General features: G+C 41.3%; 1 protein-coding gene across 3 annotated transcripts; it reads left to right on the top strand.

Annotated features, from left to right (window-relative positions):
- The first annotated feature begins 8265 nt into the window (after positions 1 to 8265).
- Positions 8266 to 105876, top strand: SLC1A2 (solute carrier family 1 member 2). Of its 3 annotated transcripts, XM_065635530.1 has the most exons (12): positions 9376 to 9668; positions 75440 to 75579; positions 78751 to 78903; positions 79496 to 79746; positions 82680 to 82848; positions 85832 to 85958; positions 88768 to 89001; positions 94077 to 94271; positions 96008 to 96142; positions 102081 to 102312; positions 104795 to 104865; positions 105757 to 105826. In XM_065635530.1, the coding sequence occupies exons 1-11, from the start codon at positions 9652 to 9654 to the stop codon at positions 104828 to 104830; spliced, it is 1689 nt and encodes a 562-aa protein (XP_065491602.1). In that variant the 5' UTR covers positions 9376 to 9651; the 3' UTR covers positions 104831 to 104865; positions 105757 to 105826. The 3 variants fall into 3 exon arrangements, with proteins under 3 accessions (XP_065491601.1, XP_065491602.1, XP_065491600.1); XM_065635529.1 differs by lacking the exons at positions 9376 to 9668; positions 104795 to 104865 and adding an exon at positions 8266 to 8288 and having other exon boundaries at positions 105757 to 105876; XM_065635528.1 differs by lacking the exon at positions 104795 to 104865 and having other exon boundaries at positions 105757 to 105876.
- Positions 105877 to 122686: the final 16810 nt, after the last annotated feature.

Genomic DNA, 122686 nt, shown 5'->3' on the forward strand with positions numbered 1-122686 from the left:
ATTGTTGCAATGAAATGTACAGGGGAGCTCTCTCCCACCTTATATTCTGATGAAAACCTGAAACATACTTTTAAAAACATTTTTTCCATGTGAATTATTTCAAAGACCCATGAAAACCTCAGGAAAACTTCTGGTTTCCATCAGTTCACATAATTTTGTGGCAAAACAACTCCTCTGTAGCTCTTCAGGGTGAAGAACAACGTCCAGATCTCACACTTAGCAGAGGCTTTTCTTGACTGGACTGTTTGACATCAAAGTATAAGATTAGGCACATTGTCCAGTGGAGAGACTTTAGTCTCCTCATGGTCCTTCATCACTGCTCTTTCACTAGATCATTCTCTGTTCAGCTCTGGCCCAAGTCTAGAGATGAGCTCTAGAAAAAGTTGGGGAGGAGGCACAGGGGAATGCCTCCCATCAGTAATGACTCCTGAATAAGTCATCTACGACACCCTGGAATTTGTAGGACCTCCAAGTTATTACAGTGCCCAACACAGCTCACAGCAATAGCTGGACATGAAGGCTGGGGATCTGATGAAAGAATTTAGGACTCTCACCAAGAAGGACTTGGATCCTGAAGTCACGTTCTGCCTAGCCTATTGCATGGCTATAGTAATTATAAGCTAAAAAGTCTGATTTCAGCTCTGATTCTCTGTGAAATCTTGTTAAGAGTTTCTTAGCATTCAGTAGTTTCCACCTACTTTTGAATTTGAAAATTGCTGTTAATAGCGCAATTAGTACTGGAGGTCATTCCTTGTAGTTTATTTATAGCTTCCCTGTGCAGAAAGACTTAATGTGTTATGCCTTTGCACTTTTATTGTTTTCACCAGCAATAGGACAGGTTGATGTTGCTTAAACCAAAAGGTTTAAGGGCTACAAGCAAAGTATATTGCTCTTTATCTTGTTTGCTTGTCTCCTCCTGCTAGGAGATTACGCTTGGCTGACAAACTGCATGGCAACAACAGCAACATATATTCTGAATTAAATGTGAAAAATAAGATATGTTTCATTCCTCTGCTGGGAGAAACATGTGCCAGTGAACGTGTGGTACTCCCCCACTGACAGAAGAATTTAGAGGAATAGAATCATAGAATCATTTTGGTTAGAAGAGACTCTCAGGATCATTGAGTCCAACCACAACCTAACTCTAAAACTAAAATTAGGAAATTAGATGACATTTTTGTAGAAGGGTAAACTTGCAGAAAGTCAGTATGTGTTTCTTCCTAACACTATCAACACAGCATGAAATGGCAAGGGAATATAATGTTTTATTGGAACCTGACCTGTTGTGGCAGGTGTACTCCTCCCCCCGTCTTCAACAACTCCAGAAACTTCTTGACTGGTGAACCATGCATGGTGTCTATGCTCACATACACACCTTGGTTGACAGACAGGGCCCTTAGCCAATGAAATGCCTTGGTCAAGAGAAGTTTCTAGACCACTGATCATACGTTACTATAGATCAGATTCAACCTGGGGTATAAGTGGAGTCTTGCAGGGGGCCACTTTGAGTCAGTGCCTCCCCACCCATGGAGCAGGAGGTCTGCAGTTGGAGACTCTCCTCCATAGGCTGGGATACCACTTAAGGAAACTCCTCAAGGCTGGGAGCCCACGTCTTCTAGGTAAGTGATTGTGCATTTTGAATTCTTCTTCCAAAGTTTAGGGATCGCCTGAGTTGGCCGTGTAGTAATTATATTCCACTTGCTATTCTCAGAGGGTTGTGATCAACGGTGCAGAGTCTGGTTGGAGGCCTGTAGTTAGTGGGGTTCCCCATGGGTCAGTGTTAGGTCCAGTCCTGATCAACCTGTTCATCAATGACCTGCATTAAGAGACAGAGTGCACCCTCAGCAATTTTGCTGATGATACCAAGCTGGGTGGAAGGGTTGACTCACCAGAAGACTGTGCTGCCATTCAGAGAGACCTGGACAGGCTGGAGGACTGAGCAGAGAAGAACCTAATGAAGTTCAACAATCACAGTATCACAGAATGTTAGGGATTGGAAGGGACCTCAAAAGATCATCTAGTCCAATCCTCCTGCCAGAGCAGGAACACCTAGGTGAGGTTACACGGGAAGGCAGCCAGGCGGGTTTTGAATTTCTCCAGAGGAGACTCCACAGCCTCCCTGGGCAGCCTGTTCCAGTGTTCTGTCACCCTCACTGTGAAGAAGTTTCTTCTCATATTTAAGTGGAACCTCCTGTGTTCCAGTTTGTACCCATTACCCCTTGTCTTACAATTGGTTGACACCGAGAAGAGCCTGGCTCCATCCTCATGACATCCACCCTTTACATATTTATAAACATTAATGAGGTCACCCCTCAGTCTCCTCTTCTCCAAGCTAAAGAGACCCAGCTCCCTCAGCCTTTCCTCATACGGGAGATGCTCCACTCCCTTAATCATCTTCGTGGCTCTGCGCTGGACTCTCTCCAGCAGTTCCCTGTCCTTCTTGAATTGAGGGGCCCAGAACTGGACACAATATTCCAGATGCAGTCTCACCAGGGCAGAGTAGAGGGGGAGGAGAATCTCTCTCAACCTACTAACCACACTCCTCCTAACACACCCCAGGATGCCATTGGCCTTCTTGGCCACAAGGGCACAGTGCTGGCTCATGGTCATCCTGCTGTCCACCAGGACCCCCAGGTCCCTTTCCCCTACACTGCTCTCCAACAGGTTGTTCCTCAACTTATACTGGAACCTGGAGTTGATCTTGCCCAGATGCAAGACTCTACACTTGCCCTTGTTATATTTCATTAAATTTTTCCTGCCCAACTCTCCAGCCTGTCTAGGTCTCACTGGATGGCAGCACAGACTTCTGGCATGTCAGCCACTCCTCCCAGTTTTGTGTCATCAGCAAACTTGCTGACAGTGTGCTCTAGTCCCTCATCCAAGTCGTTGATGAATATATTGAATAGTACTGGTGTCACAGTCCATTCGGTGGTGGACTCATGATGGTTCATTTACCTGGATCTTGAAGCGCAAAATTAAGGCAGCCAAAATGCCAAGGGGTTATAATTCAATCAAACAGTGTTGCTTTATTAATTTGCCCATAAAGTGGCATGCGATAGAGGGAGTAGAGAAAACGGAAAGGTAAAAAGAAAAAGGGGGAATTTGGATTATAGCTACCACCATGAGTTTCAAAGGCGTCCCTCTGGTCTCAGGTCCTGTGAGAAGAGTCCTTCCGGTCCTCCATCGTGATCCGGGATCCTTCGGTGGGGAGACCTCCAGGATGTCCTGTCAGGAATTGTCTTTTATGCTTCTTCACCCCACCTCACTCCCATAGATCGAGGCCAATCTCCGCTTTTGTTGTGCAATCCAGGCTTAACTGCGCAGGCCCAAAAAGTCCTCGCTTTGCTTGCCAGAGCCCGTCTGCGCCTGCGTCGCCTCGGTTCAGGGGTCTCTTACTGGTCCGATGAGTGATCTCAAGACCCTTGGCGAGCCTCTGCGCATGCGCTTCTTCGTTGGCCTTTGTTACAGGGAGGAGGTAGGGGGCAAGTCTAGCTCAGACAACAGGTGAAAATCCATCTTCCGGACAGCAGTATTTGTCCCCAGGTCAGAGAGGCCTTCGTAACATAATTCCTCTCTGGAGGTGGGGGCAAGTTTGGCTCAGGCAGCAGGTGGAGCCCATACAGCAGTCATTGTTACCTGTAGCCCCCGGGTTGGAGAGACCTGCACAACACAATTCCTTTCTTCAGGCCTCTCTCCAAGTCGTTGTCCAATTCTTTCTATCAGTCCATCTGTTCTCCAAGTCATTATGGCGATGTTCAGGCAGAAACTGTTCTTCGGACCGACTCTTACAACTGGTCCCAGTACTGACCCTTGAGGGACTCCACTAGATACAAGCCTCCAACTAGACTCTCTCCCATTGACCACGACTCTCTGGCTTCTTTCCTTCAGCCAGTTCACAGTCCACCTCACTACCCGATCATCCAGACCACACTTCCTCAGTTTAGCTGCGAGGATGCTGTGGGAGACTGTGTCAAATGCTTTACTGAAATCAAGATAGACCACATCCACTGCTTTACCATCATCTATCCACCTGGTTATGTCCTCATAAAAGGCTATGAGGTTGGTTAAGCATGACTTCCCCTTGGTGAAGCCATGTTGACTGCCCCTAATGACCCTCTTATCCTTGATATGCCTTGAGATGGCACCAAGGATAAGGTGTTCCATCACCTTCCCAGGGATGGAGATGAGGCTAACTGGTCTATAGTTACCTGGGTACTCCTTCTTGCCTTTTTTGAAGACTGGAGTGATATTTGCTTTCCTCCAGTCCTCAGGCACCTCTCCTGTTTCCCACGACTTAGCAAAGATGATGGAGAGTGGTCCAGCAATGACTTCAGCCAGCTCCCTTAGCACCCACAGGTGCATCTCATCTGGACCCATGGATTTATGGATGTCCAGATTGCCTAATTGCTCCCTAACCCAGTCCTCATCAACTAAGGCAAACTCCTCCATTGTCCTGCCTTCCTCTGGGGACTCAGAGGCACCAGGCTCCTCAGGACAGCCTCCGGCAGAGTACACAGAGACAAAGAAGGCATTCGGTAACTCTGCCTTCTCTGTATTCTCTGTCACCAGGGCACCCACCCCATTCACCAGTGGGCCTACATTGCCTCTGGTGTTAGTTTTATCTGCCATGTATTTGAAAAAGCTCTTTCTGTTGTCCATGACCCCTCTCGCCAGGTTTAATTCTAAGGAGGCCTTAGCTTTCCTAGTTGCCTCCCTACATCCTCTGACAGCAGCCTTATATTCTTCCCAAGTGGCCAGCTCCTCCTTCCATGATCTGTAAACTCTCCTCTTCCACTTGAGTTTGCCCAGCAGTTCCTTGTTTAATCAAGCAGGTCTCCTGGCTCCCTTCCTTGACTTCCTACGTGTCAGGATGCTCTGATCTTGAGCTTGGAAGAAGCAGTCCCGGAGTGCTAACCAACTATATTGGGCCCCTTTACCTTCAAGTACCCTTGCCCATGGGATTTCCCCTAGCAATTTCTTGAAAAGGGCAAGTGTAGGGTCCTGCACCTGGGCAGGAATAACCCCAGACAACAGTACAGGTTAGGGGTTGACCTGCTGGAAAGCAGCGTTGCAGAGAAGGACTGGGGAGTTCTGGTCGACAACATGTTGACCATGAGTCAACGATGTGCCCTTGTGGCCAAGGAGGCCAATGGTATTGTGTGGTACATTAAGAAGAATGTGATCAGCAGATCAAGGGAGGTTCTCCTTCCCCTCTACTCTGCCCTGGTGAGGCCACAACTGGAGTACTGTGTCCAGTTCTGGGCTCCTCAGTTAAACAAGGACAAGGAATTACCAGAGAGAGTCCAGCAGAGGGCTACAAAGATGATTAGGGACCTAGATTGTTTTTCATATGAGGAGAGACAGAGAGAGCTGGGTCTGTTCAGCCTGGAGAAGGCTGAGAGGGGATCTTATCAATGGTTACAAATATCTGGAGGGTAGATGTCAAGAGGATGGGACCAGACTTCTTTCAGTGGTGCCCAGTGATAGGATGAGGGGCAATGGGCACAGACTGAAATGTAGGAGGTTCCATCTAAACATGACAAGAGACTTTTTTACTTTGAGGGTGACAGAGCACTGGAATGGGCTGCGCAGAGAGGTCATGGAGTCTCCTTCTCTGGAGACATTCAAAACCCACCTGGACACATTCCTGTGTGATTCGCTGTAGGCGAACCTGCTTTAGCAGGTGGGTTGGACTAGGTGATCTCCAGAGGTCCCTTCCAACCCTAACCATTCGTGATTCTGTGAACCTGTAGTTTACTAAATGTTTGTCAGAAAATGATTTTGATTAAGAACACATTCTTGGTTTATCAGTGGTTAAACAATTTTAGTCAGAAAAAATAAAAACAAATTCCCCTTGGAGTTTGCTGTCTGCCTGGTTTGATTTTTGGTGTGCCTCCGCAATACTTGCCCAGTCAGAGCTCTTCCATGGATATGTTAAATGAGAGTCTCTAGAAATTTCCTCCTAAACCAGAAATCATGAAGGTCTGTGAGCTTGTTCTTTTCTCAGTTATGACACTGTAACTGCATTGCTCTCCATAGCACTATTTTTCTCCACTGCTACAACTGAGAGGGAAGAAGTGACCCTAAGCTTTTTTTTTTCTGTCTCTAGGATTTGTCCACTAGAGAACTAGGCAGTCCACACAGGTCTGCAAAAGTCTGTGTTAATTCCAGCTTTAGCCCTCATTCTTCTTCTTTTACTAAAGATCAGCCGTGCCTAGTATTTACTGATCCTCTAACTCCTCGGTGTTGAATCCCATCCCCATTTGGCTTCAAATCACTCACAGATCTGGCAACGAGTAGCTGAAAGTTTCTGGGCTTTGGCAGCCACAATATTTCACTGGCTGTATGTGACAGAAAAGTACATTCTCGAAGAGAAACTTGAAGCATTTAATGGAATGAAAATCACAGGAGGAGGTTGCTACAGCTGTGCATGCACAGCAGAATTCAATCCCTTTTCTTTTTACAGTCATGATGCTCTTCAAAGAGAACAGAAGCAAGAAAACAGCCAGGCTTCTCTCCATCCCAGAATTCAAATTTTAGCATAGTCCTTTAGAGAAAGAGGAATTAGGTGTAGCATTTGGTTCTACTTCTGGACCTCAATGATGTTTGAATCCTAGATTCAATTCTGGGTAATCTCTAAACGCAAACATAATGTTTTATTTCTATTGTGATATGACATATGTTTTCACATGTACAAGTGGGCAGTCATATCGACATATCCAAGCATCTGTACCGTTCCTAGTATTTGTAGGAATTACAAATCAACTGGCAGGCCGACTCACAGTAGTTCATACTTACTGCCTGAGTGGAACGGGAGTTAACATCTAATGCCAGTAATGAGGAAAAATAGAGGATGAATCTTTGGAAAAAACCAACCTGTGAGCTGGAATGTCTAATCTCTTAGATAGCTAGGATCTATTTTTAAGATGCAAAACTATTTCAAACATCTCTTTCTAAACAGGTGAGGATCTATGCCATCTGTTGGAGAAAGGGTGTGAAACAGCACAATATGGATAGCAACACATCTTCACTCCTAGGAAAAGAGCTATGCATTCTGGAAAGCCCATAAAGATATCGCTATGAAAAGAAGGGAGGAAAACAGTCTCTGTATTCTTACTCACTCCAATGAATTTATACTTGACCCTTTGTATGCTTTCGGGGTTTGCGATGCATTAAATTACTCCCAGAAGCCTGGGCACTTAGCTGAAAAAGATCACTGTAAGGAAATGGACATACTGAAGTACATGCTTTTCTCAGGCATACCTTTGGTGACTCTAATGGAATTGCCCTGGTAAGCTGTTTCTGTTGAAAACCTAGGTCCATGGTAGGATTACAAGAAAAAATGTGTATTCAATTAGTACTACGGAATGCATACTAAGCTGCATCCTGTCATTTTTAAGGACAGGTACTGGAATCAGCTTGGTTGCAGGAAAGCTGTCCTGGTGGAGTCAAAGTGGTGGGCAGGGTCAGACAGCCTTTGCTCAGCTGTGCATCCCCTGCAACCTTGCAGCTTCTTATCATGGCAGGGAGCTTCCCACATGGCTGCTGGCTTTCTGTGCCAGTTCCTTGGTGCAGAAGGAACAGGCTATGGCACAAACGTTTCCTCCACGTGAAATGGGACATCAGGTTGGTCAGACTCAGATAGAAAGACAGCACTGAGATTGGCACGCAAAGCCTCAACTGGGCGAAACTGAAGCTAAGGTGCATAGCGGTGTCTTGACATGGCATGAGTATCCCATGCCCCATCAGAAGAGTGTGGTTACTTAACGGTACGAGAACTTACTGCCCTACACTGCAAACATGGCCCAGCTGCAGCCTCTGGGCCAAGCAGTGGGCTGCCAGGCCAGCCTGTGGCTGGTAGCAGGATCTGGAAAATTACAGCATAAACCATGCTGTGGTTCCCAAGAGTGAGGAGGCGAGTAGGAGAGGTTGCACCAGGACATCTCCGTCCTTTCCTGCGAGCTGAGCTGTTGGGAGTCCTCGTCCAACTCTCCCTGCTCTGGAGAGGGGCCTGCCAGGGTGGCCGTGGCCAGAGTCGTAGCCAGGCCGTGCCCTGGCTGTGCCCTCCCTCCCTCCCGTGTTCCCGGCGGCTCCTGCCCCGGCACGGCCGGAGCCGCCGCAGCGGGACTGGGGCACGCACCAGCAGTGCCCTGCAGCCCCGCCGGCAGGACGCCCCGATCGCACCGCACCTTCCGGCGGCCCCACGGCCCGCTAGGCCACAGCCACGCGCTGCGCCCCCCAGCGGGTCCGTGCGGTGCTGAGGGGCGCGGCGTCGCCGCGCGGTGCAGGTAGGGACGCGGCGCGGGACGGCCCTGTGCCCGGGCAGCGCGAGCGAGCAGAGGGAGCAGGGAGGCGCAGCGGCCACCCGCGGGACGGCGGCCTCTTCCTGGGGCCACAGCGGCGCGGGGCTGAGCGAGACCTGGCACGCTCGGGCACTGCTCCGCCGTCAGGCTGAGCCTGCGGGACCGCCGCCGCCGGGCCTCCGCCGTAGTGCCGCCCCCGTCTCCCCGGCAGGGGGCAGCACCGCCTCGCGCCGCTACCGGGCCGGGGCCCGGCGCATTCGGTGCGGCCGCGCCGCGCCCTGCTAGTCCCTGGGGGCGGGCGGGCCCGCTCGCCGCCCGCTGCGACTTGTCGGTCGTGCTGCAGCCGGCAGCCAGGCCCGTGCCGCCCGGCAAGACAGGACGGCTTTCGTGGAAGGTTGAACGAGCCGGGCCAGGCCCGGCGAGAGGCGGCCGGCCAGCGCCGTGCCAGGCCGTACGGCCTCGGGAGGCTGCCGCCGCGGCGTGGCGGGGCAGGTGCCTCGACTGCGGGGGCACGGCCTGGCAGGCGTGGAGGCGGTGGCGTGCCCCTCGGCCAGACGGGCTGCGGAGCTCTTCTCGCGCCTGAGTGCCGGCCTGTCCGCCAGGTAACATGAGGTGGCAGCCGGACACCTACGGAGTGTGTGTGTGGATTCGCTCCTTGCCGTCCCTCCACGCCGACCCCCCGTAGTCCCGGCGGGCCCTCTCGGTGCAGAAGGCCCGGCCTGCTCTGGGGACGCGGTGGTGGCCCGCGGCGAGCGGGGCAGGTCGCGGTCGGCAGTGCCCGGCCCTCCCACTTCGAGGGGCTCGCCGCCCCCCTTTGCGGCCCCCCCGCTTCTGTCAAGGAGCGGTTGGGGGGATTTATAGGAGTAACAACGGCTCGTGATGTCAGCCCGTGCCTAAAATAGAGAGGGATAGACTGCAAATCCACGGCTCGAGGGCTAAAGCTTTCCAATCCAGCCTCCGCCAACACCGTACTGATGTGAAGTCACCCCCACCTCTCGCACACGCACATACACGCACACGCACCCCACGGCGAGGGGAGGGCGCCGGGGATCGTAGCCCAGGTGCGAGCGCCTCCTCGCCCCGCCGGCCAGTGCTGGGCGGCCGCGGGGTAGCAGCGCCAGTCCCCGGGCCACAGAGAGCCCTCGTTGGGGCGGCGGCTGCGAGGTGGGGGAGAGCCGAGGAGTGGAGCTGCCGGATCCTCGCCCTACGGAGCCCCCAGGATTACAAGGAATTGCGTGCTCCTTCCCAGACCCAAGCGAGGGTTACCCCAAATAGCCAACCGCCTTCTCGCCCCACTGTCCAAAATAATCCCTTGGACTCTTGAGAAGATAGAGGGGCTTTCGGGACCATGGCATCGACAGAAGGGTGAGGGGGACCGTCTCTTGGGAGGGAGGAACGGGAGGATGGGGGGGGGGTGTCCGGCATTGTGCTTTTGGTAACAGTTTCCTGTCATCTGCTTCATTGTTAATCCTTGCCCCTCGCCATTCCCTAACGGAATAATTAGGGAGTGAGAGGAAACGAGAAGCAGACGAGCCCCATTTAGGAGAGGAAAAAAAAAATTTCAAATATGAGCCACTGGAAAGGTTTTGCTTTTCCTCCCATCACTTCTTTGTTTAACTCCTGGCGGGCAGATCAAGCTTAGACCACCTGCCTGAAAGAAGAGTCCAAATGAATGGTTAACTCAGAGATGCAGGGGGGAGCACCCTAATGATAATAATAATAACAACAACAATAATAATGCAATTCAAAAAGAATTGAGAAGCTGTCCCCATACCCACCCCTTAAAAAGGCAATAAACAAATCCAACTTCTTGAGGAGTTTTGCAATTTTGCAGTTTTGTGCCAAATGCATTACACTGCTAGCAAGAGAAATGCTAGAAAGGGTGAAGGGTTATACAAGAGGCTTTAAAGAAAAGCAAACATAGTTCAGCCCTGGTAGTGTCCTTGGAAGGAAATCTTTCTCTCTACCTGTGACAGGATTGCACTTTGTTGCTCAGGTGGGACTGCGAACTTGTGTGGTTTACAGAGTAACTGGTAGTAGGAAAGAAAAGAAGACATTTGTTTGATCTCTAGTTACCCTCTTATAATGCTAGCTAGTATTAGACTGCATCTGGTGTGAGCTTCCCCTTTATCCCTGGATGTTGTCAGGTTGTATCAGCATGATCTGCTCTGGATAGGACTCTCTGAGGACAGAGTGCAAAAAGAAGCTCTGTTTATATTGCTTTCATGTCTCTCAGGCTAAAAGACTTAATGAGCTGATTTAAATAACCGGACACATGTCTGGGAGAGTGTGCACGCAAGTGTCCTGTTACTTGGATAAAGGAATGAACTGGCTGTCTGCAGAGCGGCCTCTGAGCAGTTGGCTTGGGAGGAGTGGAAGGCTAGAAAGTATTAGCTCTGGTTTCTTTAGGAAAAGGACAGTCCCCCAGGTCTGACAGAGGGCAAATCTGTGGGGGTCTTCCGGCTCTTCCTGGGACTGTGACAGAGGTAACTAATTTACCATTTGCTACCGCTTTGCCTTCATGGGCAATTTCTCCTCCAAATTCGTACGTTCCTGTTTTGGTAGCAGTGCAACGTATAATCTGCCATGTAGCATTTAATCTGACAATGAAATAATTTAACTAGATTCTGTCAACAAATAATTGGAGCCACGATGATGAAACTCTGAGATGGAGGAACCAGCCTATATCCTTAAGGGTTGCAGCTGTGTCTTCTCTTTCCTTTCTATATCCTTGGACTAACCCAACTTTCACTCCCCTCTGGCTGCTCCACTCACCTGGTGTTTACATTCCCACATAAGGTGGCTCTAGAAGTCTGTGCTTATTTCGGACTGGTAGGGGAATGTCGGATGTGTTGTGCAGGGAGGAGGCATGATAAGAGGTGGCTGTACTAGAGGGATTTGCCAGCTTTGGGTGAAAAGAGGTTTTAAATGTGTGTAGAAAGAGAGGTGCTTTTAAAAGAAGTTGACTGAACAGGTGGGCTAAAACAGAAACAGAAAGGCTTCAACTGAGGAATGCTTTTGCTTTTCTTACTGGATAGAGCTAAATTGTCAGGGTGAGAAAAGAAACAAAACGTTTAGGCTTTGCTTTCAAACTTTTTAGTAAAGTTACCTAGACTAAGACAAGCTGAAACTGTTTGGTATGATCCAACTAGTGCTCAGTGATAGCTGAAGAAGATATAGAAAACAAGTTGAGTGGGAAGTGTTTCACTTGTCAATCCTTTTTTACGAGTGAGAACCTCTTCCAAAGCTGAATTGTCATCTTTCTCTCCCCTCAGGTAAAAAGCTGAGAACGGAGATAAGCTTTACTACTCTGGTCTAAAGGTCAGCAAACTCAGACACCATAAAGATCATCAGAGAAAGTGAATACTGACTAGACCTTGTTAAAGAAAGGCTTTCCACCAGCACTGGCACAGTGGGAAAAAGGTATCAGACAGTGCCTGTTGCTGCAAGCAGAGCAGTGTATCTCAGGCACACACAGGTACACGGAGAAAAACCTGTTGGAGGTGGGGACTGTATGCACTCCAGGTTTATGTCTGATGTTCATATAGATACATTGGTTGAGATCTGAAGTATATTAAGGCTTTATTTTGTTATGATAGAACTGCTCCAACCACAGTCATTTTTGCTGTGTGTTATTTCTCCTCTAACTGGGGAGCTTACTTAAAATCTCCAAAGTGGAGATGTCAGAGGTGTGATGGGATACTTGGTAAACAACAAAAGGCCCCGATATATACATAGAGGAAGGGAAATCTGTATTCCATTGTTACAAAGTAGTGGTCATTTAGAGCCAGGATTAGCTAGGAAAGATTTTTTTTTGTCTGTGCCTTTCCAGTCATTATTTTTTTCTTTCAATGTCTTATTTGGTTAAGCTTATCCATGTATGGAAATTTGCTGCCCAAATCTTTCTGTTACAAGAGAATAGTGGACAATGTAAAGCTTCAGTCAGTTGAAAATGAGAAAGGAAAAGTCCCTCAACATGGCAAAATCAGACCCGTGCATCCTCTAGGTCTACCTTGCTGTAGCTCCAGTTACTGGGGCTTTGGCTTACTGTTGAATACTCTGTCTGTATCTTGACTTTTAAGTCTTCCTTTCACAAAGTCCCCTGATACAGGTTGCATTGTCAAGGTGAATTTTTGGTGTTTAGTTGGTGCTGGAAACAGAAAATAGCTTGTTCAAGGAGGAAGGGCTAGAACCTAGTATTAATATTGTTCAGGGTTGCTTGTTTTCTGTTTAAACATCCTGTGCTGGCCATGATTGCAGACAAGGTGCTGCTGGGAGAAGTAGCCTTCTGATTTATGCTAGCATTGCCTTTTATGAGTCTTTGGTGTGGTTCAAAGATCCAGTGACATGACTACATATTCACAGATTGTGGTGTCTGTCATAGAACTCAGTAGGTTGAACCTATGGAGACTTATTGTAGCAGAGCATTTAGATGTTAAATCAGCATGTGACTTTGTAACTCAGATATTAAACTTTGAGTGTTTATTTATTTTATTTTACTTGAGTGATGCTGTTTTAGATACTCTAAAATCTAGAGATGCATTTGTATTTTGTATACCTTTGAAAAGTGGGAGTTTCAGGTGTGAAGTTTGGGTTTGTGTCTGTTTCTTCAAGAATGTAGCCACTAGGAGACACTATGACTGCATATATAGTAGTAAACAGAGGCAGAGCAGGTGTCTGAGCTGGGAGCTCAACCCTCTATGAGCAGGTCAGCCTCAGAGCAGTTCTGCCATGGCTTTGACATGCAGCTCTCTCCCAGTTCACAGGCATGATTAAGGAGTCCGCATGGGCCAATGGCCATTCCCAGTGGGCAGTTTGGGTATGATCACCGTATTTTGGAGAGTGGGCTCTTCCATTTCTGCTGGTCTTGGTGCTAGAGAACAGTTCCAGGGCAGGTTTATGAAAACAGAAATGTTACCCTTATGGATATATGATATGCAGTTAATAGGCAAGTCTATGTGTGTGTATGTATAGGCACCCTGTTACAAAATAAATCTAGTGAAGTGGAATATTATTATGTTGAAACAGTATTACGTTTGAAAATACAGAAGTCTGGGTAATTGATTAGCGTTATGATTTGATTAGTGAAGTAGTTGTGCTTCACAGTTTTATGTACACTTAGTACAAATGGTGTTTATGTAATATGAAATGTCATGGATGCAGAACTACCATTCTGTTCAGAGTAGCAGAAATACTGCATGCAAGTTACAGGGTAAACAAACAAACAAGCAAACAACAAAAATCCCAGCTGTGGTCCATTCCTGCTTTCCAAACTTGATTGTTCCTATCTTCTTCTTCTATGGATACTTTCTATCTTACAAAGTAGTACTGTATTTCTATACTAGGAAATTACTACATTTAAGTTTTCTTCTTCATCTTGATGTTTCCCCTTGATCTACAGGCTATCCCAACCTGGATTGCTAATAACTTTAAATTTGTGAGCAGTGTTTAAAGGGTCACAGTTTTTCAGTTAAAAAAGGCTGTCGCTCAAACTCCATCCTGTTTCACCTGCATAGGAGTGCGGTTGGTACACAGATTCCTTCTCAGTGTTTGTGACATTGGGAGTGCCAAGGCTGTGTAGGCGGGGGGATGTGGAGCCCACACTAACCCTAGCCTGCAGTGCCAAGCTGTCTCTGCAAAGAGTTGTCTTCCTACAGGAGCAAGCTGTGTGCTTGAGAGGGATGTGGGGAGAAGGTGCAGTGCTAACCAGTGGGCCTTCATCTTCGGTACCTTCTTATTTAATACCTTTTCATTTTCTGTTGTTTTCTGTGTTGCAATACTTGCTATTTAGAACAATTAATTGTATGAGTTCTTGAAAACACTGTCTGGATCTGTCAAAGACATCATCTCTGTTATTGTCCATCTGCTAATTAAAACTCCTTTCTCACCAAGTCAGTATGATATTTAACACTTTTAACCTCCAGTTCATTAACTTAAAATGCTATTTCCAGAGGCACACAAGCAATAAAAATAAGTGTGCTTTTATATATTTAATCCTACTTCTATATTAATTTCAAAGCCTCTCAGTGTACTTAAAGCTTTAAGACAATTATCTGCGATACATGTCTCAGTGCTTGGGAAAGGTAGCAGACTAGGTTCAAAGATATTTTCTAACTTTTATCTAGAACATACTTGATCCCGTGTAAGCAATTCCAAATTAGAGATCCTTACAAGGAAGAACAAAAAAACCCCCAAACCAAACAAAAAAACCCCAAACCAACAAAGACATAAAATAATTAAGAATTGTTTCTGTTAATTACAGGCATCTGTAGGAGAATGGTGTGAAGTTCATAAAAATGCAGTATTTCAGGTTCACTGACATCTGAGAAATGAAATTCACTGAAGTGCTTTAAAGAAAATAAGATTGAAAGGGAATTTAAAAAGGAAAAATATTTATTTTTTACTTTTCAAAAATAAACACTTAGTTTCAGCCCAAACATTTTCATGTCAGACCTATTTTTCAGTTGAAAAAAAAGGTCAGTGAAAAAAGGAAATGTCAGTGGCTCCAATACAAAGGAAAACACTTCACTGTGTATTAAGGAAACATTTTGGGTTGACTAAAACAATATTTGTCTTTATTTTGTGGGTTTGTTTGTTTGTTTGTTTGTTTGTTTGTTTTAAAGTTTTGCTGAAAAACTCAAGACATATAGTTTTTACTATGACTGATCTATTTCTTGACTTTTTAAAAATATAAACACCTCATCAATAATCAGTAATTTTTCCAGGCTGCTTTCTGCTCTATAGCTTTTTTTACTATTTTCTCAAGACATGAGTTAAGCTCTCAGCTATTCCTAAAGGCATTTAAATTTATATAGAATCATAGAACAGTTCAGGTTGGAAGGGACCTTCAGAGGCCATCTAGTCCAAGCCCCCTGCAATGAGCAGGGTCATCTTCAACTAGATCAGGTTGCTCAGAGCCCCATCCAGCCTGTCCTTGAAAGTTTCCAGGGGTGGGGCATCTACAGCCTCTCTGGGCAACCTGTTCTAGTGTTTCGCCACCCTCATTGTAAAAGATTTCTTCCTTACATCTAATATAAATCTACTTTCTTTTCGTTTAAAACCATTACATCTTGTCCTATTGCAACAGGCTCTGCTAAATATTATCTTTCTTATATGCCCACTTTAAGTACTGAAAGGCAGCAATAAGGTCTCCCTGGAGCCTTTTCCTCTCCAAGCTGAACAACCTGTTTCTCAAGAGGCTTCTCAGTCTAAGGGAAAAAATGTCCATGTTATTTCTTCTAGAGTATGAAAATTATATCCAGCATAACCACCAACCATCTAGGACCATGGCTTCCTTAATGTAAAAAAATGCAAAAACATATGTAACATGTAACTGGGGATATGAGAGTAGACTAGAGGCTTTCCAGAGGTCCCTTCCAACCTTAACTGTTCTGAGATTCTGTATACCACAAATGCATGGTATGCTACTACATGGTCTGTATGTAGTATCTTTATATCTCCGTTCTTGGATGCCATATACTGCTGGCACACCATACTGTACTATACTATGTCCATGTTACTGATGTTTCATGAGATTGGCTTCAGGCTATGCATACATGAATAAGTTCTGCCCAGGAGGAATAGTTGGCTCTAATAAGTTCACACTACACTGGTTAGTATTTGGAGATCCTTAGGTGTGTTGCTAGAGTGCATTTCCTGGTGTAGCTTAGTCCAAAAGTAGTTCAGTGCATATGCCCCAACACAGCTCTGCAATGTGAACCGAAGTGCAGCAGGTGGGCATTGTCAGGAATTTCACTCTAGAAGCTCATTCCTGATTCAGACTAGATTGTTAATAAAAGTTTACCCTCAGTTGGTTACTGATACTCCTCGGTTAAGTGTGCCCCACTGGGCAGGTTCCTGGCAGGCTGTTGTGGTTTAACTCCAGCTGGCAACCAAGCACCAGACAGCCACTCCTTTAATCCCCCCACCTCCCCCAAGTGGGATGGAGGAGAGAATCAAAAGGGAAGGGAGAAACTGAGATAAGAACAGCATAATAAGACAGCAAAAAAAGATAAAATAGTAATAATAATAATAATAATAATAATATGCATATAAAATAAGTGAGGCACAAGGCAATTGCTCATGAACACTGGTCCTCTACAGCTGATCCTGGAAGAGCAGAGATCCAGACAGTAGTGCATGCTTGAACATGATTGCACCGAGCTGCGAAAAGAGAGCACCCTGGTCCTGAACAGCCAATCCTGAAAAGAGAGCAAAAAAGCAAAACGGTCAAAAAAACCTAACAAGCCAGAAAAGCCGGCTTCAGCTATATACTGAGCTTGACACTAATGGTAGGGAATATCTCACTGACCAGCCTAGATGTCAATTTAGCTGCTATCCTGTTTATACCCCCTCCCAGCTGCTGTGTGCACCTGTGTCTGGAAAGTTGAGAAAGTACTTGGTCTCCTTGGCAACAGCCAAAAACATCAGTGAGTTCTCACATTCTTTTCATACTGACTCCAAAACAAAGCCCAGCTACTGTAAAGGAAAGCATGGGAAGTTCAGTGTGTTATCCCATTATTCTCATACTAAATCCAAACCAAAGGACTGTGATGGCTACAAAAAGAAAAGATTGTAATTACTGTGAAGAAAATTAACTCAATCCCAACAAAACCAGCACACAGGCTATTGTCATCTCCTGGTTGTTCATGTGCATGCTGGCAGCACAGCTGCTTCTGCAACCACAGTCCAAGATGCTGCCATAGCTTGTTGGGACATTCGTGTATGTAAGCCGCTAGTGAACAGTACTTGTCCTCCTCATCACAAGGTACACAGACTGGGGCACAGTATGTCTGGAGGTAAACCATAGTTTCCAGTCATACAGAATTTAGAGGCTTTTGTTGCAAATTCATGCCAAACATGCAGAGGGCTCTTGGCCCTGTACAATGGCAAAAACAGTGTACTGAGTATGGTTGTTGTACACTTCCTTTGGGGCAGAAAGCTACTCTTGTGATAGTAACTGAGCAAAGATTTGTCCTTAAAAGCGCACATTTATATAAACACGTGGAATCCCCATACACGTATGCGTATAGGGATTAATAAACATGTTGCTGCTATTTATATCACAGCAGTATAGGACTGGAAGTGCAAAACAGATCAGAATCCCTCACCTGACATTTATGGGGGACTTAGGCAGATGGCAATGTCTCATGCTGGAAACTGCCAGGAGATACTATTCCTATTGATATAAAACATGCCAGGGGAACTTTCACAGCTATGTAGGCCAACAGCATTACAAAACCTGTCTCAGTGTAATACCAAAGCACCTCAGTAGGAAGCCTTCTGCTGCTTCTAGGATTAGCTGTTGCCTTCCTTCTTGCTTGCTTTCTTGTCTCGTTTGCTGTTGTATGTTCCTGGGTGGACTGCTGAAGGGGGTTCCCAACAGCCCTTTCTGAGGGGAACCTGGGGGAACGGCATGGTACTGGGCTCAAAGTTAAGGGCAGAAGGGCCCTATAGCAGTTACCATTTTTTTCAAGTGAATTGCTGGAGTGCCTTGAGGAGGACATTTCTGTCTCCCTTTTCTGGGAATGGGTTTGTGTCACATGGTGGCACCCTTGCAAACTTTAAGAAGCTCGAACTCTTGCTGCAGCCTCTCTCCCTCAGTCAGGGAGGTCTAGGGGGTGGTGTTGCATTAAGATAATTAATTTAGCAGAAGTTAAGCCCCATGCAAGGCGGCTAGATTGAACTCCTGAGTGATGCAAGTAACATCAAGTCAGCACTATAAGTCTAATGTGCTAAATGACCAGTCTGGTGCACAGATGCACAAATAGTATAATTTATACTATAGGTCTGGCACATTAACGTTGAATTCGGACAATTAAATTCACAAATAGTGCAGGCCAGTCATGATCACTGAATATTCACACTGCACAGATGCACGAATAGCATAATATATGCGCTGCACAGATGCACGAATAGCATAATACAGTCTGGGCGCATTATACTATAGGTCCGGGCGCATTCAATGAGAAATTCTCATGACTAGATCCACAAGTAACGAGGTCTATTAAAGCAACAGGTGCAAGTTCTTTTAGGTGCTGTCGATAAATACGCTGTCTGCAAAAACACACTTTAGTTAGCTTATCTGTTTTGTGTACAATATTGAATCTGACTTTATATTAAAAAGTCCCCTCATGACTCAGCAAAGGATAATGATCAGTGACTCCTACAGCAGGGAGACGGGCCCACTTTGCCTTACTCTTCAATATTGGTAACAACTGTTAGTAGTCTCCATCTTTATCCGTGGATTCCATATCAGTGGCACCACTCAAATACGTTTTCAGCAGGTTTCAAATCAATGCACAGGTGTACATTCTATATGAAGATCTCAGAGTTTTAAATTTTTGTTAAAATGCTTCTTTCCAGGTCAGTGGGATTATGCATTATGAGTTTTCCTGTGCAAAAATGAAAAGTTATATTTTGTTATCCAGTCATTATTTGCCCATAACAGTTTTATGCTTAGTTTCTTCTTTTTTTTTTTACTTTTTTTTTTTACTCTTTTCTTTTTTTTGACTCATCCACATACAAAGTGGGAGTTTCCTACAGGTTGTTTAGTGCCTATATGGATAGAGCTTGTACGAAAGACCTTACATGCACTGCACTCCTTGATGGTCCCTGGCAGACTCAGTAAGCAGACTGTCTTGTGTGTCTGTATTCTCAGTGACTGTGAGTGCAAATACCCACATTCATGTGGACTTCAGTGTTCACATGCAGTGTCCCACACATTTACCCATACATTCTAGCATGCCTTAGACCTGAAAATTTTTCACTCAGTTTTTTTGAACAGATCAAATAGTGACCCCCTGACAAAAACAGAAATAGGATTTAACAGTTCTGACTACTTGCTCTGTTCTGTTAACACTATAAACCTCTATATCCTGTTTTTTCTTCAGACTATTGGCAGTAGTTGGTCACTTGTACTAGAATCAGACTTGATAGTTGCTAGAACTAATTCACGATACAAATGTCAGGTTTTTATTGAAAAGGAAGTGAGGAAAAAAGGGAATTGTAGGATTTTCACAATGGTATTCAAATGCTTATTTTAATAGGTAAAATCTAGCTATTCTGCCCATTTGTTACTTTTAAAATATTTACTCATTGCAAGAATGAATAAAAATGAATTACAAAGGAACGCGAGGAAGTTGGTACACATTTAATTGTACCTCTCCTGGCCAAGTATGCATAGTTTATTTGCATTTGCCGGTACAGACTGCTCTGACTCTTTGCCTGTGTTCTGGCACTCACTTCTCATCAGTTATAATAGGGGAAAGTTTCATTTCAGGTTTACTCTTCCTTCAGTGAGACTATTACCCATGTGGCTAGCAGGAAGAAAGCATTGTCAGTGGAATATGCCAGTCTTTTGCACGTTTGGACTTTTGTAGAATACGTGATACGTGCCCCACATGAATTCTGATGCTTTGCTGGATTACCTGTTGATCTGAAAGTCTTTCTTTAGAAGTCCTTCACAGCTACTCACAAACATGCTAGCACTCTGTCTGGAAATGTATGGGCTTTCCTACTGTGAAGCAAGTTATTTGGCTAATTGGCTGTGTGCTAGCTACTCTGCACTAATTCATCACTTAGATACACTTACCCCAAAGCAAAGGTGAAGTAGCCGACTATACCGTGAAAGTGTAGGATAGCCAGCACAGTACCTGTGCCTGCACCACAATAGATTCCCAACCCAGGCAGGCCTTAGAGTTGTAAAGGCTTTGCTGCCCTAAAAATATCACATCTTCTTTCAATTCACTGTGAGTTTCAGCAGCTTTAATTTTGTTGAATTCTAAATGTGACTGCCTAGATGAGACCAGGAGATGGGGTTAAAGAATTGAATTTGACTCTGCTTGTTTCTGACTACTGGCTAGCAGTACACGAGACACCCTGCAAGATTAAGCCTGGCAGCTAATAAAACTGCTGGATTTTATGCACAAAATGAGTTTGACTCGTACTTACTTGTCTTAGAAATATTATGCAGCTGTGTCAGAGTGACAGGCCTTTGCTTGTTCCAAACTTTGCCTTGTTCCCTCTGTGGTGCAGTTCCCTTGCACTTTGTATGTAAAAGTAGCAGGACACTCATGAAAACGAGTAGCGTGCCATTGCTTGTGGCTCTTTTGGAGAATAAAACCCCCAAACAAACAGGTAGAGCTCAGAAACATATATATGCTATGCAGAAATGAGGGCTAAAAAGCTAATGTTCCCAGTTCTCCCTTCACAGAGCATTGTCTGAACAGTAAACGCTGCCATACAGTAATATATAACCACAAGGGCACAACAAGGCTGTATGGGAGGGTGTACTTAGCACTAAAAAAAGATGACTTGAGAAAACCAAAGCAAGCCAAGTAGATGCTTCCCTAATGATGTGGTGAAGAAAGTTCTCACAGATGGTAAGTGGACTTTTTTTCAATGGAATACCATAAATAGACTAATGAAACTCTGCTTAGGAATACACTGACAACACTACTTCCAAATTGCGGTTGCGGAGTGACAATTTTCCTGCCTTAGAAAAATACACACCTGGAATTCAATTCTGCCAGCAGATGGACAGCAAAGACTCACTGTAGTAATAGAATTCATAATACTCAGATGTGCTTTATAATACACAATATGACGTATTTTGAAAATTACATCTCTGATTTTCTTCGGGTACTCCCCAAAGCAAAAAGGAAATGAAATGGTGGTTCATATCACCAAACCCAGCTAATCACATTTTTTTAAGAAGTGGAGAAAGATTAGTCTCTGCTGCTCCTTATTTGCTTAATGCTGCTGTATCTGGATTTACAGTAATATGCTGGGTAAAACTTGGATTGAGACATGCAGGTGGATGCCTGAGGTACACAAGGAGCTAGGTTTGGTCTGAAATGGACATAGAGACTTGAAACTTTGTTATTGCCTCTTCATACTTGTTATTGTCTCTTCGTACAGTTAGCCTCAAAGTACAGAACATTCAAACCCTTGCTGTGCTGAAGTCACTCTGCCTATGCTCTGGACTGGAGGGATGTGAGGCAGCTCAAGCCAAGGAGAGTTGTACGGCTGCATTAGCCCAGTGTTGCAGCCGAGCTAGTGTACCTTGTCTGTCAGCTGGGATTATTAGCCTGTGGCTGGTATTGTGCTCACCCTTCTGGTCAGCCTGAGCAGAAGGAGCCTATTTCTGCCTGCCATATGCTGCTCGAGCCCTGAGAGTCAGGGCTGTGCTGCAAGCTGACTTCAGAGCACTTTGCCTTGTGGACCAGGAAAGACGTGGTTGTTACAGAGCTGAGATCCAATCTCCATGAGGTCTCCAGACAAGAACCTGAACCCAAAGGCCAGCCTGCCAACAGCACCCATTCTCTAGGAAGCTAAAATCCTGTCTAGACAATTAGATAGCATTCTTAGTGCATTTAATATGATATTTTTAAGATGGATAGTCATGTTCTAGTGTAACATAAGAATATGAGTTAACTTCCTCTCACCTGTTAGCCTCTTCTCACTACTACCTTAATCACAACTCATCCCAAATACATGCATGCCAAGCTTCTCTTTCCTCTTCATTTGCCTTTCAGAACTTAGTCATGCAGTTTCTCTGATATTTTTTCCTTCCTATCCTAGTTTTTCATTTGAATCATAGTTACCTGATGGCTTGAATTCATGTTAGCATGCTTGTTGTCTACTCTAGGTCAGAGTGAATTCAGTGCTCATGAATGATACTAAACGAGCAACTCAGAAGAAGAGATTTCAGTTGGTATTTTTCCATGGGTAGAAAAGTCTCAGAACTGCTTCAGTATGGCCTTCCAGAGAGGCCTCAAAAATATTCAAACATCTGATTGGTGTATGTTTGAAAAATCTCGCCTGTCTCTTGCAGGGAGTGAATCCAGTCCCAACACGCATGTTATCCTTTGGCTTCTCTCTGCCATGTCTACCACAAGTAATGTTTTTGTGGTTTGTGGGACTGCTCCCTAGGAACTGAAATCACTTGTTTCACATATATCATAAAACTGCCATTAATGGCTGAGCATTTTGTTCACAGCCAAGCAGGCTGGGCTAGGTCCAAGAATGAGCCCAGCTCCTCTCCCTTAGGCATCCAGTTCTACTCGCTTGCAACACCAACAACCTCCACAATGTAAAATTCACTCTGCCTCTCCCAAAACAAGAAGTCCTCATGATATTACACCATGCTGTTCCTACATTCATCATAGAGGAGTGGTCCTATTACCGAAGCAAGGCTGACTACGTGTGCAACTCATGCACTAGTGAATTATATGTTGTTAATAATAACTACTTAAGCTGGTAAAAATGACCTAAGATACAAGACTGTGCTGGTTTGACTGAAAGTGAGTTAATTTTTTTCATGCGATTACAAACAAATATTTTTCATAGCAAGCGCAGTTGTTGTTTGGATTTAGTTTGAAAACAAGAAGATAACAACCCAGGACAGAATAATGTTTTTCTTCAAGTAACTTTGCAGTGGTTTTGAGTTGGAACAAAGAGAATGTAAGAGCTTACTATTATCTTAGTTGTTGTCTGAGAGCCAAGGTCTTTCTGAGCTCTCTGCCTGCATGCGTGAGGCAGGTGGGAAGGGGGAAGACTGTGTGTTTTATGGGCAACATCAGCTTCAGTGTATACACATCTACCCTTTGTCAAGACATGCACTGTTCATGTTCAAAGCAGCCAAATACATTTTTATGAACAGAGACCTCAGACATTACTATGGCAACCTAATACTGTCAGTTAGGAGTAAATTAGTAATGGTTTTCAGCAGCAGAAAATGCAAAATCCTGTTCCTGATGGCTGTGCACTGTGGTATCGTGTTTCATTGAGAAAGTAGTGCAAGACGTTTGTAGCACTGGAATTCCATAGTACATTACATTAGCAGACAGGAAAATGAGTTACGTTTAAAGGGCATTTGTTCCTCTGAGCTTCAAAATTCCAATGCAAAACTCACTTGTTTTAAATTTTGTATAGAAAATACCTCCTGACATTTAATAAATTGCTATTTTAAATTAGAATCTGGGCAATAACTATGAAAATCAAAATTTAGGTGAAAAAATGTGTCTGGTGCTGGTTAAGTTTTCGGTACAGCTTTTCTGTGTAGAAATAGCATGGTTGTAAAAATATTGCAGAAGATTTTAAGGGTTTTTTTGTACATTGAGTAATTAAGAAACTTTTTTCTGACCAAATGTAGGGAAAGACTGTAGCGTTTTAATTTTCTAAGAAAACTGAAGCTAAATTGATGAGCTCTGAAGTTCTGATTTTGCACAATTTATTAAGCATTTTTGCAATGGATTTTACTTGCTCAGATCCATCTCCTCCAATGTATTTCAAACATTTTCTTTTATAAAATTTCCTGCAACATTTTTTAGTGTTTAGTACAAAAATCATCATGATGATAAGAGGGCAATTCACTTGGAAATGAAACATGCCATTGGTGTGATTTGAAGGCAGAATATTTTCCATCTTCAATATCAAGATCAACATATACTTCTGTGTTCTGGTATGGGCAAAGACAGCAGCTATTCTCCAAAGGGTCATGCAACTCCTTTAAGCTTACAAAACTGGTTGACACAATGCTTATTTTTTAAAAAGGTTCTGAATAACTGCTGTTGTAGGACTTTACATTACTGCTTTAAAACTACTTAAATATGTGATCCCGCTTATCAATTTTTCTTATATATGTACAGTCGGTTTTCTTTGGCTATTCGGATTGTCTTTATTCTTAGTCTTTTCTCACCAAGGGATTTGATTGTTGACTCCAGATAAGAATTACATTTCTGGTAGCGTTGAATATTTGTTACAAAAATGGCAGAAAGTCTTTAAAATGTGATTAAGAAACACATAGGTAGTAATCTCCACTATTCATGATGTACAAATGTGTTCTAGGAAAATATGGGTGTTTAACAGATATGCCAAGTAGGAAATTTGGTAGGTGTTATGCTCAAAAATACCGGGGATGTGATCCTAAATGTGTTTGTTGGAACAATGAGATAATTGAGTAAATATGAATCGCATCATAAATTTTTCCACCTAGGACTAATATGCTCCCCAAATGGTCTGTCCCAGATAGGTGAACTTTCATGTTAGGTTTGGAAGGGTTGTATGTGAGTCTTCAGTTAGGCTGCTGCTTCTGGCTGGAGAGAGATCATTCTTTCACAATGGTTAAATGAGGCGGAGTGCTGTGTGTAGCTCCATCCTCATGCCTTGTGAGCAGGTACTTGTGTCTTTGGGCCAAAATCAGAGCTTGCTGTAGAGCTATGTAGCTAATCAAAGTCCAAGGATGTCTTCTTCCAACCCCAGCTTTTCCCATTCTGATGGCTGGTATCCTCAGATGTCACTGTAGGCTAATAATGTTGTAACCTTTATTGGTGTAGACTTTTCTGCAGTTCTTCTCTTCCTCTCTTCACACTTAAGCTAGTCTTTCATAAGCAGGAACAATACCAGAGGCAGGTTTTATGTGCAGGCTTTGAAATACAAAGCTGATGGTCTAGGACAGATATTATAACCCCATCAGCCCTTAATGAGTCCTTTGGAAAAAAAAGATAAAACCAGGAAATCAGAGCTGTAGAATGCCTCACTTTGCTGAGACACCTGGCATCGATTGTTTCTAGGAAAAGTAATGAACTGAAGAGTAGGCAACTTTTTTGCCAACTGTTCAAGCCAGATCATGCTTCACTGCAACTTTATAGAAGTAAATGTGGGACCCCATTTCACAGAATCACAGAATGTTAGGGATTGGAAGGGACCTCGAAAGATCATCTAGTCCAATCCCCCTGCCAGAGCAGGAACACCTAGGTGAGGTTACACAGGAAGGCGTCCAGGCGGGTTTTGAATGTCTCCAGAGAAGGAGAATCCACAACCCCCCTGGGCAGCCTGTTCCAGTGTTCCGTCACCCTCACTGAGAAGAAGTTTCTTCTCAAATTTAAGTGGAACCTCTTGTGTTCCAGCTTGAACCCATTACCCCTTGTCTTACTGTTGGTTGTCACCGAGAAGAGTCTGGCTCCATCCTCGTGACACCCACCCTTTATATATTTATAAACATTGATGAGGTCACCCCTCAGCCTCCTCTTCTCCAAGCTAAAGAGACCCAGCTCCCTCAGCCTTTCCTCGTAAGGGAGATGCTCCACTCCCTTAATCATCTTTGTGGCCCTGCGCTGGACTCTCTCCAGCAGTTCCCTGTCCTTCTTGAACTGAGGGGCCCAGAACTGGACACAATATTCCAGATGAGGTCTCACCAGGGCAGAGTAGAGGGGAAGGAGAACCTCTCTCGACCTACTAACCACCCCCCTTCTAATACACCCCAGGATGCCATTGGCCTTCTTGGCCACAAGGGCACAGTGCTGGCTCATGGTCATCCTGCTGTCCACCAGGACCCCCAGGTCCCTTTCCCCTACACTGCTCTCTAATAGGTCATTCCCCAACCTGTACTGGAACCTGGGGTTGTTCCTGCCCAGATGCAAGACTCTACCTCTGGCAAGACTCAGAGGGAACGGGAGACCTCAGCTGTTCTGCAAAGCTGTGAGCAGATTGGGCCAAACAGCTGACCTCAAATGAGTGGCAGCACAGCAGGCTTCATGGAGAAACTAAAAGCTCAAAGCACAGACTCTTGCTTTTTGTCAGGTTTTTGTTAGAATTAAGTTTTCTCTTCTAGGCCACTGAAATTAGAGGGACAAGCAAAGCTAGCCTTTACCATTATTGCCATGGGAGGAAGAAACAGTGATTTTAGTGGAAGTTTTTATTAATTTGCCTGTGATTATCTGAGGACATTCTTCTGCTGGGCTCTGAGCTGAGATGTCGTGCAGCAGGTTGAGACAAGTATTTGTACCATCAAGAAAGGAAGGAAATTAATTTACTTAGTCCTTGTGAGGTATAATTAGGAATATTCAGATGGAAAAAATAACGGAAAAATGAGCTTGAATTTACTGAAAAAAATCCAAATGTATGCATGTATTTATGTCTAAATGACAAGATTCATTAGATAGTTTTGGAGATTCTCAGAGGAAGTAGTGGAAGATAAATTCCTTAAAGGTTTAATGAGCAGGCTTGACAAATCACTGTAATATATCACCTGGATTGCCTAGGCAGTGCTCAGATGACCTACTAGGTATCTGGTTTAGAGTTTTATTTGAGAGGAGAAAAATCCGAAGACACTAATGGAAATTTTAAAAAATCCAGCCTTCCTTTTTCTACAGAGGGATTTTGTTGTCCTCTGGGATTTTGAGACCTTCCACCAAATTCTTCCTGGACATACTCAGCGTGCAAAATAGAAAGGAGAGTACTTGTTTATCTCCAGTTTCTTCATCACTGCAGCATCTGTACCACTGTCCAAAAGCTGCTGTTTAGCGGGAAATATTTCTTCCCCATGTAGGGTGCGTCCGTGATAGGAAATAATCAATTTACTAAGGCCAAGGACTGATTCTGAAATGTAATCCACTGAAAACTAGACAGTGAGGAGGAAGAGAGGTGACCTGTGTGGAATGTGTAGGGCCATAACATTAGCAGTGGGGTTGTCCTTAGCAGATATTTTAGCTATTCAGTAAACCCAGACAGAATCATGATTCAGGAATATACAAGGTAACTCCTTCTTGCTTGTTACTCAAAAAGGAAACATTACAAATCAGATGGCAAAAAGTAAAGAAAATAAGAAGAAAAAGTAAAAAGAAAAATAAAGAAAAAAATAAAAATGGAAGAATAAGAAAGAAAAATATAAAGCAGAAGAAAAAAAAAATCAGTAAACCTTCATGAAATCCACAAGGCTTGGGGACTGTGTGCATTTTTTGCCTGCTCTGTGTTGATTACCATTCAGCCCACAAGGGATGACTGAAATAGACCTCTCAAAGAGTGGCTGTCATGCAACAGTGTATGGGTGAATGGGAAAGGCTGAGCCTCTGATGTGCTTAATTTACTGGTTTGGAGACAGTCATTGCTTCATGACTGAGATAACAATAGAGAATTACCAGAAACCCCAGAAATTCTGTTTGTAACAAGAGCAATCCTGCTTTTTGCTATTCCTCACCATCTCTAACATCTGTAGCTTTTCCTCCATCCTGCAGCCAACCTAGCCATCCCTTGCAGACAGCTGATGGCCACCGGGCTCTTCTGCAGTTTGGCGTTTGTTAAGCCCTGCCTCACTCTGCTGATTTCCTTGCACAGGTGTTGGGAGGATTGGCTGGGGGATTTAGGAGCTGAAATTCACGCTCCAAGAAGGGCAAAACGCTACAGCTAGAGTCCTATTTATAAGATTTAGTGAAATGTTTTGGAGACATTTACTTACATTTATGAGGCATGCTGTTGAGGTTTGATTGCAGGGTGACAACAAAACTGTGGCAGATGTATTGTTAACCCCCTCTTCTCCGCACTCCCCCTTTAGCCCCCCTCTCTCCCCACTTCCCACTAAGGACAGGGGATTGGGAGGGAAAGAAGGACCGAGAAAAGAGAGTTGGAAAAAATTAAAAATGTTTTACTAATGCTACTAATAAAAATAGAGAAAATAATACAAAATATACAAACCCAATCTTGAAAGTCCCGGCAACTGCTCTGGCAGATGTAAGGCCGGCACCCGAAGTCCTGGACTGGACTCTGCAGCCAACCGGAACTGGATTCAGTCTGTCACTAGGCCTCAGTTCACAGAGACGACTTGCAAGGTCCTCTCCTAATGTCGGCCATAAGGAAGAGGGACGAGATCCTTGTGATCTCCCACTTTTATATGAAGTATCACATGAATGGGATGGAATACTTAGTTGGTCAGTTTCAGTTCACCTCCTGCTTGCACATCTCGCGACGTGCATCCTTATCAATGACCTTGCATTCCATTGCTATGTCTACCAAAACATGTATCTAACTTTTCAGAAAACGCAGTTAATAAGAAGGCTTTAGCTGACAGGGAAATTCAGTAAAAGAGAAACTTGTTTTTAACAAAACCAGGAAACATCTCAAGCGCAGTAGTACATCTAGGTGTCATTTCACCAAAAATGTGAATTATCCGGTGTTTTCTTGTACTTGTATCTTCTTAGTTTCCCTCCCTGAAATGGAAAGGAGGATTGTTTACGCATGGGGCAGAAGACTTCAAACTTGGTTTTGCAACATCTGCTGTCATAAGCAGTCCCTGTGAGGTTGCTTGGAAGAATAAAGGCTGCATTCTTCCTGTCTGCAGAGCACATCAGGAAGCTAAAGCCAAGGTTCTTTTTCTTACTGAACAAAATCAGACTAAGGTCTGTGCCTGAGACATGATGAAATGGGGAGGTGCCTGCCAGAGCTCCCCCATTTTCCACGTGGCCATTACTCCAGCACAGATTAGGAAAACGTTCTCTACCCAGCTGGGAGTAATCCAAGGTCTAGGTTGTCACTTCAGGACAGGTGGAGTTCGCTATTTGTCCTCCTCACACTCTCGTGCGTGAAATGGCCTTTCCTGTACACATACGGTCGCTGTGCACATGTGTGTGAATTTATGCCTCTGGGACCTCCCTCATGCTGGATAATCCCTCCTAATTATTGTATGATGGCCAAGATGTACATCACCTGCAATAATCATACCACTGTGTTTCCCCTGTACAAGGGGAGGGGGCACTCAGAATTAGCAGCTGCAAGGCTATGAACAGAAAAGAGATATGTCTGCCTGCCTGCCTGTCTCTTTCTTTTCCTTCCTTCCTTCCTTCCTTCCTTCCTTCCTTCCTTCCTTCCTTCCTTCCTTCCTTCCTTCCTTTGTCTTGCAGGTTCAGTCTGTGGAATTGTCAGTCACAGGCTCCGGTAGAAAGGCTTCAAAGACTGTTGATGGTTTTCGTACTGTTTTTATTATGTATTAAAATTTCAGAATAATATGCATCTAAAAAATGCTCCATTCTGTAAATTGAAATATGTTTCTCCCTCAAGCACTTCTTTTTTTCCAACATCCTAGTTCTAGAGGCTAAGATAAAAGTAAGAAAATCTTAGCTAGCAAGTCTGATGCATATTTTCCTGTCTTTTTGAGGTGCAGTAAGTAATTGCAGGCAGAACAGACAAATGCATGCATTTTAGAGCTGACAAAAACACCATGAAGAAATAGAAGACAACTAAAAGCCTGTGGCTCCCCGACCTTTTACAGGCTGCACAGGATCCCAGGGAAGCATTGCATGCCTTCTGGTCCTTTTCTGTGCCTTCCTTACCCATTTCTAATGGTAGACATAAAAGGGGATTAATTGAAAAAGTATTTAGTGTCTTCTTGCAGCTCACCACCAATCTAAGCTAAGATTTATCAAGAGATCAGCCTGGTCTGTTGTGCAGCAAAGTTCAGTCAGGCTTTAAAATAAAACTCTTGGGGGAAAAAAATCACTAAAAAAACCTGTCATGCTTTTATCCATGAATAGGTTCAAGGACTACAAATAGACACCAGTGCTTAAAACAACATGGAATAACAACACAAGAATGAACAAACACCTCTCTTGTTTTGAGATGTGTAAAATATGAATTTTAGTACCTCTGCACTAGATGGCGTATGGTGGTATCCCAAGTTTTTTAAGGAAACAGAACTTCTGCATTATTTTAATGGTTAAATGGCATCATGTTATTAAACAAGCATACATATAGACGTCAGTGGGAATCTTCCCACTAATGAACACCACTGAAATCTCTGGTGCCTAAAAATGCCTTGATATTTGGAAAATGGCTGGGTACTTTACATTTTAAACTACCCTGACACCACTGTTAGGGATTTAGCACATCAAACCTGGTTCACAGAGAGCAGCGTGACTCCTCTTCCCAGCACAAACTGTAAAACATGTTCACTCTCTGAGGAAGACTCATAATTAATAAATGTAATCAAGCAATCAAAGCCCTTTGCTGTTTGTTTGTGTTAATGCTTATTGCACATTACTGGAAATCAAAACAACACAGTTGCCCAACCATTGTAGTGTCACAAAATAATGCTGCAAGAGACCTAAGGAGGTTTTCCATCCTTCATCTGAGACAGGATCAGTTACTCTGGTCTCATCTCTGACAGGTTTTTGTTTAAACTAGAGGGTCAGTGAAGGACATCTCCAGCATCTGCAGGCTGCTTTTGCAGAGTAGAATAGTTTTTCTAACACCTAATCTTAACCTCCTTGATAAACATTAAGTTCTTTTCCTTCTATCTACTACAGCCACAGATATAAAATAGTTTCAGTCCCATAGAGCAGCCTGTTTCATAATGGAATTCTTTTCTGATCACTACTTGGTGTTATATGTTACTTAACTTTTTATGGGAAGAGTTACATTTGTTATATTAAAGCCTATAAGACATGCAGTCCAGTACTCATTTCCCACTTTACAGAGAATAAAATTCCCTTTTTGTTCTGACCATAATAAAAGTGTCAGCTAATTGGATTTATAATGTGGTATTTTAATGATGGTTTACTATATTCAGCATAACCTGTTTCCGTTTCACCAGTAGGGAAGATTCTGGGCCTCTCTTCTATACATCTTGCAAAAAGAACCCTTGTTTTGTGAAAACTACCTTTTTACCTCTGTTCAGAGAGCCAGCTTTAACTCTCAGATCATAAATGGAAGTTATTTTGCTTCTTACTGAAGAATGTCAGGAAGATGTCTTTGCGGACTAGACTCGTGTTGTGGTTGTAAGGAAATTTGCTTTGCTAGAGGTAAATGCTCAGAAAAAAGAGACAAAGGAGTAAAACAAAAAGAAAAACTTTATTTGAATAAAGGGAAGAGTCCACCGGGCATATCCCTGTGGGGCCTCTTCAAAAACATGGGAGGACACAGCTCCCTAATTACCCATGTCCCCCGGCCACAAGTGATCCCTCCTTCTTTCCCCATTGGCTGAGGTACTCGGAGGGTACAAACTTTCCAACACACCTGTTTCGTATCCCCCCAGCAACACCCCCTCTTAGCTGATTGATTAAACCTAACTTCCCTCCTTTTATCGTAAATCTGTTGCACCCCATTTTTGTAAAGACATGGGATAGCTGTTCCTATCCCCCTTCTTCTATTTTTTTAATTACTGTCTTTACAAAATTTTACTGCCATTAGTTTTGCATCTTCCTCCAGAGTCTTTCCTGGTTTAGGAATGATTTTCAGAGGCATCATCCTCTGTCATTTCTGTATTATTCTGATACAGCAACAATTTGCATTGTCTGAACTGCATGCTGAATAAGCATTAAATGATATGAATTTGCATTCCAAATTTTGCCATTAAATCCCTTCCTAACAATCACAATCAGGAACATATGAAAACTCATGCATTTCAAATCTGTTACCTATGTTTACTAAAATTGGTTGTAAGAGTTGTACCTTTTTGTCCTGAACACTCACTCCTTGTGATATTACTGACCCTTTAGACAATTGTGTTTCTTTACGTATAAAATTCAAAGTAGATCAAGTGGCTCCAGTATCTGCCAAAAAGATTGCTTCCTCTCTCTTTGGACCCACTTTACAAGTTATCGAGATAAGTGTGGGTCCTAAATATAATGAGAGCCCCTGACACCCCTAGCAATTAATTTTCATTATTGAGTGTACTTCTTCATGAGATTCTGCTGATCTCTGCAGACATTCCTGTTTCCAATGTCCCTCCTCTTTGCAAATTGCTCACTGCTTTTTCCTTAATCTTACTCTTGGTGGTTGCGGTGCCACGGGAGAGGGTGCACCTCAACCTTGTCCTCTTCTCCTTGTCCTCATACCCCTAACACACCCTACTCTTCCATGTTGAGGTGGGGGTTGTAAAAACTGGGCCATCACCCTTGCCTTTGTTTTCACTTTTTCTTCATCTCTTCTCACATACACCTCCTGGGCCTTTCTCATTAATTCTTCTAGGGACTTGTTTTGCCATTCTTCATCCTTCTGTAATCTTCTCCTATGTCCAGCCAAGATTTAGTAACAAACTGGACTTTAAGCAGTGTGTCAAAGGCTGGTCCCTCAGGGTCAAATCCACCTTGTTTTCTAAAGATGTCTCTAGCTCTGTCTAACCAACTAGAGGGACTCTCATCCTTATTTTGATCAAGAGCCATGGCCTTTGACATGTTGTTTGTTTTCAGAACTGCCATGTTTATTGCCCTAATTACATAGGCATGGCAGTCCCTCATCCAAACTAAGCCAGCCTGGTTGTTTGGATCCCAGTTAGGGTTTACTTGTGGCATTGTCTTCTTCCCCAAATATTAATCTATTTTCTCCCCTACCCCAACAGGGTCATCCAGGTAGGAGTGTAGCTCCTTTATACCTCTGGTATCTTGTGGTGTTAAAGGTACAATAACAAATCCAAAACCTCCATCTCATCCTCTGAAAGGGACCTGTCTCAGGGGCATCTGATGAATTTTCTCAGGCTGTACTTTAGGTTTATGAGGAGACTCATATTGCGTTCATCTCCTAGTTGTATGTGGAGAAATAACTTTCAAATCATCATCTCCTTTACTACCATCATCTGAAGGGGCTGTTGCGCTTGCTTGGGAGTTCATATCCAACCTATCTGGATCCGGTATTGGGGGATACAATAAGGAACCTCCCATCGTTCCTTCCACCTGGTCAAGTGAATTAGGAGGAGTTCATACATAAGATGGGGGTAAGTTCTGGAGAATGTCCCATCTTTCCTTATTCCTTTTCATTTCTCATCCTTCCTTTGTTATATATAATCCCTCTGGTTTTGTTATTTCATCCCCTACCATTTTCCCTTTTAACTACATTCATCCACATTCTTGTTTGATTAGTCCCTTCTCAGTGTTTGTTAAATATAGACACAAATGCTGACATATTGATGTATCATCACTGCCTAAAGAGGGCCACTTATATCCTTTAACTAGTTGCTATTCTGGCCATGTAAAATAACAATATTTTACCAGAACTTCTTTAGTTATCTCTGGGGGTGGTGTTAGACTATCCCCAAATTTCATCATCCTCCCTAATGGACTATCTTGAGTTACTGTGAGACTATCCCCTCCTCTGCCCCCCTCCATATTCTTTTTTTTCCCTTTCCTCTTCACACTTCCCATAATTATAATTATGACTACAAGAGGTCACAGGTGTGAGGCTTCTTTTCACTTGTTATGAGCACTGTTGTGTTAAAGGAACAATTTGGCAGAAGCTAAACCACCTTGCATTCGAGCTTGATCTCAGTATATTACTGGGCGCTGGGTGCGGCTGTGCTTAGCCTCTGAGTCATGCCCAGTTATGCTCTATACCAATTTATATCTCCTGGAGAGAGATACAGCCTCCAAGTTCTGCTCCACTATTCGTGATTTGCCATTTCACTTTAGCCAATAGCACACGCTCATGGTTTCCTACCACGATGATTTTTAAAATCCCTTTACGCACACACACAGAGTTATCTTTTTTCCTTTTACTGTTGCCCTTTTTCCTTTTTCCTTTACCTTTTCCCTTTTACCAAGCTTTATAACCAGAGGACCTTTAAATCTTTCCTTTCACCTATTTCTGGGCAACCCATACTCCTTTCCTGGTTGCAGGCGACCTGTAGTCCCTTCCCACTGCTAAACATGCAGGCAACCCATAGTTACAGAATCACAGAGTCACAGAATGTTTAGCGTTGGAAGGGACCTCTGGAGATCATCTAGTCCAACCCACCTGCTAAAGCAGATACACTTAGAGTAGATTGCACAGGAATGTGTCCAGGGCGTTCCTGAATCTCTCCAGAGAAGGAGACTCCACAACCTCTCTGCCAGCCTGTTCCAGTGCTCTGGCGCTCTCAAAGTAAATAAGTTTTTCCTCATATTCAGATGGAACCTCCTATGCTTCAGTCTGTGCCTGTTGTCCCTCATCCTGCTGAAAGGAGTCTGGTCCCATCCTCTTGACATCCACCTTTCAGATATTTATAAACATTGATGAGATCCCCTCTCAGCCTTCTCCAGGCTGAACAGACCCAGCTCCCTCAGTCTTTCCTCATAAGAAATGTGCTCTAGGCCTCTAATCATCTACATAGCTCTCTGCTGGACTCCGTCCAGTAATTCCTTATTCTTCGTAAACTGGGGAGCCCAGAACTGGATGCAGTACTCCAGATGTGGCCTCACCAGGGCAGAGGGGGAGGAGAACGTCCCTCAACCTGCTGGTCACACTCTTCTTAATGCACCCCACGATACTATTGGCCTTCTTGGGCACAAGGGCACATTGTTGACTCATGGTCAACCTGTTGTAAACCAGAACTCCCAAGTCCTTCTCTGCAATGCTGCTTTCCACCAGGTCAACCCCTAACCTGTACTGGTACTTGGAGTTATTCGTGCCCAGGTGCAGGACCCTACACTTGCCCTTGCTGAACTTCACTAGGTTCTTCTCTGCCCAGTCATCCAGCCTGTCCAGGTCTCGCTGAATGGCAGCACAGTCTTCTGGTCTGTCAGCCCTTCCACCCAGTTTGGTATCATCAGCAAACTTGCTGAGGGTGCACCCAGTCTCTTAATGCAGGTCATTGATGAACGGGTTGCACAGGACTGGACCTAACACTGACCCATGGGGAACCCCACTAACTACAGGCCTCCAACCAGACTCTGCACCACTGATCACAACCCTCTGAGCTCTGCCATCCAGCCAGTTCATGATCTATTTCACCTTGCATTCATCCAGCCTGCACTTCCTGAGCTTGCCTGTGAGGATGTTGTGAGAGCCGGTGTCAAAAGCCTTACTGAAGTCAAGGTAGACAATGTCCACTGCTCTTCCCTCATCTACCCAGCCAGTCATACCATCATAGAAGGCTATCACCTTGGTCAAACATGATTTCCCTTTGGTGACCCCATGCTGACTACTCCTGATAACCTTCTTTTCCTCCACATGCTTGGAGATGACGTCCAGAATGAGCTGTACCATCACCTTTCCAGGGATAGAGATGCAGCTGACTGGGCTGTAGTTTCCTGGGTTATCCTTCTTGCCCCTTTTTGAGGACCGGAGTAACGTTGGCTTTCCTCCAGTCCTCAGGCACCTCTTCTGTTCTCCAGGACCTTTCAGAGATGATGGAGAATGGCTTTGCAATAACATCTCCCAACTCTCTCAGCAGTCATGGGTGCATCCCACTGGGGCCCATGGATTTGTGGATGTCCAGTTTGTGTAAATTATCTCTAACCTGATGTTCCCCAACCAAGCAAAGGTCTTCCTTTTGCCAGACTTTCTCTCCTATCTCTAGGGTCTGGTATACCCAAGGGTCAGTTTTAGCAGTAAAGACATAAGCATTCAATAACTCTGCCTTCTCTGTATCACCCATTAGCAGGGCACCCTTCTAATTCAGTAGCGGACCTACGTTTTCCCTAGCCTTCCTTTCGCTGCTGATGTACTTGAGGAAGCCCTTCTTGTTGTCTTTGACATCCCTGGCCAGATTTGCTTCCAAATGGAGCTTGGCCTTCCTCACTGCATCCCTGAATACTATAACAGCCTCCTTATATTCCTCCCAGGTTGTCTGTCCCTTTTTCCACATTACATAAACACCCTTCTTCCACCTGAGTTTTGACTGGAGCTCCTTACTCATCCATGCTGGCCTCTAACTCCCTTTACTTGAGCTTGGAGGAAGTGATATATGAGTATTAGTCAGCTCTCTTGGACCTCCCTACCTTCTAGAGCCCTATCCCGTGGGATTCTTCCAAGCAGGACCTTGAAGAGGCCAAAGTTTGCCATCCTGAAGTCCACGGTTTTAGTTCTACTTATTGTTGTGATTCTTCCATGCAGGATCCTGAATGCCACCATCTCATGGTTGCTGCAGCTGAGGCTGCCCCCAACCGTGACATCTCACAGAATCACACAGAGTCACAGAATGTTAGGGATTGGAAGGGACCTCAAAAGATCATCTAGTCCAATCCCCCTGCCGGAGCAGGAACACCTAGATGAGGCTACACAGGAAGGCGTCCAGGCAGGTTTTGAATGTCTCCAGAGAAGGAGAATCCACAACCCCCCTGGGCAGCCTGTTCCAGTGTTCTGTCACCCTCACTGAAAAGAAGTTTCTTCTCAAATTTAAGTGGAACCTCTTGTATTCCAGTTTGAATCCATTACTCCTTGTCTTATCATTGGTTGTCACCGAGAAGAGCCTGGCTCCATCCTCGTGACACTCAGCCTTTATATATTTATAAACATTAATGAGGTCACCCCTCAGTCTCCTCTTCTCCAAACTAAAGAGACCCGGCTCCCTCAGCCTTTCCTCATAAGGGAGATGCTCCACTCCCTTAATCATCTTGGTGGCTCTGCGCTGGACTCTCTCAAGCAGTTCCCTGTCCTTCTTGAACTGAGGGGCCCAGAACTGGACACAATATTCCAGATGCAGTCTCACCAGGGCAGAGCAGAGAGGGAGGAGAACCTCTCTCACCCTACTAACCACCCGCGCTTCTAATACGCCCCAGGATGCCATTGGCCTTCTTGGCCACAATGGCATAGTGCTGGCTCATGGTCATCCTGCTGTCCACTAGGAGCCCCAGGTCCCTTTCTCCTACCAGTCCTTTCCTTTTTCTCCAACCAGTCCTTCTTGGTTTGTTAAGACAAGGTCCAGCAGCACGCCTCTCCTTGTCGGCTCCTCCACCATCTGTGTCAAAAAGTTGTCTCCAATGGTTTGTAGGAATCTCCTGGACTGTGCGTGCTCAGCTGTGTTGCCCACCCAACAGACGTCAGGGTGATGGAAGTCTCCCATGAGACCCAGGGTACGTGATCATAAGGCTACTTCCAGCTGTCTGTAGAAAGCCTCATCAACTTCCTGTTTCTGATCAGGTGGCCTGTAGTAAACAGCCGCAACAGTGTCCCCCTTATTACCTTGTCCTTTAATTTTTACCCATAAGGATTCAACTCACTCGTCATTGTCCCCTAGGCAGAGTTCAAGTCATTCGAGTTGCTCTCGCACATAAAGTACAACTCCTCCACCTCACCTTGCTGGCCCATCTTTCCTAAAAAGCACATAGCCCTCTATGACAACATTCCAGTCATGTGAGCTGTCTCACCACGTCTCTGTAATTGCAATGAGATCATGGCCCTGTGAATGCACACAGATCTCTAATTCTTCCTGTTTATTGCCCATGTTACATGCGTTGGTGCATAGACACTTCAGGGTACTCAAGCATGTGGGTTTCTCATGAGGGGTGCAGAAAGATCTACCGCAGCTGTGCGTACTCTTGGGGTGGTTGCCCTCTGGTTCTCATCTTGGGAAGCAGCTAAGGAATATTTGTCGCTGCTCTGGTTGGTCTGGCATATTCCCTAGTTGGATGTGATTGTGTGAGCATCACCACTTTGGACCCCACTCATCAAGCTCCTCAGTTTAGAGCCTGCTCCACCTCACCCCTCTATGCTTGCTGTCTCATCCCACAGCATGTCACAGGTGATCCCAATTACATCCCCCTCCCCCATCATATCTAATTTAAAGGTCTGTCAATGAGCCCTGCTAGCTTGTGTGCAAAGACATTTTTCCCCTTATGTGTAAGGTGAACTCCAGCCGATGACAGCAAAACAGGTGCCATGTAGGCCATCCCATTATCAAAAATGCCACAATTGTGGCAGTGACACCAACCACGGAGCCATGTGTTAATCAAGTGCACTCATCTGTTTCCCCTGATGTCACTGCCCATGACTAGAAGAAGAGAGGAGAAAATAACCTGAGCACCTGATTCCTTCACCAAACGTCCCAAGGCCCTGAAGTCTCTTTTAATTGCCCTTGGATTACGGATTGCAACCTCATTGCCTCCTACATGAAAAATCAGTAATGGGTAGTCTGAGGGCTGTACCAGGCTAGGAAGTTTCCAGGCGATGTCCTGAACCCGGGCCCCAGGAAGGCAGCAGACCTCCTTAAGAGGAGGGTCCTTCTGTGAGAGCCGAGTCGGGCGGAGGCCCGGCCCTGCCGCTTCCCCCGGGCCCATTGCCCGTTACCACGGCAACGGGCGGCAGAACCGGCACCGCCCTCTCCCTCCCGCCTGCCCCCCGCCCCGGTCTCGGGTCGGTGTCCCCGTGTTCATGGCAGGGAAACTCCCCCAGCACCGTTGCCGGGCGCTGGGCACCGGGGCGGGGCGGCGCTCCTGGCGGCCATTTCGGTGCCGGGAGCGGCGGGTCTGAGGGAACACGGCGGGCGACAAATAAACACAAAAAATCCCTCAAATGCGGTTTTTGGCGCTGCGGTCACCGCCCCCCGGGCGAACCTGGCCCGGGCTTGGCCGATGCGGGCTGTGCGGCCTTGCGGAGGAGCCCATGGGGCGGCGGTGTCGGGCACGAACAGCAACCCCGCGAAACTCCGGCACAGCTCTGGGGGAAACGGAGCAGTGTCTGCGCCGCGAGTCTGCCCGACAGGTGCGCAGGCAGCGGGGAGGGATTCAGTGGGGCTGGGACCAGACTACTTTCAGTGGTGCCCAGTGGCAGGGTGGGGGGCAACAGGCACAGACTGAATCACAGGAGGTTCCATCTGAATATGAGGAGAAACTTCTTTACTTTGAGGTAACCCCAACCATTCTGTGATTTTGTGATTCTGGCATATTGGATGCTCTGTACCCCATAGGGTAGGGAGTCACCTACAACTGTAACCCTCCTTTCTTGTGGAGGTGGTCGTAATACAGGGGATAGGCCTTTCAGATCATGTGAGCACCTGTGGGGTAGATGGTGTAGAGGTTCCTTCATTTTCATTGGCCATTGACTGGCCTTCCACTTCTGAGCCTCATACCTATAGTACAGAGGCACCTGGGAGGGTGGGGCAGGCAAGGGGATGTTTTGCCTGCTACCATGAGTGTGGACATGTTTCCATTCATCCATTTCCCTTGACCTACTGTCTTCAGTCAGTTGGGAGGAAGATAATGGACTCTCTTGGTCTTGGTTACTTGACGGTGGCCTTTCGTGTCTCAGGGAGGCCAGTGCTTGATCCCACCACTCTATTTATTTCTCTGCCTCCCTGATACTTCACAACCTTTCTACTTCCTCTTTTAGCTCCACCACCAGGCTGAGCAGGTCAGCCACCTACTCACACCTCACAGAGCTGTTCTCTCTCTTACCATTCCATGCCAGTGAGGGACTCTGGCATTCCCTGCAGCCCGAGGTCTGGATGGCTGCACATTTCCTTGGCAGCTCTGTCTGTGTTGCTGCCTCCTTCATGGTAGATGGAGGGGACTTACCTTTCTTACGAGCAGCTACCATAGTTAGGCTTCTCCTGCAAGGGTGATAACCACTAACTACACTAAACACTTGAGCCAGCACAGCTTCCTTGCCCTTGCCACTCGCCCTTCTGCTTGAACTGTTGTTCTAACTGCCTCACCTCAGTTTGCTGGCCCTGGTCACCTACGCTCCCTAGGGGCTGTTTGAATCTCCTGGCAACGCCCCCTCCACGTCAGCCTCTCTCCTGAGATCTGGTGCTTCTTGGCGCGAATGCCAGAACCACCTCTTGGGTTTCCCTGCCTCCAGGAAGCCTGTTTTCCACCCCGGTCTAGTGCTCAGCCATGGGAACAGGCCGATCTGGTGCTCAGCCACAGGAACTAGCTGCTGCCACCACTGAGTGCCTCACTGGCTGACTGCAGTCCACTCCTGCTTTCCATCCAGCTGGTCCCTGGCTTTATGAGGGAATGTCCTCCCTTTACCAAACGTGCAGGTGACCCGTAGTCCCCTTCCCAGCTTGCTGTCTAGCCCTTATGTTCTTTAATTCCCCTGGGTGTGCCTGTAAGAACCATTACAAACCCTTCCCTTTACTTTTTACCTTTACCCCTTATCCTTTATTTACTCACTGACCTTTCTTCACAGGCCCCTCCCCTAGCCTGCTACTTGTCTGTCTCCCGAACAGTCTCGGGAACCCAATCAATCGTCTGGGGTACTGGCAGCTGTAGAAAGGAACTGACCACCATCAATTTTTCAGTGGGCACACCGCCAGTTCTGTTTACTGTCCGCCATCCCCAAAAGGTGGAATGATCCCAGACAACCCCCAGTTGTACGGAAATTCACTTCGCTAGAGGTAAATGTTCAGAAAAAGAGACAGAGGTTTAAAATAAAAACTTTATTTGAATAAAGGGAAGAGTACACCAGGCATATCCCTGTGGGGTCTCTTCAAAAAGGCAGGAGGATGCAGCCCCCTGTTTATCCTAGTTCCCTGGCCACAAGTGATCCTTCCTTCTTTCCCCATTGGCTGAGGTACTCGAAGGGTACATACAAGCTTTCCAATATGCCTGTTTCGTATCTCCCCACCAACACCCCCTGTATGTCTCCTCACTGACACCCCCTGTTAGCAGACTGGTTAAGGCTAGCTTCCCTCCTTTTATCATGTCTGTTGCACCCCATTTTTGTAAAGATGTGGGATAGCTGTTCCTATCATGGTGTTTATGTGTCTGGCAGTTTGGGCCCAATATAGTGATAGAATGGACTCTGCACCTCAGTGTTCACTCTCAAAATCACAGACTGGCCTTCAGATATGGAAAAATGAAAAGTGAAAAACTCTGCAAGATGGAATCAATTGCAGTGTTCAGTGGGTCATGAAGTGTTCTGCATGCTTACACAAGGGACTTTTGTCATTAGGACAGTAAGGCCATTGATGTCTATCTTATTGTTCAATATTTGTTTTCTTCCTAGAAAATCTTACTTTATTTGTTCTTCTACATTATAATACTGGCTACATTTTGAGAAGAATCTCTCGTAGAAACCTGCTGGTCTTCTTTGTGAATAAGGGTGACAGTGTCTAGCTCAATATAAGCTTGTTGCAAATTTAGGTGGCATATTCTGCTTTTCTAATAACTTGTTTCATTTTTGTTATTCACCTTTATCACAAATGGGATTTAATTTGCTGGGCTATCTTAGCTTCCTCTCTGTTTTCCCTCTATAACGACACTGTTTGGGAAGTGTAATTAGAACAAAATACGAGTTTAGTATGTTGTCTGGATTAAAGCATCCTGCTTTTTGATGAAATTTGTACTAGAATATGACAATAAAAGCACAATATCTTATTAACTCAGTGGTAAAGCATGAGAAGAAAATGTTTAGATGATCATCTATTGACACCTAAGTAAACTAATTGAGCAGACAGCAAAATGCTGCATTTTTGGTCAGGTTAGTTTTATGCTGTTCTAACTCTCTTAATCTGAGTGCTATAACAAAATTTAAAAGGAGGAATAAAGCTTGTGGTGACTGGCCTAAGAGTGCTCCAGGACTTTGCCTTAATTTTAATTTCTTGTGGATTGCTGCAATGCTGAGAGTGATTCCAATGAACTGATCGTCCATGTTCTCACTGCAGTTCTCATTGACTCCAGTATGAATCGTCTGATGCCAGTGTGTAGAGAATTAGACTCAGCAAAATCAGACTTCTGTTAAACTGGTGTAATAAACCTGAGAGTCAGTTCACTGGTATACTTTTTTAAGGACAATATTTTTGAATGTTATTGTATGAGTGAGATTTAGATGTCTGTTCTATGGAAAATACTTAGGTATTATTATCATTGTAACATAATTCCTGTGAATCATTTCTGATTTTTATTGGGGTGACTAGGATCTAGTATTCTGAAACAGGAAACATAGGGTGGGTTGTTATGAAATAAAGTTACTAGGAAGTACATTAACGTTTGTACTGTCCTGGGGTGTATTAGAAGGGGCGTGGTTAGTAGGTCAAGAGAGGTTCTCCTTCCCCTCTACTCTGCCCTGGTGAGACCTCATCTGGAATATTGTGTCCAGTTCTGGGCCCCTCAGTTCAAGAAGGACAGGGAACTGCTTGAGAGAGTCCAGCGCAGAGCCACCAAGATAATCAAGGGAGTGGAGCATCTCCCTTATGAGGAAAGGCTGAGGGAGCCGGGTCTCTTTATCTTGGAGAAGAGGAGACTGAGGGGTGACCTCATTAATGTTTATAAATATATAAAGGCTGAGTGTCACGAGGATGGAGCCAGGCTCTTCTCGGTGACAACAAATGATAAGACAAGGGCCAATGGGTATAAACTGGAACACGGGAGGTTCCATGTAAATTTGAGAAGAAACTTCTTCTCAGTCAGGGTGACGGAGCACTGGAACAGGCTGCCCAGGGAGGTTGTGGAGTCTCCTTCTCTGGAGACATTCAAAACCCACCTGGACGCCTTCCTGTGTAACCTCATCTAGGTGTTCCTGCTCCGGCAGGGGGATTGGACTAGATGATCTTTCGAGGTCCCTTCCAATCCCTAACATTCTGTGATTCTGTGTGTCTAGAACTCTGCTTTGGAAGAGAATCTAGAGTAGCAAAGTAAAGGTTTATTAACGCTCACACACTAGCTTACCTTGCATGACCTTCCCATTTTGATGATCTTTGAGATATAAGGAATGCGAGTCCTAATATTAACATTGTAAAATAAATGCTACCTAGAAGTGATGTCAATGTCAAAACCAAGGGAGTAGGCTGAGACAGAAGAAGGTCCTAAAACACGGAAAAATTTTTCTTGAGAAACATCAGAAATTCTCAACAGCATATAATGATGCCTTAGTGTTTTTCATATAGGTCTTTACGATCTGTTTTCCCTCTCAAGGCAAAAGGTGGATAGCACAAAATGATTTGGATACACGTTTGCAGAGATCATATCTGTGCTTGAAATGAGGAAAACGTAACCCGCCTGGACACACTCCTGTGTAACCTCATCTAGGTGTTCCTGTTCCGGCAGGGGGCTTGGACTAGATGATCCGTCAAGGTCCCTTCAATCCTTAACATTCTGTGATTCTGTGATTCTGTGAAGATGCACTACAGACTAATTTGCTTTCTGGAAGACTGCTGGAAGAAAGGGCAGGGTAAAAAATCCATGCTGGCTTTTAGTTTATACAGCTAGAATCACTAAAGGATGCGATGCAAGGACTTTGAATATGGTAATGGTCAGTGTTTGCTTTCATTGGAAGACAATCTGTGGAGAGCTGTGGGCTATGTAAGGACTATAGAAACAAGTACCTTGTCGACTATCACCAGCCCAGGGTGAAGACTGTGTTGCTGAGCTGCAAAGCTTTCTCCTGGGTTTCTGTTCTGAGTCAGTTATTTGTGTGATTTCCAGGCTCAGGAGATTGTCTATGACCATAATGTGGCACGCGCCTCAAGGCTCTGCTGCAAGTCTCGCAGTGTTCAGTGCTGCACCAGCTAGTCTGAGTCACTGTATTGATGGGTCTCTGGTGTTGTCCCCTGGCGTATGTGCCCCTTCAATCAGATTTCCTTATCAAAGCTGAAATAAAACAGCAATAAAACCACTGTATTTCTGCAGTGGCCTTCAAACGTGTTCCTGCATCTCAACAACTCTGGTGAACAGAGATACAGAGAAGTTCAGCAGATCGCCAAAGTTACAGTGAACATCCGACAGGGTCAAGGACAAGTCTAAAGGAGTTATAACTTTGAAAAATGCTGGTGAACTAATTCATAATTAACTAGCTTATCTCTGCTAGTGTCAATAATGCTATAGGTTTTCCCTTAGAAGTGCTAAATTGTCCTAATAATTGCCATTATAATTCATATCCTGCTTCAAGTTCGCAGTAGAACAAAAACACTAATAAAAGAACTGGAGTGTATATCTTTGTCTTTCAGCAGTGGTCTTGTCTCCTACAAGGTATTTGGTGATGCCTACAATGACCTGTCTTCAGTTAGGCCTTTGAAATAGTTGCTAAGTATCATAAAATTCCCTGCATATGTTTCTGGTCCAAGATAGTTCTTTCTGTCAAGTCTGCTGCACAACTTCTTGCTGGCTGGTTGACACTTTTTCCCAGGGTTCATCAGTTTTGTGTGTTTTTTGTTTGTTTTTTCCTTGGCTAGATTTAAAAAGGCTAGACCTATGAGCAAAGCTTCCACTAACCTTGAAGGAAAAAGGATATGATCAGGAATGTTAACTCCTCTGCATTTTCTTATAGCCATTATAGTTCTTCCTTTAAAATATGTCTGTTTAGGACACAGAACTTAGCTTTTTCTTAGACTGATTGTTTTTATGTTTCTTTCAAACTGACAACTATGTATATTTTTAATTTTTTTTTCCAGATTCTCATGAACTTTGTATTTTTTCAATAACAAATAAATAAACAAATGCAGAGATACTGTTTGTTTTCAAACCCAGACTGGGAAGTCGAGAAAGAAAGAACATTATCAGCAAAAAGCTGTGATGAAAAGTATTTCCAAAAGCAAATGTTTTGAATAACCTGCACAGTGCATCTGTAAAACTAAATAGGATCCTTTCAGTGTATGTGGCCTGGTAGTAAGTCATTCACTTACCTCCTCTTGCTCTGCTTCCAAGAGCATTCCCTGAAATATGGGGACTGATTGTTCTTCTGAGTTTATTTCAAAAGACACTAATATTGCATGCTTTATGAATCTGTTCTTTCATTTGGAGCTAAGTGATACACTCCCAAAAAATCAGAGGTTGTTGTGCTTAATGAAGTAATAAGGTATTTGTTTGATAGTATTGTATGAAGCCTTTTTTTTCCCTTAATACATTGCATGTCTGTGCTCAGTATCCCCAAAAGGAACTTGCATAGCCAGTTATTTCCATCTCCGGTAGCAAAACTTTGGAGATGGGAGTACTGTTTGATGGCATTGCAGACCCTAATTGCTGAAAAAATTGTTTGAAGCTTCCCTATGCAGTATATCAATACAGAATGATTTTTAAAAAATACATGAAAGCTTCATAACTGAACTAGAGGAAACTGAGCTGGGCAGTATAGTGTCTTTGGAAGAGGTGTCACAGGAAGGGAATGAATGGATTAGTATCTGTGAAATTGTAGGGAGCAACTTCCAATCTAGACAGAAACAGAATCACTGCTCTTAATGATTTAGTTAGTATGCCTTTTTGGACAGAGCTTTATGTAGTGAAGTCAATAACATGCAAAGGTGGTGAAGAAATTGGATTTTTTTCCACATTCTTATTCTTCATTGTGTGTAAGGGAGTCTTAAGGCACAGATATACATTGAATACAATTGTTACACTGTATTTAAGACGAGTGCAAGAAATGAGGTGGAGGATTCTCTGTTCTGTGTACCCTCAGCTTTAAGTGTTGTGTTTTTCATTAAAAATGACAAGATATTACAGCTGCCATCCTATGTAGCTTACTGAGAAAGAAAACAGTTGTTGAATGTGGCAAAATGTACTGTGGGGCACAGCCAAGCCTTTAAGCATTCTTTCCACCATCACAATCTTTCTTTTCTGTCCAGAGGGAGGATGGCATGCTCTCCGGATGTGGTTGCATCTGGGTTTTTTTTCCAAGCACTGTCAAGTCCACCTGTCAGGACCATAATACTAGCATACTGGCATAATGTGAATCTATTATATTCCTATGATATTTTAAATTATACCAACTGCCCCGAGTCCCAAGCAGTTTTCATAACTATCATCAATTCTGGTTGTTGTGATATCCAGTTACTTTTCCTGTCTGTAGCCTTTTTATTGGCTGTGGAAAAGGGCTCCTGAGGCATCTTCTCAAGGGAGATGCATCCGCTGAGTGAGCTTTAAGACAGCTTGGGTTAGGCTAAGTGACCAGACAGGCTCATTCTTTAAAACCTTTAGCATTATCATCCCAGACAAGCCCATGAGATCATGACACTGTCTCTTGTGTACATGACCCTGTGCTAGGAAGCTGCACATATCACGCAGCCCAAGCAGGGCTTGGGCTCAGTACTTGAGCCTCTCTACCTGCTGAGCTCAGCCTGTAATGGTTGTGCATAAGGAAGATCTTCCAAAGTAGTGTATTGTGCCTTTGAAATCTGAGGTGAAACTATGTTACAAGCATCTTGTCTTGTCTTCCTATGACAGTCTTAAGAGCTCTCCAAGTCTGGACTAGGGCAAACTCACGGAATAGTTTGCCTCAGCTCAGAGATTTCACAGGCCCTAACAAATTGTTTTGAAACAGCACTTGTTTTTCCCCCCATGTTTGTTTTTCCTGTTGTTTGTTTTGAGGCATGGATCAAGGTTGTACCTATTTCTCAACTGGTAACCAGTTGAGAGAAATCCACAAAAAACAGCAACTAAGCAGAGAGCATGACCTCAGTGAGGGCATGTTGTTTGCTGTCTGCGAACTCTTATCCTGAGTGTCAGTCAAGATGCACCTCCTGAAACTTTATTAAAACAGGATCTAAACCAAAGCTACTCCATCATAAATAACATTTTGTTCACTCTGGCACTTCTAATTGCACAACAGTACAAGCTTTATGCCCCTCAATGGTTTTGAGGTTTGAGTGTACCCATGGCAAAGTTTGCTTTTGGGGAGGTTATTTTTTTCCTTGTATATTAAATAAGAGAAAGTGTCCTCCTTCAGTGTCCTCCTTCATGAGGTCCTGTCCTTATCTTAAAAGTTAATAGCTCCCATTAAAATTTCTCTCTTTCTCTTTTCCTTGTGTACTCCCTTTTTACATCAGAAAGCGAAGTTGTGAAACTGGAGTTAGGACATTCACGTGCGTTTACAAAAAAAAAAGATGGCATTCCATTCCTTCAAGTTGTTCATGCTTGCTTTCTCACTTTCTTACTTCAATATTAATCTCTCATTTTGTGTCTTTATCCCACATTTCATGCTTCTCTTCAGTTACAGGTTGCTTGGCATAGGTATAGTAAATTCAGCTGTTAAAAAATAATTATCCCCCCTCCCCTCCTTTTTATGGGTTGTTGCAGTAAAATAAAAATGTTAATTAAGGCTGTAGGGAGATTAAGGTTGAAAATCTCTAGCAGGGAGCAGGAAGAATTAAATACACGTGCAGTGTGAGATAGCCATTCTAAAGCTTCTGGACGGTGTAGGACCAAACCAGACTCCCATCTTCCTTCAGACCTATATGAATGCTGCAACCCTTGCTAGCCAGACATGTCACTTTTCCTGCTTCAAATACTACCTCATACAGTAAAACTATTCAGGTGAATGAGTCTCGCCAGGCATTAGTCATGCGTCAGAATCATGCCCTAGTAAGAAGGTGTCAAGGTTTGATTGCAGGGTGACAATAAACCATGGCAGGTGCTTTGTTAACCCCCTCTTTCCTCTGCCCCCCTCTTTCCTCTGCCCCCCTCTTTAGTGTCCCCCCCCCTTTCCCACTAAGTACAGGCGATTGGAAGGCAAAAAAGGAGCAAAGAGAGAGAGAGAGTTGGAAAAAATTTTAAAATGTTTTACTAATGCTACTAATAAAATAGAGAAAATAATACAAAATATACAAAACCAATATTGAAAGTCCCAGCAAAGATCAGCACTGCTCCAGCAGCAGTAGAGCCTGCACACAGAAATCCTGGATTGGACTCTGCAGCAAACCGGAACTGGATTCAGTCTGTCACTAGGCCTCAGTTCACAGGGACAACTCGCAAGGTCCTCTTCTAATGTCGGCCATAAGGAAAAGGGACGAGATCCTCATGATCCCCCACTTTTATATAATGTATTACGTGAATGGGATGGAATACTTAGTTGGTCAATTTTAGTCACCTCCTGCTTGCACATCTCGCGGGATGTGCATCCTTATCAGCAACCTTGCATTCCATTGCTATGTCTACCAAAACATGTATCCTACTTTAGAAAAGTGCGGTTACTAAGAAGACTTTAGCTGAAAGGAAAATTCGCTAAAAGAAAAACTTGTTTTTAACAAAACCAGGACATTCCACCCCTTATAATGTACCATTCATGGCATACTTAGACCTTATCAATACAATCTAGTTAATTACTACTACTATATATATATATACACATATGTACATGTATACACAGGTGTAATGCATCATTTTCTTAGTCCATGGACGATCCTTTGAAAAGTTCATTAAGTTCATTTATCACAACAGTCTCCCAGGGCAGGAAAAATAGGACATTTAGTGCATCTCATGACCACTGTTTGTGGGTTAAAGACATCAACTTCAAAGAAGTTGTCAGGTGCCACTCGAAGAAGCTAGCTCTGGTTTCATCACCACTGTCTTGATCTGAAAGACACTTATTAAACACTGTTAGTATGGCAATTAACATCATGCAGTTCAGTATTGAATATTTTCACCTAAAATCAAATCCCTTTGAGGTACACACCGAACTTCTCCATCCTTAAGCATCACCCACCAGGTGCTGCCAGGTCCTTGGGCAAAAACAATCCCACAAATGGGCTTGCCTTTGCCTGAGGCAGAAGTAACCCAGACTGCCTTTCCTAACATATTTTTCATGTGTACTACAGGGACTTTATCTCCTACAGTATGTAGAATTTCTGATTGTGCAGGCCCAGCTCGACTGGTTGATCCTCTTAGTGTTGATCAACCAAGTAGCTTTTGCTAAATGTGAATCCAAGTTTTTAAATGTTCCACCACCAGTGTAGTTTTTAACAAACCGTTGTACCTTTCAATTTTCCCAGAGGCTGGTGCATGATATGGAATGTGACATACCCACTCAATACCATGTTCTTTGGCTCAATTGTCTATAAGACTGTTTTTGAAATGAGTGCCATTGTTTGACTCAATTCTTTCTGGCGTTGCGTGTCGCTAAAGGACTTGCTTTTCAAGGCCCAAGATAGTGTTCTGTGCTGTAGCATGGGGTACGGCATATGTTTCCAACCATCCGGTGGTTGCTTCTACCATTGTAAGTATATAGTGCTTACCTTGACGTGTTTGTGGAAGTATAATATAATCAATCTGCCAAGCCTCTCCGTACTTATATTTTAACCATCACCCCCCGTACCATACAGGCTTTAATAGTTTAGCTTGTTTGATTTCGGCGCAAGTTTCACATTCATGAATAACCTGTGAAATAGTGAAAAGGGACGAGATCCTCGTGATCTCCCACTTTTATATGATGTATCACGTGAATGGGATGGAATACTTAGTTGGTCAGTTTTAGTCACCTCCTGCTTGCCCCTCTCACGGGATGTGCATCCTTATTAGCAACCTCTCATTCCATTGCTATGTCTACCAAAACATGTATCCTACTTTAGAAAAGTGCAGTTACTAAGAAGACTTTAGCTGAAAAGAAAATTCGCTAAAAGAGAAACTTGTTTTTAACAAAACCAGGACAGAAGGTTAATTTTAAAAGCCCAATTTTGCCTGCTTGTCAGTGAATAGAAAGGGAAGAGGAAGTGCAGGTGAGCTGCTGCTGCTCTTTTGTGCAGCACAATGGTGTCTCATAGCCCATGCCTGGGGAGATAAAAGTGAAGACAACTGGCTACAAAGGAAAACAGACCCTGCATCTCTCCAGGTAAATACAGTTGCAGTGCTTTTGTAAGACTTTTCTGACCACTGCAGTGCCCTACATCCTCTTCTAGCAAAGGATTTTAGGAATAAGCTCTCCTGCCCCGTTAGCATCTCACAAAGTGGTGATGTGTAAAGACTGAATATTTGCTTGTTGAAAATGACAACAGACAATAAATCTCTGGTTATTAATTCTCTTTCCTTCACATGTCTGTGATACATGCTTCCTTCATACCAGTGGGCTGGAGTCTGTGTATTACTATGCAATACCTGCTGTAGCCATGGGTGACAGGCAAATGAGAGGCATGGACGCAGGTGATGGTCTGGCCAAATTCCATTTTAAGCTTTGTGTTAAGGTCCATTTTCACAGCACAATTCACATTTCATTGAGAAAAAAAGCACTTAAAGTGTGAATGTTTCTATTGTAAGGGTTCTTCTTTGGAAGTTTTTTCCCCTTCTACATTGAAGGAAAGTAAGAGAAGCATTTCATATTTAAAAGAGCCAAACCCAGGGCCTGTAGGTTGGGCTGCTGTACATATGGAGACGGACAAAAGCAAACAGTGAGTAGAAACATTGAGCTCTGGTTTTTTTGCACTCTGATTTTTTACTTTCAATACATTTTTCCGTATGAATTTCAAGTTGTTGGATTTGCACCAGATAAAGCATAGTAAATTTATTAGTATCTATTTCATTTTAAAATCCTAATTACTGTTGGGATTTTGGTTTTGTTTTTGTTTTTTTTTTAAGTTCATAACTAGTCTGTTGGTTAAATCTACTAAATAACATAGGATGGATGTAGCATTTTATGCAACAAAACATACAATCCAGCATAGTGACCATGAAATAGAATGGGTAACTTAGCTTCCTCTGTTGTCTTTCTGGGAAATAGTGGTGGGTCAGAAGAAACCAAAGTTTTATTTTTCGTTGCATCCCATTTGCTCTTTTCTCCACAACTGCTGCACAGAGTTAGACTTGAAGGACCCAGGTTACCGTTATGTAACTCAGTAGTGTGTTTTCAGTGCCTTCTCCTTCAGTTGCATATGAATTCTTTATTTTGCTTCAGCTCTCTATAAGACAGATGTGTGAAAGGAACTGCCTGCAAAAAGTCAGGTTCAAGTACAAATTGTAGGAGAGGTGAGGAAGTTTGAATGTAAGACTGCGGTTTTGTGTTGTCTAATTTTCTTGCAAATGAGTTTCCAACTTTCCTATCCACAGTCAAATAAAACTTGAATACAGCTCTACTTTGTGCTGCTTTCCATCTCATGCTTCTGTGAAAAAATTCCTATGACACTTTGCTCTGCATGGGCAGAATTTCAAAAGCTCTTTCAGAACCCAAAGCATTTCTGCATTAAAGAATCCTTTCTAATACATAATACTTTAATATTCCTCCACAATGAAAGGTTTGCCCAGAAAAAAAAAATGCTGGAAGCTGTGGACGTGTGACATTGTTTGTTGTATTACATATAATTTGGGTTCTCCTCTTTGTCTTCATTTGTTACAAGTGATAAACATGCTTATTGGTATACTTTAAAAAAATTAACATTCATTTTCATGTCTGTTCTCCTGATGTAATCTGGTTTAACAACTTCTAACATTATCTTTTTTAACATAACCATTTTTGGGCTTTGGAGTGCTAATATGAATCCTGACCAATAGTGACAGTAACTCTTAAAGATGCTGAAACTCTTCTACTATATTTTTGATTGCTTATAGATTTTGCTTTTGAAAGGAAAAAAAATTCCTAGATTTTATGTGCAACTATATATATGGCTGCACATAATACAATATATAAAATATGTGTATTTGTTTAGCAAGAATGAGCAAAATCAGCAGCTGTAATTTTTTTTTGCTTCAGTATGAAGATCTCCTACACTTTGACCTTCATAATAATTCATGTGACTCCTAGTCAGGAATCTGTAAATCTGCTGCTAATTTAACTTATCACTGAGGATATACAGTGAGGAGTGGTGTTGCGAGCATGTCTCCTGGCAAGTAGTGATGACATATCTGCTTTGGTTTTGCATGTTTGCATTTGGTAGACCTCCTGGGATTTTTCTTGCTTATATTTTATGCAAAGAGCACATGGAGAGCACATATATATTGCTTTATTTGTGTTGGACATCTGATGTGGTTATGATTCAAAGAGAAAAGCATAACATTGAATGAATAATATTGTAAATCACAACTAAGCTAAAACATAGGGTTTGCAGAATTCTAGGATGTTTCGTTTCTTTTGTAATAGCGATATGGCTCAGGAATGAAGGGTATTTAAGAAAATCAGGGTAATTTTGTGAATCTGGTTTTATAGCAGATGTTTAAACTGCCTGGAGAGCCTGTGTGAGAAAGCAATGTGTAGACAGAGATCTTGAGGCATACTTTCATTTCCTCCTATGGAAATCTAATCACTTCAAACTAAACTCAGATCAGAACTACCTTTGCTGAATCATCAAACTCTTACAATGTGATATGCTGTTGTCTTGTCATAGTAGTTGTAATTTGGGTACCTAGATGGTTTCCCAGTCTTCTTAATAAGCTGGGGTAAAGGTCATGTTATGTCTTGTGACAGGAAAAGTGAATTGTGTTAATGTCCCTTATGCAGATAAAAATATATGGACCTGAGGTAACCAGAGACCTTCATTTTGGCATATCTGAACTGAAGTATTTTGTTCTGGGAATACATTCTGAACTTTGTCTTGCTGGATTTTTCTCAAGCTATGAATTTTGACTAAACTCTGAGTTAGGAGTAAATAGGCACTGAGTTGAGATACATGGTAACATCCTATCTAATAAATTCCTTTGCATTTGGGGAAAGAGATAATTGCTGAGCTTTATGTATTTCTAATTTTGGTCACTCATAGAGCCAAGTCTTTCCTTCCCATACATACCTACACAACCAAGAGAAGGAAATAATCTCTCCTCTGTAGAAGTGCCAGGGTAAAACAAAACAAAGCAAACACACAAACAGGCAAAGAAAATGCCCAAGACAATTCATTAGTGGGCTGAGACCTTAAAAAAATCACAAAGTATACGTCTCTGTCAGTGTGTGAGAGGTGGCAGCTCAGAAAGGAAATGAAACAGAAAGAGAAAAAAGGGGCAGGCAAGTGAGAGACAAAAAAAAGAGAGATGTACTGACCTTGGTTAACTTGGAAAAGCTAATTAATAAAGAGAAAAAACATGGTTCAAGATGCAGTGTGAAGGTGACTTTTCTTTTAGCTGATGCTTATTAACAGCCTGGGGCATTACTATACAGAATGTTAGCCTGAACAGCTATTATTTTTAGTAGAAGTAAGTGGGTCCAGACTGTAACATGCCAGTCCAGTGACTTAGTAGAAAATATGTGAATAATTTTGTTCTTAGACTCTCTTCTAAGCAGAAAAAACTTCTCATTGAGAAGTGCGGGGTATCAACCTTTTATATTCCAAGGTAAGACCAAAGGGTGTTGAAATGTGATCTTTGATATACACGCGAATGAAGTAGGGGACTTGCCCTTTTAATTAGACAGTGTCCGTTTTATACAGTCATAATGGCAACAACAACTCTTTCTGTTAAATATAGAACTGGAAACAAGAAGAGATAAAAACCAAGTAGGTGTTACCAGGGATATTGAAATGGGCAGCAGAGGACTGGTTTATACAGAGAGGATGAGGTTATGCTGTGGTCAATTTGCTGCTGTAGAATAATTTTCAGTCTTTGGGACAGTGACCAGCAGAGAGAGCTAATGGAAGATGTCTCCAAGGATGAGGCATCTACAGCCTCTCTGGGCAACCTGTGCCAGTATTTTACTACCCTCATTGTAAAAAATTTCTTCTTCATGTCTAGCCTGAATCTACCCTCTTTTAGTTTAACACCATTACCCCTTGTCCTATTGTACCAGGCCCTGCTAAAAAGACTGTCCCCATCTTTCTTATAGGCCCCCTTTGAAGTACTGAAAAGCAGCAATAAGGTCTCCCTGGAGCCTTCTCCTCTTCAGGCTGAACAACCACAGCTCTCTCAGCCTGTCCTCACAGAAGAAGTGTTCCATCCCTCTGATCATCTTGGTGGCCTCCTCTGGACCCTCTCCAACAGGTCTATATCTTTCCTGTACTGAAGGCCCCAGAGCTGAGCGTAGTACTCTAGGTGGGGTCTTACCGGAGCAGAGTAGAGGGGCGGAATCATCTCTCTTGACCTGCCGACCACACTCCTTTTGATGTAGCCCAGGATATGATTTGCCTTCTAGGCTGCAAGCGCACGTTGCCAGCTCATGTCCAATCTTCCATCCATCAGTACCCCGAAGTCCTTCTCAGCAGGGCTGCTCTCAATCCTTTCATCCCCCAGCCTGTAATGACAGCAGGAGTTGCCCTGTCCCAGGTGAAGGAACTTGCATTTGGCCTTGTTGAACCTCATGAGGTTCACATGGGCCCACTTCTCAAACTTGTCCTATGTGGCAGTAGGAAGTACTTCTGAAGAAGTTTCGTATACATTAGGAAAAGCTCTAATGCATCAGATCTAGTGTGATGAGGCTCCTAGAGTCCACAGTAAGTTTTCAGGAAATGCGCAGTGGAAACAAAATGGTATAACCAGGGTACACCTATGGAGAACTGTGAACCCAGGAATGGTTTGCACCTACCTCACACTAATATAAATTTCACTACAAAATGACAAGTTTATGAATCATCCGTCTGGCTCTGTCAGAATTTCCTTCCAGAATATTGATGGCTAAAATCTGGGGGACACTAGGGTACAACAAAATCTTCCCTGTACAGATTGTGTGCTAAACCAGATGTGGTTTCACTTCGACTGCATCCTCTACTGAAAGCAGAGAAAGTGGCATAATACATGTATGCATACACATGCTGCACTGAAGTTCTTTAAACTACTTAAGCACTTTAATCGTGTGAAAGCCAGAATTGCCAACAGGAACGGAGAGTGGAAAGGAGGGCAGGAGTGAAGAAGTGAGAGAAAGATTATTTCCTCAAAGACAGAAAATCCAGCATAGGCCTCAACTGTACCTATAGAAAATAAGCCCGAGCTACTGCTGGATAGCTGGATGCAGGCTTTAATAATCCCAGAGTACAAAGATGAACTGTAAAATCTTCCCTTTGGTCTTAGTTCTGAGAAAAGAGTAGAAGGAAAATTTTATAGCCAACAACCCCTTTAATTTTAAGAAACCTGTTTACTGCTCTACCTGCTTAAATCAATGCTTGATGTCGGCCCACAAGAGTGGTTCTGAGAAAGGTACAAGAAGCCTTCTCTGTCAAAGTGCTGTGGAGTACTCGAAGAACATCACCTCGGCCTTGCTCCTGGTGAAGAGTAATTGGCCCATGCCTTTAAGATGTAGGGTTGTCCTTTGGTATTAATTTGTATTCTGCCAGGTGTAACATTAGCTAGCAGAAGATGGGCTGAGTACACTTTGATACTTATTTTAGCAACAGGCAAGTCAGATATAATTCTCTTAGCAGCTCCGAGGCTGTTTGCAGTATTTCATGTGTGTCTAATGGGTGAGTGATCAATATCAACTGTGTGGTTTTACACTTAAAAATTGTAGTATCATCTGCTGAATTCTCCCAACCCCTCCTCTTTTTTTTAGGCTACATGCAGATAAACCCTATTTGAATGCAAAACCAAACCTGGGCTTAACGTGTTTGACAAAAATGTGTCTGTGCTAGAAAAATACTGTATTAACAAAGCAAACCAGCTCCCCTTTTAATGAGTTTAAAACTAGATAGGCTGCTAGTACGTCTGCACTTCATCATACAAGACAATCTGTAACACTTCTTGCAAATGTGATAAAAAGCCAAGTTGTCTTCAACCCAAGCGATGTGTAAGAGGAGGAAGAGCAATCAGAAGAACGTTGTTTCTTCTTCATATAGACAATACAGGAAACTGTGCAACAGCCTCTGGCATGAGCCATTTAGAGTTATTACCCTACACAGAAGCTTACAGGAGGCGACGTAACTTGAGCAGAACTCCATCTCCAAGTTCTGCTTGATGCAGATAAGGCCAAAATAGGCAAGGACAGGAAAATTCATACCTCCGTTCTGTCTGGCTTTGGAATGCATGAGCTAAGAGGGAATGCATTAGCACAAATTATTCAGGGGCTTAGGTAGAAGAAAACTGGGGTGATGTTTCCTGAAGCTGCTTGGTCTGAACCAGCACCTTCTGGCATTGCCAAAGATGCCTGTGGCTCTGAAGTCTGTTTTCTGGAATGTGAAAGTATTCAAAACCAAAGAAGAATGATGAAACAGGAAAGTCATTCTTGGAAAAGGGCTAAAGCTTTGTTTTCTCAGATAAGTTCAAGGCCAGGTTTGGGTTGCAGAGCATTGTTATGTCTTACTAGAACATGTCCCAGTGAATCCAAATGAATGTATTAGCTGGGGAACTTCTTGTATTACGTGGTGAGCAAGATGCAAATATTTGACTACAGAGACAGAGGATTAGTCATGGAGAGACTAAGGGTTTGTTTGGTTTTTTTTTCTAATTCAGGAATATTTGTTCTATTTCACTGAGTAGTTTTTGACTTATAACTTATTCACAGTGAGTCATGTGTACCTGAATGGGCATAGCATGGCCAGACCTTCAAGAACAGGAGGTTAAGCCACCTTAACGAAACCTCTGAGCAGTCTCCTGGCAGAACTTAGCGTGATTTGTCCTCATCTGTCACAGGGCTGGCCTGGGCCCCAAACTTATCACTTTGTACCCTGGAGGGACCTTAGTGGTTCTCATTCTGCAACCCAAAGGGAGATCAGGGGGAGCCTGTGGAATTGCCAGGGTTATGTCAGTGATAAGGAGGCCCCCAAGGTACTCTGGTAGTCTTGTTTAATGGAGTGGGTTTTTGACAACCATCCTGTGGGCTTTGACTTTTCCATCATTAGCTCTAAGCTATTCCAGTACAGTGGATAGTCAAGCTCTGTGTTTCTAGACATGAACACCTAAAAGAAGGAGAAGCTGAGAATCATGTTATCTGATAAAAATTTACAGTTAAAGTGCAAAGCTCCTATATTGTCATTCAAAGGTGGGATTTCCTACATGAATGCAACAGGGTAAGGCCCTCTTTTGTAACTTTGCTCTGCAGCGGTGTGAGGTGCTATTCAGTGCTGCTCTGCCTAAGCCTCTTGTGCCTTCTGCAAGTCTGTGCCACCTCTCAAACCACTGTGGGGAATCAAGCATGGAGGTATGTAAAGAAAGCTGCAAGGAGTATACATTCACCATAAATCATGTTTTGTAGCTCCTGTCACTCTAAAAATGGACATGTCGGATTACCTGGGCCATTTCAGATCAGTTGTCTTTCCTCTGAAATGGAGCCTTTGTACTGCTCAGGTTACTGGAAAGAATCACATCCTCCAGTTCAGTTGAAGGTGCTTTTTTTCATTAGGTGTTTTAAGCTCCAGTTGCTGGAGAGTTTAAAGCAGAATAAGGAAGAAGGAGGTAGAATAGGAATAAATCCAAGTTTATAATGAAGTGAATTGTATTATAAAATGATTTATCACCTGACAATTAAACCCCATAACTGAAAAAAAAATAGAGGAAGCCTTGACTGTTTGCAAATGTATGTTAGTTTGGGCCAAAATTAGAGGTCTGTGGAGTCTTTAGGAAACTGGATTTTGGTTTAGCCCAGTTTGCTTTCTGGCACTGTGTATCAATGAAAAAATGCATCATTTTACATACCCGTGATTACATACCTGTAAAAGGTATGCCCATTCACATCCAGCAAATTTCTATTGTATAGAAAGAGGGAGATCTTTCTCTTCGTAGGTGGTGCCATGATTGCCAGGCAAAACCCATCTTGCCAGGTTAAACCCATCTGAAGACTGCTAGAGGTAATACTTCATACCATGCCAGGAAAGCTGAAGACAGTATTGTTTAAAATGGACTTTATCCTTACTGCAGCTGGCAGGGAGTTCACTGCAGCTAATTGAAACAAACTGTACTTTTGCCCCTTGAAAGGCCAAGTGAACATGTAAAGAAATTTGTAATAATTATTGTAAGAGTAGTGCTGCATTGGTTCTGGCTTGAACTTTCCCAAATGTTGCTGTCATACACTCCTAGAAAGTGACATTTACCTGAGTGCTGAGAAACCCCCCTGTGCATGTAGCACAGTGCAGCCGGAGTTCTTCTGAGGGCAGGCAGCTGGGGACAACAAGGACTGGGGAATGGCCACCTGCAACTGCAGAGGAGGGGAGTGGAGACATGAAGGGGATGAAAGACAGAGAAATTGGTCAGAGAAAGTGCTGAGGGTGCCTTTTCAATAAGTTAATCCTTTGGTATTTTCTCTATGGAAAACATTTTGATTTTGATGACTCTTTCAGCTGGTGGAAAGCAGCAGAGCTTGCTCATCATGTTTGGAGATGGCCACAGTTCTTGTGTAAATGTCCTCAAGGACACTTCTGTATTTTGAAAAACACCGTGACCAGTGCCGTATGAAGGATGCAGTGACTGAAAGGTCATCAGAGATGTTTGCTTGGGTAGTGACCTCTGGCCACTCACAGAGGAATGGGATGATATTTGGGCTATACCAACAGCCTAAAGAAGCATTAAAAGCAGAAAAAAAACCAGAAAAAAATGAGTTAAGTATTTTGAGAATGGCAAGACTGGTATGTTTAATTGTGTTACAATAAAGACAATGATGAGAAACTATAGTTTTAAGTAATCAGAAAGTAGCGAGGTTAGTGTATGAGACTTGAGCTGGGCAGAGAGAGAGTGGGGAAGAGAACTGAACAAAAACATATGGTAAATTCAACTCAGTGACTTTGTGATGCCTGAGGAAAGACACACAAATGCATGATCACAGATTTTTCATTCCTAGAGGTTTTGAAGTATTTCAGGGATACAAACTTTTCTCCTTTGATTGGTGTCACCTGTTAATCAGGTGGAAAAATACCAGTCTATTTACATTGTTCCTGCAGTATATGTGGAAAGGGCAGCAGAGTTTTCAAGAGCATTTGAAGAGAATTCTTCTTCAATTGGGTTTGTTAAGCAAAAGAAAATGTCGAATTTTCCCGCTTAAATCTGTACACTAAATACTTAGCTGAAGACAAACAATTAAACTAGCACATACTGTATTGTTTGTAGTGACACAGAGCTAAGTCATGTACTCTATGGATTTTTAATATCGATTTCTTTGCTAATCTGAAAGCAACATGCAAGTGTTGTAAGGTGCTGTAAAACTCTGCATCATAACTTCAGAACATGATCTTGTTGATCTGTGCCTGTTTACAAATTCTGCCTTACCAGTGCATTGTCTTGTCCTAGAATGTGGGCACAACCACAGCATTACCTAACCCATCATATTTTTAGTGTGTCCATTGTGGCTCTTTCCCCACTTCATTGTTTTTGACAGAATAAACTCTGTTGATGAGGAATAAACTGTAGCTGTAAATGATCAAAATGTCTTCTCGTACTCACTGAGGACACCCATGGTACAATGTATTGACAGCCAGAGCTTGGTTGCAGGCCTGTATCTAGTGGAGTCCCTCAAGGGTCAGTACTGAGACCAGTATTATTCAATGTATTCATCAACGACTTGGATGAGGGAATTGAGTGTACTATCAGCAAGTTTGCTGATGACACCAACCTGGGAGGAGTGGTTGACACGCCAGAAGGCCGTGCTGCCATCCAGCGAGATCTGGACAGGCTAGAGAGTTGGGCAGGGAAAAATTTAATGAAATATAATAATGGAAAATGTAGAGTCTTACATCTGGGCAGGAACAACCCCAGGTTCCAGTATAGGTTGGGGATTGACCTATTAGAGAGCAGTGTAGGGGAAAGGGACCTGGGGGTCCTGGTGGACAGCAGGATGACCATGAGCCAGCACTGTGCCCTTGTGGCCAAGAAGGCCAATGGCATCCTGGGGTGTATTAGAAGGGGGGTTGTTAGTAGGTCGAGAGAGGTTCTCCTTCCCCTCTACTCTGCCCTGGTGAGACCTCATCTGGAATATTGTGTCCAGTTCTGAGCCCCTCAGTTCAAGAGGGATAGGGAACTGCTGGAGAGAGTCCAGCGCAGGGCCACAAAGATGATTAAGGGAGTGGAGCATCTCCCTTATGAGGAAAGGCTGAGGGAGCTGGGTCTCTTTAGCTTGGAGAAGAGGAGACTGAGGGGTGACCTCATTAATGTTTATAAATATATAGAGGGTGGGTGTCACGAGGATGGAGCCAGGCTCTTCTCGGTGACAACCAACAGTAAGACAAGGGGTAGTGGGTTCAAGCTGGAACAGAAGAGGTTCCACTTAAATTTGAGAAGAAACTTCTTCTCAGTGAGGGTGACGGAACACTGGAACAGGCTGCCCAGGGAGGTTGTGGAGTCTCCTCCTCTGGAGACATTCAAAACCCGCCTGGACGCCTTCCTGTGTAACATCATCTAGGTGTTCCTGCTCTGGCAGGGGGATTGGACTAGACGATCTTTTGAGGTCCCTTCCAATCCCTAACATTCTGTGATTCTGTGATTCTGTGAGTCTATAGCCAGCTGGGACTCCAGCTCACTTCTGGCTACAATGACAATTTGATGGCAATGAATTATTTTTGAAATGTCCTTTGTTATTAAAGTTTTCAAGCAAAAAAATACAAATGTAATAAATAACAGCAATGTATGCTAAATCTCCCATAGTCCTAAAAGTCAGAATTTTCTAGATGATCTGCATATAATAAAAAATGCATTAGGGTCTTTTAAAGTAGTATTGGCTTCAAAGTCCTTAAAGTACTTAGAAGCCTAATGTTTAGTCAGCATTAAAAAGATAAGCTAGGAGACATACAGCTGTTAGTCAAAAATCTGTGTTTCACTTGATCATTATTTAGACAGTGATTGCCTTCAGTTTGCAGTTCTACTGTAAGTTCATTTTTTGGTGGTTTGTTTTGTTTTGTTTTTAACAAGAAGTAGCCTAGTAAATTTTAGGGCTGTATCTTCCTGTGGTTCATTGGTTAGGGATCAGTTCAGTCAAGCAGGTAAACATACACTTAACTTTAAGGACGTGTGTAAGAGCTGCTAACACACAGCTGTGTCCCAGGAGATCACTATTCATTATCTAGATTTAATGATTTAATAGATTAAAAGACCATAAGATTGTGTTTAGATGTGCCCTGTGAGCCTCCACTTCTGTGTATTTGCTCTGACATTGGCACAGGAACAGGCCAGTCGACACTAAAGGGTGTCATGCTTCACACAGTTTTACTAGTCCTTTTCAAACTCACTTGAAGACATACAGTGCTTAGATGTTTAATGGTGTGGGCTTTTTTTGTTTCTTGGCAATAATTTCCTCTAAAAGTGAATGAGATTTTTACATAGCTCCAACTTTAGGTAAACATTCAAGTGACTTTAGTGGAAATCTCAGTAAAAATTCAATAAAAGCCTTAGGATTTAGCTCACGGGATTTCATTGTTGGGCTTAGACTTTTTATTCTTTGGACTAAACCACTCAGCAATACATCACCATTTTGCTGGAGATGCTGTTTGCATAATATGCTTTGGAATTCACCATGGAAAACATAGACATAGTAAATGTGTTTGGGATGAAGATCATTCTCTAATTTATGTTTTCAAATGTAACTGAACATAATTCAAGCTAAAACTCTGCAAGCTTTCTGCTTACACAGCTTGTTCTACAAAGGTTCTCAATGTCATCTCAGGCTCAGTCTCTCCTTAAGCAATCTGGATTACAAGTCTCATAAGGAAGAATGGGAAAAAGTGCTTGTGATCTGTGCTTGTACTTTCTTTTCCTAGCTTTGTATTGAAGGAGTCTTACAGGTTATGTCTGGATAACACTTGAAATCCACAACTCAAAGGCTGAAGAATGCCAGGACAATAGTTTGGGAAGTACTGTGCTACATGCTCATCTTACAGTCGTGTTCTAAGTATCTAGAGCTGCTCACTGTCAGAGATTTCGAACTGGGTTAAACGAGCTCTCTAGTTTTACCTTTTGACCCGCTTCAGTCTTCATATTAAAAGCCATTAGGGTGAGGAGGACAGAATAATTTGGAAAATTAATTTTTTAAGATTTCCACTAACTTTGAAAACTTCGAGTTTCCATGGCTGAATTTGGCCAAGATGATAAAATCCATTCTAGTTTTCAGGAAAGCTATTGCATCCTCATGCAGTGTAGTTGTATCCTGCAGAAAACCAACTGCTGCAGCTCAGAATAATGCATCCTGCTGTTGAGCCTCACAACTTTTGGATATAAAGATTCGTCTTCAACACGTATCTAGTGACTGTACTGCTCTGTCTTGAAGTGGAGCATCTCCCTAAGAAGGCACCACCAGGCTGAACTGAAGTAGTTCACCTGAGCCTGCCTAAAGTGTTATACTGCAGTCAAGTGGACAATACTAAATAGGCAGCACAAATAAAATGTTCAAGAAAATGTCTTGCTAGGATAGAGACTTGTAGAATGCCAAACATAATCTTATTCCTGCCAGGACTGAGATTCTCTCAACTCTTTTGCATCTGTAAAATGAGTGTAAGCAGACCTGGGGGAGACAAAGGCAAACCCGTTGATGGAATGATGTGTGTTCTGAGGGCATCATATGTATAATATATAAGATATAAAACAACCCAATCATTCATCTTCAGGCCCATAACCCTAAATATACATTTCTTTGTGAAAGCTATTTTGTATTTATGAGCTTCCATCTTAATACTGTTGGTTTTCTGGGTGTAGTTTCCTAGCAGACATCTCTGATATGTTGATAAGGAAGGAATAATCATAAACAGATCACCTGAGCAACCTATGTATCTGATGTCCATTCCATTTCATACAGCTGCTAGAATAAATTCCGAGTCCATGTGAATATGGAACTTTTCCCTCCTTTCCCAAGAATGTGGTTGCAGTGTGTTTACTACTGCTTTTCATTTGTTTGAAAGGTACAATATGAAAATGCTAATTACGAAAGCACAAGACAATGAAGAAGATGCTTTATACTGGGTGAAAGTTATTGCTGCCTTTTAGGATTTCCTCTGTAAGAAGTATTTTGGTTCCAGCAGATGTCATGCACTTATCAAAGCTTGCTGTCTGTGATCCTTCTCCAAGGAGCATGCTGAGATGTACAGCTAAAATAATGTGTCACAAATGATTCTATTATGCTACACTTGATTTCTATAATCTCCTTAACATACTACAGGAAGTTAGTATTTCTTCAAAACTAAGTTTCTTTGCTTATTCAGAGCTCAGTCCAAGTAATTTTTGCTGAGGCTCTTTTCAGGGAACATGAGCAGAGTTTGGCCAAAACAATTTTGTCAAAGCAATAGTTGTAATTAAAGCAATCTGAATATCTGCCTATAATAAAAGCGTATTGGCATAAAAAGAGAAGAATGGACTCTGGAAAAAAATAACAAAATTAATAAGAGAAAAGAATGACTAGAAGTTTCTTAAACAGGATACATTTTGAGTTAAAATATGCCATATGGTGAGAGAAAAAGGCTTAAAATCTTTTTTGTTGTTGTTGTTGTTTTTCTGCTTGTGAGATAACATTGTACTGGTGAACAAATATAGTCTGTTTATAACGTTATGGTATGGGACCTCTGCACTTTCATAGAAGTCCCTGGCACTCAGAGATTGCCGTGGTAAATTTGCTTTATAGTTGTTTAAAATTTCCTTGTAAGTCAGATTTTGGAGAACAGCTGAGAAACACCATTATCTATAGTCAAAGAATAATTAACATCTGTTAGGGTATGTAGGAGCAAATTGGGACTCCAAGTTTCTCTAAACCAATCCAAATTCTGACATTTTCTGCATAGAAGTGCAACTGTTTTCTTGTAGTCTCCTTAGTAGTTGCTCTTTGTGCAAACAGTTTCTGACTCTATCCACAGTCCTTTCTGGAAGAGACATTTCTCCCACAGGAAGCACTGAGAAATGTTTTAGAACACAATTAGTGCTGGATTAAATGTGCTGTTTCATTGACAAACTTCCCATGGAACTGAATGCATTAGTTGCTTTTTATTAAGGTTATCTGAAGTCTAGTCAAACTTGGATCTATTTGTGCCCTTTGCAGGGTTTAGAGTAAAATATTGAAAATGTGAAGGGTCAGCTGTCTCAGACTGGAAGACTGAGAGCAGCTCTGATTTTTTTTTTCTTCAGTCTTGAAGCTAGCACTATCCAGTCACTTCTGGGAAAACATTTACAAACTAAAGGTTTTCTTAGTACTTTGAGAAGCATCTCGTTGGAGATATAGTTTATAGCTCATATTGGAAAAGAAAGATGAAGTTTGGGAATAGCAGGAAACTTCTGTTTGCAGCTTAAAGCAGACACAAGAGGAAAATTTTTCACTATGAGAACAATCAGCCATTGGAATAATCTCCCCAAGGAGGTGGTGGATTCCCCAACACTGGACACGTTTAAGATTCAGCTGGACAAGGTGCTGGGCCATCTTGTCTAGACTGTGCATTTTGCCAAGAAAGGTTGGACCAGATGATCCTTGTGGTCCCCTCCAACCTGGTATTATATGATTCTATCATCTGTGGTCACTATTTTCAGTTGAAAGATACTTTGGAGCTGTATTTCTTGAAATCACATGGAAGTTTACAGCAGTTCTTTACAGCACAACATAAATAAGACTCCTAGATGGATACTTCCATGCTGCTATCAAAGCTATAGGAAACTTTCAAAGTTGATACCAAGAACTATAGTCAGGAGAGGCAGGGAAGGTTTTCCTCTTTTTTTTGGTATTTTTTCTGCTCATTAACACGTATCATACTTTTGTTAGTAAATCGTTAATACACAGATTTGGTGAGGAAAAAAAAAAGCAATTAAGATTGGGTATTTTTATCCTTAATGGTGTCTAGATGAATGCTAATAACTGTGTTCAGATTTAGGTAAGACTTACTTAATTGTAGAGCTCTGATGCACCAATTCAGGCCACTAGAAACTTATTCTGTGCGAGTGGTGTGGTCCAAAATCACTGGTGTAGCTGCTTTCATTGACAAACCTGTGAGAATTTACCATGGGAAAAAGTGTTTTGAGAGCCATCACTCAAGAAATAAATTCATTGGAGAACACACATTTTGCTTCCCATTGTCATGACAAAATTAATTCTTACTGTCTATCTCAATCAGGTCTCCTGGTTCAGTCTGCCTTTCTGTGAACCACTCTGAATTATATTTAAAAACCTCCACACTTCTACTCTTTGTTGTCCCTATCCAGCATGTCTAGGAGCTGCTACTTTTCTGATCTTCTCAGATTCTCACTGGCTTAATCTTTGCTCAATGCCTCTGAAAACTACATTAATCCTCAATCATTTCATAGCCTTTTTCTTTGTGCTACGTGGCACACCCTGGGTAAAAGCAAATGCAAGATCATTATTTTACTTGTCTCTGAGTTCCCGAGCATATTGTTATTATATTCTTTGGCACACTAATAATATGATTCGTACTTGATTCTATTGCTCTTCATCTCAGCCTCAGTACATAATTCTGGACTAATGAAGCATGGAAGTTCACAGGTTGTTGCACCAACGTAAAGGCCTATCAGAAATTTGTCAGTTAAAAAAGATATTCCACGTGTGCATCATTAATAAATTATCATCTTTATGGTAGGTATTATACTATATGATTTAAAACACACTGTCTTGCTTTAGACCCTGGATGATGGATAGAATACAACACCTGTAGATAGAAAAGCACCTTGTTTATTCCAAACAAGAAACAAACCAGAAGCCTCCTTACACAAAGAACTGATATCCCTTTGAGGTTTGAAATTTAGAGTAAATCTGAATCTTTACCTTGGCGTAATAGGATTTGCTTTTTTAGGTTGATTAGGCTTGAGATTCAGTTTCAGAAAAGCAGATAGTAAACAGAGCCAGAGCTTCACTTAAATGTCAGTGCCAAACGTAAAGACTTGTTAAAAAAAAAAAAAAGTTCATGCCCAGATCCTCAGCTGGCATGAATCAGAGAACTTGGCAAATAGGAAGAATTTTTCTTTGCAAAAATGTGAGCTATATTACAAATCCTGCTTTCCTGCAAGCAACAGCTAATCTTTACCAGGACTCTATTATTTCACCCTGGACATGCTCACAAGGAGACAAACATAACATAAATCTCTGTTCACTCATTCTGCTTTGTAGACTAGTCAGTGCATGCAGACGCAAGAAGCACCTTTGAGTCTTTCCATTGTTTCTGCAAGGAGTGAATTTCCAATCTCTGAAACTTTTGTCCTAGTAAAGTGCTGGGGATCTTCTTTGCCAGGAACCATAGAAGTTCACAGGACACCTGTCTTGCATGAGGTCTGAGTACCTTGACTTAGGAACTGTAACTTAATATCTTTCCATCAGGCTTTGTTGTGCCACTAAATTGGAAAGTTAGTTAACTCACAAACATGCCCACACACAGACACTCTGACACACTCTGTTTTCATATGAGTAGGTGAGAGATGCCCAAAGGCACTGCTTTGTTGGGTCCCATAGACAGTGGGTTCGTGGCTGCCCTCTGGAAGGGTACCAGTAAATGTTCCTGTGGCTCCCTACCATCAGACTCACCACCCGGTGGGTAGGCAGTTAGTGTTACAGATCTCCTTTTTGCAATTTACTGCAGAAATTCCTCTCTATCTTCCTTTTAAACACTTAGGTGTTTCCTGATTGCTTTCTCCCCTGCCTACCTGACACTCCCAAAACATTTCTAGGTATACAGTTACATACCTGTTTGTGTAAAATATCATTATCTTCTTTCTAACGAAATTGATGTGATTCAGTGTGATTTGTTGCTTCATGTGGTTTATGGTGCAGGGTTTCATGAAAAGTGAGCTTCAATTCACAGCCTCTCCATAGGGATCATTTTCCATATAATATTCCATAAAATGCTATATAAAATCTAAGTTGCAAGTTAATAGGAAAAATCTTGCACAGGAAAAGGCTTTATCCACGCACTGCAGTCTGTCTAAAGAGATTATTGAAGGCCAGGTACGTGGACATAAACAGGATGTGTGATTGTGAGTAAAGAACAGTTCCTTTCTGCCTGGTAGATCTATCACCGTTACTTCTCTTTCTTATTGTTCAGATGCATTGCTGCAGCCCAGATAATATACAAGGCAATACATTAGACAATCAGACATAAAGAAACTCCAGGAAAAAAAAGAAAAAAAGTCTCTGCTCCACGGTGATAAGAATTCATGGAAAGACAGGGATGGATATGTAAAAAAGAACCATCTGCTTGTAAAAAAGTCAAGTGAGGTTATACTTCATTTCCTTTGCTCCTGCTTTCAAATGGCCTCTAGACTACCCTTTCTCCACAGTACAATTAAGCTTCCTGAGCAGATTCAAAAGCTGGATAAACTGTTAAAGGAATCATTTAGTGAGCAAAACCTCCTGCCAATCCTAATGAAGTTTTAAAAACGCAAGCAAATGGAGACTAAGTTCAAAGACTGCAAATTCAGGTGGATGTGTAGAGTAGTTTTCCTAAATGGCCTCATGAAACGATATTAAAAAAAAAATCAATAGAAAGAGGTACGTATCACTGCTAACTAGTTTGAAGACAGGAGCGGGTTCACGCAAACAATTCTTCCCTGCAGGTTCAGTAAGGATGCTGCTGGTCACCTATTTGCATATAGAATCATAGCATCATATAGTCATTTAGGCTGGAAAAGACCCTTAAGATCATCAAGTCCAACCATAAACCCAACACTGCCAAGTCCACCACTAAACCATGTCCCTAAGCACTGTGTCTGCACATCTATTAAACACCTACAGGGATGGTGAGTCAGCCACTTCCCTGGGCAGCCTGTTCCAGTGCCTGACAACCCTCTCAATGAAGAAATTTTTCCTAATATGCAATCTAAACCTCCCCTGGCTCAACTTGAGGCCATTTCCTCTTGTCCTATCAGTTGCTACTTTGGAAGAGAGACCAACAGTCACCTCGCTACCACCTCCTTTCAGGTAGCTGTAGGGAATGATGAGGTCTCCCCTCAGCTTTCTTTTCTCCAGACTATACCAACCCCAGTTCCCTCAGCCGCTCTTCATAAGACTTGTGCTCTAGACCTTTCACCAGTTTTGTTGTTCTTCTTTGGATGCACTCCAGCGCCTCAATGTCTTTCTTGTAGTGAGAGGCCCAAAACTGAACACAGTATTCAAGGTGAGGCCTCACCAGTGCTGAGTACAATAGGACAATCACTTCCCTGGTCCTGCTGGCCACACTGTTTCTGATACAAGCTAGGATGCTCTTGGCCACCTGGCCACACTGCTGGCTCATATCCAGCCAGCTGTCAACCAACACCCCCGGGTCCTTTTCTGCCAGGCAGCTTTCCAGTCAGTTTTCTCCAAGCCTGTAGCTTCACACAAGGTTGTTATGACCCAAGTGCAGGACCTGGCACTTGGCCTTGTGGAATCTCATACAATTGGGCTCAGCCCATTGATCCAGCCTGTCCAGATCCCTCTGTATGGCCATCCTACCCTCCAGCAGATCAACACTCCCACCCAACTTGGTGTTGTCTGCAAACTTACTGAGATGCACCTGATCCCCTCATCCAGATCATTGATAAAGATATTAAACAGAAGTGTCTCCCAATACTGAGTACTGGGGAACACCACTCGTGACTGGCCACCAGCTGTATTTAGCATAACTCTTTGGGCCCAGCCATCCAGCCAGTGTTTTACCAAGTCAAGAGTATGCCCATTGAAGCAATGAGCAGCCAGTTTCTCCAGGAGAATGCTGTAGGACATGGTGTCAAAGGCTTTACAAAAGTCCAGGTAAACAACATCCATAACCTTTCATTCACTAAGTGGATCACTTCATCATAGAAGGAGATCAGGTAAATCAAGCAGTACCTGCCATTCATAAACCCATGCTGACTGGGCCTGATCACGTGGTTGTCCTGATATGATTATGATTAAACTCACCCATATGAATATGTTAAACTCACGGAAAGTATATTAAATGCTAACTCAGAGAAAACAGCATCCTTGTAAAATGGTTGAGGGAGAAAAGTTCTTCTCCCACTGCAAAAAGCAAGTCATGCTTAATGGTGTTGCTTGTAATACCAGTCCCTAGGCCAAAACAGGCTCCGTGGTAAATGACTAAATCTCCACTCATAATTCATTAATGTCTTACAAATAACAAGAAAAAACCTACATAATGCAGTTAAAATTCAATAACAAGGCTTAGTGGCAGCAAGAGACTTAACATAAAATCCTTATTAATGCAGACTAAAGCTTGCGTTACTCTTGCAGTGTTAATAGTTTTGTGTGTTTGGTTTTGCCTTTTTTTTGTTCCCAAAGAGGCCAAGACCTGACCAAAATATTTTATTCATGTAAAATACAATGTTAAACAACTGGACATCGCATAGCAGGAGTGATGCCAAAGCTAATATATACTTTGCACAATATAAGTATTTTAGCTCTGTCCCCTGCATGGTCTATCATATTGTGGCTGTATATGATGACCTACATCAGCGCTGCTGTGATTTGAAAAATATATCTAATCTAAGAAAATAAAAGCCCACATTGCAACACGTGCCGTATCAGAGTGGAACAGCATAGTCCCAGTCTATGTCCTAAAAGAAGCTCAGCAGCTATTGCCTTGATGTAATTAAAGCAGGAGATTACTCTATTTCAACTGAAACTAGAAGTTTCTTGGTAAGGTGATGCTTAAGCTTGCATTTGCTCCCATGCAATTCCACCGATTGCTGGGACAAGCTCTGTCAGTGAGGATTCACCAAGTTTACTGTGCACCAAACTTCATGATACCATTTTTGCCATGACTTTTCAGCTGCGATTTGATTTGAACAACCTGCCTGAATATTAGGTCGTTGGCAGCTTATTCACTTTTTATTCTGAAATAAAGAAAGCTAGCTCAGCTTTCACAGAATCACAGAATGGTCAGGGCTGGAAGGGACCTCTGGAGATCATCTAGTCCAACCCGCCTGCTAAAGCAGGTTCACCTAGAGCAGATTGCACAGGCGGGTTTCAAATGTCTCCAGAGAAGAAGACTCCACAATATCTCTGGGGCAGCCTGTTCCACTGGCGCCCTCAAAGTAAAGAATTTTCTCCTCATATTCAGATGGAACCTCCTACATTTCAATCTGTGCCTATTGCCCCTCATCCTGTTGTTGGGCGTCACTGAAAAGAGTCTGGTCTTATCCTCTCGACACCCACCCTTGAGATATTTATAAGCATAAATAAGATCACTTCTCAAACTTTTTTTCTCCAGGCTGAACAGACCCAGCTTTCTCAGCCTTTCCTCGTAGAAGACATGCTCCAGACCCCTAATCATCTTCGTAGCCCTCTGTTGGACTCTTTCCAGTAATTCCTTGTCCTTCTTAAACTGAGGAGCCCAGAACTGGATGCAGTACTCCAGATGCGGCCTCACCAGGGCAGAGCAGCAGGGGAAGAGAACCTCCCTTGACCTGCTGATCACACTCTTCTTAATGCACCCCAGGATACCATTGGCCTTCTTGGCCACAAGGGCACATTGTTGACTCATGGTCAACCTGTTGTCAACCAGGAGTGCCAGGTTCTTCTCTGAAAAGCTGCTTTCCAGCAGGTCAACCCCTAACCTGTACTGGTGCATGGGGTTATTCCTGCCCAGGTGCAGGACCCTACACTTGCCCTTGTTGAATTTCACTAGGTTCTTCTCTGCCCAGTCCTCCAGCCTGTCCAGGTCTTGCTGAATGGCAGCGCAGCCTTCTGGTGTATCAGCCTCTCCTCCCAGTCTTGAATCATCTGCAAACTTGCTGAGGGTCAGTCTCTTCATCCAGGTCATTGATGAACAGTTTAAACAAGACTGGACTCAGTACTGACCCCTGAGGACCACCACTAGCTACAAGCCTCCAACTAGACTCTGCACCATTGAACTTTCTACCTCCCTTCCCCCATCTTTTTTATTTTTTATCCCCCTCCCTTAAGAAGACCAGTCCTCCTAGGAACAACTCAACAATACTGACATTTACAGCTGCTGTTTACTCATTGCTTCAGAAGAGAGCTGTGTTTTGTTTGACAGCAAACATCCTGCTCAAGAGAGGTTTTTAGACCCTGAACCAAAACTTCAGCTAGTCTGTCCAAGGTTGGTTTTTTCAACTCTTGCTACCTAGCTTGAAGTAATTCCTACAAAACACAAACTGGTGCTTTATTCACGGTGTTCTAGGAAGAAAATGCCGTGTCCCTAAATCTTTCATAAATATTTTGCTCAAACCCTGAGTCTCTGCTAAATAACACTTAATAAACCTCTGAGAGCTATTTTGCCAGGTTCCAAAAATATTATAATCTTTATTTTGTTATCCTATTCTAAAATAGCCACTTGCTCTCCTCTAAACAACTCACCATCCCCAAAACTAAAGACCAAACTAACCACCATGTTGCACTGACCAAAGCAGACTTTTATACTGAGAATTACCTGCTTGATTGACACAGCTGAAATACCTTATACAGATTAAAACATAATCTCCGCTAATTTATCTCATCCACAGCATCTGCTTTCACTAGCTTTGTTGCGATCTTTGCCTATAACTTTTCATTTAGATGGAAGATTATTTGTTTTCTCTAGTCTTTACTCTAGGCTTATGCCAACCTGGGTAAGTATTTGTGAGATACAGAATTCTTTCTCCATAACCGACAATATAAAAGGGCCTTGTCACTCAATTGTGTAAATTGTTAACCCTTAACTTTTGTAAGGAATGGAGTTATATTTGGTAATCAAGAAAAAGAAGCACAGTTTTTCCAGCCTTTTAAGACTTGAAACTTCAGTGTGAATACAAGAAAGCAAGCAGCAGCTGAAAAGAAATACAACAGCAGGCTTTCCCAGAGGAAGGTAAAATAAAACCTAAGAAAAATGCTTGGAGGAAATAGGAACAAAAAATCCCTTGTGTTTTAATAGATTATTTTCCTGCACTTTGACATGCTTCTGCATAGCAACCAGCAACAGAAACAGGCTATAGCTTAAAAATTGCAGATAAATTGATTATCTCATATAGCACTGTATATCTCACATGCAAAACTAACTGTAAATATTTAGATAATCTAAAATCAAATGCTTGCAGATAGATTTTTTTTCTTGTACCTCGTGCATACTGTGGGGATGAGAGACAATGGAAAGAGCAAGTAGCTAACATCTCTAATTATTAAGGTAAGAGTTTCTTTGCTTAAAAGGCAGTAAAAATGCAGTTTAATTCTGATATTAATTTCTATTAATGCACTTACATATCACCTTGGTAGAGTAGACTCTATTTGAAGTCAGTGAAAATACAGATTGTGTTCACTTTGAGACACTTCTGTACTCTCTTAAGATGAATAAAAATCAAATCTCCTGGGGTCAAAGGAGTTCCTCTCCTTTTCTAGGGTTAAGTGCTGCCTCAAAAGGGAGCAAGGTAGGTGACACTGGGCTAGGCAGAAGATCATACTTAATCATTCAAAAGCCACCACATATATCTAGCTCTTGGTATATGCTATTTCATGTGATGTGCTGTTTCATGTGACTACACATTTTCCAAAGTTTGGTCCGTTTTTTAATAAGTCCTGTCAATGTTTTCAAGCACCTGTAGTTGGCAGAAAATATTATCTACTTTGAAGGTCTCAGTTTTTAAAGTTCTCTGTGGACCTATTTTGGAGTTTAGCTGTTTGGCTGCTTGTCACTATAACATATGAAAATTACGAGCAGAATTAATTTGTATTATCATGTTCTGGCTTCACTGAAGTTAGGCTAAAAGAAGTTTCAGTCTGCTGGGTTTCGGATGAGCATTCAGGATGCTTCATTTGTTTGAATAGCCATAGAAGCTCAGTGCAGTGGAACAATGATTTCTTTAACTGAGGTATTCATTTGCATGTTTGAAAGATCACAGCAGCTAAAATGCATTCTGCACTGTTTTGTGGTACTTACCTATGTACAGAGGTACCATTGACATAAAGATTATACTAGCAGTGTTCAGTTGCTTAGGAGGGGCTCATGTTGTTGGTACACTTTTGGCTTTGCATTTGAGTCCCAGGACTGCCCGCAGTCAAGCGCCACTCTGTCATGCTTTAAGTTTTTCTATCAGCAAGAAAATCTGAAGCATAAGAAAGCCTTATACACATTAGAGCCCCTTCCCTGCGTGCTTTAACGTGGCACTGTGGCCTTCGTGGTGTGGAGAAACGTGTATGTGAGCATGCACTAATGTCAGTGACAGACAACAGAGGAGTAGATCACATTCAGAGGGATCCCATCCATAAGGGCCCAGATTCTGCCCTAAAATACATCTGTATGTCTTCCATTGACTTCAATAGAAACTTCTTGCAGTTATGTCATTATGTGACTGCAGGTTTTAGGTGCAAAAAGTTCTGTAATTTTCTGGAGATAAATATTGTTTACAAGATGCAAATAGAAGGAAAAAAAAAAAAACAGCACAAGGAGGATTACTCAGTCCATAATAATCATTACCATGATTCAGAGGTCAAACAGATTTTCATCTTCTAGTAATTGGGTAGAAAATTTCTGGTGTAAAATATTGATTTTGTCATGTGCTACACAAGAAGCTTCTCTTATTCTTCACATAAAGTATTTATTCCATTATTGTTTCCCTACTTTTCCCTCCCACCCCCTTCCCACTCCCCACCCCTCCATAACATACTCAAAAGCCTGGAACAATGCTTCGTCACTGGTCTAGTCATAAAAATCTCATTGCTAAGAGCATTGCTAACAGTGCAAATGCTGAGATTATTATCCCTCATATTACCATTTTTCATGTGATTATATTAATCTGTCAAAGCTTTTTATTACAGATATGCATGCTTAGCATATTTTAGTATTGAGTCTTTTTCTTTAAAAAACCCATACCAATCAAAATTTCAGTCCATGTTGAAGTTTCACTCGAAGAGCTGGAGAGCGTAAAACACATATTTTGCACTTAGGGGAAACACACAATACAGTATTAAGTTCCTGGAAATTTAGGAATATTCTTATAGAGCTTATTTCCTTCTCTTCTCAGAGGATATTTGGATATCTACATTCTACGTGACTGAACTTTTGAAGAAGATGGTTGCTATCATGTGAAAGCTCTGTGTTGTTTGACCACCTCAAGCAGGGCTGGCTTTGGTTCACTTGGGGCATAATCCTGAAGAACTCACTACAGCTGTGGGAGTAGGTCCACCATCCCCTCCCTTCATGAGTCTTTATTTGTATGCTGACCAGACTTGGAGTGGACAGCAGTATCTGGCCAGCAAACACCATGCTGTTACTTAGAAATGGACGGGAATAGAAATAAGGTCTGAACACCACAGCAGGCCTGCTTCTGTTTGGGCAGACATTTCAGCAATGGTGTCAGGGGAATGATATGCTCCCGTTGTCTGTGAATTAGAGAAAAGATACACAGTGGAAGAAGCAGATATTGTGAGGTTGCTTTCCTTTGGATGGTATGAAGCTATAGGCATGGCATCAGGTGGAAAAGGGTCCAGGAAACCAGACTAAACCTAGCCCAAAGCAAAATCCTAGAAAGACAAATAACATAATTAAGTGCCTCTGTTAACTGATGCATTCCTGTCCTGCCTGTTTGCCAATGGAAAAGCCTCTAAGGTTTTCTTTTGAATTACTTTGAGCTGTCCATATTTCAAAGTTTCAGAGGAGTATATATAATCAACCTGTAGTGAATAATAGGTCTAAACAAGTCATACATTTGTGTTCAGAATGCAAGTGAAACTAGATGTAGTCCTCAGTTGCAACATTTGGATCCCAAGTTGCTTGATTTTGTGGCACACTTTGACCAGTGTTTTCATGGCTTTGTGACCCATGTGCAGGAAAACTGCAGACACTGTCTCATCTTTCTCATAATTCCTCAAATAACTGCTATGCACTTCATCCCCTGGCTAATCCTCATCTGTCTCTGATACTTGCATTCATAAGTATTCAGGAAGTAGGCATGTCTCACAATTAGGCTGTCAGAATATGCACTGATATTCTTGTTTGTTATTCCACCATCAGCAGCACATTTTGTTGCAATGACCATTGTAAAATATTTTAAAATGTACAAAATAAAAATTACAACACTTGGAGCATTTTTTTCTCCCCTAAAGTGAGTATCCTCTAACACGTTTTCTGCTGTGTTACTTTTTAAACAATGAAATATATTGCAAAAAAAAAATGCCATTTCACTTTGAAAGGGAAAATCATGGAACTATTTGCATCAAAATTACTGAATTCTTATTACAGTTCTAATCATAACTTTCTGTTGAGAAACTTTATGAAGACAAAAAGCTGTACCGCTTATAACAAAAAAAATGTTTTGATTCTCTGGAAATGGTTTAGTACTGACAACATCAAAACTTTGTGTCTTTTCAGATCTGTTTTAGGTCTATAGACCTTAGTCTGCTGTTGTAAAGATTTGGTTCCCTTTTTCTAAAATCTTGACCTAATCTGGCATAAGACCAGATCTCAAAATATATATTTTCTTGATAATAAAAAAATTGTTCTTTATTTATCATATTTAAGTAGACAGCTGTAACTTTTAGGGAAACTGTATGTTTTATTTGTAGTAATATTTTCAGTATTTTTTGAGTACAATTTCATATTTTCTATATAAAAAGGGAGTTTATTGCTAGTGATTTCTCAGGCATTGAGAAAGAGACATGGCTTTCAAAGTCCTGCACTCATGTGCATATCACTTACTCAAATATAAACCAGAGTTAGTAAAAAAATTTTTTCCTCTAAACACTGCCAGTTCAATGAAAACAAAGGCTTTCTTGGGGAATGCATAGTTTTCTGACTAATTTTCAGTGGCAGTTTTGCAAGTCTTATTAGAACCAAGTTGAAAAAGATTCTTTTGACCTCAGCATTCTGACTATATTATAATAAAATGTAATGTTGAAATGAAACGTTTTGGCAAGATTAAGTAAAGTGTTTTGGAATGCTTTATTTTGCAAGTAAATCTTCATTTTTAAACTCTTTTCCTGAATTGGAATTAAATAAGGTATTAAAATCTGCATTTTCCCACTAAAAGAAACTTTATTCTTCAGCCTCTCTCCTAGTTAAGTAGACAGCCGTGATCTTTGGAGAAAGTGAATTTTCCAGCTCAAGACCAATAGTTTAGTCTGTGAAACAGTTGGGATGATGTGTCTCAGGAATTAATTGTGTACCTATCTCCATCATTTGAGAGATAATCACAAAACTACCTGGAAGGCTACATCTTTAGAAGAACAAACAATTGCCATTTCAGAGACTTCTTCAAAGCGGTAAATATACAGTGTTTGTGAAATGTGGGAACTGACTAAATATGCATCAGAATCCCCAGAACGAATCCAGACTTTCCTCTCAATTTTGGCATCTTGTGCTATAACTTTTACTTGATTTTCATTTTTCATTCTAGCGCCAACAATATGCCTAAGCAAGTAGAAGTGCGGATGCATGAAAGTAATTTAAGTCCAGTGGAGCACAGATCCAGGAACATATGTGTGCAATTCTGCCAGTCGCTCCACAGGAATCTGCTCCTGACACTTACTGTATTTGGTAAGCTACATCTGCTGGTCTAGAAATTGTGTGTGTATGTACATTTGTTCATGTAGTACCACAGACCTGTCTGTGGTCATCAGCTGTTCCACCTGAACAGTCAGAGAGTAAATAGAATGCCCATAGGCATCATCACTTTAGTTCAGGTATGCAGTGTATTACTGACACAATACAAAGCAAAACTATATGACTGAAATACATTACAGAATCACAGAATGGTTAGGGTTGGAAAGGACCTCTGGAGATCATCTAGTCCAACCCACCTGCTAAAGCAGGTTCACCTAGAGCAGATTGCACAGGAATGTGTCCAGGCAGGTTTTGAATGTCTCCAGAGAAGGAGACTACACAACCTCTGTGGGCAGCCTGTTCCAGTGCTCTGGCACCCTCAAAGTAAAGAAGTTTTCCCTCATATTCAGATGGAACCTCCTGTGCTTCAGTCCGTGCCTGTTGTCTCTCATCCTATTGTTAGGCACCACTGAAAGGAGTCTGGTCCCATCCTTTTGACATCCACCCTTGATATATTATAAACATTGATGAGATCCCCTCTCAGCCTTCTCCAGGCTGAACAGACCCAGCTCTCTCAGTCTTTCCTCATAAGAAATGTGCTCTAGGCCTCTAATCATCTACATAGCTCTCTGCTGGACTCCCTCAGTAATTCCTTGTCCTTCCTAAACTGGGGAGCCCAGAACTGGATGCAGTACTCCAGATGTGGCCTCACCAGGGCAGAGTAGAAGGGGAGGAGAACCTCCCTCAACTTGCTGGTCACACTCTTCTTAATGCACCCCACGATACTATTGGCCTTCTTGGGCACAAGGGCACATTGTTGACTCATGGTCAACCTGTTGTCAACCAGGAGTGCCAGGTTCTTCTCTGAAAAGCTGCTTTCCCCCAGGTCAACCCCTAACCTGTACTGGTGCCTGGAGTTATTCCTGCCCAGGTGCAGGACCCTACACTTGCCCTTGTTGAACTTCACTAGGTTCTTTTCTGCCCAGTCCTCCAGCCTGTCCAGGTCTCGCTGAATGGCAGCACAGCCTTCTGGTCTGTCAGCCCTTCCTTCCAGTTTGGTATCATCTGCAAACTTGCTGAGGGTGCACACAGTCTCTTCATGCAGGTCATTGATGAACAGTTTGGTCAGGACTGGACCTAACACTATGGGGAACCCCACTAACTACAGGCCTCCAGCCAGACTTTGCACCATTGATTACAACCCTCTGAGCCCTGCCATCCAGCCAGTTCATGATCTATCTCACCATGCATTCATCCAGCCTGCATTTCCTGAGCTTGCCTGTGAGGATGTTGTGAGAGCCGGTGTCAAGTCTTGCTGAAGTCAAGGTAGACAACGTCCGCTGCTCTTCCCTTGTCTACCCACCCAGTCATACCATCACAGAAGGCTATCAAGTTGGTCAAACATGATTTCCCTTTGGTGACCCCACGCTGACTACTCCTGATAACCTTCTTTTCCTCCACATGCTTGGAGATGATGTCCAGAATGAGCTGTTCCATCACCTCACCAGGGATGGAGGTGAGGCTGACTGGCTTGTAGTTTTCTTCTTGCCCCTTTTTGAAGGCTGGAGAGACATTGGCTTTCCTCCAGTCCTCAGGCTTTGAATGGAGTGTGATTTAAGTCCCAAGACCAGTCAGATCAATGTCATTCAGTAGAACTAAATGCACCACACATTTTTCTTTCAGTTACTTGGAAAAAAAAAAAAAAAGACAAAAACTCTTCAAAATTTCCTTTAGTTAATCTTTTATCTCTCAGGTCATGCTCTGCTGCTTTTAAGGCTTGTCCCCCTCTCTGTAGCTGTAAGCCATCACTCCATGATCTCATCCTGAATATTGCCTCTGGCTTTAGCAGATTCCAAATATGGAACAGTTTGACATTTTATTGTGGTTCACTGGCTCTTTGCCTGTTTCTTTTTCACTGAAAAACTAACAGACAAATGCAGCAAATTCACAGAAGTACTTTGTTTTGTTGTTGTTTGAAAGACCAGCAGCAGCTGGTCTTGAGCTGCAAATTTCACATCCATATTTTTCAGCCTTCAAAACCCATTCTGCTGAAGTGTTTAGACAGCATTTTCCTTGAATTATATTTAGAAGGCACCTGATACAGTCCCAGAAAAAGTTTTAAATACACATATATTTTCCATTGTATCAAACTGATACTTCAGAGAGCCATAGTTGCTGCAAATCACAACTCAGGCTTTGCTGTCAAGTTTTATTACACTTGAGACTTGGGCTTGGAATCAGGATGTAAGGCATCTTGGATGTAAACATAAAATAATCATTCACAAGTACCATATTATTATAGTAAACATGATCTTTTCTTCCCTAGACCTCTCGGTCCTGAGAGAGAGGTTTAGGTGTTATCACTGTACAAATCTAAATAAGTCAGGAAGAGATGTTTGTGATTTGAGAACATTAGCACAAATAGAAGAGAATGATGCAGACCATCAAAGGGAAGGAATAATAAGTGAGTACTAAGAATCAAGTTTTCTTCAATGGTATGTGCAATATTGATCAGGCACTCTTTTCCAAAACCCTCCAAATAAAACTTGAATCTGTTTTCCTCACAAGACTATTCTAGCTTTTATGCAGGGTTTTTCTTAGGGTGTAAAACAGCTACTCATGCTGACCTTGTTTTCAAGTGGTACCATTCTTATGTTGAAAGATAAATGCCATACTCCAAAGAGCTGGGTCCTAAACCCTGGCTCTTTTGTCAGTTCTGTATGGCCTTATATAAATCAGTTCACCTCTTGGTGCCTCAATTTTGACAGCTGTAAAACAATTACATGAATTATATTTTACTATCCCTCAATGTATTGCAAGGCCTACACAGGTAATAAACCTCAGGATGTTAGTAAACCTCAGTGTTAGTAAACCTTAATAACCTTGTAGTTTGCAGCAAATCTGTATTTGCAGAAGCAAAGTAGTACAATAGGTGTAAGCTCAGCTGGCAGAAGATTCTACATCAGGACCACTTCTCTTTAATCATGAGATACATGGTAAGCATGTTACAGCCTCATATCAATCAGAAGGCTAAGCTTTCTAAAATCTGTCTCTGTACCAAAAGTTAGAGGCCTTGTGTAACTATTTTTCTGCCAGGCTATTCTTGTGCATAATCAATGTGCAGTCAGGTATATTTATGTTACCTACCTGCTCTCTTTCTTCCAGGTGTCATCCTGGGTGCTCTGTGTGGAGGCTTTCTTCGTCTAGCAACACCTATTGACCCTGACATCATCATGTTGATAGCCTTCCCAGGAGATATACTTATGAGGATGCTAAAAATGCTGATCCTCCCTTTAATTATCTCCAGTTTAATCACAGGTAAAATCTATTAGCCATAAATACTTTAAGATGCTTGCTGCAGATATCACATGGTTTTCTTTCTGTGATGTAGGAAGAATAATTGTGTGATCCTGTCAGGGATTTTGCAGTTGCAGTGTGTATTTCAGAGTTAATTTCCAATTAAATTCATTTGCTTTAATATGTAGATGCTCCAATGAATTTGTTTTCAAACACAGGCACACATACTACCTTCCTGAACATTAGAAATTTCTTAATATGATGTTTCACATAATTGCTGGATTGGACCTTACAAATAAGATGGCATGACACTAGTGAGCCTAGCCTTCTTAAAGCTGTGGTGTCAACCAGACCATGGCCAGTTTGCAGCAGTCAAGGGCAGAGAATGGTGTGATATCTCCTCAAATTAGTAGTAGCAGACATTGTTCACATAAAAACTGGAGGGAGAAGCTTCAGTAATCTGTTTAGTGGTGAGAATTTCACAAGGACAAAAGTAGGCACCTTTAGGCAGTCATTAAACTTCACAAATTATAAAGGATTTTGTTTGATGATTATTGAATTGGATATTGAGTCTCAATATATATGTTTGTTTCTTAAAATAAAACATCTGCAGGACTATCTGGTTTAGATGCTAAAGCAAGTGGCCGATTGGGTACAAGAGCCATGGTTTACTACATGTCCACCACTATTATTGCTGCTGTGCTGGGTGTGATTTTGGTTTTAGCCATCCATCCAGGGAATCCAAAACTCAAGAGACAGCTTGGTCAAGGGAAGAAGAATGATGAAGTATCTAGTCTGGATGCTTTCTTGGATCTGATCCGAAACCTGTTCCCTGAAAATCTGGTCCAAGCATGCTTTCAGCAGGTAAAACCTTCTACACCTTGTCAATATTTTGTTATATCTTTGACATACCAGGGACGTGTGTAGAGTTAATCTAATTGTTTAGGTGAATGACAGAAATGATGATGCAAAGAGAAATAGACATCTTAAGTCTTGAGCAGGTATATCAAAGAACTTTATTTATAGCTGTTTTGTTTTATGTTGTAGTAATTTAAATTCATAGATTTTTTTAAGATGATTTTTAGTTTGTTATTAAATAAACCTATATTTTTTTACTCACTTTTTATACAATATGTACAGTCATGAGTGCTGCCTTAGGGCTGAACAGTTGATGAATTATGGGGTCTTTCACCCAGGTGGAATTTGATCTTGGGTGTGAGTTACAGAGCTGATGATTCTATAATGCCCTGTTTGTACTATATGGGTGATCTGGATTCCAGCTGGTTGCCAGTAGCAATGTACCCCAAAGTCTAACCTCTCATAAGTTCTATTGCTGTATTAGAGTCCAGACTAGGTAGAGATAATACAATCAAGTGGCTGACCCACCTACAGGTGTCTCCATCAGGCCAGGTTTGAAGTATGCTGGGAAAGAAGGAATGCTTGCACCCTGTGTCGCTTGCTCTGTAGGTAGATAATTTTTAATCAAAATGGTTTCACTTTGAGGGGTAAAATAAATAAAATTTGCATGCTTCCTAATTTCTGCTTAAGCATATTATATTTTTTTGTGTAAGCTGCTTTTTCCTACAAGTAAATTGTTTGGCAATAATGCAGATTTTTTTTTTTTTTTTTTTTTTTTTTTTGGATGGAATGGGGTTTGTTACCAAACGTGTTCTTAAATGTTCCTATGTGAAATGGCATGATAGTTGGAGCTGTGGTTATGGCCAAAGAATCACATGAAGAGGGGTGAAGGAGAAGAGGCCATGTGGGGTGGAAGTATGGAGGCCAACCTAAGCTGCCAAAAGGGCTTGGAACATTCTCAACATTTCCAAATCATCATGGAAATGTCAGTCATGTGGTCAAACTGTGGGTGGCTAAGCATGACAAGTAATGTGAAATGTATTTTTGCAAAATTGAGTGAAGGGAGAGCAGAGTGCTTATGTTTTTTTCTTCCTTTCCCTCATTTGAACTGTAGAAGAGAGAAGAATTACATTTCTGGTCAGTTGACAATGGTCAGATTTCTCAACAAAGGACAAAAAGTGTGAGAAAGAAGAATTAAGCTACCCATGTCAGATAGTTTTCTTGAAACCTTAATATTGCTTTTTCATTGTGTGTAATATCAGTGTTTATATATTGGAGTTTTTTTATTTTAGTCAAAAAAGCTACTGAGCTTTTTGGCTTTCCAGTGTTGAGTTTTATCAGATTCCAAACTAATTGCCAGTGAAAACCTCTGCCACAAAGCCACCTTTCATTTGCAAAGTGAGTCATGCTCCTTTCCAGATGGAACTTGTACCTTCTATTAGCCCTTAACTCCTCAGTGAGGAGTTAGACTTTACTTGCCTCTCTATTTATTTAGGTGGAAAATTAACTGCTTTTAATGGTGTCAACATATATTTTCTCTTCCTACATTTATAGAGACTCTCTCCATGAGCATCTACTGTTTCCAGGTTGCCTTAGGAGGGAGCAATTTTTTGCAGAAATCCTGTGAAGAATTATTTTGAAGGGTGCACAGCAATGGTACTGTGTAGCCATAGTCTGTGGGAGGATTTTACATGCCTTCCCTTTCAAACAGGCAGAAAGCAATGAAGGGATCCACTTGGAATTTTGAGATAGTTCATTTGCAAACTAAAATCTGAATCATCATGGGATTTAAGTATCTCTTGAATTTTTGTATGGTCCACAAGAAAGTCATAGTTTATAGTGAAAACTGCTATTCCAGCAGAGACTTAAGATATTATTGTGCCATGAAAGAGAATGGGACTATCATCTCTAAATATGACTCTGACGTTCAAATGGTTTTCTGGCCTGAAATGTTGTCAGAATCTAAACTTAATGTTAAGCTCAGCATTTTTAGTGACTATGACCCTGTGCAAAGAAGGGCTTAGGACCTTTTACTTAAGTGACTGGTCATAACTTCCCAAACATTTTTTTTTCTGTCCCCGAGCCATGAAGAGGCAGGAAAGGCTTAAGGTGCGAAGTGGCAGGAAAACATCCCTTCTAAAAGCAGCAAGTCACAGATCTCTTTTCCCACTCCTTCCTTTTTTTCCTAGCCATAAACTCAAGCTCATTTCTCCCTCTGCCATTTTTTCCCAGCTTTCCCTGGACCCTACCTTTCACATGCCAGGAGAGGTCCATATCCATTCAGATGCTCATGTCTTCTCTTTTTGAGGCAGTCAGATTTGACTTAATAGGTATCTGGCAGCTTTGATATTTTTTCTGTTATCTGTCACTCACAGTATTTTAATTAGAGAGCTCAGGGGACTGAGAGTATTCCATTTTGAGCAGTCACCAAATGAAGTGTTGGAAATGCCATAAGTTTTTGATTCAAGTTAACTATCAAACCATGATAACTTGAGCTGGGCAGACCATCCTGAATAACAAACCTTACTGCAGAGTTGCTGCTGTGACTGGTTTTAGGGGTACCTGCCTTTTGGTGCTGAACAAATGGTGTCAATATGTAACATATAATCTGTGAATCACCATTTATGAACCATCTGGACAAAGGAGCTGACTATCTGTAAAGTGTTACATCATGGTGGTAAGGAACAAGTATTTGCCATGCTTTTCATACTAGAGTCATGAGAAAGACTCACAAGACTTTGTGTCTCTTGGAACTATTTGAAAAACAAACTTAATTTTGGAAAAGGGGGTAAGAGGTTGTGGAATGCATGTCTAATCCTTTAAAAATATAGTTCCCTGGAACTTCAAGTGAAGACTCTTTTTATTTTTATTTCCTGATTTCCCATACGGATTGCATTCAGTCTGTTTCCATTCTCATCCTCCTTTTTTATTGCTTTCAGATCCAAACTGTCACCAAGAAGGTGCTGGTGCCACTACCCATTGAAGAACCACCTAATGTCACTGACTCTGCTTTTGCTATGATGAATGAGACAGTGCGCGAAGTACCATCAGAATCCCAGCTGGTCATTAAGAAGGGACTTGAATTTAAGGATGGCATGAATGTCCTGGGTAGGAAAAGTTTTTGCCTGTCAAATATGTACATCCTATGTATGACACAGCTTTTGACTGTGACTGGGTAGCCAGTGTTGTCTGATCTGCTCTTCAGTGCAAATTTAGTCTCCCCAAATAATCATCAAATGTTGTCACCTACTGGCTGCCCATTGGTCTCTGAGATGAAAATCTAGTGGTCTTACTTGAAATATGACTGTATCACAGAAAAAAAACAAGTAAATTATTCTGGATTGGCAGCTTTGCAGGTATTAACTGGAATAGAGTGGGGAAGCCTGTAGGAACTAACCAAAATATCCTTCCATCCTAGAAGTAGCCTACCTATACTAACGCATATTGGCAAAACAGTATGGGGAAGAGCTTTAAGAGCCGGTGCTTTACCCACCCCCTGATGAATTGGAGCTCAGTTGTTTCCAGTAGGTGTCTCAGGCACACTGAACTAGAATTTGGCTTGAGGCAGTGCCTGAAGTTAGAGGTGGGGTGTGAACTGCACTACCCAGAGCTGGGCCAGAATAATCCCAGAGAGACTTGACACATCTCTGAGTCACAACTCCCTCCTTCTTTCTTCTTGACTGCTGACCTTTACCAGCTGCAAATTATGAACAACTGCCGTTGTGCCATCTGGACAAGTCAGCAAGTGAGGGTGGTACAAAGGTTTTGCCTATCTCCCACTCCTTCCTGAACCACCCGTTCAGTCAGAGGCACGGGGGAACGAAGAGCCACCACACCACTTCTATTTTCTTCTCTGTGCCTAGACTCACTGTTTTGTCAGCCCAGAGATGAATATTCCTCCTTCACCTTCTTACTTTCTGGAAGTGGGCCAAGTCAGTCACAAATTAGCCCTCAATTTGTAGCCTCATTGGTAGGCCTACTCTTGAAGATACACATGCTCTGTGGCAGCATGTCCACGGGGCTGAGGCTGACACCTGTGTTTATAGGTGTTGTCCTCTAAATGGGACAATATGTGGCAGTACCTAAACCACTGCTTTATCTCACCATCACTTTTTTAGTGGGAAATGGCCCCTTACAGTCTCGTTATACCTGATGAGCTGCTCCTGCTGACACAGTGGTTGCTGTGCCTGCAGAGCTTCTCCAGGTATTGGTGAGTTGGTTGGCAGTGGCTGTTTTGCTCAGATGTACGGGAGATTGCATCAGTAAGCTGATCAGTAATTATTTGTTTCTCTGCAAGGCATCCTGCTCTACAAGAGTGAGGAGCCACTATATTCTGCCTGCCTCCATGGCTCCTCCTTCCATTCAACACCTGTGGGCAGAGGAGCTGCTTCCTTTCAAAGCTGCAAATTGTCATTTTGCACACCCTGTCTGAGGCAGCAGCATATTGCTCATGCCGTTACCCTCACCTGCTTTTTTCTCTCCTGGAGCTCTGCTTATGCATTAAAAGAAAACAATATTTCTAATGTGAGAGTTGCATTACATTTAGTGCTGGACTTGTTTTGTACAGGCTCTATCATGGATAAGAAAATAACTAGAAGGCTGAATATGATTCCTACAGAAAGGAAATACACAATTTAGGTGGGGGGATTTGCTGTAGTATTTTGATCAATGAGTCTCAAATGTTGCAGAGTTTCTTGGTTTGGTTTGGTGTAGTTCGCTTTTGAAAGAAGAAGTGAAAACGTTGGGGAACTGCCATCCAGCTTGCGTAAACTGTACAAGCCAGACAAATTCCTGCAAATATGAACCAACTTGACTCTTATGACTAATGTAGCAGCTCTTTAGGAATTAACAAAAAACCCCACCTACTAACATTTCCTGATGCAGAGTCTGAATTTCAGGAAGTTACTTGGTGTTTGAAAAGCTTTTAATCATTTCTCTGTGCTCTGCAGCACACTTCATACAGTTAATTTCCCTATTTAAGTGACTCGACAAAGATAGCTTGATGCTAAAGAACGAGTATATATCCAGGAGACTGGATTAAAAAAAAAAAAAAAAGTCTGGTTGCTAAACCCAGTGTGAGGGTATGGGACAGCCTGTCTTCTCTCAGAGTGCTGGTAGCTGAAATTCATTTCTCTTGAATGCTTTTGTGTCCAGATGGGTTTTTCCTTAGGAATTTCCCAGATGAGTTCACACATTTGTTCGAATACTGAACTCATGTCATGACTGAAAGTTTGGCCTCAAAGTGGGGCTGAAGATTAAAACTATCTGTTGGTATCAGTTAATAATCCCACTCTGGACATTGAAAATTGCTGGATGGTAAAGGTTAGCATTGGAGACACAGCTCGGAAGTAATGCATGACAGATGCACTCGGTTTTTCATGGTGATAGTTCAATACTCTGGACTTTCACACCTTAGCATTTAAATTTAGGAGCCAAATATTGTACTAAATTCTATGATTATGTATCTGCTAACAGCTGGTTTCAGTGAGGTTAGTCTGTTTAATGGAAGTTCTGTGGTTTAGCTTAAAGTGCAATACCCACGTTTTCCTCCCACTCCCACCTTCTTCATTTAACTGGAATACTGCTGGCCTGAAAAAGTTATGTTCTGGGGCTGCTTTTACTTTTGCCTGTACTCCAGGATTGACTAGTCTGTAGATTAGATCTGTCAAGGGACTTTTGTAAAGCTTGAGGAAAATGCTTGTGGTGTCTAGTGACTGTTTTAGCAACAAAGAGTCATGATATGGCACTGTGTCGCGTCTCCCATTTACGAGGGGCAATGAAGCTTCTAACAGTTGCATGGCACTGAAAACGTTACCATATAGGTATAGAATCAATTAAGAAAAAAGAAAAAAGACATAGTTGCGCTGTGAAATTGAGATTTAGTAAAATATTGAAGAATAAAAGGTGTTCGAATATCATCATGAAAGTTGAGAGTGAGTCCATATTAAAAAGTCCCAAGAGATGTGTAATACACTATAGTTCTGAAAACTGGATTAGGAGGTAGTATCAAGACATTGACTAGGTGCAAAAGCTTCCTAAGAACTTGCTTTTTTTGACTTGCTTTTTTTTGTCTTGCCATTTTGTCTAATAGGTTTGATAGGATTCTTTATTGCTTTTGGCATTGCTATGGGGAAAATGGGAGAACAGGCGAAGATGATGGTGGATTTCTTCAACATCCTGAATGAGATTGTAATGAAGTTAGTAACTATGATCATGTGGTAAGTTTAAAGTTCTAACTTCTAGAACTAAAAAATATTTTAAAAACCCCTAGCATAGCATATAGTAACCACAGTTTGCTAGTGAACAATGTAATGAAATAGTTCATTTTTTAAAGCCTTGACAGGTATGTTAGAACCACAGCAGCATTATTTCTATTCAGTGAGTATTATTTAGGACCCAGTTTGAAATATTTCTGAAGGTATTCTGCTCTTTGTTTACTGAAATCCAATAAATTCAGGTACCAGAAAAGGCCTTCAAATGCCACATTGATTATGGAAGTTAATTACATAGAAGGATATCTAAGCAAGCAAGAATGCCCTGCACAAGAACATCCAAATCTTCCTGAGAGGTCAGCATAATCCCAGGTTATTAGCTAGGAGGTATAATTACAAAGCAGCCTGGAGACACACTTTACTCACTGTCTTCTGTAGTAAAAATACTTTACTACCAAATAAAATTACAGTGGTTTTCAGTGACGTGTAGTCCCTCCACCCGTAGCTGCTGCAGAATCTGTGTCTTACAACCTCGCTGCAATGGGCTCACTGGAAGGTATCTGTCTTGTTTTTAAAGTATACTCATTCATAAGAATGGTGCCTGGCTTGCCTTCAAGGGAGTAACTTTACCCAATTAAGACTGAGCTCTTGTTTATATTTCTGGAAGGGGATTCTCCCTTTTTTTTTTTTTTTTTTTCTTTAGAGATATTTCTTCTGAGGGCTTCCCCAGAGCTATTTGTACACAGTGCCAAGTTCGGCCATATCACACAAAACCAGTTTTTGAGAACATAAAAATGCATGGCTTTGTTCGGCATTGTACCACTGTGTTTTACATCTCTTAGGTCATTGAGAGCAGAAATAGCCACTCCAATACATGCATATCATGCTTCGTTGCTGCCCATGATTCCCTAGTGTCCCTGGAAGTGGTTTCCTGATTTACAAGGCTGCAGTACGCCTCTTCTCTGAGGCTATAGATAGACACAATTTATAGAAAAGGGAGCAGAGTGCCTGAAGTGCGTTTTCAGCATCATCAGTGTTTCAAAGGGAGACTGTAATGCAAGAGTGATGCAGAGGATAGCTAACAGTGATGTGCAAATGTGTAGCACAAAAGAGCTTGAAGTAATGACTTTGTGTTCCTGTTATGCTTCTGCTTTTCTGTAGATGATCCTGCTGCATAAAAACACAAAGCCCTACTGATTTCAATAGTTATCGTAACCTGCTTCTCTCAACTCTATAGAGAGACAGTGACTATGCTCTCATTAACACTTCAAGAACAAGAATTTGCTATTACTTCACTTAGCACCAGTCGGTACACTCAAGACATAATACCTTGCCTACAGTATAAATTTTTTCTAGTAGTTAGTGTTGCAATGGCAGGAAATAATTCAAGTTTCAAGATATTCACTGTAAATGTTTACTTCTAATGATATGCTTTTTATTTCTCTTTTCATGAGAAAGGAGATTGGTGTTGGGGATTCCACTTGCTTGTCTCTCTCTATAGTTTTTAAAGAACTGTTGTGGCCAGAAGCAGGGGGTTTTTTAATGTGTGTTTATAAAGACAAATGTACTTCTTTATGCAGAGTTACATTTTATTTGGTTGATGATTTCTCTGCACAGAGAGCTGAAACTCCTGTGGCAACTCCAGACTCTCAGGAGCATGGCATTGCTACACAAACCTAAACAAAATCAGACATCTGTCTCTGACACAGTGTAATTTTTTATAAGAAATATGCTTCATCAAGTTCATTGAAACATGGCTTTTAATGATAACTGGTAAAACAACTAGTCTTGCATTTCAAGTGACAGGACTTTCCAGGTTTTGGGCACATTGCTTGAGAGACTATGAGATGTTTCTTACAGAAAACATGAAGCACTTTTATTCTGAAAGTCAGTTTCCTTTGTATTGTCTTCAATTAAGCATCCAAATCACTAATCACTTTTGAAATAAACATTACCATTTATTTTCAGGGAGACATTTTGTTCACTGTTTCTCCACTTGTTACACATATTACTTTCTCCCAGCTTCGGTTTTGTAAAACAGATAGAGAAAGTCAATGTAATTTAAAATTATATAATATGGTAACCTTTACCAGTGCGGTTATAAAGATTTTCTTCTATCCATGCACTTTCAGACATTTTTCACTGTAGCTGATTATTATTTTTTTAAAATAATATCTATTATTTTTTATTATTATTACCAAACTGTGCTACCATTATCATCCTATTTAAAAGTTCCATTTATGCCATCAGGGAATCACATGACTGAGGTGACAAAAACCCTACCCTAAGTAAGAAAAGCGCATAATTAATGAAGAATCCATAAACCAAAAAACATTTGCCCGAATTATTAAAAGAACATAATGAAAACATTTGCAGCCTCCAAGATAAAAGCAATTCATTTCAACAGATAGTCTTACTGAAGCAAATAGTGCAACTCCCTGCAACCAGATAAACAATGGGTTGTAAAGTTAGTATTAAGAACAAATACACCACTATTCATAATGATCCACGCCTGTGTTACATAATAGTATTATTATATGATGTTATTCTAGGATCAAGGACTATTCAGGAAATGCATATTCCATTAGATGGGATGGAATAAAATCAAGTAAATGGGGAATTTGCTGGAGATGGCCATTATTTTTTTTTAAAAGATCTGAAAGCTATCCACTGAATTTCCATCAATTCCTGTTCTGCATCTCAGTGTTGAGCCTAAAAGCCCCCTACTCTTTCTCCGGTCTGTACTCTATTGAGCAGAATTGTTATGACTACACTGCAAAGACTAGTTCTGTCTATGCTTGTTCTCTTTCTCCAGGTATTCCCCTTTGGGCATTGCTTGCCTCATCTGTGGAAAAATCATTGCAATCAAGGACTTAGAAGTAGTGGCTAGACAACTTGGCATGTACATGGTCACTGTGATTGTAGGTCTCCTCATCCATGGAGGGATCTTCCTGCCTCTGCTCTACTTTGTAATAACAAGGAAAAGCCCATTTTCATTCCTTGCTGGGATTTTCCAGGCATGGATCACAGCACTAGGCACAGCTTCCAGGTACACTTGAGAAATAACAGCTTGCTTTATTTTTTAGCAGATTATTAGCTGCTATTTAGAGACAGTGCATCTGCTGTTGTGACCTTCACTGCAAAATCATTTTATGCCATTGAATAAAAACTGGTTTTAATCCAGCCGTGTTGAAATAAATAAAAATAACCACACACCTTCAGGATTTTTTAGAGAGGTTGTACAGCCAACTGCAGAGAGTTGGGAGACCCACTTTTTGGGTTTTTTTCTGGCATTGGCCAAATGACTTGTGCAAATTGTGTTACTTCTGTACTTGTTTCCTCAACTAGGAAACAGTGATAAACCATTTATTTTGAAAGTATGTTAAGACCAGGCTGGTTTCATTGGGAAAAAAAAGATAAAAAGTGCTAAGTTTCAAGAAATAAGTGAAAAAACCTCTCATTTTATTCTTTCCTGCATTTTCGCAGAGTAAGAGGTCATCACTGAAGAGCTGAGCATTTTGGACTCATTGATAATGCACAGAACAGACTCGATAAAGTGTGTAGGCAAGTCAGTAATAAATTGATGATTTGCATTGGGGCAGTCAGTAGATCTTGTGTTGAAAGTATTTTTCAGTTAAATACCATATTTTTAAGTGTTTTTCTTCAATAAATGTTTTATTTCTGAATGAAATGTAATCTTTCATTTCAACTAAAAAGGTGAAACCAAAAAAGCCTAGTTCAAAACCGACCATGAGAAAACTGAGCTGTCTTGATTTCAGGAATTTCTTGTAAGAACTATAATTCATCTGCCTCTTTAGATTAACCCAAACTGCTCTGCTGAACAGTTTGGGTGGATCTCCCCAATGAACAGGAGGCTCTGGGCTGACCTTACTGATGTGCATAAATATCTGATGGGACAGTGTAGAGAAGCTGAAGCAAGGCTCTTCTCAATGGTGCTTAGTGACAGGGTGAGAGGCAGTGGGCACAAGAAACACAAGAAATTCCATCTGAACACAAGAAAAATCTTTTTACTGTGGTTTACTGTGACAGTGGTTGAATGTTGACATGGTTTGTCCAGAGGAGTTGTGGAGTCTCCATTCCTGGAGGTACACAAAGTCTGTCTGGGCATGGTCCTGGGCAACCTGCCCTTGTTGCTTCTGTCTTGAGCAAAGTGGTTAGAAGAGGTGACCTCCAGGAGTGCCTTCCACCCTCAACAATTCTGTGGCTCTGTGATAAAAAATGCTGGATTATAAGAGAGTCTGGCCAGGAGTTTCACTAAACCAACATTTCCCTAGGGCTTTTGTTCACTGAAGTGTTTGGGTTTCCACTTAGATTTTCAGTACAAAATTTACAGTATCCATGCACAACATTTGTGGGGTTTTTTTAGCATGAAGTGATGTTTTTCGGCTGGAGTACCAAAATGTAAAAGTGTAGCGGATTTTAAGTGATTCCAGCATATGGGTTTACCTGGCTACTAGCTTTACCACCTGATTGCTATCCAGCTCGGAATTACAGGCTAAACAGAAGTAGACCAGTTTGTAGCACCACAGTGACCACATGACAGCAATCACCATCAATAGTCTAACCCGATACCTCTGGAAGTTGCAAATGCTTCCTATTCAGGGACCTGTTAAAGCTCTTTGGCCAGGCTGAAGAACCATGGAAGGCATCTACATGTTGTGCTCTTCTAATAAAGAAACATTGTCTCCATGGCCTGCCCACCTGTCCTTGCTCCTGGTGGCAGAGCTGAAGGGGGAAGATATTTGCATACTGCCTGCCGGCTGAGCCCACCGGAGTTCATTGCAACAATGATGGGCCATGGCTGGTACACACCTTGTGCTGATGATCTGATTTGTAACAGTGAAGGTAAGGTGGGACTTTATTTCTGAAGAAAAATAACTTTATCTGACTGAGTTTCGATGTGTGTCAGTGAACTACATTTTCTATTTTGTCTTTCTTTTAATAAGATACAGGAATATCTTTGCTGAAGTAGGCAAAGTGACCCTGGAACTGACTTGAAAACTGACTAGTAGTTATTGGTTAATGACTCACTATATATTTTCTACTTTCTGCTATAAATATAGCTGCTACAGTAATTTACAAGAGAATATACTACATTGTTTTTAGAAAGTATGAATCCTCTCTGATTTGACTAAACCCACAGAACATGATTAAAAACATGGTAAAATAAATCATAATTATGAATGGATTTGTAAAGATGCTAGAACACAAATGATTGGTACCATGTATCTCATGGCTTATTGACATCTGTTAAAAAAAAATCACCTCAGCGAACAAACAATGGTCCAGTCATTTGAGCACAAGATCATAGAATCACGGAATCATTTGGGTTGGAAGAGACCATCAAGGTCATCGAATCCAACCATAACCTAACCCTAGCACTAAACATGTCCTTAAGAACCTCATCTTCACGTCTTTTAAAACCCTTCAAGGATGATGACTCAACCACTTCCCTGGGCAGCCTGTTCCAGTGCTTCACAACCCTTTCCGTGAAGAAATTTTTCCTAATATCCAATCTGAACCTTCCCCGGTGCAACTTGAGGCCATTTCCTCTTGTCCTATCACTGGCTACTTGGGAGAAGAGACCAACGCCATCCATGCTACAGCCTCCTTTCAGATAGTTGTAGACAGCAATAAGGTCTCCCCTCAGCCTCCTTTTCTCCAGGCTAAACAGCCCCAGCCCCCTCAGCCGGTCCTTGTAAGACTTGTCCTCCAGACCCCTCACCAGCTTCGTCGCCCTCCTCTGAACTCTCTCCAGTACCTTTCCTGTAGTGAAGGGCCCAAAACTGAACACAGTATTCAAGGTGGGGCCTCACCAGTGCTGAGCACAATGGGACAATCTCTTCCCTAATCCTGCTGGCCACGCTATCCTTGATGCACACCAGGATGCTGTTGGCCTTTTTGGCCACCTGGGCACACTGCCAGCTCATGTTCAGCTGGCTGTTGATCAACACCCCCAGATCCTTTTCTGCCAGGCAGCTTTCCAGACACTCTTCCTCAAGCCTGTAGCATTGCGTGAGATTCTTGTGACCCAAATGCAGGACCTGGCAGTTGGCCTTGTTGAATCTCATGCGACTGGCCTCAGCCCATCAATCCAGCCTGTCCAGATCCCTCTGTAGAACCTTCCTACCCTCTAGCAGATCAACACTCCCACCCCACTTGGTGTTGTCTGCAAACTTACTGAGGGTGCACTCATCCAGATCATTGATAAAGATGTTAAACAGAACTGGCCTTAATACTGAGCACTGGGGAATACCACTCATGGCTGGCCTCCAACTGGATTTGATGCCATTCACTACAACACTTTGGGCCCAGCCATCCAGCCAGTTCTTCACCCAGCGAAGAGTATGCCGTCCAAACCAAGATGGGGATCTAGAAGCTCATATCTTCTAACTCATGTTTCCATAGATGTGCAACTAGAGGAATCATTTAGGAAGTGACTCAGGCATCCACAAATCCAGAAGTGTTTGGATTTTCCACGGATCCCATGTAAGATAGATCAGCCTTATGCTTCTTCCAGATAACCTAGAACATTTATTATGACACTATATTTTTATAGTTAGTCAGTCATTCCTTAATCTCCCTTTTCCATGGTTTAATTATCTATAAAATGGAAAGAATACATTTTTTATACCCAATAGCATCTCTATTATAGTGGATTAATGAATGAGTTGGAAAAACCCTGAAGTTGCAAGGTGCTAGCAAGAACATGCTGCCAGTATTTATCTGAGAAAATTTGGTGAGTCTAGTTCTTTACTCTTCTATGAGCAAATTAGTGTTTTTACAGGCACAATGACACCAGAATTAGTGGGATACAATAGTGAAGACCTTTGAGAAATTCTACCAACTTAGCTGAAGGAAAGCAAATATAATCATAGAATCATAGAACTGTTTAGGTCGGAAAAGACCTTTAAGATCCTCAAGTCCCTAAGCACCACATCCACATGGTTTTTAAATACCTCCAGAGATGGTAACTCAACCACTTCCCTGTCACTAAGCAGAGGGTGCCTGGAGAGGCTCAGGGACTGACTCAGCCCCGTCTTACTCTGGATGCTTTCAGAATCCAGAAACAAAGATAGTTCCCAGCTCTTTGTATCTGAAATTCCATGATCATGTTTCACAGGTTCCCTGTTTACACAGAAACAGTCTCAGTTTGATATATTCAAATGCCACTTACTGCCTGGCACAACCACAAATAAACCACAACAGATGTGCTCCAGCGGCTTCTGTATGAAATACCAATTAAAAGGAATTTCCCCAGGTCAGCTTCCTTTTCAGAACAGCGTCTCAGGCAACAATCAACTTCATTTAGTAGTGGACTTGACCTCAGAGATAACATAGAAATGTAAGGAACCAAAACATGTTCCTGTGTTGGGTTTCATGTTTGTTGCAGCAAGTCCTTTGCCTGAGGCAGGCAAACCTGCTAGAGGAGGGAAGAAGTAGAAGATATTTGCATCTACAGGGAAGAAAAAAAAAGTATGTTCTGTTTTCAGCAGTATTTTTTTATAAAGATGTTTTATTTTGAGCAAGTGAATGTAATAGCCTGAACTATTCCCACAAAAGCAAGGCACCATGGATCAGTGCAAGGAGCTGTTCTCCTCTTCCAGCCTTCTTTCACATCTTTTCCTATCTTCCAGCTGTATTTTGTATTCTCTGCTGTCCTATAGTGTCTGGGAACTCCATGGGTTGTATCTTTTTGTCCAGCTTTTTCATTCCTCAGTGTGACACTGATCTCCATGCAGAGCAAATTCACAATCAAAGAAATTTAGGATTTGTCTGTACACTGTCCATCAGAAAACATCTGGAACATATATTTTTGAACAAAATGCAGTAAGTAGTTCATAAACAAGTCTGAAAAATTCATCTACAGTCTCTCAACCTCTCATCCTTACTTCAAGTAGGGTTCATGTCTTGGTCTCAGTCCCACATCCAGCTAAATGTAGACTTAATTTAAAAATTGGCTAGGAAAAGGCTTGAATCACAGCAGAAAGTGGAAGTAGAAAATGTAAAAAAATTATAGCAGAATTTCCGACTTTGCTCCCTTATGTGTATTGATTATACTGTAATTATGTCTTCTCTATTTTTTTGCTTTCTCTCCTTCAGTGCTGGAACATTACCTGTCACATTCCGGTGTCTTGAAGAAAATCTAGGCATTGATAAGCGTGTAACAAGATTTGTTCTTCCTGTTGGAGCAACTATTAACATGGATGGAACCGCTCTTTATGAAGCTGTGGCTGCCATCTTCATAGCACAGATGAATGGAATTGAGCTGGATGGGGGCCAGATAGTTACTGTGAGGTCAGTTCAAAATACTTTGTTTCTACAGAGTGTAAAATGTGAAGCATTGGGTTGGATGTCTTCTCAGTAACTGTGGGATTCACTGTGAAATCCATGGATTTCTAATAATGATATGCAAAGGAATGTCATATACATAGGTCCTGGTTGTCTGGTGACATGCATTTTCTATCCTTTGCAGCCTTAGTGCATGCTGGTGGTGTTTTACACGATTTTGCAGTTGACAATACAATGTGAAATACAGCATTCTCAGTCTAATACAATGCCTTTTTATTATAGAGGGATGCTACAAGTGATATATGGAGCATTAACTTTCTAGAATGTATCTGTTTATATACATTGGAAGAAAAAAGCATACCTAGAAAATGTATCCAAGTATTTACGTTTGCCTGTGCTTTTTCTGACTTTGGTGAAGAGCAAACCAAATGGACTGAGAACAGCCCAGCCTGAGGATGAGATTGCCTGGGGCAGCATCTGAATACTCCTCGACTTTTTATCTTGAACCCAGCAAATATTAGCTCAAATCTTTTCATACCAAATTGTCATATCTAGGACTAAGCTGAATATCTCAATGAACAAAGGAAAGTGCCCATTAAAAATGGATAAGAGTGATTGAATACTCTTTACTGTAATGGAGTTTTAAGACCTATTAGGTAGGGTGACTAATAAAAAATAATGGCGAAGCTATGACTGCTGCAACTAAAGTTAATTGACAATGGAAAACTTGATGAAGACACCAGGCCTAACATTTTGAATAGTTAAAATGAAAACTACAAGTGAAGGCTACCAAGTTTGCCTTCTTCCTGTAGTTTTCACCCACCTTTCTTTTATTAAAGCCTTTTAACACTAAAGAAACTCCTGCAAAGGGATGTCTAATTCTATGGTTTTATTTCTTTTTTTTCCTTTCTCCTTTTTTCTTTTTCCTTTCTCCTTTTCCATTTTTCTTTTCCCTCCCTCTCCCTTTCTTTCTCTTCCCTGTTTTTTGTCCCTTCACTTGTTCTCTGACAAATTTATTTTCCATTTTTCATAGGATTTCCCAATGATGTTGATATTTGTTATGGTCTGTGTTGTATTTTTACAAACATTTGGAGCACAGACATTCTCTGTACTGGTCTTCATCAAACAATGAGAGGCAAAAACAAAGACAGGTTTGGATTTATGAAACAATCAGATGAATTTTGCTTTGTCATCTAGGGTGATTTATATATATGGTTGGTACACCACTGTCTTGTGCTGTGGGACCTTTGGATACAAAGACTTTTACTCTTCTGTAGTTGATAATAACCACTTCCAGCCATTACCTTACAATTCAGTCTTCAAGTAACATAAATAAACAGAAATAAACCACCCTTAAAATTCAACCTGTAGCCACCCAACTTCAGCAAGTCTGGATGATCAAAACTCAGGATTCTGTACCCTTGATGTTTTGGTAGAGCTCAGAAAACAGCACCAGTCCAAATATTTGAATGTCCTAACCAACTTACAGAGCTTAAAACTCTTAGACAACTCTCTCACAACTCTCAGAACAAACCCACAGATCTGCCCACCCCCCAATAAATATTTTCGGAGAAACACAAGTGTGAAAACTATGGCCTGAGCTTACCATGATTTATCATATAGTCTTTAGTTTAATGGGAAGAACTGATTAAAAAATAAGACCTTCCTAATGATCACATGAGTATATAATGAAAGTGTATATTCCTTTTCCTGCTACTTCCATTTTATTTTTGTTTTTGCAGTTTGACTGCCACCCTTGCAAGTGTTGGAGCTGCCAGTATTCCCAGCGCTGGACTTGTCACTATGCTTCTGATCCTTACTGCAGTGGGTCTCCCTACCCAGGACATCAGTTTACTTGTTGCTGTTGACTGGCTTTTGTAAGTTGTGCTGACTCCACTGCTCAGTGCAGAAAAAAGTAGTGAAGCAATGTTTGTCCTTAGTACTTTTCAGCAACTAATCTTAAAGAACTACAAGACTCCACAGATGAACCGAAGGAGGAAATAGGCTATTTGATGAAGTAGGAGACATCAAAAGAAGCTTCTCAGCTGGTTTAAATTGTTATAGAGCTACTGAAATCAGTCTCTATGAGCCAAGGATCTTCTTGTAAGACCCTTGGACTCATGCTTATATATTTTCTTCTTCCTAATGATGTGTCTCCATCACAGACATAGCTCAAAACAGTTTTCTGATCTTTGTTTTTGTATTTCTGTTTCTTATAGTTCTGATGTAATATTAGGGATGAATGCTGAAAATACTGGTTCCATCAGGATGTTGTCAGCAAGTTACAGGGTGACTTGGGCATTTATAGTATCAAATTTTTTATGCTCCTAGTGGAGAATTCTATTTCTTTTTGTACATAAAGTAAAATACTTTTACGAAAGAAACTGTTCTAGAGCAAAGATAAATAAGAAAGCAAACTGAAACAGGGAAGGTCATTCCTTAGGTCATTTTACTGACAGGTTCTTCAAACTGGAAGGACTGACTTTTTTTTCAAGGGCTTGTGATCAAAGACCTTGAGCTCCATTGCAGGTCCTCTGACATAAAACAGCTAACCAACAGAGTTTACCAAAGCTTTTTTTCTTCAACATTTGGATACAGAAGCTGTAAATATAGACAGAGCATATGACAAGCCATATACTTTATCATGTTTGACGATGTGGATATCTTTCTGTCACCTGCACAGAGCTGATAAGGACTCAGTAGTCCTCTAAGTTGTACTGGCTTCTAGAGGCTTTTATATTGTCCTGTGCTGCTGCAGCACAGTATATTCTGGTCAACCGCCATCTTTCCCGTAATATTAAGTAGTAAAGATGTATATTTCTGTTGTGCCAGCAGTAGTGCCCAGAAGGGGTACCACTCTACTATTAATATTTGTGTATTTCCTCCTACACTAGAAGCCTCAGTGGCCTGCTTCTGGTAGCTTTCAGTCTGAGATATACTACTAAAATTATGCAAGAAGGAGTAGCAGAGTTGAGAATGTGAAGATAAAATAGTAAATTCATTTTCTGTCATTATCTTTTGGCTCATTGAGAAGAATTCAAGGACTTGGTCAATCCTCTGACATGTTTTGGATCTACTGCTGTACTCTATCTGTTATTACCTATCATGTCACTAAGAGTTGTGAAGAATAGCGTGCAGCTCCAATTTCTGCTTCAGAGGAAAATGAAAGAGGAAATTACAGCTTGGGCAGGCAAAGAGAAAAGATGACTTACATATTTTATATACAACTGAATAACATGATATCATCACTCAGAATGGTGAAATGAAGCAGAGTTCAGCAGTCAGAGTACAGCTGGCACAGGGAAAAATGTGATATTCTGTGGATTTATTATATTTATGAGATCATGGTTGAAAACAGGAAAATGGCATAGGAATCTGAAGCTGGGAGGAGGAGAGCAAGAGTAAGGTACACGCTGATTTTAAATATATGTTTTTGCTGGCTCTCAAAATAAGACAAATAGGTAGGTTTGTGCAGCTGGTAGGAGGATGTGCAAAAGGAGCCTGTGATTTCAGTTTCTTTTTAGGAAAATGTCATTTAAAAATATTCCTGTGGACTGAGAAGCTCTGGCCACACTAGAAAACCTCAGAGATGTAAGTTTACCAGCAGTTCTGATCCACTAGTAGATGTTGCATTTCAGGCTTGGCAGCATTGTTACTGCTAGCTCATCCAACCCTGCTTCAGAAATAAAACCATCTGTACTGTGTAGCTGTAGCAGTGAGGAATGTAAGTATAGGACGGATAGTACTTCTGAAAGAAATTTTTTGAAGTATCTTTCCAAAATAAATGCCAGGCAAAAGAACCTACCAGCAAAACCAGTTGAGTTTGGATCCTTCTGGCCTAACAATCAGCAGTGCAATTGCAGTGTGATTCAGAATTGAAAGGTAGAGGAAAAAGGGAAAAGAAGTCAAAAAGGAGATGGAAAAGCTGTGTGTCATGCCACTAGTGCTGTGAAGTTGAGACAAAGTTTATCTGTGTGTTGTGCTAATTAACATATGTCAACAGCTAATAGCTTTATTTTCCGTCTTCCAGTGGTTATGCTGTGGTAGCCATGATAATCTAATGAGATATGGAAAACAAAATACTGCTGACATTGCTAATGTTAAGAAAAGGCACACAAGCCAACTTTTGAGCAAACTTTTGGGCACACAAACCAGACCTAAAGAATATCTGATATGAAAGGTCATAAAAACGTATTTTCTTTACTTACAAACATTGTTTTCTTCCATTTATTTAAATCATAAAATAACATTACAGCAGTATTTCTAACAGAATGTAGAAAAGAAAGTTAATAAAATACTTAAGACCCAGTTCCAGCATGTAAATGCAACCAGCCATGTAGAAATATTTGAAATAGCTCTTTTATAACATTTCACTTCCAGATAATGAAACTTTTAAATAGTGTCTTACTCTATGAGTTTTTCAAAATATCAGAATATCAATTTATTTTACAATATTACCATCATATGAAACTGTGGTGTTACCAAAACCAGTTTTGCACTATTTGGCCATGGTGTAACACAAAGCTGACTTTGGATTGTCCTTATACTTGGTGCACTCTCCTTCAAAGTGGAGCCAAAAGGTTTTTCTGTATCAATTTCTTCTCAGGCCTCCTCAATATCTAGAGATTAGGTTGCTCAACCTTTCCCCCTGCCATGCATGCATACACAGTGTCAGCTCAGGCAAGTTTCCAAAGATTTCACAACGCTAATAGTTTCTGAGTTTAAGCACAACACAGCAGTGACATTTACTAGGACAGTAATTATATGCCAGTTTCTTTTACTCTAGACAGAAGCTGGCTGCTTTCCAGATGTGAAAGTGACAAGCTTAGCAAATATTGTAGCACAACCTCAAATACAGTGGTATTTTGCAGTGAAGAGAGAGGAATTAGAGAAAATGGGCTTGGATGTCTCATCCAGCATTTAAACTTTCATTCAGTAACTAAGAAAAAGATTGCTTGAGTTCCGACTCTGTTCATTGGCTTAGATTTAAATTCAGAATATTCAGACCCAGTTGATGTCTGGATGTTATGAACAGGACCTTATATAAATCAAATTAAGCTATAGGAAATGGGAGCTCTTGCCTAAAATGACAAAGAGGTAAGGCAAGTTAAACATGTCACCTGGTCTTTGATTTAGCAGGTGTGCTGAGATTTTCATCTCCTTTCTAATTCTAGTGAGGTTGATATACTGGATTTTCAAGCTTTCAGGGAACAGGAGTAACTTTTTTGCATACTAGCATGCTATATAGGTAATATGATATTAATAATGAGGGGGCTTGATTCAGTTATTCTCCTTTCTAGTCCTTTCATGTACATTGTTAAGCTTCCTGTTCTTCTGATTTACACCAGTCTGAGGAAATTAGGCATTAATGCTTATCAGGATTTAAATTATGACTTCCCAGTTATTCCAAAGCGCATTCTTACCACATGTTGAGTGGGCTTTTGAGAGAGAACTTTGACTTTCAGTCCTATTATTCCTCTCAGAAGCTGTCATGGACAATGCAGAAGTAGCCGTATTGAGGCAAGTCATTCACTAGACTGCAACTTTCCTATATTGATTTTGTTTACATTTTTCCAGCATAGCTGGAATAGATTGGTTGTTTTTAATAAAAGAGTAAGTACAGTTGCCTTGGTTCTTCTTAGGGTGTTCTTTGGCCTAAAAGAGGTCAAAGGCACTTTGCTATAGATTCCTGACAGCTGAGACTTTGTCCTTTCTATTATGAAGAACTTACTTATTTACTTTGGTTCATGCAGTAAAGAATGTTCTACAGGAGTGTGCAGTTTGTATCACTGAATCTCTTGGCCAGTAGTACATGCATATGGGCTGAAACATCTCCTCAAATGACCTTTTCAGAATTTGAATTCTGCCTCAATTATATTTATATACTTTCTCCACCTTGCTTTTTTGGCATCCTATACTACCTCTCCATCATCTGGCATCCATGAATCCTTTCAAAATTTAATACTCCTCATACAAAATATTAAGCACATGTTCTTTTTCAGGACCTATATTGCTGAGTTCAGCATATTTGATGTTCTCAATTCAAAATTACATTCAGAAAGTCATAGTTTCCTAATCTGTCACTCTGAGCAGATTTAGAACACTCTCTCACAGACATGGGATGAGAACTGTGTAAAGCATTTCATTTGTGTGAAACAAAACTGGTAGGATGTTTTCCTCCTATGGGTTACTGGTTTGTTTGGTTTTGGAGGGGATTATTGGCAGGGTTTTTTCCTTGTAGGTATTCTTTTGATGACAAAAGACAAAAAATTAACTGCTTCAACTAAGACAGTATACCACAAACTCTAAATAAGCGTGATTATGTAGAGAGGGAGAGGAGAAACTTGAAAGGGAATACAGTTCCACAGCTGGGAAAGGCAGATTTACAGATATTTATAGTAAAGATGTTCAAAGGGGCTCAAAAGTTTGTGTGGCCATGAATAGGCACAGGTAATGAATGTTTATCAGTTTGAGGTTTTTTTCTCAGTGTTTATCAGTTTAAGGATTTTTTTCCTCAATGTTCTATGGGAAAAGGACATGTCACACAGATCTAGTACCAGAAATACTAGAAAGAGTGTTTTCAAATTAATCACTGTAATGGGAAATGAGGTCTTACATGCTGGCTTTTCTGTTATTTGGCAAATGTCCACACTGTTCAACCTGCCCATTTTGTGTAAATGAGTCTTCGTGGATATACCTCTGAGAATTAATCACTTCTCTGACCTATTTGACAAAGCTAGACTCAGCTGCTACAGTAGGTTTAAATTGCAAACATCAGTCAGAAGATTTTTAGGAGCCTTAGGTTTAGTTCAGATATGAAGAGGCAAATCCGACTGTAAATGATTGCAACATGCGTAATGCAGCCTGCCTGCAGCAGGAAAGATAGCAAGAGCCCATAGTACTTCAGTGTTTTTTAAGACCATCTCACATTTTTGCAGAATTTTGGTCAGGTTTGGGGCAGAACTCTGAAAACCCACAACCATGAGTTCACTTCTGACACACTCTAAAAACAAGACAGGAGAAATGTGGTGTGCCTGTCCAATGGCATCTTGTCCAGGAAGTGCCAACAAGCACATTTATTTGTGATGAAGCATGTGAGCCTCTATTGGCACCCTTCTACAATGAGGGGCACCTTTTACTGAAATACTGTCACAGACTCATCCTTTTGTAGGCCATGACCTGTATTGGGCTGGCTCACATGCCAAGCTCTGGCATACAGTAGTGTGAGTTGGCATGCTGCCACGCTAACAGATGATCACCTGTAAAGATGGTGCCAGGAGAGGAGCTTCAATGGCCTGAGCTTTATGGAGATATTTCAGGCTTCTTTTCCCTACAGTTTGCTCACTGAGAATAAAAGGGAGAGGCCATTTGTTTGTCCTAGAAGTGAGAACACTTAATCAGATCCAAAATCCTTCTGTCTGGCTCCATTAAGTTCAGTGCTCTGATAAATTCACATTAAACAAAGGGCAATGATGTAAGCCTGGCACTTTGGCATTGAAACTTCCAGCTCCAGAAGCAGGCACTGGGAAGATCTCAGTCAAGCACGGCTCTGCAGTTTGGTTTTATCTCTGGTGCAAGTTCTTTGCCAAAATCCATGAGTATGAGCAGCTAGAGTTTGCACATTCTCCCTGTCTGAACAAGTCCCTTGGGAAAGTAAGCTTTTTCAATTTCACTTGAAAGCTCCCATCTTTCTGTTCTAAAGATGCCTTAAACTTTCTGAAATAAATGCAGTAACTGTAACATTAACAGGACTTCCATGCCCTAGTTTTTCTTCCTCTCATATCATTCAACCTCTGCCTTTTGCTTCTTTTGTAGAGACCGGATGAGAACGTCAGTCAATGTAGTGGGGGATTCTTTTGGTGCTGGCATTGTCTACCACCTTTCCAAGGCAGAACTTGACACCATTGATTCCCATCATAAAGGGCATGAAGACATTGAAATGACCAAGACTCAGTCAATCTATGATGACATGAAGAATCATAGGGAAAACAACTCAAACCAATGTGTTTTTGCAGCTCACAACTCAGTCATAGTAGATGAGTGCAAGGTACCTTTCACATTTATGGATATTGAAACATGTATATAGCACTGCATGCTTTATTTTGTCTTATTTTTTAACCTGCATGTATTTTTCAAATCATTCTTCAAATAACAATGTGACAAGGTCCGTGAACCCCAGACATTTTGAATGAGTTTGAGCAGTTCAAAAGATGTTTTTTTGCACTCTTCTTAAAAGTTGTAATTTCAGGGGAAAAAATCATGTGCATTGTTTACATATCAAAAGGCAAGATGGCAGCATATTATGGAGTATGCCAAGACACAGAGAGTATGGCATCACCTTCTATGGACATTTACTTAATTTCCTATGGCAACAGAGAACTTAAATTCCCAACCCAGATGAAGGGTAGATGCAATTCAGATTCAGGTGTTGTCATTTGCTGACTGCCTTCCGTGATATGCTATTCGGTGATGGACATGTTGAATGCACTTTAGCATCAGAATGCTCCTGCACTCATACAGCATGCTTATGCTTTGCTTCTGTCATTGTTCCTAAGTTATTAAGACACAAACATTGTATTGTCTCTCTAATCGTTGCTGTAACTAACATGGATTATTAATAGTAATGTCTTGATCAGAGCAAAGTGAGCTTCAGAAACCCCACCAGTTGAACAAGAAACCAGTTGGGGAGGTTAGTGGTTAAAAGTTTACTAGGCACCTACCACTAGGATGGGGCAGTTTAAAATCAAGAGAAAGTTTTTGAGAAGGAGGAGAAAGAGAGTGAAACAAGCTGGAACTTTTAATTTCATAGTCCTTTTTGTATTTATTAATACTCTGATGTGATCCTGTACACTGTCTTTGACACAGTGAATTTGCCAGTGAGCCTACTTTAGCCATTTATCCAAACAGATTCTAACTGTGAATTCCTACACTAAGTCCATTATCAGATGACTATATTTATTGGAAATGTAAGTCCTATTCAGTCTTATTCACTTGTCTCCAGCCTGGCTGGAAATGTTCTTTAGAATATATTTTTTTCTAATTCTTACTTCTAGGTTATGTCAGGCCAAACCTGAATTTCCGGGTAATTCAAAGTAATTTCAAGTAATACTGAGTTCGGGAAATAAAAAACTTTCACCTTATCCTCATTTTTTCCTTGAATATTCCACGTTTTTAATAAAATTATTTTTTAAAATGAAAACAAACATTTTGTTCTCATATGGCTCTCCCGTTCCTCTTCTGGCCCACTCTTTTTCTATGAGAAAAATTAAAGAAAAAAAATTTTGAAAAGGAAAAAGAGTACATGCTTACGCAAAATTAAAATTTGTCATTAAATTTCTATTTCTCAAGAAAAAGGAAAGGACACAGAAGAGATAAAAATTTGAGGAAAAAAGCTTCCTGAAAAGAAAGATCTCACTTGATAGAATATTTTTTTCATTAAAAATAGTCATGGGTGCACACACACACACACTTTTTGGTTAACTTTTTAAAAAAATTTTGGAAAACTGTTTTGCACTGAAATAGACTATGCTAATTTCAGTGGGTTTAAGACAAATTTAGCTACCACATGTCAGTCTGAACCAAGTTCTTGGAACTGAATACTGATAATTTTATCTCCTTCCAGTCTTTCAGATTTGCACAAAGATCCCAGTTAGGCTAGAAAGTATTAGCCCATTGATGCAATACTTGCTGCACTTTCTTTTCTCCTTCAGTTTCTCATATCATTTCCCTCAGTTGAGGCATTAGCTTACCTCAAACACTTGAATTAATGGTGTGATATGTTATCCTAACCAGACCTTTTAATTAAAATTTGGGACCAGTGATTTATGAGACAGAAGTGTTTGTCCATTTTCCTTGTTTTATGTGTGCTCTGCTTGTGATCTCATTTTGCACTTTTAAACTCATGAAAAGAGCCAGGGTTTACTGGACTGAGCACAAGACTGAGTCTGAGCAGGTCCTTTGACTTGTCCATGTGCCTGTCGGCAAGCTGTCAAAAGGATGTGATGTTACGATCTTCTTTATAAGCTATGAATATATGCTGACATCTGCAAAGCATTTGGATCGTATGGAAGTTGTCTACGGAGTGTAGGATTTGGGACTTCAAAAGAGCCAGCTGTTAAATCTGAAGAGATAACTCTTCCTCCAATCAAATGCTCTGGTGGGTTGAAAAGCTCACTGCGACTCTGGTCAGAATTTGGTAAAGCTAACCTACTAGCATGTCCTTTCTATTTACTTTTTGTAATATATTCTATGTATAATGCTAGTAGTTATAACTTTGCATGGTCAATGTATATTTTTAATAAGTAGTTTACCTTTATATGGGGGTAGGGTGGTTGTTAGTGCACGATATTTTTGTATTTTTTTATTATCATATTTCACATGACTCTATATGATTTTCATTTCTGAATAAGCTGTTCATTCCTGTATTTGCATGTTTCCCCCTTTCACTTATCTAAGAAAAAGTCTGACTTTGTTTCAAAAATCAATGCATTTTGTCATGTGTCCATGTCCCAATGCTTCCATACATCCAGTTTATCCAGCATGGGGAATTTCAGCTCTGTCTTTAAGTTTTCATTTGACGCTGAGGATGTTAACTTACAAGGTAAGTTAGGAAAGAGTGAGCCATCCATTTATAATTAAATGAAAGGTGCTCTCACAGTTATAAAGATCTAGATCACTTTTGTAAAATCAAAATGACATTTTATATTTTTTAAACTTTTAAAGTCATTTGTTTGGAGCTATCTTTCTTGAAGCATGGGTTATTCATATTGATTCCTGGGATGTAATGTACTGGCTATTGTTTACTGTGAGATGGTAGATCACTATATGTCTTCTACCATCCTTAAAACCTAAAACCTTTAGCACATATTTTTACAGGCAAGAGTGATGTTTTGCTGTACTTTGTCTGAGACAAACATAGCATTACTATACATTTTTGGTCTGACTATAGCCAAAATCTCTCACTACATCATTAGAAATAGTGGTATGACCAACACTACTTTCATAGCTTATCTTTTCCACCATTTCTTTAAATGTGGTGTGATTGTAGTTTGTATAGATACACATCTATGATTATTATGACCTTGCATATGTTTCATGTCATTCCATCACCTATTCTGCTTTACTAAGGAATTTGGCTGAAAAATTACGACTTTCTACATTAAAAAAAAAAAATTAAATAATCCAGAGAAATCTATAGGAGATAGAAAGGAGTAGAATTTTTTTTTTTTTTTTAAAAAAAAGAAACTACAGCAAAGGCTAGGAAAATATGGAACTTTTTCCTACTGCTAATATTTTCTAGTCCGTATAATAAATGAACAGGAGTCTCACTATTTGGGAGTGTTGTGAATTCTGAATAAATACATTTTACATATATAATAAGACATGGTGTATATAATCCTGTAAATATCATGATCTTCCATATAAAACTTAGGACTTTTCTTGTCAAAGTGCCTTGGCCTTTAAGTCAGTTGCTGATGATAATTACTTGCAGGTAACACTGGCAACCAATGGCAAATCTGCAGACTTCAGTGTTGTTGAAGAAGAGCCTTGGAAACATGAGAATTAAGGGAAGAGATTCCTAGCTCCATCTTTAATAAGCTCTGAAGCTGTCTTCTGGCAAAAGATATCATAATTAAAGAAGATTTCTCTTTTCTTTTTTTTTTTCTTTTTTTTTTTTTAACATCTACAGTTTCTGCTTACTTAATTTCTTAACTGAAACTTAGTGAAGATATCATCAAGTCATAGTGTCTTTGCCAAGCAATGATCCATAACCATCTGTCTCCCTTGTGTTACTGTTGATGCAGCTGGAGAATACTCCATTCAGTGCAATGTGCTCTCACCCGCCTCTCCTTTCATTCAAGACACAGAGAATGTAAATGCTGCAAAATGGGAAAATCTAAATGCCCGTATGATTCACTACAGGGACTCAGAGTCATAAATACAAGAGAAACATAACACCACATAAACCTTCAAGTGTTTTGGTGACTTCTGTGGCATGCTTGATCTATTTAGCAGTGTATAGCTAAAATATATTTTGAAAATGTCCATAAAGATTTCTATTTGTTTTAATTATAACAAGCACTGTATTTTTGTGCCTACTTGTACTTTACACTGAACTTGGATCCAGGGGAAAGATTAATGTATAGAATTCAATAAGTTATACCAGGCATTTGGCTGTATCAGTACAACTACTACTTAGCATCATGACAAGAACGTAGATTTGTGTGTGCGTATGATGTGTTTTTATCAGGTGTCCCAGGGCAGGTGCAGCCTTTATTTTATGATGGGGCCGTGCTGCTCTGTGAACACAATACATCATCTAATACAAGGTGGTATCATTGCAGGGGTGGTAGTTCCTTCACTAAATCCATGCCTCATGTACAAAATACAGAATACCATGGGCTCAGTTCTGCCATTCTTAATCAAAGCAGGTAGCACCTTACTATTCACCCTGCTCCACTGATGTCAGAGGGATTCCTCATGCAGATGTGACTATTCAAGTAACATACTGCTAAGACTGATCATGGATGTCATGATTGGGTGCTTGATAGTGAGCTATAAACAAATTCTGAATCCATTGCTCTAAGAAATTGGGAGTTTTTGAATGTGATCATCGGTAGTATTTGGTACGAAGTGAAAGCCATCTTTCAAGTAGATGTCATATTTCAGAGAATGGCTAAATCCTAAATTCATTGCTAAGCCAAATTCCATATAAGGTTAATAACATTTTTCCAGGGTTAGGACTGAATGAAGAATAAACCAGAATTTCAGGATTTAGACCAGTATATTGATTATACATCTCTCTCTCTTTTGCAACATAACAATTAATATAACTCTCTAATGTCAGAGAACTGTTTCTTAGAGCACATGGCATTTGAATTAACAAGATGGTGTTTTGTCAACATAGTATAGCTGAGTCATCCTGTCAAAAGAAATTACAGTCACAATAATCACCCTGTGAAGTGTTTTTAAAGGTGCTTGTTAATACTCAGCAATTATAAAACACTGGTGAATGACATTATACTATAATATTAGCAATGTTCCATAGCGAAGCTGAGCCATGTGGCCTTGGGAGGCTCTATCCACAGAACAAGATTTGTGCAATTTTGAGGGGAGCTCTCAGTTCTCAGAATTAATCAGAACATGAGCATATGGCAAATGTAAAAATGGTAGAAAACAGAGCTGAAACATTTACGGAAGTAGGCCATTCAGTGTCTGTGCTCAGACCTGTCATGCCTTTAAACAGGAATAATGTGTTTAATGTAGGGTGGCATTCGGCCCCATAGGAGCTATTAAAATATAAATATAATCTGCTTTTGCTCATCTGCATTCATATAAATATCTCTGAAAATGCATGCAGACCTGAGCCAGCCAAGGCTACTTGCATGATTAATGATCTGCAAGATCAAATCCATTGTCAGAGTAGCCCCTATTTAAGCATTTGTTGTCATGCAATATTTTTCTTGCCACTGTATTTTTGTCCTCGCATGCCATGGCTACAATCCTAAGCAAAATGGCCTATATAATTTAACAAATATTGAACCACTGTGAATTCCGTAGGTCTCTAACAAGTATTAGAGGTGGAGACCTTTTCCAGAGGCCTCCTAAAGCATCTTAAGGATTTTTTTGTGTGTGAGTGATGGAATTGTAGGATATTCAGAGAAGAGTTGGGCAGGAGGTCTTATCTTTTCTTCAGTCATTGATATTAGCATATCCAGAGTTAACCTATAGATAGCTGCTGCTTTTCTCAGTTTGCATTCGAAGACATTTTTACAACTGGATTACTTGCCAGAAATGTGCCTGGGACAGTGCGTAGGTAGTCTAAAATGCCTGCTCTGAGATTACTGGCTCACATCAAGTGAAATTTGCTGTGACTTGAGTGGTAGTTATATCCAAGAATAACAGACAAGTGTTTATCCATCATTCTTGAGCTGTTTTATGGCACAGCTCACCCGTTAATAGATGACTTTACATCCTCTTAGCTGTAACAGTTTCCTAGGAGCAGCCGCAGAGATTGCTTGCCTTGAAAGCAGCTTTAGAAAACTGGTCCATATACTTTTCAGTGTCATTTGAAACTGCGTAGCAGTTGGAAACACGTAAGAATGCCAGCAACATGTGACTAGGCAGCTCTACAAAATTAAATATTGAGAAACACTTAGAATATGCTTACACTTATCCACTTGGGATGTATTGTCCTTTGAAGAGTGCTTCTTTGGATGGAGACTAGAGAAGGAAAGAATGAGATGCTAGAGAAACCTCACCCACATAAGGGAGAATAAATTTGGGTCTTTTGATAGGACTAGAATAGCAAACTGTGATTTTGAAGTAGTAATTCTGTAGATACAGTTACTCAGGGATGTTTCAAAAGATAATTACTATGGTGTTTCTCTATTTAAATGTGGATATGAGAGAAGTATAAATATTGCTTTTGGTATACTCCTCTGCTTTTAGACTGACTGAATATTTAATATAGTGTTAATCCAGCGCAGCACTGTATTTAACCATCAAAAAGTTTTCAATTTCTCTGGGAAAAAGTAACTCACTCTTGGCTTGTATTTCTTGATTTGATCATTCCACATGAGGTTGGGTTGCTACTTAACTAAATAAACAGAAAATAACCCAGGAGCTGGCCACTTCAACTAATAACAAGGTTCACATTTCAGCAGGGAGTGCTGGTTACTGGCCAGTCTCTTTTTAGTTTCACTAGGAGTGTTGATGCATTAATTCACATCTGGCAAACCTTTTGTATTTGTTTGTAGTGCTGGGGTGGCAAAGTTGAAGCACAGTGGAGAGTGATTTGTTTTCCATGTAGTTACTAAACAAATTAACATTTCTTTATACATTCATCTTGTTTGCTGCTCTGTCAGTCCCCCCCGCCCCTTGTCTCTCCAACTGTGATATCCTTTGCCCTTTGGATTGATGACAGCACACTGGCACACGGAAAAGTCTAGACCAGGCAAAGGCTCAGTTAATTGCATGCTTAATCAAGTACGTGCTTATGCATTTGCTTTATGCATTTACTGCTCAAGCTAGGTCGACATTCTCTTAATATCTGTTCATTGAAACTAAAGCACACTGTACATTAAAACTACAGAAGAGGTGGAGCACTTTGCTACTGAATTTGTTTTTTCATTGCTTCCCTTTGAAGACAAAGGCTGCACCAGTATTGTAAGAAACACATGAAGGTGCTTCAAATAGGCAGGGATAAGCCATTTGAACCATTTTATGGGATGTATTCCTTCCATTTGAATCAGTAAGCTCTGTCTGTCTTTGAAAAACTGTGTTTGCTGTAGTAAAACCTGTGCCTGCAATGCTCTGACTACATGAAAGCTCCACTGAAATCTATGGGAGTCACAGGCTTCCAGGAAAGATCAAGTCCCTTCCTGCCTCCATTAAGTTATAAGTAATTTCATAAACCCATCCTAGGGAATAGTCTTTGTCTGCTACTTATATCTTATATCTATTCTTACATCTAAACGATTTCTGCCAAGATGCTTCTTTTTTGCCTTATTGTTTCTATGCTATATGTCCATCAATGAATTTAAAACAGCACAAAAATAAGGATCACTATCATTATGGGGTTTTTTCCCACTTCTTCCCTGAGAAACAGCTGGTCTCCATTTCTTTCTCAAAGCACATGGAATTCCAAACTTTGTGCCATTTTAAAATGTATGACTAATATGGATTTCTGATTTGTTTTCCATCATGCCAGAGTCATTAGTTTTCTGGCACTAAATACTCAGAAGAGCAGACTGTTCATCTGAGAAGCTGCAGCAACAGTGTTTGAACAAATTTATTTTGGCAACTGTCTGGATTTTCTTTGCTTCCTCACCTTCACTTATGTTGTTGCAGCTTTGTTGTAGCAACACAGCAGCAATTGCACAACCCACCAAAACCACAGGCAGTATTAAACCTCACCTCTGACATTCACTTCTGTAATGATCTTTAAAAAGGCTTTGAGCTTTAGTACTGGGCTCAGAAGAATCCTTTTGTGAAGATATAAAGGTATAACTGTTTCTCATTTCATTAAGTTCCATCTGTCTGTTTTTATTGCTGCATTTAAATTAATTTACAGAAGGATAAATAAGGGCACTTTATAAAAAATGTACTGTAATATTATTCTGTACTATCCTTGATTTTATTACTGTGACTTCTAAGGCCACGATTAAGATATTTTTCATATTCGTTATTGTGATGGGTGTATAGTCCATTGTGACAATTCACCTCAGCTATAGTTCACCATGTAAGACTATGTAGAAACTCCTGTTCTCAGTAGAAAAACTCTCAGGAATATGACTTATTTTCTTCTCCACAGACATATTGATGACTTTGAAGGAAAAATATTTATCCAATGTGAAGTCTCAAAGGCAGTCCAGCTGTAAACAAATTGTTCATCTTTGCCATGTTATTTTTGAAAGTGTTATGTTCTTGCTCACAATTTACCCCAAACAATGTGTTTAGTGCATATTCCTTCATTGATCTTTCTTCCCATATACACATCAAGGCTGTGTCTCTTTATGGTCCTCAGACAAATCACCAACTCTGCAGTTCTGCACTCTGCAGTTCCAAGGCAAGACTCCTGGTGAAGTCCTCAGCAACAGTGCCTGACTACAGACTGTACAATGGTTCCCTCCCTCATTTTTTCTTCCTGATCATGTTTGATGTTAAATTGAAATTTGCTGCTATGAATAAGTCAAACTGCTGCTGATGCCCAGGTGCTGTTAATTTCTTTACTTCTCGTATAAGTGGGCTCCCTGGCACAAGGCTCTAAGGAACTTCGCATGTGCCCACCATCCCAGAGACATCTTCCCCTGCTTGAGGGAAACCTAGTGACTTCCCACTACCAGGTTGATACAAGTCCTAATATATCTGTTAGGTAGTTGTGCAGTTGCAACTATGAGTCTTGTGGAAAACCCAGGCTCCAAACATTGAAAAAGCCTAAAAGATATGACTGAGCCACTGAGTAGGTCTCTACTAGTCCAGGATGGAAATAACCAACAAGCGAATGCAGGATTTGGAGAGGCAATAACATTTGTGAGATTTCTCACTTCACCCAACCTTTGATCCCCTTTCACTTCTAACTACATTCTGCTGCAGAGCCAATGCTGATCGATGCCAGAGTGTCCAATACTTCTAGCCTGATTTTTCAAAATTCAGGAGTCCCTCAATTGTTTTTAATGATGCTCTGTGGTGCACATTATTACATGAAGGGAAACTCTCATAACAGCATCACAACCTGGATTGTCTGGTACCCGTATACTGCTTTGTACATAAATAGTGTAGTTTGCAAGGATTTTTATTTAATTTTTTCTGTTTTGTTTTGGTTTTTTCTATAGTTTTTCAAAGACTATTCAAACTGTGGTTACAAATTGATTTTGTAGTCAGTGTTGTAGATTACAACATTTCTGTTTTGGTGTTTTGTATCGGCTTCTGAGTTCTTACGTACTACAGGTTGTCCTTCCTTCTTAAAGACAATTGCATACACTTCCATCCAACACATCCTGTCCCTTTCTTAAATGCGTCCCATTTCCTATGATCTGATGTGAACTCTAGCTTGTAGAATGCATGAAAAAAGCTGCATAGGTATTTATATTGTTAAATATTATATGCTTAATACTGATTTAGTTATTAATACAGGTTTTATGGGGTTGTACTCTTTCTCTGGAAACTACAGTATAGACTGAACTAAATTACAGACACTACAGAATTAATTTACAGACACACTAACATTTTCTTATAATGTTTTCTATATGACTGTATAAGGTAGGGGGGTAATCCTTAAAAGGTGACCTGTACCTTAGAACAAAACCAGTTTTCTTATAACATTTAGGATCAATTAAATATTTTTGTGTTATGTTTAGGGATGAATTATAAATAAAGCACAAATGCAAGAAGCAAATAAGAATTTCGATATGTCCTTAAATGCTGCAGTTCATTATAGAACAATCTTCTAATGGTCTGAACAATCTTCTAGATTGATGGTCTTGGGAAATTGTCCCTCATTTTTGTCATTTTTTTTCTGGTGTTACCTTTGCCAAATCTTGCAGTTCTTTCTTAGGATCTGATCCTGTATAATTGCCTGACAGTTTATAGAAAACTGGAGATTTGGGTAGGCAAAAAATTATGTTACCGGATTCCCAGTGCGTCTTGCTACAATACAGTGTATTTGAGTCAGCCCGTGGAAACAGTTCATGATTTGGCCACCTACCTTTGCCTTTTTGAAAAGGGACCAAGAGAACCACCATAGGACCAAGGTAATTGGGTAGCATCTGTACAAATACCTCCTGCTTTCTTATGTATTTTAAAGAGAACAACCACTATATTTTTTGACCAGGACAAGTGACAGTTGCTTCTCTATTATGGTCATCTGTTCCCATTAGGCAAAAGCCTCTTGGCATTAAGACTGTGGCTAAAATAATTTATTTTAATTAACAAGGAACTGGTTTTAGAGGAATAAAAATTATTTCATATAAATATTCATAACAATTATATTAGAAAAAATCTTTTATGGCCTACTAGCTTTTTGACTGTGATTCAAAATAAAAACATTGAATAGCAAGTATTGCTGTCCCAGTGTGACTGATTCTGGGTATCTCTTCAACTATTCAGAAATCTATGGAGCCGTGTTATTCTGCTGAGGTTTTGTAGACTAAATTTCTAGTAGATATACATGTAGGAAGGGTGTCGATATAGCCTTGTATTTTAGTCTCTTTCTTGTATTTTAAATCAGGTGTACCAGGTGTCAATAGGAACCACAGGTAGAATAGTGCTGAAATACTAATAGCTGTAAAACCAGTTTCAACATTTTGTTGAAGCATGATGTCCAGTGCCTCTCTGCACTTAGTGTAGATAATCAACATGTAATTTTAACATGTAATTTCAGTGAAATGGTGTATACAGTATGTGTAGCAGTGCTTTAATTTAATTTAATTGGTATCTGTCTATTGAGACATAGTAGAAAATAAGACTTTTAAAAGTTTTGTTCTGGTTTCTGTTTTCCATTTGTATCTGGGTTTGTTTCCTTTTGGCCGTTCAGCTGATCAGGTTCCACTGTTTAGTGACTGCTTTATCTGTCTGTTATGGAGTATCCTGTTATGATAACTTTCAGAAACATGTATGCAACCAGCTTATTGTAAATATGCTATTTTTAGTTTTCAGCTATCTAACCAGTCTGGTATGTGTTAGTACCTGCATGTGTGTAGTTCCCTGTCAGTGAGTGAAAGTGATCCCAGCATAGATTTGCTGCATTGTGAATGCGTTTATTATGACATTAAGAATTAATGTTCACCTAGAATGATTAGTTTCTGTTTTGTTTTCCTCTTGTTTGCTTGAAATGTTGGTACTCTTTATTCACCAGAAGTTCAATAAGTCACTGTTTGAATTGGCACAATGAATAAGGGGAAATCCATCTAAGGGCATCCCCACTGGATGCTCCGGCTGCTTGTGACTGCTTCTGCACTGTGCATCATTCAGCCGTTAGTCAGTCACAGCACCACAGGATCCCTCTGAGTCACTTCTAGTTCCTCCTTGACCACAGACACCAGCAAAGCAAGTGCAGTCACAAGGCTGCGTCTGGGCAAGGCTGCAGGCAGCAGGTGGCTGCCGGTTCCTTCCAGAGTGCCTGAGAAGTCGAAGTAGGAACCTCTGCTTCATCTCTTTGTCAGGAACAGCCTCTGAGAAAGACCAATACACCCATGGGTAAAGGTGCACTCTTTCTTTCATTGTTAAAAAAGGATATTAATAGTTATTGGAAATTAAGTGCAAAGCTAAATGCTTCTTGAGCTGCTTTGGTTGTTGTAGAGGCCTGTTATTTACAACAAGTATGTCTGATCATAAAACAAACATATGAACTATATACTTGCTGGCAAAGATCCTCTGAAATCAGGGCTGCAGTTCAGATCTGTGAGAAATAACACCTTTCTGGGACAAAAGAACCCCTTTCTGGGGCCGAATATGGTTCTGGAAGAGCCTGGGACAGCAAGAAGAAGCTGGTTCCTTCCTAGATACCCTGGGCATGGATCTCATAAATATAATCATCCCCTGTAAGTGGAAAGAGATTAAAATCAGTCCCCAAAGCACAGGAATTATCCTGTTTGGTGAGTCTCATTAAGGTGCTTCAGTATGAATTGCACACTACAGTGCTGTATGCTGCCTATTCATCATCCCGTGGCCCCTCTTAAAAGTGACCAGGCATGAGCTGGAAAGTTTTAAGATGTTTCACATAAAAATGATAAAAGGAAAAAGGCCAAGGTTGGTCTTTTTCTTACACTCAAAAAGTTCCCCAGATTTTGAAATGACATACTGTACAGTAACTATAGCACAGTTTGTTTAAAAACTAATGAATGCAGATGATAAAATTTCTCCCAACTCTGGGCTCTGTTCTTTTATATTGTAGTTGGAATGCCACATAGACTGAGTCTATTTTTGTAGTTCAGATCCTTTCCTCCTTAAAATGATGGGTAGTCATTTGCTTTTAATGCTTTCTTTTGGTGTGAACTGATTTCTGTAACTTTCATGTATAAAACAAGTTAGACATTCTTTCTATACTGGAAATAGTCATGAATATAATATTTCACTAAGTGTTGTATCTCTTATGTACATATCATCAATAAACGTTGATTCATAATTTTCATGGTTTATATCTGTGAGTTTAGTGTCAGCCTGAGCTCAATATGAGAATGCTTTGGGTAGGAGTTGAGATAAAGCGGTCTTTTGTGAGAGACTGCCTGTTCTGAAAACTGGAGGCATGGTAGAAGATGGACCTGACTTTGCCAAAGTGTTAGAAATCTCATGCCTCACTGTATTCTCCAAATATTTCAGGGTACCAGCTGCAACTAAGCTCATTTGCCATAAAGGACAGGATGTACTAACTACAGTTCTTGGCAATGAAGTCTAGCAAAGTGGGAAGAAATGTTAGAAGAGTAGGAGGATGCAATGCAATGGTTGAAGTTGGTTTAGAAACCTACTTCCCTTCCCCAGCTGCTAAAAAATAAATTGCTTCCTCATAGCTTTTCTTAAAAATAAGAAATAAAGTCTGTAGCTGAACCCCTGGAACACTTTGTAAAGAAATCGACTCTATTTAATACATGAATTAAGAGATGCTTATGGAATGAACCATGGCAGCTTCTCAGTATGAAGAGAAAGCTCCAACATTTATACTCAGAGTAGGACACATTGCGGAAATAGCGTAACTACCATTGTGTGATTAAGACACATAACTGAAACTCAGGTTGTGAGGTTTAACAGTCTGTGCAGTCCTGGGCTTAGTTCTTACTAATCTAACCAAGGCTAGCATTCACTTGAGAAGTTTCCAAAGAAAATCCAGTCATGGCAGGAAGTGGCTTTGGCAGCACTTCAGCTGGTGTTCTGCCCTCGGAGTCAGTAATGAAACAAGTCCTAATGTGACGCTAGGAAGATCTTTCTGCAAAAGATAAATCTGAGGCCGCTGCTATCTGCTGCCATTTCCAAACCACGTTGCTTCTTTCTGCCAGAGGAAGAAACGTCCTGATTTGGCCTCATCAACAAGTGTTGTTAATAAATGCACGCTGCTGATGTAGAATTCCCCCAAAGTTTGTTGCACTCAAGATTCCCCATCACTCTCATATTTTATGTATGCTGTGTATGTTCAAATTCCTCCCATAAAAGGTGGTTATTCTTTTGTTACAGATTATGCCAAAAGCTTTGAACTGAAAGATTCAACACTGTGACCAATGTTTGTTGCTTTTTTCAAAGCAAAGTTGCTGCAAGAATGACCTAAAAAACCCCAACCCATGCAGGAGCCAATTCTGCAATTATATGAAGCTGCTCCTTTTGAAACAACATATCCCAAAAGCTTATTCTCTAAGCCCTTGCAAGCCCCTTGTATGCTCCTCTTTCTCCACGTCCTCAGCCTTAGTGCAAAAGATTATTTCAGGAGTGTCTTTGTACCTGGAATGCGTCCCTCTCAACAGGAAAACATCTGCTATAAGGTGCTATAAAAGACAGTGACTCATGGATCATTGACTCATATTAAGAGATATTTCTATATCCCGTCTCAGGCATGAAAGAAAAAATGAGAGAACATTTCAGGGCTGCTAAACCTTAAACGAGCTTCTCCTTTGTATTAGACAGCACATGTAAACAGGACAAGGACATGAAAGAAACAGATGGCCCCAACTTACATTGCTTTAGGAAGAAAACAACATTTAAAATGATACTCCGTTAGGCTAGCAAGAGTTTTTTGCAGCAAGCACTTAAACTGCAGGAGTGCACAAATACACCAGCAGGGCTTAGTGCCACTGCACTGTCAAAGCTCCCCTGAGCTGTGCAGAGCCCTGTGCAGGCACAAAACTGAGACAGGCTCATAGCCCCAGCAGATGTCTGTCTGCTATATCATGTGGACAGCATGCAATGAAAGTGCTCTTTGGGTACAGCAGATGCAGGGAGGAAACTAGATTGCATGCAAGATCAGGTCTTGCGGTCATGTTGGCGTTAGCAAGGCAGACAGGTTCTGCGGTGAGAAACAAAATGTCTGCGTAGACAGATAAATTACAAAGCTAACTGCCACCCACCAAAACTCACAGGGATGGAGCAATGAAGCCTCACACTGTTTATGGCACTTCTTTAGTACAAGTATTTCAAAAAGCAACCTAGGGTCTGTCTTCGACAGTGTTGTGCTATTCATTCTCATTCCTGACAACTAAAAATAAGTTGGTTTTTTTTTCCTGTAGTTGTTCGTAAGACTGATCTACCTCTATTTGGCAGTTTTCCTACTGAGGTGCCTGAAGGTACTCCATGAATCACTCTCCCATGGTTGACAGACACCACTTGAGAAGTGCTGCTGTGGAGAAGTGTGAGAAAAGACAGCTGACCCCCAGCTCTGTGAAGGGGGAAAAAGAGAGATCAGGCTAGGAAATTAACTCAAAATTCATTCCACTGTTTCACCTGTGTTACTAGTATTAACCTAAATTGCCAGGATCAAATAAGCTTTGTTAGTTTACTTTTTAGTAATGATTTTTTGAAGGCACTATTCCATATGAAGGAAGATTGCTCTAAAAAAGGCTCCCTGAGGAAGGCCCACACCTTTGCCGTTAATCAGCAGTAGACTGACCCTTTGAGCTATCTCAGAACCCAGTTTCTGCCATTTTTGATTGGCATGTAACTGATGGGTAGGCTTCATACCTGTCCTCTGCACGGGCAAAGGGGATGGGAGTCTTTCGTCTTGGACAAAGGGTAAGTTTGGGTTTTAGGTCACTAGCTGAACAATCAAGTGTCCTTACAGTTAATTTCAGACTTTCTCTTGATAAATGAAAGAAACAGTAACTAGAAAATGAATCACAGAAGAACTGCAGGGAAGTACCCAATAACTATAAACTTGTCTCCATTGGTGAATCTGATGATCTACTACTGCAAAACAAAACATGCTTAATTGAGTGAATTATTGTAAACAAGTTTTACAGTGCAACAAACCCCATCTATTTGCACACTAGGGTACAGATAGACAGGCACAATGTACACATACATTGCCAGTGCTTGAACAAGGGCAAAAGAGTGAAACATTTGTATATTTGAAAAGTAAAATGAACCCAACATACTTTTTTCTAGATAGGTGCTGTGGGTCTTGTATCATTGATAGAGCACTCACAGGAAGGCTTTTCTCTCCCTTTTGCTGTTGTCAGCTCAGATCTCTGTCTTCAATAAAAGGCTCAGCTACGACTATCTCGTCTTAGAAAAACTCATCCTACAGAGCCACGCTGAAACCTACTGAAGACAGTATCTCTGAACTAGCTATGACAAGGGTGCTGCTAGCAATCTGCAGCAGCAGAACTGAATGTGGTACTCGTTATTAAAAAGAGTATGCTGATAAAAAGTGGTGAATCTAAACGCAGACTTAACATCCAATCATGAGGCAAAATATACCCACTTTACTCCTGTTTGGTTTGGGTAAAATGAAAGTGTGAGGTCTCAATTCATGTGAGGAAGATGTGATCAAACTATTTTTTTTTAATTAAGCCAGGAAAAAGAAAAAGTCTTTTGAGTATGTGGTACCAGAAGATAGATGTACACAAAAGATTGCAAGTAAATTTACATTTAAAGCTAAGTGCTGCTTTAACAAAACCATTTATACACTGCAACATGGGACTAGCATAATAAAATTTCTTGGGGCAAGGCTTTCTGATGCCAGGTACAAAATTACAGCCTCTGGAAAAGAGGTAGAAAATGCTTTATGGCATCCTTCTCTGTCTTGAGTTGCTCTGGGAGTTTGAAGGACTTCAGGACTAACTCAGCAGACCTGGAACCTACTTGATGTACAGAGCCTTCATTGCCTATGAGTGCAATGCTGATTTTCCACTGCAAGCCTACATGACTTCAGCTTCAGCTGTGTCTTTAGCATTGCTTACAAGATGGCCTCTTGCCTCAGATTCAGCACCAGAAAAAAGCTGCTGTTGAGCTAAAGTGTGGGTTAGGTGAGTATTTCAGAGAGAGATTTTCCTCTAATATTCTAAAAAAATGCTTGAGGGTTCTCAAATAGATGCACTTAAATTTAAGTCAGATTCCATTTGACTTGACAAATCCTATTTTACTGTAAATTTACACATTTTTCCAATGGGAAATAAATTACTTGTAAAAATTTCATTTTAGTACAAAGGGAAAGCTATATTATGTGAATCTTACAAAAAAAAAAAAAAAGTACTTTTGAACAGCTATATCTTCTACCTGGAATATTAAAACTATATAAAACTATGTCTATTTCTGAAAATGAAAAATAGTAATCTTCTCATTTGACAGTCATTGTGGACTTGTTTTGATTTTTTTTTTTTAAGGAAAACACAAAAGTACTGACATTCATATCACCATTCACTGCATAGATTTGTGTGGCAGAGAATGTGTGAAAACAGGTCTCATCCATCCACTTGTTCATCCAAAACTCTTTGGCTGTAAAATGAGAAGTTTTAATGAAAAGTTTTAGGCTGCTTGAAGATGCTGCTCAGGCAAAGCCCTTTTAATGTTTACTGAAACCATCCAAGCAAAATTGAAAGAGGCTGTGTTTAAAGCATTTGTAAAGCTTTTGCTGCCTCTGCTTTACTTGCACTTCAGCAATAATCGGCTCCATTGAGGTCAGGAGGGCTTCTTTGATGATGGATTTGATTCTTCAGTTTCAACTTTAAAAAAAACTGTGCAGCAGCACATTTATGTAAAGATCCATCTAAATCTGGTAGTTTATAAACTGGAAAATGAGCAAGAGGAATGTTCTCGAAATCTTGCCTTTGCTAACCTTAATCCAAATGGGTGAGACAGGGAAGACAAAAATTACAGTCTCTGTGCTGTACAAAAGAAACTGTTACTCATGTTTGCTAAATTTGCACTTTGCCTCTCATTTCTCATTGTCACAGCTGCTTGCTCTCAGTGTGGTGTTGGTGATGCCACATGCAGCATGTTATAGTAATAATGAGAAATAAGCTACCAGCGGAAAATTGTTCAAAATCAGTTTGCAAATGAGGTAGTAAATGTAGAAAGTGACTGGCAGGTGGGGGGTTCACAGAAAAAGGTCAATTCTTTTTTCCTTCTTGTAGTTGTGAAACATACAAGTGCTAAAGTCCTGGGGGTGTTGGAGGGACTTTCCCAGTTAGTAACACAGAAATTTCACTCTCCATTTACGTCTTCTTCCAGCAGCTGTGTCCTTCCTCCATGCCAAATCTGTCAAAGCTCCCACCCCCAAAACACCTTTGCAAAATTCTTGCCCTCCATAAGGAGCAAGACTTTTGTCACCCACTCCCACACATCTGGAACTGAACTCCAAAGAACAGCCCAATGCAGTGCTTTTCCTGCCACCTTTTTGTCCTTTTCCCCTCCACAGAGGAAAGCTAGTCAGTACCTGTTGTTACCCAAAGGGTTTATATCTGACTAAGAAAATCTCTTGCAACCAGAGAGGTCAGAACCTTGAATTGTTTAATAAGGCTAAAATAATTATTGGCTAATGGTCTAATATGGCATAACATAAACCCATTAACTGCTGGTTTACAAAATATCCTTGTGTCTGTGTATGCTGAGGCAGAACACAATTGCCAGAGGATTTAATTTATTTCCTTCATCTACAGAAAGAGCAATTAGAACTAACCCTAACCAGAATGATATATTGATCTCCGTCCCTGTCCAGTATTCTTTCTATGTGCTAAAGAGACACTTTGTAATTGTCTCCTACTAGTATGCCAGGCAACATGCTTCAAACTGCTTAGTACAGAGGCTGATGTTGTTGACAAGGGGCACAAAAAAGACATTCCTATCACGTGAAAAACGTTGTGCATAAATATAATTTTGGAACTGATTTTGTGGAAAAGGACATCCATCAGCCCAACTGAAGTGCATCTGTACCAATGCATGCAGCATAGCAACAAACAGGAGGAGACAGAAGCCATTGTGCATCAGAAAAACTATGATATAGTTGCCATCATGGAAACATGGTGGGATGACTCACACAACTGGAGTGCTGCAATGGATGGCTTCAGAAGGGATAGGCTAGGAAGGATAGGCAATGGGGTAACCCTGTATATTAGGGAGAGGTTTGACAGTCTAGAGTGTAATGATGGTCACAATAGGGTTGAGTGCTTATGGGTAAGAATCAGGTGGAAGGCCAACAAGGCAGATATCCTGGTGGGAGTCTGTTACAGACCACCCAACCAGGATGAAGAGGCAGATGAAATCTTCTGCAGGCAGCTGGTAGAAGTCTCATGATCACTAGCTCTTGTTCTTGTGGGCAACATCAACTTAACAGATGTCTGCTGGAAGTACAACACAGCAGAGAGGAAATGGTCTAGAAGGCTCCTGGAGTATATGGCAGACGACTTCCTGGTACAGGGGATCAGCGAGCCAACTAGGGAAGGCGCCCCACTGGATCTGTTGTTTGTGAATAGAGAAGTACTTGAGGGTGTGCGATGGTCAGGCATTGCGATCATGAAATCATCAGAGTTTTCTGTTCTTGGAGAAGTAAGGAGGGTGGTCAGCAGAACTACTACCTTTGATTTCTGAAGGGCAGACTTTGACCTGTTTAAGAGGCTGGTTGGCAGGGTCCCTTGGGAGGCAGTCCTGAAGGACAAAGGAGTCCAGGAAGGCTGGCCACTCTTCAAGAAGGAAGTCTTAAAGGCGCAGGAGTGGGCTGTCCCAATGTGCCGAAAGACAAGCCAGAGAGGAAGGAGGACGGCCTGGCTGAACAGAGAGCTTTGGCTGCAATTCTGAAATAAAAAGAGAAATTATAACCTTTGGAAGAAGGGGCAGGCAACTCAGGAGGACTACAAGGGTGCCGTGAAGTTACGCAGGTAGAAAATTAGAAGGGCCAAAGCCCAACTAGAGCTGTGCTTAGCTACTGCTGTAAAAGGCAAAAAAAAAAGTTTCTGTAAATACATATTAACAAAAAGAGGGCTAAGTAGAATCTCGATCCTTTAGTGGATATAGGGGGAAACGTAGTGACAGAGGAAAAGGTACTTAATGCCTTCTTTGCCTCAGTCTTTAATAGTAAGACTAGTTGTGCTCCAGGTATACAGCCCCCTGAGCCAGAAGACAGGGAGCAGAATGAAGCCCCAGTAATCCAAGGGGAAATGGTTAGTGACCTGCTATACCATTTAGACATGCACAAGGCTACGGGGCCTGATGAGATCCACCCAAAGGTTCTGAGGCAGCTGGTGGAAGTGCTAACCAAGCCACTTTCCATCATTTTTCCGCAGTCCTGGCTAACCAGGGAGGTTCCAGTTGACTGGAACACAGAACCCCTCAAATATGTACTATATGACACACATGAAATGGCCATCTAGTTTTGAAACTATAATGAAACTTAATTACACATGAATCACATGACAATCTAAGAAGATTCAGCATATATAAAATAATGGCATTGCCTTTGTAAAGACAACTTGAGCATTTAAAAATATATAAAGAAGACAACAAGTGTTGTCCTTGCATTTATAGCTACTGAACATTAGATAAATTAGGAAGGAATTTGTGGGTTTCTCTATTAAACATCTGAATAGGGAGATGAATAACATGACACAGTTTATTTTTTTTTTAAGAAAAATCTAGCCTTCAAGATGATTAAATATCTCCTTTTGATTGAGACCTATATTCAATTAGGATTTAAAGAGAGGAATAATTCCTACTCTAAATCTCCATACTTACTGAAATCAGCATGTAACACCAGTTTAAACACGGCCTTCAATAGGTAATTTTGATTTATAATGACAAATAGAAAAGCTTGCTTAAAAGTATTGCAGGAATTAAACAGAAATCAATGTAAGACTAAACAGACTTCCCATTACACAGTTCAGTATTAAAATACATGAAAGGACTGAGAAGTTTGTCAGTGGACTGTGATAGTGTAAATCACCTTGACCCCATTAGCTTCAGCTTGTTTGAACACCTTTGGACCACGAGCTGTGTGACTGTTCATAGAT

This window comes from Caloenas nicobarica, chromosome 5 (genome assembly GCF_036013445.1).
Source record: "Caloenas nicobarica isolate bCalNic1 chromosome 5, bCalNic1.hap1, whole genome shotgun sequence".
Taxonomy (NCBI): domain Eukaryota; kingdom Metazoa; phylum Chordata; class Aves; order Columbiformes; family Columbidae; genus Caloenas; species Caloenas nicobarica.

Excerpts from the sequence above, each read along its gene's own strand:
- SLC1A2 (XM_065635528.1), top strand. Across the intron at positions 79,747-82,679 it reads TCCAAGCATGCTTTCAGCAG|ATCCAAACTGTCACCAAGAA; the intron begins GTAAAACCTTCT and ends TATTGCTTTCAG. Across the intron at positions 89,002-94,076 it reads GCACTAGGCACAGCTTCCAG|TGCTGGAACATTACCTGTCA; the intron begins GTACACTTGAGA and ends TCTCTCCTTCAG.